The sequence below is a fragment of the Notamacropus eugenii genome, chromosome 1 (assembly GCF_028372415.1).
Source record: "Notamacropus eugenii isolate mMacEug1 chromosome 1, mMacEug1.pri_v2, whole genome shotgun sequence".
Taxonomy (NCBI): Eukaryota; Metazoa; Chordata; class Mammalia; order Diprotodontia; family Macropodidae; genus Notamacropus; species Notamacropus eugenii.
Window position 1 is genome coordinate 365,260,239 of NC_092872.1, and position 116,649 is coordinate 365,376,887.

At 39.9% G+C, this 116,649-nt stretch overlaps 4 protein-coding genes across 45 annotated transcripts; 1 reads left to right on the forward strand and 3 right to left on the reverse strand.

The window, feature by feature from the left end:
- Nucleotides 1-357: 357 nt before the first annotated feature.
- NME5 (NME/NM23 family member 5) lies at nt 358-21,892 on the reverse strand. Of its 5 annotated transcripts, none has more exons than XM_072630394.1 (6): nt 21,389-21,460; nt 17,775-17,875; nt 9,563-9,768; nt 8,816-8,916; nt 2,934-3,052; nt 358-713 (listed from the first exon to the last, which is right to left on the reverse strand). In XM_072630394.1, exons 2-6 carry the CDS (start codon nt 17,838-17,840, stop codon nt 615-617), a joined length of 591 nt encoding a protein of 196 aa, XP_072486495.1. In that variant the 5' UTR covers nt 17,841-17,875; nt 21,389-21,460; the 3' UTR covers nt 358-614. The 5 variants fall into 5 exon arrangements, 4 of the variants coding, with proteins under 4 accessions (XP_072486495.1, XP_072486494.1, XP_072486496.1 ...); XR_011971904.1 differs by lacking the exon at nt 17,775-17,875 and adding an exon at nt 1,992-2,084 and having other exon boundaries at nt 607-713; nt 21,389-21,822; XM_072630393.1 differs by lacking the exon at nt 17,775-17,875 and having other exon boundaries at nt 21,389-21,892.
- Nucleotides 21,893-22,000: 108 nt separating this feature from the next.
- BRD8 (bromodomain containing 8) lies at nt 22,001-52,554 on the reverse strand. Of its 36 annotated transcripts, XM_072630353.1 has the most exons (28): nt 51,408-51,610; nt 50,803-50,899; nt 48,862-48,931; nt 45,942-45,991; nt 45,617-45,739; nt 45,417-45,497; nt 44,933-44,997; nt 43,262-43,398; nt 42,207-42,425; nt 41,695-41,839; nt 40,921-41,130; nt 40,273-40,565; nt 39,473-40,009; nt 39,096-39,189; nt 38,883-38,929; nt 37,995-38,209; nt 37,700-37,792; nt 37,486-37,554; nt 36,298-36,475; nt 35,330-35,434; nt 34,626-34,670; nt 29,974-30,252; nt 28,437-28,591; nt 25,466-25,555; nt 24,616-24,684; nt 23,582-23,759; nt 22,895-22,935; nt 22,001-22,398 (listed from the first exon to the last, which is right to left on the reverse strand). In XM_072630353.1, the coding sequence occupies exons 1-28, from the start codon at nt 51,496-51,498 to the stop codon at nt 22,392-22,394; spliced, it is 3,783 nt and encodes a 1,260-aa protein (XP_072486454.1). In that variant the 5' UTR covers nt 51,499-51,610; the 3' UTR covers nt 22,001-22,391. The 36 variants fall into 36 exon arrangements, 35 of the variants coding, with proteins under 35 accessions (XP_072486454.1, XP_072486456.1, XP_072486489.1 ...); XM_072630355.1 differs by lacking the exons at nt 22,895-22,935; nt 51,408-51,610 and adding an exon at nt 52,464-52,554; XM_072630388.1 differs by lacking the exons at nt 22,895-22,935; nt 42,207-42,425; nt 51,408-51,610 and adding exons at nt 28,986-29,258; nt 52,214-52,307 and having other exon boundaries at nt 40,285-40,565.
- Nucleotides 52,555-52,740: 186 nt separating this feature from the next.
- On the forward strand, nt 52,741-59,966 carry KIF20A (kinesin family member 20A). Of its 3 annotated transcripts, XR_011971903.1 has the most exons (20): nt 52,741-52,861; nt 53,210-53,398; nt 53,742-53,828; nt 53,925-54,044; nt 54,647-54,785; nt 54,887-55,074; nt 55,158-55,305; nt 55,604-55,798; nt 55,907-56,018; nt 56,118-56,186; nt 56,380-56,520; nt 56,690-56,855; nt 56,942-57,106; nt 57,239-57,378; nt 57,526-57,628; nt 57,853-58,054; nt 58,204-58,295; nt 58,534-58,671; nt 58,810-59,115; nt 59,405-59,966. XR_011971903.1 is itself a non-coding variant. In XM_072630390.1 (19 exons), the coding sequence occupies exons 2-19, from the start codon at nt 53,231-53,233 to the stop codon at nt 59,726-59,728; spliced, it is 2,697 nt and encodes an 898-aa protein (XP_072486491.1). In that variant the 5' UTR covers nt 52,741-52,861; nt 53,210-53,230; the 3' UTR covers nt 59,729-59,966. The 3 variants fall into 3 exon arrangements, 2 of the variants coding, with proteins under 2 accessions (XP_072486491.1, XP_072486492.1); XM_072630390.1 differs by lacking the exon at nt 58,810-59,115; XM_072630391.1 differs by lacking the exons at nt 58,810-59,115; nt 59,405-59,966 and having other exon boundaries at nt 58,494-58,582.
- Nucleotides 59,967-60,202: 236 nt separating this feature from the next.
- On the reverse strand, nt 60,203-81,825 carry CDC23 (cell division cycle 23). Its single transcript, XM_072630392.1, has 16 exons — nt 81,635-81,825; nt 81,469-81,541; nt 70,535-70,672; nt 68,372-68,414; nt 68,008-68,113; nt 67,299-67,431; nt 65,459-65,636; nt 65,279-65,376; nt 65,028-65,109; nt 63,336-63,489; nt 63,031-63,150; nt 62,668-62,743; nt 62,218-62,279; nt 61,485-61,563; nt 61,286-61,405; nt 60,203-61,132 (listed from the first exon to the last, which is right to left on the reverse strand). The coding sequence occupies exons 1-16, from the start codon at nt 81,787-81,789 to the stop codon at nt 60,962-60,964; spliced, it is 1,788 nt and encodes a 595-aa protein (XP_072486493.1). The 5' UTR covers nt 81,790-81,825; the 3' UTR covers nt 60,203-60,961.
- Nucleotides 81,826-116,649: the final 34,824 nt, after the last annotated feature.

Consider the following 116,649-nt stretch of genomic DNA (forward strand, 5'->3'; position numbering starts at 1 on the left):
AGTGTCAGCGATTTCTCGTTTGATTGTCAGATCCTCACAAAAAGTTTCACGCATTGTATATTTTAAATCTTAAAGCAAATTAAAATCCATAGGATGGCAAGTAAAATCAATTATATTGAAATAGTTACCCCCCTGAATTTTTTTTTCCCTATACTTTATAGACTCTAGGGTAAGAATCCCTGCCCTAGAGGGTGATGCAACCAGAGTAAGGTTGGGTCTTAATGATGTATAAAAGATAAGAACCATACCTTAGATCTAGCTTAGTTGCTTATACTCAAATCACATCAATGATTATACTTCCTGTACTTAGGATGTCTGAGATGTGTATGTAGGACAAGTATCTGGAAAAATGAGTCATTTTTCCACTAAACAACAACTAAAATAAGATTTTTATTAAGTTATTCCCTATGGTTAAAATCAAACAAATATAGTTCTATATTTGACCCTTTTGTAAAGGTTATCTACTGTTTACAATACTCTTAAAACCATTATTTTAAAAAAAGATTTACTTCATGCACAGTTCCTTATCCATATTCTACCTAAGAAATCATGTTAACAAAAGGTCAGTTGAATAAAAGTCTTTTAGAATAACAGGATAGTTCTTGATTAGTTCTTCAGTATGTTTTATTTTCATTTGATTCTTCCAGAATTTCTTGGTGATCGAATTTAGGTTTGTTGGGATTATTTTTAAGCAACCAATCAGCCAGCCAAATCTAAAGGAAAAAGAAAATAACATTAATCTTCCTTCAATGTATGCTATACAAATGGAAAAGCTTGTTGGCAGCGGGAATTGAGAAAGTAAAACTAAGTAAAAAACAGCAAGTGTCTCTCATATGGATGCTTGTCAAATTATAGAAGTCTTGAAAACGTTAAAATTTGCCTGTCCTGTCTGGACATTCTTTCCTTCCCAAATAGTATCTGACCCTGCATTAGGAGGTGGAGGTAGCGTGAATATAAATTGACACTGAGTGGCATCTACATGAATCTTTGGGATTCTAAATAAATTATATAATCACTCTGAGGTGAACAGAGAAATTGGATGCTTGACTGAAGAAACAGGGGACCACAGACAGACTCTAGGGTGTATCTGTAAGCCCTGACCAGCCCAAGGAGGGGATCTGGAGGTAGGCACTGCTGGCGAACACCTTTCAGAACTAGAGAACTGGCCACTCTGTCAAACACTCTGTTAGGAATCTGAGAACTCAGGTCTACCAGAGGCTAGCCAACTGTCACGTTGGGCCATGATGCCCAGGTCTTGCATGACATAGGTGGTAGAGGTGATTTTTCCATCAAAGGCTGAACCAAATATTTGGCTAGTAGGATATGTGCTAGGAAACTAGCCAGCAGAGAAAGACAAGTCAAGGCTAAAGACAGAGTAGTTTCTAGAGGTGAAAGGGTTGAAGACCTCTAGATAAGGGTGAAGGGAAGCCATAAGGCCTGAAGGTAGGGGAAGGTAGCTTTGGGACCCAGAGAGGCAATATCTTCTCTTATTGGGAATCTGAGAAAAGGCCACATAGCCTCAGGTAGTAGCCAGAGGACTGGTGAAGTAGACCAAAGCTGGCCTGAGGGGTCATACAGAAAGATAGTCCCTACTCCCAAGCCAAGTTGCGGATTGTAAAAGACTCTTTACTGCTAAGACTGGTCTCTATCTATCTGGCTCAAATACTGGGCCATCAAATAATAATAACAGCAGCTAGCATTTATGTCGTAGTTTCTTAATATAGCATGTTAAAGTTTGCAAAATGTGTTAGATGCCAGTTTATTTCATTCTCATAACAAGTAAGTGGAAATACCCTGGTGTTGATGTCAAGAACACGACCAGGGCAAAAGTTAGGAGGGAGGGCACTAAGGGGAGCAGTTAACTGACATGTAGCAGAACAATAAGACTGTCTGCAAACTGTGAACTGTTAACCTTTTAGTCTCATCTGATAACCTCCCTCCCCTTTTCCAGCCCACTGTATATATTTTCTCATAAATTTCTTTTCAATCACCTGAGAAGTTTGTGAGTTGTTACTGAGCAAGAAGGAGTGAGGATGGCACAGACCCTGTGGTCTAGATCACCAGATGTGATGAAAGCTAGAAACCTGAGAAGGGGAGAGAAGTCCTAGGAAACTGAGACGTGGTAGGAGAAGTGCCCATGAAAAGTTGTTAGAGGTTTGAATATGGGGGACAAGCAGAGCCAAGGATGTTAATGAAGTAGAGCTGTCATGAGCATAATTTTCCCTGGATCTGCTGAAAGCTCTTCAGAGCAGCTGAAAATGACTTTAAAAAAGCACCCAGGATATCTGGGCTTAATGGATGCTTTTTAACCCCAGTGGATAAATAGCCATCTTGTTGTACCACTCCCACTGGCCGCTCCTGGCCCCTGCACCTAGCTGAAGGACTTTGGGAAGAATATTTTTCTATTTGAAAAATTAATAGGACTTACTTGAAAGCCAGGAGCTCTACACAGAACTAAGATTCCTATGCTCTTTCTTTCTGAAATAATTAGACAAATTTACATAATTGGTGTAGTAGAAAAAGCACTGAACCTGGAATGAAAGGCCCCAGCTTCCACTCCCTGCTCTGCTACCTAACCAGCTAGCTGCAATCTTTATAAAAAGTGATTTAATCTTGCTAAGTCTCATTTTTTTTTGTTTAAAAAAATGGGGATATTAATACTTACTTTACAGGGTTGCTACGAGGAAAAGACTTTATAAACATGAGTTATTTATACATAGAAATGCCATTCAATGACAGATGTTGCATCAAGAAAAAATATTGTAAATGACTTGAAAATGGAGCTGGAGAATTCAGACATAAGAAAGAAATTGAAACACAAACACAAATTTCATTTGCCAAAAAAACTATCAGTCCCTCTCATTTTTAGTTTGAAGGACTTTTTTTTTTTTTTTAAGGCAACAGTATTTTAGTACGAAAGAGATGTTTCTTACAAAGGGATCTGCTGGTTTGTGCTTACAAAGCTCTGAGAGACCGGCCAACAGCGTCGGATTTACGTACAAATTCAGGTAATCCTTAGCAGCGTTTCCAGTCCGGATGGGCTCAATAACCACTAAAACAACAAGTATATTTAGAATTACTAAGATATCATTGAACATGTATAACCTAGAACAAATTATTTACTGTCTCAGGGAGGGGGGAGGTGAGGAAAGAGAGAGAAAATTTAGAACTCAAAATTTTAAAGAAATGAATGTTAAAAATTATCTTTACAGGTAACTGGGGAAACATTGTTTTAAAAAAAGGAAATGAAACCCAAAATAAACCATGCTTTTAAAAAAAATGGAATGAGCATATTTTAAAAAGTGCTTAATTGCCTTTTGGTTTTATATCACAGTTATTTCTGGAAATACTCTTCCATTCAAAACTGTAAAAGGAGAAGATTAAACAAAAATCAGTAATAGCAGTTAATCTGACTATATATAATAAATATATGTGTATATGTGTATATATGTATACATAGATACACACACATATATTACAAACACACATTATATATATATACACATATACATGTAAATATAATACACACACATACACATTATATATGATACTGTCACCAGGTTCTCAGTTTCTTTGCCTCTCCTGAGAGAGTACTTTAACTATCGCTGTTTAACTATCTGTTCTCTGGAACTGGAACTGCTTTTTCAATTGCTCAGAGTTTGTGGTACCATTTAGTGATCTTTTCATTTATATTATGGTAAGCATCATTTACAATGTTCCTTTATTTCCTTGTTTTTAACAGAGTATTCACAACTTGGGAGAAATTGTCTTTTCACCTATCCAGAAGAATGAAAAGCCCAAGTGCATCCATTTTAAAACACAAAAGGACAACAGTACATGCTATACTTTGTGAACATTTTTTATGTTTAATAGGCTTCTTGAGAGAGCGAGCTTTATTAAGCTATAAATTTAGGTTAGGAAACCTACTACACTGTCTTCACCACTCCAGAAAAAGTATAGTCTTTTGCACATAGTAGGTGCTCAGGAAACATAAGCTAAATGTTGAATGGATTGTCCTTTGAAAAAGTTCTGGAATTGAGTCTCAGAATCCATAAAGAAACTGAACTATAAGAGATTTGTATGGAGAGTGAAAGGAGAAAAGCAAAAGCCTCTGCCTGCAGGAGGGGATGCAGTGAAAAGAGGGTGGAATTTGGAATCATAAGAACTCAGTCTGAATCCCAATTCTTCCCCTTACTGCCTGTGTGAACACCAATCCTAGCTTCCTCATCTACCCTAGTCACTTCTGAGCTCTAAATCTGTAATCCTATGAAGGGAAAGGGAATCAACATTTACTAAACACCTATTATGTGCCAGGCACTATGCTAGCAATCCATTACATAAATTGTAGCACACCATTATATAAATATTACTATATCATTATTATATATAATAATATATAATGTAAAATATATTTCATGAATATAATGTGAAATTAATTACATATATTATATATAAATATTGTATCATTATTATATCAATTATTATAACATCTGATCTTCACTCTGAGAGAAAGGTGCTGTTATTAACTATATTCTACAGTGGAGACAACTAAGGCAGACAGAGGTGAAGTGACTTGCCCAGGGTCACACAGCTAGTAAATATCTGAGACTGGATTTGAACTCAGGTCTTCCTGACTCCAGGCTCAGCACTGTATCCAATGCACCACCAGTGATTACGTCTTCTTTTCCCTTGTAGCGCTCAGCAATGAATTTACCTGCTCAGTTCTCATAAAGTACCATCTTGTTTGATCATTTTCTAATGTATTTCTCACATAATCTGCATAGGATATTTATTTCTCTTAATGTCCTATTCTCTTAACTATAATATCAGCTGCATTTTGAGAGGCACCATGTCTTATCTAAATTTTGTGTTGAGAGACAACTAAGTTTTGCCCTCTCTAGACCACAACCCAAAAGGCAACAAATAAGAGGAGAGAGGAATGAGGTCCCTGAGGGTGGTGGGCAGTGATGACTTGGTGTTTTTCCTATACCTTTAGTTCTCCTTCATCTTCGTTTGCATGCTGATGACAGAGATATATAGTGGGGCTGGGGTTGGGGGTGGTCACTGATTTTGGCTTTAGGTACACAGAATTCCCATAGAGATTGAATAGGAGGTACAGTGAATTTCTAACTGTTAAGTCAAGGTTGTACAGGACCAAAGACTTCAAGCACTAGATAAGCAATCAAAGGATGTTTTCCTCAGAGAAGAGCAAAGAGCAGCACGATGACATCAGGATCCCTGTGATGCTACAGGGAAAGGTGCTTTCATGTAACAGCCTCAGTCTTCGTGAATTAGAGTCTTCAGAAAAAGAAAGGTAATTAGTCCCAAGGTTTTCTCTACTTGGGCAGTTAGTTGAGTGCTGGGCCTGGAATTAGGTAGATCAGAGTTCAAATATGATCTTAGACATGTATTAGTTATGTGACCCTAGGCAAGTCACTTACCCCTGTTTGCCTCAGTTTCCTCATTTACAAAATGAACTGGTGAAGGAAATGGTCAACCACTCCAGGATCTTTGCCAAGAAAACCCCCAAAATGGGATCACAAAGAGCTGGATATGACTGAAATGACTGAACAACAAAAATTCTCAATTTCAGCAGCAGGTGGCACAGTGCATGGAGTCATGATGATTTGAGTTCAAATTGGCTCAAACACTTACTAGCAGTGGGACCTTGGGCAAGTCATTTCACCTTGGTTTGCTATATAAAAGCTTACAGTCTTCTCTTCCTCCCTTCCCACCCCTCCAGGAGCAGCTAGGTGATGCAGTAGATAGAGCACCAGTGCAGGAGTCAGGAGGATCTGAGTTCAAATCTCACCTCAGACACATAACACTCACTAGCTGCGTAACCTTGGGCAAGTCACTCAACCCCAATAGCCTCATCCTGGGTCATCTCCAGTTATCCTGATGAATATCTGGTCACTGGACTCAGATGGCTCTGGAGGAGAAGTGAGGCTGGTGACCTGCACAGCCCTCCCTCACTCAAAACAAAGTCAAGTGTAAGTCATGTCATTATTTCTCTGATGTCATGGTCTTCTTCAGCAATGAAGGATGAACACACACCCATCCCTCCACCCCAAGTATAATACTTAGTTTTGAGAATCACATTTTCAAAAGAACTTGACAAGCTGCAGTGCATACAGGGGAAGGCAACCAAGGTGGACTCAAAACCATTACATATAGGGACAACTGAAGAATGTGAGAATATATAGCTTGGAGAAGAAAAGGAGGACATGAAAGCTGTCTTCAAATGTTAAAAGGGCCACTACAGAAAAGGGATTTGTTTTTGCTTTGTCCCCACCAGGCAGAATGAGAATTGATAAGTAGAAGTTACATAGGCAGTAAGAACTTTCTAACACTCAGAGCTGTCCAAAAGTGGAATGTGGCACCCCAGGGAATGGGACGCTTCTAGACTGTGGAGATCATACAAGGGAAGTTTTGGAGGAACTTTAGTTTGAGATGCTGCAGAAGGACTTCTGTCTCAGGTAGCATTTGAATTAGATGATGACCTTTGAGGACCCTTCCAAGGGTTTTATTTAGTTTACCGAACAAATTATAGGTATTCTTTACGTAAGGTTGCCTCAACCAATGTTATTTCAAAGCAGCACTAATATGTTATAGGCAGACTTCCTTTCCACTCTCCTACTCAAATGTAGCAAACATATGACAAATACCTGATTTAAAATGTTCCCAGGAACCAAGTGGGCAGCTAGGTGGCACAGTGGATAGAGTGCTGGGCCTGGAGTCATAATCCTAAATTCAAATCTGGCCTCACACACTTAACTGACTGCGTGACCCTGGGCAAGTCACTTTAACTTGTTTGCCTCAGTTTCCTCATCTGTAAAATGATCTGGAGAAGGAAATAGCAAACTCTTTCAGTGTCTTTGCCAAGAAAACTCCAAATGGAGTCACGGGGAGTTTGACATTATTTCATACACATCATATACCCTGCCCTGTTGTTAGATCTCCCTTTCTTCCCCCAATTACTTTATATTACATGTCTGTACGCATGCCCCAGCAAAATACAAGCATCTTGAAGGAAGAGATGACTTTTTCTGTTGTTGCTTTTATATCATTATTACCTTGCACATAGTTTTATACATAAATATAGCCTCAGATCTGGTAGAAAGGGCTTCTTCTTAGCAAATGGTCAATAACCCTTCATTCAACAAACATTTATTAAGGTGCCTACAGTGTGCCAAACAAGATACAAATGTAGCATCTAAGGTGCCCTTTCCACATGTATGCTACCACAATTCTGAAACACCCACCCAAAATCACAGCTCGTGACCCCCAACAATATGTTTACTTTTACCATCCAGGAAACATGTTAATTCAAAACTTAAATAGTACAGCAAATAGTGATTTAAAAACAAAATAAAACACATCCATGTAAATATGAGAAACTCTCCTACAGGTCCCCATGTTATCAATACACACTATATAGGTAACAGATATGGCAAGTATATATGTAGAGAACATTACGTGACTATGAAATGCGTACTAGAGCTCACACCAGGATCCCATGTGGCCCGGACACATATTCAGAAGGCACACATGTAGACCAGGACTCTGATCTTTACCTTACAGGAACTTAAGAACTATAGTGAAAATAGCTTCCAAATTCTCCAAACCAACTCTAAACTAACTCTATTTTCCTTCAAGGAAGAAAACTCTCCCTCCAAAAGCCGCCCCTTCCATTCTTGGGGATTCTTCATTGTTATTTTTCCTAACAAGTCTAAATCAGATATTCTGCAGCTTCCAACCACTATGCCTTACTCTGCTCTTCAGAGCCAACTAGAAAAGTCCAATCTCTTTTTCACTCAACTATTCTCCAAATACCTGAAAACAGACATCATGTCCTACTCCCCAATTCATCTCTTCTTCAAAAGAGAATAGCTGTTGATGACTATCTAAGTTTAACAGTAGAAAATGAAATGTGTCTTAGAAATTCTTTAATCTAAATAATGAAATCACTAGTTTTATTTTTGTTACAGTTGCTAATTATCTTTTAATTTAAATTTTGTTATTAGCCTTATCTATAAAGGATCTTTTGGTAATTTAGTCTGACACTGAATCTGTAAACTGGTTAAGATAATATCATTTTTGTTAACTAGCATGGTCCAATCACAAACAATTAATATAATCATCTTTTACTTTGAAGATACTATCATCCTTAATCTACTTCTCAGGGCTGGTGATGGTAATGAAGTCTAGAGGAAAGGATAGTTGACCTAAATATCTACAAAGTGAAAAAGAACTATCAATGAAACCACACAGAGGGTAGGAACCTTATGTGATTATACAGATAAAAAGTTGATATGTGCAATAAATTATACAAAAGTCCTTGTGCATTTCTTCAGAAACACTAATAGTACTAGTATTCTGTTGAGAACCCAGATAGTTTGAAACTTTCAAGTCAACTGCCTACATAAAAAGACAGATGACAATAAAATAACAGGAGACTACTTGAGAGAAAAATCGAAAGACAGAAGGTATTAAAATTGGTCAATTCTTTAGTTTCATTTTCTTTTTCATAAGGAAAATAATTCACAATTAGAAGGGAAGCAAAAATGAGCAGAGAGATGAAATTATAACTCTTCATAAGAACTTTTCTTCAAAAAGAAGACTTGAAATACTTATCTCTATTTGGTAATGAGAAAGCATGTGGTAAGTACTCATGTATTTACAGTTCACAACTGGAATTCCACCTTTCAGATTCAAAGGTTCTGTAAAAGTCTAGCTTTTCTTCAGAAGACAGGAAAACAAAAAAGCAATGCAATAAGATGCACCTAAGTTCACAACTCATTTGATAACTCACCTTCAGGAAACATGAATCGAATTTCCCTTTCTGCTGCCGCAAAATTTTTACTTCCATGAAGTGCATTCCTTAGGTCATCTGTTCCATAGATTGCCCTTAGACTAAAGGAAGGTAGAATTGAAGTCAACTCAATCTAACATCCTTCCCAAACCTTTTATATATGCATTCTTCTTACCAATGAAGTCCAATTTACAAAGACATTATCACTTTTCACTTATGGAGATTTAATTTATTTTGAATTTGGGGTCAAAACGATCTAAAAGAGCGTCAAACAACACATTTAAGTTTGTAGGAAGAACACTGGACAAAAAAGTGGGAAAGGGGATGAATATGCTGGCAAGGAAAAAAATAAAACACAGAAATTTGAGAGAGTAGGAAGGAAAACCCTGACTAAGAGGATCAAGAAACCAAATTTGGTAGCATATATTTGGTCACAATAGTCTCAAATATTAGCATTCCAATTCTGTTAACGTTTTCGTTTCACTGGCAATGTTATGTAGGTATGAGAAGAAAATCAGACACTTCCTAGAGATAGTTCAAGACTTTTTGTGGTATCTGGTATTTGCACATGCACACACACACACAAACACACACACACACACACACACACACACACACACACACACACACATCCTTAACAAAATGAAAAGAAAACAAGGGACTTTCCAAAAGAAAAGGAATATCTCCTATTACAGGAATGAGACTCCAGTTACAAAGGTAAATTAAATTTTCTCCTAGGTAAATTACCTGTCTGGGTGTGTCTCCTTAGCTTTGAAGCTATTGAATGGTCCCATAAGATCCAGCCAGTGAGAAATTGCATTATGTCTTGCTAATATCATGGCAACAAGTGGACCCGAACTCATGTATGCTGTTAGATTAGGGAAAAACAGCTTCCCATACTGTTCCACATAAAAGTTGCTACACTGTTCAGGGCTAAAACGTAGTTTTCTTCTCTATAAAGGAAACAGATATGCAAGCAAACCTGATTAATTTCGATATGAAATGCAGATGATCTGATCAGCTAGGATATAATAAAGCAACAATTTACCTAGAAAATTAGAACTGCATGCACAGTGGAAAGAATAGCCTCAGTCAGGAGAACTTGGGTTCAAGTCCTGCCTCTTGACAACTACTAGCTGTGTGACTATGGGCAAAGCACTTAAACTCAGCACCCCAGGCCACTCTAAAACATAGATGCAGGTGAGTAACACTCTGTATCAGTGGAATTTCCAGCATGGGTGATATGAACAGATATGGGGCAATATTCCCCCTCTTGCCTCTTATGATGGTAAGGGAATTTGATGATCTTCCCTGCCCATTAGCAGTCCCATGGGATCTACTTTGAGCTTTGGCCCAGGCCATAACCTGAGTCACATGAAGCTCACGGTAGGAGGAGCTTGCTGAATGGGTAGAGCAGGAAGACTGCAGCAGAGAGAAAGGTGGAGCTGAGAAAGAGCAGGCAGAGTACAGCAAAGCAGCTAGCATGAGAGAGAGAGGGAGTGATTTTGCGTAAGGGAGCTTGTATGTCGGGAGGTCTGATGGAGTGAAGGCTTTGGGATGGCTGTGCTCCCTGTATTGATAACATGTATAGGTTTCTTTGTTACAATGATAGATTTGACTTTCAGCTGTTTGAATAAATGTCTTGGTTTCATCTTTGAGGAAGAGAGTTTATATTTTTCAAGTTTCTCTTGGAAAAAGGGATGCGTATCCATAACGGCTACTGTGGGCATCACATTGGCATTACAAATGTTGACGAGGATGAAGTTGCAAAATATAAAACCTCTACTTGGAGATACGAAGGCTGTAGGGAAGGAAATGGGTGTCTTGGGATGGAAGGATTTACCTTATTCCTCACTGGTGAGAGAATGAGCTAAAAGCACAGGTCTTTGTGAAAACTGAGAACAGAGGCTACAGAAAGGAGAACCTCAAGATTCAGAAAGATGTCTGCAAAGAATACCAATAGAACTGGGGAAAGAAATGGCAGGGGTATATAGAAGAGGATGGGCATTGTTAACAAGCTATTAAAAGTAAAGACATGTAAAAGTAGAGACAAATTGCAGGAGAAAAAGGTTCAACTGAAAAGAGAGTTAGCTGATTTGCACAAGAAACTTTCTGTGCTATAGCACCTGAACTTTGCTTTAGAAAAGCAAGCTAAAAATTATCAGGTGGTAACAGAAAAGAGAGTTGTAAGTGGCTCAAAAAAAAAAAGGGGGAAGTTAACAACAGGGAAGTGAATACAACCCTTGCATCTGTGGGTCTAATTAGGGCCCATATACCTGGAAGGAAGATACATGGGAGAAAAATGAAACAAATTTAGATGAGGAGGCTTCTAGGAATGTGGATGCATGTCCAATACAATGAAGGAAGCAGGAGAACCAAGGGGAGGCACACAATGTCTAAGGAAGTAACTGAGAATTTTACTCAGCAGGAGGTCACTGATATTTTAAGTCAATTCACCCAAAAAATGGGAGAATCATTAGTATCTGGGATGGTAAGAATTAGTGCCAAAGGAGCTGGAAGAGTACTGATAGATAACATAGACTGTTTGAATTTCATAGGTATTAGTCAGAATCTTTTTGTACAACAAGCTTTTCAAGGAGGTAACATTAGCTTTAGTTGCCAAGAGATGCAGTAAACAGTATCCCACTGATTCCATGTGGCTTAGTGGAGATAGACCCTGGTATTCCCTTAGAGACTGTATGAGAAAGTTAAGGAATGAAAATAGCAATAATGGTCAGAGACGCTGATGCTTATCATAGCACTCCTTTAATAGTTTCTCTTAAGAATATAGTAGTGAGGACTGCTCCTCCTGCTTACAAACATCTGATTTTGATTCTACTAACTGGGGAAATAGGACACCCTCTTTCCGACATGCTGGATGAGATTTCACAGTTAGGTGACTTAGGGGAATGGGGAAAAGATATATTTCCTCATGAGAAATGAGCAAACAGCCGCAAATTCAAAGTCAGAATAGACTAAAAACGAGAGAAAAGTCTACTGCTTTATTAAGAGCAGGGATAGATTCTGGAAGAATAGATGGTATTCCAACTAACAAACTATATAAGAGGTACAAAGAAAAAGGGACTTACTATTAGATGAAATAGGGAAGTAAGAGCTACCCCTATAGATCCTCCTGAGTCATTTTATCCAAGTTTGTCACACCTTCAGGGAGAATGGGAAATTGGCAAAGCCCCAACTCAGATGAAAGAAATACACAGATGAGATTACCGACCTCATATCAGTTTAATTACATGCTGAAAAAATGGATCAACTACTAGATTCTGGGACAGACACATCTCTTATACAGGGAAATCTTGCAGTAAGAAAGATGGGAATTAATGAAGTTCTAGTGGATTCATAGACTCCAAAAGCACAGTTGATGCTATATTTACTCTTCTGGCTATTGTCTCCTTATTCTTTCTGGCCTTTGTTTGTTTGTTTAATCTTTTTGCTAGATTTTTCTTCTGTAGGCTTAGTGCCCTGTAGATGACTGACTGCTTAAGCTGGATGTCACCTGCTGTCCAAGACTACAATAACATCATGCCTGGACCTGGCATTGACCAAGTTCTGGATATTGGCTATGATGCATCACCCCTGGAGCTGGCATTGACTAACTTCTGGATACTGGCTAAAGAACTGAACCCTCAAATGGGACCTCAAGAGGCAAGGATAGCTCTATATCCAATCTCAGCAGGAAGTAGTTTCAGAAGAAGAGACCTTCACCCTTTATTCCAAAGGATTTTGGGTTTCATTCACTTGAGGGCATAATGATGGGGTGTTTGTGCTCAAGCCCCCATCCTAAGATATTGTTTTATGTATTTATTTTGTGTTATCCCTGTTATATTGTTGTGAAGTTATGTCAATATCAATTACCCCTAAACCCCCATTGACCTATTAATAGACATGAAAGATCTTGGGGCCAAATGTACGGATAAGGGAATTTGAAGATCTTCCCTGTCCCTTAATAAGTCCATGTGACATGCTTGGAGCTTTGGCCCAGCCCACATCCTGAATCACATGGAGCTGATGGTGGGAGGAGCTTGCCAAATGGGTGGAGTAGGAAGGTGGAGCAGGAAGAGAGTGAGGCAGAGCTGAGAGGGACTGAGGTGGAGCTGGGAGAGAGCATAGGAGAGAAGAGCAGCTGGTGTGAATTAGAGAGGGAGTGATTTTGCCTAAGGGAACTTGTTTGTGGGGAGGCCTGCTGTTGAGAAGGCTTGAAGATGACTGTACTCCCTGCATTAATAATGTGTATAGATTTCTTTGTTACTATGATGAATTTAGCTTTCTGGTGTTTGAATAAATGTCTTGGTTTTAGCTTTGGGGAACAGAGTTTATATTTTGTGAATTTACCCTGGAAATAAGCATGCATATCCATAGCAGCTGCTGTCGGTATTGCATTGGCACTACACCTCTCTAAGCCGAGATTATGAGAAGGAATGTTTGACCTCAAGGGAACAAAACTTTCAAGTCAGGAGATCTGACCCCTTAATTATATGACCCCAGACAGCCATGACCCTCTTTGGGTCTCAAGTTTTCCATATCTAAGATGAGACTGGACTAGATGATTTCTAAGGTTCCTTTCTGCTCTGAAAAGGTATCCCACTAAGTAATTTGTATGCAAAATGATGTTATAATGTGCCAATTATGTGCAAAAATGTTAGCTCATATTCAATTTAAAAAACATTTAAGTGCCTAGCATGTTTAAGGCACTGTTTTTTATATACGTCACATAACATTATAGTTTTATATCGACCAGACAGAATTTTAACAGTTTATTAATAGATAATTTATAATTAAACAGTTTATTTAACAGCATATTATTCAAAAATAATAAACTGAATTTCTCATAAAACTTGTAATTCAAACCTTTCACAAATTCACACTGACTTTTCCCCCACTGATGTTTGAATATATATTTATCCCTTCCACATCAAGACTTTCTCCATCACAGTTTTGACATATCACAGGTAACCATAAGAAATTAAATGGGAATTTTGGAGAGTTCTGTAGAAGCTAAAGATGACATATGACAGCCAGTAGACAACACAGAAAAAGTTCGGTAACTCAGAAATGAACAAAATGTATATACATATATATATGTATATATATGTATATATATTTTTACAATAAGGTACTATACTCCATAAAAGAAAAGGAAAAAACTCAGACTTTTTTTGGTACCAAAGGAGGGCCAAAAAATTTTATGTGAGTTTTCCAGATTTCGGGAGTGCCCTATCCCTAACTCTGGCAAGGTGGAAGAGATAACTATATTTCAGAAGGCAAACGGAAATCATTTAGACATGATTGATTTCTAAATAGACTCAGAGAAGGGGTTCTAAAGGTTCATGTTCTTTTAGTTCTGCCCCCTAGTTTGTTGATTAGTGGGACTCTGAGAAAATCATCTCCTCTTAGGAGTCTCCATTTTATAATTATAATCTCACCAAGAGAGATACTACAAGGATTAGCTCCATTTAAAAAAACACAGATTTTAAGGGACACTGATCTGTTGCAGGACACTAAAGAAACAATCACCTTGCCAATCTGAATGTCTCATGCTTTTCCCCAAATAGAGATGTTCAAGTCTATGAGCTTCAGCTCCCCACATGATAGCAGCTAGTATTTATAGCTATTTATAGCATTTATATAACACGTTAAAGTGAAAGCAGTGTTTTGAAACATTATTTGATTTTATCTTCACAACAACTCTGAGAGAAAGGTGATGTTATCATCTTAATTTTACAGATGAGAAAATGAAGGTAAACAGAGGTATAAGTGAAGTGTATGAGGATGAATTCGGGACTGTCTTTCTGACTTCAGGTCCAGCAGCCTATCTATCTACTGAGTCACCTAGCTGCCTCTTGTGCAAAACAAAGGACTGGAAGGAGATGAGCTCTAAGTTTTAAATTAACAAATATTTATTAAGGGCCTGCCAGGAGCAAGGGACTGCTACCTTTCAGAGCTTTCAGCTCTAAAATCTATAGTCTTAGGAAATATGTAACATTGGTTAGTATAATGTTAAGGGAATTTGAAGAACTTTCCTGCCACTTAATAGGCCCATGTGACCTACTTTGAGCTTTGGCCTACCCCACAGCTTGAGTCACATGGAACCCATAGTGGGAGGATCTTGCCGAATGGGTGGAGCAGGAAATGAGAGTGAGGCAGAGCTGGGATCCAGGTAGACTGAGGCAAAGCAACTAGTAGCCTGAGTTAGAGAGGGAGGAATTTTGCTTAAGGGAGCTTGTTTGTGGGGAGGCCTAATGGAGGGAAGGCTTGGGGATGGCAGTGCTCCCTGGATTGGTGATGTATATAAACTTCTTTATTACCATGGTGGAACTGGCTTTCTGGTATATGAATAAATATTTTGGTTCTGCCTTTGAGGAAGAGAGTTATTTATATTTTGCAAATCATATGCGGCTGCTATGGGTATCACACTGGTGTTACAATTAGAGAAGGGCCTAATCACTGAATGATGGATGAATTGGTGTGGGAAGTGATGAGGCAGGGAACCTAACCACAACTACGCCAATAGTCCAGGCAAGAGATAAAAGGGGGGCTCTATTCCAGAAAGAGTGGAGAGAAGGGGAGATGGATGACAGCTATCATGAAAATAGAAACAGTTTGGATATGTGGGTCAAATGTAAGAGAGGAGTTAAGGATGATACCAAGATTGTAAGCGCCTAGGTGACAGGGAGGATGGTGGTACTCAACTGTAATAGAGAAGTTAAGAAGAAGGGGGAAGATAATTAACTCTATTTTAGACATGCTGAATTTGAGATGCCTATAGGACATCCAGTTAGAAATATGCAAAAGGCAGTAGGGACATGGACTGGAACTCAGGAGAGACATGAATCATGTCTTAACATGGGATCTACAGACCTGCCACCATGGCCAGATTTCAGGGAGGTCTGTGGGAAAAATTACATATTTTTTTCATTAATCTTTTGTTTCCTTTGAATCCTATGTATTTTATATTATGGACTAAAATACTCAAAGAAGGGGTCCATAAAGTTTAGAATGCTAAAGGTTTCCTTAACACATCAAAAGCTTAAGAACTGCTGGTACAGAGTGAGAAGAGAAGAGGCCTTATGACAAAGGTTTGGAGGACATGCACAATTCAAAACACTGCTTTAACTTTAAAGTGTTATGGGTATGGCACAGGAGACAAAGAAAGAATGAATGGTCAGACCATTGAGGAGAAATGGGAGAGAATAGTGTCACAGCAACCCAGAGAAGAAAGCGTCACTGTGATCCACAGTGTAAAAGGCTGCAGAAGGGTCAAAAAGAATGAGGTACATTATATATGGCAATTAAGAGGTCACTGGTAGCTTTGGAGAGGGCAGTTTTAATTCAGTGATGAGGTCAGAAGGGTTTAGGATTGAGGGAAAAAAGAGGAAACAGAGGCATGTAATACAGCATGTGGTCCCAGGGTGAGGTCTGAACCAAACTAAAATGTAATTGGGAAATATTTAACAAAATAAATATAGAGTAAAACAGGTAATATTAATATTCATTTTTCTAAGTCAATATGTGGTCTGCAGGGTTCCTTACGTACAATTTAGTGGTTCCTATTTCTATATGAGTTTGACATCATTGCTATTGTGGGGGTTTCTCAAGTTTATCTGAGAAAGGAAGGAAAGGTATAGGATGATCGCTGGTAGGGATCAAACAGGGTTGTTGTTTTTTTTTAAGGACTGGCCATATTTGTAAGTAGTAAGGAAAGAGCTAGTAGATAGGGAGAGACTGAATATTAGAAACAGTGGGGATAAAAGTAGGAGCAATCTGCTGGAGAAGAATAAGGGGGGGTTGTGCTCAAGGGTATTTGTAGAAGAGTTTGCCTCAACTTAGGAGAAGGGTAACCTAAGAGATAGAAATGAAGGAGATGGATGGTGAAGGAAAGTATCCAAGCAATGTGAACCGAGGAAGAGGGGGGACATGAGTTCCCAGATAATGTCATAACGGGGGGGGGAATTCTTAACTTTCAAGGAGAGCTGTGGTAAGATGGTTGAGGAGAGATGAAAAGCTTAGAAATAGCTAGCTGTCATGAATGGGACACTGAATTAATTAGGGAGGAGCCTTGCTGCTGAGAGGGGACAACTGAGATTAATTTATAGTGGATCCACTTGGCACAGTTTTGTAAATTTTCTCTGTCTTCTTTCAGTAGCAGGTGAATAGAAATGAAGGCAGTGAAAGATGGGATATTCCAAGGTTTGGATTTGGCCAGACATGATTGGTGATAGGACCAAGGGACAAATCAGTCGGTAGATAGTATAGTTAACCTGGTTTAACAAGGGGTCCAAATAAGGATGGAAAGGAGTGTAGTCAATGAAAGGGGTGGCTATCAGGAAAAGAAAATGAGGGGTAAAGATGATGGAGGATGGTGAGGATGAAGATCAGTAATAGGGACCCTAAAGAATAAATAACAAAAGATAGAACAAAAGATTATGAATTTTGGGACAAATTATGTAGATGTTTCCAATCTCCCTCAAGATAACAAAACACTTAAAATCTGCATTATTCAAATGAGAAATCTTTCAGTATTTGACTATTCTTGTCCTAGAAGGATGAACATTGGAACATATTACCAAAGGAAGCTTTCTTTCTTTGGAATTCCAATTTTTATGATTAAGTCAGAGCTGTCTTTCTGCAATAGGTTTGGTCCCCAGCTCTACAATATGATCCAGTAAACAAACGCAGCCTGCCTAATGCTGCGATACAGTCTGACTGATTTTTAGGGGGGGAACAGTACTTAGTAAAGAATCAAATGCAGTTAATTGGGCCTAACCACTTATTCCGCCCCTCCCACCATCAAAGGTTTTGCTTTCTATGACTTCAATCATATCAACTGATAAGTTTAATAGAAGATAAATGTAATTCATCACATAATTAAATTCACCCAGCCACACGAAAACAGGTTTCTGAACATTGCCTAAAAACTCAAATATCCTTTCTTAGGTTCTACCTGGGAGGAGAGGAGTTTCTTCATTAGATAACTCTTAAAGTCCTTTCCAAGGGATTGGTAAACCATGGCAGTGGTATGTTAATATAATATGGTTGGCCATACTATAAAAATTAAAGAAATGCAAATTGATTAAAGAAAGGCAACTCTGAGGTATCCCATTTATCTAATTAGCTAATATAACAGAAAAGGAAAATGATAAATGTTGGAGATGTGGGAAAATTAGAATACTAATGCATTGTTGGTGGAGTTGTGAACTGATCCAACCATTCTGGAGAACAATTTGAACCTAGACCCAAAGGGCTTATAAAAACTGTGCGTACCCTTTGATCCAAAGATACCACTACTAGGTTTGCATCCTAAAGGGATCATAAAAAAGGGAAAAGGACACAAGTACAAAAGTATAGCAGCTCTTTTTGTGGTGGCAAAGAATTGGAAAATGAGGGGATACCCATCAATTGGGGAATGGCTCAACAAGTTCTGGTGTATGAATGTAATGAAATACTATTGTGCTATAAGAAATGATGAGCAGGCGGATTTCAGAAAAACCTGTAAAGACTTACAATCTGAGGAAAGTGAGAACAAGGAGAATATTGTACACTGTAAGAGCAACATTGTGTGATGACCAATTATGACACACTTAGCTGATCTCAGTAATACAATAATCCAAGACAATTCCAAAAGACTCATGATGGAAAATGCTATCCACATCTACAGAAAGAACTGTGGAGACTGAATGCAGATCAAAGCATACTATTTTCACTTTCTTTGTTTTGCTATTTCTTTCTCATGGTTTTTCTCTTTTGTTCTGATTCTTCTATAACAATATGTCTAATGTGGAAATATGGTTAACGTGATTGTGTATGTATAGCCTATAACAGATTGCTTGCTGTCTTGGGAAGAGAGGGAGGAAGAAAAATTTGGAATTCAAAATCATGTAAAGATGAATGTTGAAAACTACCTTTACATGTCACTGGAAAAAATAAAATACTATTAAGTGAAAAAAAGTAAATTAATTTAGATAAAATTGCCATTTTTGTTATATTGGCCCTGCCTACCCATGAACAATTAATATTTCTCCAATTATTTAAAGCTGATTTTGTGTAGTTTTTTATAATTTTGTTTATGTAGTTCCTGGGTTTGTTTTGGCAGGTGTACTCCCCAGATATTTTGTACTGTCTAGAGTTATTTTGGGGTAAATGGGGTATGTATTACTATCTCTTCTTTCAGGGTTTTGTTTGTGATATATAAGAATGCTGATGATTTATGTGGATTTACTTTACTGAAAAGCTTTTGCATGAAAAAAATGAACGAGGGTAAGAAGGGAAGCTATTTATCAGGGGGAAAATCTTTGCATCAAATATCTATAATAAAGGCCTAATGAAAAGCAGCATATAATAAGCAAACAGAAATAGAAAGAAGAGTTGAGAATTGAAGACAAGAAGACTGGGATTCATATCTTGGCTCTGATATATCCTTGCTCTCTGACTCTAGACAAGTCACCCTACAGGAGCCCCCATGCAACTCTCTTGAGACTGTAAGTTACTGGCCTGGAAGAGCTTAGTAAATGCCTGCTAATTGATCTATTGATTGGTAGAAAAAACATCCTCTCTGGGAGTTAAACCAATGAAATTATAGTTCTACCTCACTTCCTCAAAGGGTCTGCTGTCCAAGGTATAATGGGAACTAATAAATAGCAAGGTCAAGTGTCATTTCTCTCTGAGTAATTTGGTCAAAGGACATGAATGGTTCTCAGAAGAACTGTAAATGAACAACTATGCGAAAAAAATTGCTGCAAAAATTGCTAATAAGAGAAATGCAAATCATTCTGAGTTTCACCTCACATCCCAACTTTCTAAACCCCAATATTGTCAAAATGATAAAAGACAGTAAGGTCAACATTGGAGGGGCTTACAGAAATGCAACCACACAAATACACTGCTGAGAAAGCTGTGAATTGGTCCAAATATTCTAGAAAGCAATTTGGAATTAAGAAGGAAACATAACTAAAGCTTTCATACCTTTTGACCTACAGATCTCACTGCTAGCCATATGCCACAAGGAGGTCAAAAATAGAAAGGTCCTATAAATACGAAAATAATTATAGGTGTGGTAACAAAGAGTTGAATGGCTTAACAAATGGTCAAACATTAACATAATGGAATATTACTGTTTCACAAAAAATAATGAATATGAAGAATTCAAAGACATGAAAATTTAAATGAACTGATGCAAAATGAAGTAAGCAGGACTGGAAAAAATACATCACTACAACACAAATGGGAAAAAAAAATGTTATGTAATTACAACCACCAAGTTGGTGCCCAAAGAAGAGATGAGAAAATGCACCTCCTTCCCTTTCTGTTTTTGTTTTTTTATTTTTATTTATTTTTAATTAATTTTATTTATTTTCAGTGTTTTACAATCACTACTATATAACTTGGATTATTATTTTTCCCTCCCTGAGATGGCATATAATTTTATATAGGTTCTACTCAAACATTCTTATTAAATACATTTTCACTATAGTCATGCTGTGTAGAAGAATTAAATTGAATGGGAGAAATCATATAACAAACCAAAATGTAATACATGCACAAAAAAGTGATCTGCTACATTTTGGATTGAATTCCAAAGTTCTTTCTCTGGGTATGGAGGGCACTTTGCCTTAGAAGACCATTGGGAATTTTTTTTAAGTCCTTGCATTGCAATGAAGTTCCAAGTCTACCAGAAAAAACTCTCGCACACGGTGGTTGTTGCTGTGCACAAAGGTCTCCTGGTTCAGCTCCTTTCACCTCTCTGAAGTCTTCCTGTTCATCATTCCTTATAGCACAATAGTATTCCATTACATTCATATACCACAATTTATTCAGCCATTCCCCAGTTGAGGGGCATCCCCTCGGTTTCCAGTTTTGGGCCACCACAAAGGGTACTGCTATAAATACTTTTGTACATGTGGGACCCTTTCCCATTTGTATGATCCCTTGGGGATACAGCTGTAGAAGTGGTATTGCTGGGCCTAAGGGTATGCCCGTTTTGTACCCTTTGGGCACAGTTCCAACCCGCTCTCCAGACTGGTTGGATCTTCTTCCCTTTCCTGTAAAAGCGAGGGACTAGGGGGCTTCCTCCACTGTCAGGCCCAGTCCATGTGTTGGTTAGTTTTGCTGAACTGCTTTTTTTCTTCTTTTAAAAATTCTTGTTGTAAGAGCTCGTCCCTGGGTATGGGGTGGGAAGGTTATATTTGGAAATGAAGGTAATACAAAAGATTTAAGATTCAAAAAGCTTCTCTTTTAAGAGAGAATGCTTATTCTTTTCCTTTTAAAAACACTTTCTAATGAGGCAATATAGTAGGGGAGGTTTGTTGTACGTAATTAGATCATGGAATATTTAGCTCTTTAGAAACTAAGGGATCCAGGATACCCAATTATATTCTATTTGATAAATAATCATTATCATCCAAGTCCTGCCATAAATGGGTAAATAAACTTTTTGGCAAATCAAAAAAAAAAAACCCAAACCCATTCACTAAATCCTACAAAAAGGATACTATTGGTTAACTTTTCATTAGTATGGAATGAAACAGCCATTCAGAAAGGCAATGAAATGAAGCCCTTTACCTGCACAATGGTGAACCCAGACTTGAGGATGATGCCCTCTATCTCCTCCTCTTTGTCCACAATGTCTGGCTTGATGATGGCCAGGGTCCTCTCTACGTAAATCTGGGGCGGGGGCATTAAGAGCTCCATCCTGGCGGTCGGGATACACTTCGCTTCCCCACGGCCACGAACTGCAAGGAGGCCAGGCCCACTTGCCCCGCGAGGCTCCTGACGATCGGGGGCAGCGCCCCTCCGGTCAGCCCGTCGGGGCGCTTCCCCACCCCCACCAGCACCGCGCCGCCAACCCCCCCGGGGGCTGGGCACGGCAGGATGCCCAGTTGTTGCAGAAGAGGCCCCAGAAGCCCAGACAGGGGGTGACGGTGACCGGCGTGGCCGCAGAGGGTTGGCAGGGCCTTCTCGGACCCTGCCGGTGTCTCGCCTCCGCCCGGCCGGCCCTCCGAGCCAGCAGCCCGCCCCTGCCCGGGCCCAGCGCGGCCCCTCCGGTTGCTAGGAGGCAGCAAGGACGCTCGGTGGCGGCCTCGCCCCTCCCCCTGACAAACAAGGCCTGGTTCGTGGGTAGAACCGTGCTCCGCCGGGCTCCCTCCCCCCTCGCCATTAAAAAGCCGTGCCAAGTTTGTTAAACAACGTTTATTCTAAGATGGGTCACACAAGAAGCTTGGTGGAAGTGGGCGGCCCCTGGGAGGAGGCACAAACCGCGGCCCCGCCCGCTCCTCCGGGGTCCCTGACTAGCAGCAGCCCGGGCTTCTTGGGTGACTTAAGGCCTCTCACTGTTACGAACAAAGGATAACTCATGAACTCGAACAATCTCTGAGATGCGATCCAGGCCAGGGCCGAGCGGGGAGCCCCTGACTCCGGAACGGCCTCGGCCCGCTCAGAGCCGAGGGCGGGGGGAAGGTCAGGCTGGCCGCCGGAGCCGCCCGGCTGGGGAGCCCAAGGGCTCTCGGTGGCCCCCTGGTTTATCAGTCCACATGACTCAAATCTCTTCTTCTGTCTAACCAAATACTTAGCACCTGTGCCAGGCAAGAGGAGAAAAAGCTGTAAATCTCAAAAAGCACCTGGATGTCTGCGCATCGTGAGAGCAGCTAGCTACATATCCTTTCCCCTTCTCCAGCTAACAACTTTATGACAACAACTCAGTGCAACTGTAAGGCATACAGTCTTCACATGCAGGCCTTTTTCTGACTGCCACACACCTTGGGAATGGGCAAAGATGGAATGATGTCAAATTTATACGAGCAAAAGCAGCTCAAGGGCTATAGCTTCTTGTTTACAAGTTTGGCTGCAGTTTCTCCTCTCAGTGGCTGTTGACTTGTGGCTTGGGAAACAGATCCAGGCAACCTGCAAGATCTCACCACAGAAATTCATCCTTTCACAGGATTCTTTTCCTCTTTCCCCAGCTCTTGTGAGAACCCATCTCTGCTGTTTTCCCCTGACTACTTGTGGCATAGTGAAAAGAGCCCTGAATTTGGAGTCAGAGAAACTGGGTTAAAATCCCAACTATGTTACCTTGGGCAAGTCACAACCTCCCTGGGCCTCAGTTTCCTCATCTGTAAAATGAGGGTGATGGATTAGATCAAGGGTTCTTAACCTGGCATCTGTAAATTTGTTTTATTATTTTGATAACTATTTCAATATCTCACTTCCTTTGTAATTCTATGTATTTTATGCATTAAAAAAAAAACATTCTGAGAAGGGGTTCATAGGCTTCCCCAAACTGCCAAAGGGGTCCAGGACACAAAAAAATGTTAAGAACCCCTGGAGATGATCTCCAAGGTAACTTCCCAACCCTAAATATAAGATCCTTGGGCATTCTACTTCTCCATGTAGAGCTGCAACGTACTGTACCCCATAGCTTGCCTTCTGACACAGGTTTCAAAAAATGGTGAATGTGGTAAAGGACAAACCCAGGAAGGATAAGGGGAGCCCCAGAAAGTCACTTTGAATCAAAACAGGAAGATGGAACAACTACAAAGTCCCATGCTCATCTATACCAGCCTCCTCCAAAGAAACACTAACTGGGGCTTAGGATTTGCTGGGCTATATAAACTTCATTGTGAACTTCTGAGGGGCTCAGGACCACACTTTGTCAAGACCCCTAATCTCTAAGGGAAAGAGCACTACTCTTAGACCACCACTTATGTGAATGCTCTGAAAAGTGGCCTCCTTTTCCTATAAGTCCCTAAGATATAATACCTGGATCTGCTCTAGGACCTCTTTTTGCATCTCTATAGCCATGTGGTAAACATGGTGATCAGAGTCATTGTACATTACAGCATTCTGGAACATCAACATCAAATCACGCTGGAATTGTGCCATGCTGCGAATATGTCCCTTAGAGAGGTTCCTCTTCAGAGTCGTTAAGTCCATGGGTCTGCAAGTGGCCAAGAAAGACCAGGAGGAATTACATAGTCATATGGAATATAAACTGCTCAAATGAATTCTTCTAGATAACTGACCTCCCCCTTCAGTAGGAGCTACTGCTCCTGATATCACAATGTGAAATTCAAATGGTTAGTAAAAAAGCATTTGAGTGCTCAGCGTGCAGAGCACTGTAAATATCTTTGATTTATTTACTCCCACTTTCCTTAGAGAATTCATATGCTATGAAGAATGATTTTTTTTTCCCTCAGGTGAAGAAAACCAGAGAAGAAAGGACTCATGTAGGAAAGATAACCCAAATGGGTATTTCTTACATAGAAAATATTTTTTTATGAAAACTGCTACATTAGTATAAAATTCTGCTTTCATTTATATGTGGCATCCAATTGCGTTTTCTTGCCCTAATACACCCATATTAACTCCCTAAGTTTCTCTTGGGCTTAACAGACAACAGTGACTATACCTGGTGAGCTTGAAAAACATAAGTGAGAAATGACCAACACTGACTGTTCTCACAATGACCATGCAGATTCTCCTTTTGAAAGTTTTAGTTCAAAAGGGAATGTTCAGAAATTACAAAGTACTAACCAAAGTCTTTTAGACTCAAGAGTATACACTGCTACAAATGATATATTTGTCTTTTCTCACCCTCCTTTTCCTCCCAAAAGAAAGATGTTGACTTCTTCATAGCTTTATTAGCATCTTCTGCTCACAAACATTATTTTCCTTATATCTAAGTGCAGCAAATAAGGCACAAGATCATTTAAAATACAGGGAAACAGAATGAAAAGAGAACAGGCACAAGGATATGAAGCAACCAACCTTTCCTTCCCCCTTTCTTCACTGACCTTTTCACCACATCCTTGTACCCCGGAGCTTGCCTATCTGACACAGGTTTCAGAAATGGACTGCTGAACCTGGTAAGGGACAAACCCAGAAAGGATAAGGGGAGCCCCAGCAGGTCACTTTGAATCAAAACAGGAAGAAGATGGAACAGGTTAACTACAGAGTCCTGTGCTGTTCTATGCCAGCCTTCTTCAAGGAAACATCATCTGGCAGTGGAAAAATCTGTAAATTCCCTCTTGATGTATAAACATATAGAAACACTTTATGCTAATGCCACATATCATGGCACTTGAGAGCTCAGACACTTGTTTGAGACCCTGTCTGATAGGGTCCTACTAGAAAGAAGCATTTATTTCAAATATAAATTTGATCTCAGAGATAGCATAGTGTAGTGAATAGAAAGCCAACCATGGAGTTGGAAGATCTGGGCTCAAGACCTACTTCTGACATACAGTGGCTATATGATCATGCATAAAAGGAACCTCTTAGTTTCCTAGGCACTGTTCTGCATTGATAGAGGGAGTTTCTTTCCAGAAATTCCTCATTCCAATGAAATAATAGGTTCAGAAAACAAAAATTATAATTTTATCTCTTAAAGTTCCACTTCTGAAGAAAAACTAGAAATTAAAACTCAAATGACAGCAACTTTTTCTTCCAGAGACCTACAAAAGCAGGGTTTTTTTTAAAGGTAGTTGCTGGTGCTGATGGATGGAAAGGACTGTCTTATGTGGTCCACTTCCAAGATATATATTCATATCTTCTACTATGCCTGACCTATCTTCTGACATGGGTAATATGCTTCAGTGGTGAACAGCCATTCTACCAGTTTCCTGTCCAATTTGAGACACTTACCTGTGACTGGCAATCATTTTCCAGACTGGAAGAAGGGTTTTCTTGAATAGCAGCTGTTCCTTGACAGGATCACCCTGGTTTGGATCAGTCCTACGAGAAGGGACATGGTCATTTCCCAAACGTTGTTCTAATTCTTTTAGGCAGACAATCAAGGTACTGCCTATGTTTAGGCCTTAACTTTTAATCAGGTCTCACCAAAGGAAGGAACTTTACTCTTTATGTCTATTCTACATTAAAAAACTGAAACACTACAGGATGAGAAATACTGTGTTTCCAAAGTTTTCATAAAGGAGACTCAAAACTATGAACAAGCTCAGTCTTCACAGTAACTCAAAGATGGGTCTGCTTCTTTTGAAGGCTTTTCTGTGATTCTGACAGCACATCTACGCTGGTCTTTACTTTTTTTCACCCCTGCTAATCTGTTCTTCTGCAATTCTGACATAACATAGTTTGCCTATAAAGTACATCCCTGACCTCAGCCAGAATGGCACTCAAATGTTGAGACTCTTCTGTAACTTCAGGAGAGAGGATATTTAGTCAATAATCCAACTGTCTAAGAATTTTTCACCTTCAGGAAATTTCCCTTCATGCCAAAACAGCTTAATTGTATGTACTTCTGCCCCCACATGCATTTAGAAATTATTTTTGTTTTTGTATTTAAACCCACGCAAATGAGATCTTATAAATTTAACAGACTATATTAATTCTATGGAAATGAGGAAAACTGATTTTAATATTCCTAGATTAATATGGCTGTGAATTTCTGCTTAAAATTAATGTCTCACATAGGACCAGTGGAATACATTTCTTCTAATGTTGGCATTGTAGGTAGTTTCCAAAATTTCAAAATATATACACAATTACAATTTCCTAGATATCATCAATATAAACAGAAAAAATCTTTTACAGGTTTTGAAATCATCTGAACAAAATTAAACACTTTCATTTCATTTTGCTTCCAAAAGAAATAAAATCCACAAAGAAGCTTCGCAAAAATCTAAAAACAAAATTAAAAAAACCTAAAAACTGAAACAAACAACCAAAAAAAAAAAACGCCCAACAATCCAGCATTCTGTTAGTGGTGCATTTTTTCCATATTAAAAAAAACAGAATTCTATCTAAAACAAGGTCATTAAAAATAACTATGCTATACCACAGCCACTATCACATCTCATAAACAGGTACAGGATATATTAGAGGCATTAAGAGTGTGAACTTAGGCTCAGGCAGATTCCAAAGTTTTATATCCTGCCTCAGACAGTTCCTAGCCATGTAAACCTGGACAAGTTACAACTTCTCTAAGAATTCTTTATCTCATCTGTTAATAGGGATAATAACAGTATACACCTTACAGGGTTATTGTGAAAATTAAAGGAAATCATATATATATGTATATACATACATACATACATATATATATAGTGCATTTTACCAACTTTAAAGTCAACATGCCACCTATTATTATTTTCTTGGTAACATAATACAGTACTGTATTATTCATGGTACTAGAGAATACAATTCAGAAGATAATAATTTGGTTTCATTTCACTTTTCTAACACAAAGTGAGCAAGAATGGTAGTATGACTGCTCTGATACAAAAATATATCTTCCAATGAAGCAATATTTGTCAAAATGTTTAGCACAGTGCCTGGCACATAGTATATCTATATAAATTCCTATATGCTTCTCTTCCCTTAGCTATGATTTTTTAGCTATAGTTCTAAATGTTTATTGCTCTGCTGGAATAGAAGCTAAAAACACTTTTAAAAAATACTTCCTCCCTCATTGAAGACCACAACTCTTCTGTGCTTTACGAGATGATCTTGGCCAAGTTTGGTCTATGGTCAAACACATTTATCATAGAGTGGAACAAGCTGGCAATGGACCTCTTGAAACAGGCTGGTCCTGTAACAAAAGAGAGTCCATTACTGGATATATGAAGTCCTTCCGGCTCTGGAGGACCTGCCAGAGTCTGTGTTCCTGTGAGAACTCAAGAGTCACTTGTATGTCATGATGCTAAGATTAGGGTAGGACTTTAGGGGAAGCTTGTGGATAAGGATAATAATGATATGGATAATCACCTATATTTCTTAAGACGGCTCTTGGGTTTCTCTATAGCTTTTTCTCCTCAAAGATAAAATACATTAACTTCTATAGCTAATCCTTTACGGTCCTAAAGTCTTACTAGACCTACCTAAGTTCTGAAAGGTTCTTCATCAGAATACTGGCAACCAGATGATCTTTTTTTGCCAAGTGACTCACAATAGCAATCTAAAAAAATACAGGGGTAGTGTACCAGGATCTGCACGACAATTCAGATTATTCTTTAACCTTTTAACACAATCCCTTACTTCTGTTTCTACTTACTTGACATAAAGAAATAGAAATTATAACAGTACGAAAGCTCCCAGAATGCTGGCTTTCTACTACTAGGTGACGGTACAAACCAAGGGGCCAAAACTGAGATGCAGTCAATAAACATTTATTAAGTGCCTACTATATGCCAGACACTGTGTTAAGTGCTGGGGATACAAATAAGAAAGAGTCTCTGCCCTCAAGGAGCTTACAATCTAATGAGTAAAGATGTTTTTGGGAGACAGACAGCTAATTCTAAAGAATGTTACCCTTCAAAGATGTTTTTTTGCTAAAAGGACAACTCACAACTCCCACTTTTCAATCTCTGTCTGAAATACAGTCAGGACTCAGTTACTGATAGTTACTGCATTTCCAATTTAAAAAGGAAGTTTTAACCTACCTTTTGGTTTAGAGAGGGAAAGTTGCCATGCAAAAAGGCTGAAAAATCACCAGAAGAATAAACATTCCAGAGTGCATTTCTTGTTTGACATTTATCATATACCACCTTTGTATCTTTTTTCTTCACATATATATGGAGTTACAGTAAAATTAAAAAAAAAACCAACCCAGATCATTATGACACATCTGATAACCATGGTTAAAGCTGTTACTCACATCTTAGAGGAAGAGGCATTGCTGACAAATAAATCCACCAATGGAGTCTCCTTAATGCTGAGGTCATCGTCACACTCACCCAAAGGTGGTCTACTCTCTACCTCCGAGACATATCCTTCACCCTTTTCTTCTCTGGGTTCTTCATCTGTCCCCCCCTGGGGAGGCCAGGAGACAAAGCAGGCTTTAGAAAAAGCTTCAGTATCAGAGCAACGTTTCTTCTTGGTTAAGGTGACTTAAGAACCTACTATTCTTAGGAGGCTAATTTCATAAAGTACTGAATAAAAAGCAGTTTTAGGACTAGATGAATTAGCAGAATATTTAATAACTCTACAAGAGAATTTTCCCTTTTTTTCCTCCAGAACAAATAAGGAAACACCACACTCTTGATATCACAGCAAGCCCTGCAATGAAAAGCTCCCAAGGCTGGTTGGGATGCTACACCCTTCAATACCTACTGTCAGGGCTTAGGTCAGACCACAGCAGACAGTCAAGCTGGTTGGGCAATGACAACATATCCTAGTTAGACAGCTGGTTTTGCTCTTTACTTACCTCTTCACTCTCTGAGGGTGGTCCCTGAACTTCACATATATCTGAGGAAACTGAGGCCATCTCTGGCCTCTCATTTTTTCCCTCCAGTTCCTTCTGTGCTACTGAGCTGTTTCCCTTGGCTGGAAACTCCTGGATCTCCCTGCATGGCTTCCCTGCCTCTCCCTCAACATCTTGAGTTTCCCTTCCTTCTTGCTTCCTAGAGCCAGGCTGAGAACTGCAGCCCTCACTTGTTCCCTTGCTGCTGATGCACAGCGGCTCCATCAAGTAGGCTACCTGCAATAACAGTTTATTTCCATATTCGTAAGGACACCAATGGGAATCAACTAGACCCTCAATTGAGTTAGGGACTAGGTGTGTGTTCCTGGTCATTCTTGAGATGGCTTTAACCCAAGTGCCATACAAAACCCTTCTATCTACCACCATCCTAGAAGCCCAGCCCATTTCAAGGCACTTAGCTCTCACCCAGAGTTATGTCTCAGCTTAAAATCACAAAATACTATAACCTCATTATTCTCATTCATATCAGGTAACTACTGACCTCCCTTGCTTTACTCAAAGAATGAAATGCAGCAATACTATAGATGGTCCTGTGCTTTAAAAAAAAAATCCGTTCCTATAATTTTCTAAATTCCAAGAATAGAGATACTTTCTCCAGTGATGCACAATGGCAACTCATCTGTAACAAAATCTTAAAGAGCTGTCCTGGGCACTAAGAGGTTAAGTGCCTTGCCCACAGTCCCACAGCTAAGGTAGCCAACTGTGGAAAAGGCAGGATTGAATCGAGGTCTTCCCGATGTCCTCACTGGCCCTCGGTATCACACTACACTTCATCTCAACTCTGACAGTTCTTGATGAGAGCAGTAATCATGTTAGCTCCCTCAAGTTGGTGTCTTAGGAAAAACATAAAGATAAAGAAGAAAGGAGTTCTCTAAGAGGGTAAAAATTTGCCCTCATTCTGGACCTGACCACTCTGAGCAAACACGATTACCTCAGAGAGGAAATGAAGGAAGTTCTGGTGGTTGAATTGTTCTGTCTCTTCCTGGGATTCCTCACTGCCTCCATCCCCTATAAGGGGGTCACTGGACTCTCTGCCTAAGTTGTTCTCCTCTAGCTCCTCTGCTCCTTGCTCTTCTGTTTCCCTCCAGCTGCCCACTTCAAGGTCCAGACTGGAGTCCCATGAGCTGAAGAGGGACCCGTAGTCGTTGCTCAGCTCAGAATCATTAGGATAATCTTGTTCAGAATCCAAACAAACCCAGTCATGCCCCATCTGCAAATACACAGAAAAAAGGATTAGATTTATTCGACGTTCCAGAACCAACCCCAACATCCACCTCTCTTCCATAGTTCCAAGCAGTCAAGTGCACAGGAATTTCTCTATCAAAATATTTAAAAGGGGGAAAATTATCTAAGTTTCCAAGTTGATTTTTAGTCTTTCTCCTAACTGCAGCTGAAGGGAAATAAAGAGTGAAGAGACAGTACTGCAATCAGCAAAATAAAGCAGCTATTACTCCCAATCCCAAAAGTTTTGTTTTAGCTTTCCCAAGTGTTGAGCCCAAGACAAAGAGAATAGACCTAATAATATAGGCAAACTCCTGAAAAATATTCTTATGGAGAAGAGGCACATATTAGGAAATGCAGCAAGGTAAACCTGAGGAAATAAACATGCCCACTAACTATAGTCCTTAATTGCTACTTGGTTTCATCTGTGTCATTCCCGTGAGACACTGTTACAAGTTTGCCAATGTTCGCCTAGCCAAATCTTGCAAAATGATAAACCTCTACTGTTTCCAGATCACACCGTCCAATTTTCCTAGCTCTCTAACTTTTCTTCCCATCATCCACTGGAATAATCTTCTTGCTGCCTAATAATGAGCACCAACCAGGGCTCAGTTCCTGGCTCGTTGCTCATCTGATACATAACTTGTTAGACTTCAATTTCCAAATATATGTAACTTCTAGTCCAAGCCACTCAACTCTTTCAGTTTCTTTGCTTTATCTGCCAAGACAATACTCCTCGGGTGCCCTAACATCATAAACTCAATATGTTCAAAATTCACCTTAGCTTGAAAAGGTGCTTCTAGCATTCTTCTAGGCTGCTGAACTTACAATCTTCAATCACTCCCCATATCCATCAGCTGGATTTGGAATCAAAAGACCTCTGTATAAATCACAGCTCTACCAGTTACTACCTGTGTAACCTTGGGCAAGTCATTTTAAACCTGTCTTACTTAGTATCTTCATCTTTAAAAAGAGATTAGACTAGATGACCTCTAAGGTCCCTTCCAGCTCTAGAATTAGAATCTTATAAAGTCTTATAGTTTTACTCCATAATATTTTTTACATTCACCCTATCTTCCCTGTTCAGGCCCTTCACTGATTCACTCCTAGAGTATTGCAATAACCTCCTTACCCTTATGTCCTTTTTGCATCACCTAACAATAACTTTCTCGATCAAGAACCCACTAAGATTTCATATCACCTATTAGATGAAATCCAAATTCCTACCATTTGAATTCCTTCACTAACCAAACCCTAACCATCTCTGTTCCAATGAGTCAGTCTATCAGTCACCATAAAAGCTCTATTTACTCCTGCCTCTATGCATTCTCTATTAATCTATATGGCCAATATGACCTTCAATGCCCACTTACCCACAAAGCTCTCTTCTATACTTCTTAAAATCTTGGCATTCTATCACAGCACTTCATGTTTGCAAACAACTTGAAAATGACTTCCACTTCTTGTATCTGCAACTTAACTAGAACAGACTTTCCAGCCACAGGGACTTCAGTAATCCTCTTAACACCAAGTAATGGTGCAAAAAGTCAACACTCAGTAAGTGCTTCTATTTGCTAAGACTAAAGCCTTTGTGATTTTTAACCACAGTAACACTCACAATTAAACACATCTTTCTCCAAAGATCTCACAGTAATTTATAAATACCATTCTTTTAGTTACCCACAATCTCTCTAATAAGTATAAGATTATCACTAAAATGACCCTTTTTTATTTGTAAACTAGTAATCAATGGAAGAAGCTAGAGTAAAGTCAGTCAAATCAAAGGAATAACTTTAAAAGGTATTACTCATCCTTCACATAAAAATTTTGGAAATTCATTTCCAAAACAGACACAAAAAAATCAGTGTAAGCTGAGGCTTCAATGCACAACAGAGAAAGGAATAGCAGGCAGTCTTTTCTCCTAGAAATGCCATCTGTAAAGGTGACTGACATCACTGAAAGGAAGGATAATCCTTCCAATATGCATTAGCTAAACTCTACTCTGAGAATTCTAAGAAGCCTTGTCTAAATGTTGGGTGCCAAAATTGTGGATTACTTACCTTTTCAAATCACCCACCAAGGGAATGTACTTGATATCTTAGGGGCAATTTTCCCCTTTTACAGTCTCAAACCAAAAAAATGGTGAGACAATTGAATACGCATACAGGCTGGCTGATCTCATAAAGAAAGCCATCGAGACTGAAAATGAGCACACAAACATGGTTAGGGTTTATTTAGAGTTTATTGTATACATAGACACTTGACAGGTTTAAAAAAGTCTGTACACTTCACATGACAATACAAACTAGCCACAATCGCTGGACACATAGGGACATGAATGTAGGCTGTCACTTCTGCCCTAAAACGGGCAGTCCGCTGAGGGTTCTGTCTCTCCTGTGAGGTTTCCCTGGTCTGTGCAAGGTCACCCAGACTCCTCTTGTTCCACCCTGGGAGCAAGGCCAACAAGCCCAAGCTCATCTTCTCTCTTCTTTCCTCTCGGCTTCCACACAGAAAGAAGTTGATTTAAAGCCTCACTTCTTCATCTTCAAGTCGGCTTCAATGGCGCAGCGGCGCCCTCTTGTGCCCCCATCCTAAATGACAGGCAAACAAAGAAAGGGAGCGTCAGAGAGGAGTCAATGGTTAAGAGAAGGTGGGACCCGGCACGCTTGGGAGTCAAGTTTCTCAGAAGACAAATCAGCAGAGGAATCCAAGGGAATGTGGTGCATTTCTGTCTTCCCACAAAGTGGCTCAAGAGCACCTGGTGGTATGTGAGAGGAGATGCAAGGGAGATACAGGATGGGGAATCCTGTTCAAACCCAACACAGGCCTTTAGCATTCACCTTGGGGGTCCCCACAGAATGAATAGTAGTTACCCCACCCACAGTTCCCAGATCCCTGTGCAAAGGGACAGGAAGAGTCAAAACAAAGATAGAAAGTCAGAAAGGGCAGTGAACAGGGAGATTCTTGGCTAACGTACCTGTCCAGCTGTTGGGGTCCCTACAAGAAAGGCCTTTCCTGCCGACTGACCCTGGCACTAGCTCCCTAGCACCTCCTGACAGCTGCTTTCCATGAGGGCAGGACAATCAGAAGGCTTCTTTCCATCTGCTGCTCTCTCCCTGCAGCCCAGCTCCTTCCTCTCGTGCAATATTTTGCTGTCTTCAATAGATAAAGGTTAGAAGACCAATCCTATAAACCAGCCTTGCAGCAGCCAGACACCCGCCTGGGTGATCCAGAGTCACTGATGATGGGCAGCAGGCCAGTAGGAAAGAATGGTGATTGTATTTAATTTGTTCTTTCGGTAGTACAGGCTGGGAAGCCTGTGGGAGAAGATGAGCTAGTGAACATCTTTGGTGGGCCAGTAAATTTTTGTTACTAATTTGCCAAGTCTTTAAAATTTTTTCTGTTCCCAACTCAAGGACACAGGTTGCCTGTGAAGCAACAGGAAGAATAATAAAAATACCACCATCTTGCATTCGTATAGCACTTACTCTTTTCAAACAATTTTCACAACTACAATTTAATTCTGTCCTCACAACATCCCTGTGAGGTAGGTAACACAGGTATCATTAGCTCTATTATGCAGAAGAAATATATAAATGAGGCACAGATAAACTGACTTGCCCAAGGTCATAAAGAAAATTAACGGACCAAGCTAGTATTAAGTGATCAGTTTTCCTCATTCTTAGTCTGGTGTCCTATCACACACCATGCTGCTTCTCTGACCCACAATGTACAAAGTGGAGAAAGAAAAGTCAAAACCACTTCTTGATTCCAAAAAACAAACAAGGCTGGTCACTCCAATGGATCCCTCATCCCTGCCCCACCCCCTTGTATTATCACTGCAAGACCCTCTGGTATACTTGGTCTTGTAACTTATTTTAGAGGAGGAAATGAGGACAGACTCTGAATATCTGCAAGTATAAGAAGCTGTTAGAAAGCCAGCCAACAACTGTTTTGATAACCTTTCATTTGCAAAGGGATAACTTATATAGTTTCGTCTTATAAAAAGATGAAGGGAAGGAAAGAAGGGAATGTGCATTCTAGATCCTTCTTAACACCACCTAAAGAATACATAACCCTAGCCCAGTGACCCCTTATCAACATAAGCAATACCCACCCAGCACACACACACGCGCGCGCACACATACACACGCACGCGCACACACACACACACACACACAGAGGCATGCATAGAAGACAGGAATACAGTAGAGAAAAACACTTCTTACTAAATGACCTGAATAAATATAAGTTTAAGACACTGCTGGAGTCTGCATGTCAGTTTTCCCTCTACCACCCTCCCCTACCAGGAGCTGAGAACATTTGTGGCATCAACATCCCTTGCAGCCATTCAATACTTACAAAGAGAGAGAGAAGGAAGGCAGGAGAGCCCATGGGGACACTGTCCTGTTAGAGGACAAACAAACACTGATCAGGTTCCACGGAAACTCTCAGCCATAAGCAACTCACACTTTAGGACAGAGACTCAAGCACCATATACAAACCAACACATATCCATGCACACACACACAGATACAGATATGGACATAAATTTTTAAAACTTGAGAACAAGAGGAAAGGACACCATGAAACAGATCTAAAAGCAATCTGGCCATTAAGCCTCTAGGCATGGGGATTCCCTAGCATCCAAACCCTTGCAAACTAAGTAGTTCCCCCATCTTCAAAGTGCTGTCTCCAGCAAGATCACTCTCTCAACTTAAGAGTTTCCCCCACATGACTGGATCTGTCTCTCTCAGTTACTCCTGGCTTCTTCAATGTTTGATTTGGGAGAAAATGTCCACTATGCTATGGTGAGAATGTCAGGGCTTCTGAGAGCAGCCTATCCACTACCCAGAGGTCTGACTATTTATAAAAGATGTAGCTTCCAGATTATCAAGCATCCATCTGACTATAAATGTTACTAAAGTCCTAAAGGTCTATGTGTACTTGTGGGTTAGAAAACCTAATCATGGGAATAGCAGCTTTCTTAAATGTATTGGGTTTCTCCCACCAGATTTTTGTAAAACAGATTTATCCTAGGCATAGGTATTGCCTGGCTTCCTCACCTTCTCTGAAGCATCCTGTTTGCGGGTAGAATCTCTCCCTCGAAGGCTTTTGGCACTGATTCCAGACTCAGATGTCTGCATGATCAGCTGTGTGGCCAGGAATTGCTGTAGGGAGAAGACAGAAGGTTGGCAGAGGCCACTAAAAAACTAGCAATAGCAACAAGGACAAGAATTTCAGTGGGCAAAGGATGGGATTATTAAGTATGAATCATAACATACTCTTTATCATATAGGACAGTAATAAGCTGGCAGTTAATAGCACAAACTTTAAGAAAGAGAGACACTTGTTGAATAAATATAACATCCAAATTATATGGTACTTCTACAAGTATGTTGATTCCTGGCAATGAAGCGACAGGACAGAGGTAGAGAAGATAAGATGCTTATTATTTTGTACAGCTTTTCTGCTGACTCTAAACTATAAGTGGAACAAACAATAAAAAGTAGCTGAACAACCTTGTCTTTAATTGGGATCCCTACAGTTATAAAATCACGTTAACCCACAGCATGACTAATTTTATTTTCTGGTGATTTCTTTGGGATAAGGAACTCCCTGGTAAGGAAACTCCCTCCACTAATGCAGACTGACAACTCTTTTGCATCTTACAGTCATAGAGAGTTGACTGGAGAAACAAGAGGTGGAAAGACTTGCCAAGTGTCACCAAGCCAAGATATGAAAGAGCTGGGGGTAAGAAATCAAGTTATCCTGAGTCTAAGATTGGTTCTATAGTCACCACACTAGAGACCTGCCAAATTCAGAGCCAGATTGAACTGTAATTGGGAGATGTTTAACAAAATCAACAAAAATACAACACAACATAATGTTCCTTTGTTTTTTAAAGTTACTATGTGGCTGGCAGAGATACCTGTTTGCATTTTGACACGTGCACTATACCACAGCTATATCTCATGACTAGCACAGGAGCTCCTTTCACTCACAGGCAAAGCAACAAGGAATCTGCCATTACCTGGATTTGTTCCAAAACATCCCTCTGCATCTCCACAGCCATGTGGTAGACATCATGGTCAGAGCTATTGTACATCACAGCATTCTGGAACATCAGCATGATGTCTCGCTGGAATTCAGCTGTTGTCCTTATTAGCCCATTCTCAATGTTCTTCTTAATGGTTGACAAATCCATAGGCCTAGAAAGGGAGTACAAGGTAAACAATAATGAAGAAGGTGCTGCTGCTGAATTTTTGGAAAACAGCAACTCTATCTCCTGTTTCTAGGCGCAACTGTCACAATTCTAGCCCCCAACTCCAAAATGTCAGTATTAATTGATTATTAACCAAGATGCAAATAAATACTGTACAAAAAACTTTGGAGAAGAGCTGTGACACTAGATTCTGAAAAACCAGCAACTGTGTCTTCCATCTATTCTGCATATCAGTACTTATCATTACCAATGCTGCTGAATTATCAATTTTAGGCACCTTCTCAATCACCACTCTAGTAGAAGCCCGCACTGACACATGCCCAGACTATTGATATAGCCTCCTAATAAATCATTTCTTCTCCACTTCTTCTCATGGCTGGACTAATTTTTCCCAAGTTTCAATCATACTTAAAAAATATCTTCAACTGCTAGTAAACTAGTAAACAGAATTCCACCTTCTTCACCTGGTATTCAAGATCCTCCACAATCTGGTACCACTCTACCTTCATCCCATACTGTTCTTTACTCCGTATTTTGCTATCCATCCAAAAGGATTCTTCTTTCCTCTTACTCATTCCTGCCTCTACACCCTCACTCACACTGTTCTTTACATTTGAAATGTCTTTCCTCTTTACCTGTTAAAATTCCTACCTACCATTTAAAGAACAACTTAAATGCCACCACCCACATTCTATAGAATGTTTTTACAAAACCAGTGTCTGATATAGTGTGGGTACTTAACAAATGCTCATTATTATTCCCTGTACTTTCCCCCATCCCAGCCGATTACTACCTTTTGCCCCTTGGAGTTAATTTTGTCTTCCACCCTTTTAATGCATGTTATATATTATTTTTAAGTTGCACAAAGGCGAGTGATGTTTTTTTCAACAATTTCTTTATAAGGAGGTATTGTGATAGTTGTTTAAGTGAACATAAAATATGCTAGGCTTTCTCCAAGTCATGGCGTCTGCTCCAAGTGCCAAGACCATTGCTTACCTCTGTACAATGCTATGGTAGCCAGGTGCTATGTCATCTGTGACAGGTTGCAAGAAGACATTGGCATACCTATCCAAAACAGAAGTCATTATAAATTCATTTTACTAGTACAGATATCAGTAACGTTTGCGGTTACACAGCCTAATACTATTTAAATGCATTTTTGGATGAGCAGAGAGAATCCTGCCTCTGACTTGACAAAAACCTTACTGACCTGTGATTAGCTGCAGCTCTCCATACCAGCATGATAGCTTTCTTCCATATCTTCTGGGCCTGAATTGCTTCCTGATCCTCACTGCAAACAGAACTGAAATAAAAGGTGCTATGAGATAAAGCAATCCCACATTAGGCAGAAGTCTTATAGGATACGCTTTCAGGGCCCTCAGTCAACTCTGAGCTTACACTTTAATCCAGGTCAAAAAAGAATGAGAAGGTGAATGAGAGAAAAAGATGAGCTCCTATTTCCTACCCTCTCTACCCTGGGAACTCTAAGAGCATTTGATACTCACAACTGTGAAGAGGCAGGGCTACTGGGGATGGAGTCAGCTAAAGTGTGGGACTGGAGAGCAGCATTGTGAATACTAAAGCCATCATCACTCTCGCTCACAGGAGGCTCATTATCCATTTCAGACAGATAACCCTCTCCCTGGTCTTCCTCCTTGGGTTCTTCTAGGCTGGCTGCTTCACTGGCCCCATCATCATCTTCATCCTCACCTGCAGCATCCTGGGATATAAAAGAGTTACAATCAGCAAATTTCTGGTCTGGGAATCAAATTAGATTAGTTACAAGAACAGCCTAATACTCACATCTATTGACTGTCTCTCATCCACCTGCACATGTATGGTGAAATATCACTTGTACTGATGTTAAGGAATTTTGGTTTTATAAAAGCTTAACTCATCTGGTAGATTAAAAAATAAGATTCTAATTAAGTCTAAACTATGAGGCTCCCAAGCCATCCTTGGCTTTCTCAGGAAAAGAAATGAATTTAATGTTGTGTGTCACTTTACAAGTCCACCTTTAATTACTTTCTAAAATCTGGAAAGTTGCAGCAACTGACAGGCAGAAAAAGACTTAAAATTTTATTTTCACTTTGGATAGATAAATTGCCATTTTTGAAATGCCTGTACTGATCTTTAACTCTGGCAACACTCTGGTTTTTTCAAAGCTTATCAAAAAAAGTGCCATCTGTAAAAAGCACTAAGTTGATTGCCTCTAGATAAGAAATGAACATAGTGATATTAGACATTATCAATCTTGCTAAATCCTTAGAATCAACTGTTCCATTTCCCTCCAAGCATTCAAGTCTCATAAAAATCTGGGAGAAAAATGTTGAAATTTAGAGGCACTGCTACACAAAATCAAGTCACATGGCAGGAAGAAAACACTAAATTACCTTCATCTGGCTTCCAAAAATAGTTCCTGAATCTTCCTTCATCGAATCTGCAGAGAAAAGAGACATCTTTAAATTTTCCTCACAAATTTCTTCCTTTTCTCTTCCATGCTGACCTGTACCCCCCTGATGCCTACCCACATCTCAAAATATGTCAAGAATAAGAATGGATTTCACTGTGTTGGTTGGCTAGAGAGCATAACTTTCTTAATTTACCTGACAACTCAAACTTGTGCTGATTATCTGTCTCTGAAAGGTCTTCACGTGGATTTTGACCATGTGGGAGAGACATTACACTTTCAGGAGAAGCCTAAAGAAAAAAACACAAAGCACTCAGTATCCAAAAAACAGATGAGACCAAAAAGAGAAATGCCAAGTCTCATCTGTGTACTCAACCACATATCTAGCTTGTATCTTAAGCAGAAATGGGATAGAATTCTCCTTATCATGGCATATGGGGTTCAGGTAGTACTCAACACAGCATTACTAAGGAAAGCTCAAATCAGTGCTATAGTACATGCCACTAGGAAAAGGCAAAGTGTTCCCTGTCACTTTTCTACCCCAATGTAACCTACCAACCACTTTTCAGATACCTCTATCTTTACTGCAGGATGTGCTGTCTCATCAACTTTCCCAATCAAAGTCTCAACTTCAGGAATTTCTGCTGCTACTACAGCAGCAGCCACAGCCACAGCAGCAGCCGCTGAAGTGGCAGTGGTGGTGGCAGCAGTGGCAGCACCAGCAATAACACCTCTGGGTTCTCTGGGTTCCTCTTCTACATCTTGACTTCTAAGCTCAGGGGGTTCTGCATTTGCTGTTATAACAATTCCAGCTGGTGCTTCAGGGCTGGGATGACTGGGCTCCAGCTCTGCTGTTTCAACCTTGATCTCAGCACTTGGTTCCACAATGTCCACAAGATCACGGATTCCCTTAGTCTCTGGTTCCTCAAAGTCAAGCCTCTCCTGCTTGACTGTCATGTCTGCTGGGGGAGGAGGGATTGACTTCTCCTGCTCCGGTTGAAGAGAATGCTCCCAAGGGCCAGGCAGAGATTGGGGGTCATCATTTTCTTCACAGAATGACAGGGCAGCTTCCACAGCTGCCACATCCAGGACTTCTGGATGGTCATCCACCTGCACCATAAGAGAGACTAATGAGGCCATCAAGGTAAGCCTCAGAACATAAGTTTCATTAGGAGATGGCCTGAATCTTAGTCTCTTTCTACCTCCTCTCTCTAAAAGTAGCAACCAACGGGTCAGCACATTTCCTTTGGGCTATAAAAGGAAGATAAGAGACAGAAGCAGAGAGAGACAGAGGATGGAGAAATTTCTAGCAATTCTCATCCATGGAATGAGTAAAGGAACCTAGAACAAAGCTTATGGAAAATTCTCCTCACCTGGGCACTTACCTTGTCCTCAATGATGGCGATGATATCTCCCACAGTCTCAAAGTCCAGCTCTTCTCCTGTGTAAGATACAGCAATGTCCATCTTCTCTGCCAGGTCCAAATCTTCTTTCCCATCAATGCTAGGGGCTTTTGATCCTCCAGAGGCCTCGGCTGCCCCAGATCGGAAACATTCCTCTTTGATAGAATTGATGATCATGGAAATTTCACTGCTATCCATGGAAACAGTCACAGTGTGCTGATCACTCACAGCCTCCATAGGAACACGAGTGTCAGGCTGACTTACTGAACAATAGGAAGAATAAAATGCCTCAGGAGCTTATTAGGTATAAACTGACCAAAGATACCATGCCTGGGAGAGACAAGTGTTAAATACTTATCCATGGAGACCAAGAATAAGAACTTTCATGATTGTTTACCCTTCCCCCCAATATCCACCCACCTGCCTTTCCAGGACACAAAGTCCACCCACCCTCCCTCTCACACAAGTGTTTCTAAGAGCATCAGTTTGTAGATAAAGAAAATAAAGTTCTGAACTGGGGATGATGTTCTTAGTCATACTTTTCCTCCCTGAAGCCCATATGGGAACTTTGCCATCTTGGAGCAAGCGGTTTCTTAAATGTCTGGGTTGAGGACGCACCTGGAACTACACTTTCTGATGTGGCGGCAGCTGTAGCAGAGGATTGTGCTGGCAGCGCAGGCATCATGACAATGGTAGCCTGGGGTACAGACTCTACAGGGGGTGGTAGAAGTTTAGCTGGAGACTCACTGGCAACAGCAGAGAAGGAAGTGAGAGGTGTGGTGAACTGTGTAGGACCAGCTTCTAAAAGCCGGGAAAGAGTAGGAGCACCTACCAGACAAAGAGGCACATAAAACGGAATTGGCGGAAAAGCACATGAACAGAAAGCAACAGCTACTTTCTCTAAAACTCAATTAACAATCGTTCCCTAGAAATCAGAGGATGAAAGAAATTTTTGTGTTGAACAGGTCCTACGTATACATCACTCAAAAACCTTTAGTCATTGTCTACATTGAAAATGAGCCATCAGGATGCCCATCACATGGTGTCTGATAGGAAAATGCATAAAAAAAGTTTACATAAATAAAACCACCAATTCTGGTAAAATCAACGCAATCACTTTCTTTTTCTCAGTTATAGGGACAGGTTATAACTGCCCAAATACAACTTTATCAAAGCACTACAACTAATACCAGTTCTACCGACAACATGAACCCTTCACTCACTGTCCAGGTCACCCTATCCCTTCCCCTCTCCTAACTAAGATTTATCCAATCTATGCTACTCATTTCTTCAGGGATATTAGCTATATTTAACAACCACTAAAAAATGCACCAATAACTATACCAATCTTAACCCTGAACGAAAGAGAAGGAAAGAGCAGCACAGACTTACCTGAGGCAGCAGGAGAGGCTGCAACAGTGCTGGGTGTTGACTGCATTTCTCCTCCATGCATCATAGGAAGGACTCCGCCTACCTCGAGGAGAACACCTGCACTGTTCAGGTGGCCAGAAGCCACAGTCATCTCACTCTCACTGACCTATCAGAGAAAAAGAGAGGTGAAGGCTACAATTGGGATTCCCTCAATCTACCCAAAGAAACTCCTGCAATAGATTAAACTTTATAAAACTAAGCCTATACTCCTTCTGATAAGAAAAATTCCAGACCCATGAACACATAAGTTCCCATTTGTTAAAGATGGGTTCTCTAAGCAAGAGACTTCAGAAAGTTGTGATTCAGATGCCTCAGGACTCAAAGCACCCAGTAAAAAGAGTTAGACCACTAATCCCACTTTTAGACCTTTCTAAGGAAAAGAAAAACAAAAAACCAAACATTTTCAGCCCCAGACACTCCCTTCCAAGTACTGAATCATTATAGCTCTCAAACACCCACAGAAGTCTCCATACCAGTCTAGGGCTAGTAGGCAGGAGGCTGCCCTTCTTCAAGAGCTCTGACAGCAGAGGGGAAGGGGGTGGAGTTGCTTTCTGTCCAAGCATCTTTTTCTGGGGTGAATCATCTGTGACTGGGGTCATGGGGGCTTCTAAGGGTGCAGAGCCTGGAGGAGGGGTATCAGGAATCCCAGGAAACGAGGTAACTGGGGTACTCGGCAGTGTCCCAGGGGTTACCTAAGAGACAACAGAGAACCTGTATCTGACTTCTCACACTGGTGATTTCTACTAATCTGGAAGGATTAGTCTATCTTATCTATATGGTACATCTCTCCCCCACCCCCTCCAATCTAAGTCCCAAGCTCCTAAACAGCTCCTATTCACAAGTCAAACACCACACCTCCTCATAACTGCTTTGGTCACCCAAATATATTCCCTCCAAACCCCTCAGCAGAAACTCCTTACTCCCACTTTGCTAACAATGAATTAGATGAAGTGTGTCAAATTTCCGATCAATTTTTTTTCTAGAGAGCAAAATACCTTGCTTCAACCCTCAAAAGCCTAGAGACCTTAGCAAACCCCTAACAATTAACATTTTCTTATCCAGTTTTTCCATGCCCTGACACAGGACTCAGCAATTAGGCCCTCCCCCAGCTCAGTGCACAGACACAAAAAATTAGGTCTTCAATTTTCACTGTTCAGTCATATCCAACTTATGATCCCTTTTTGGGGGTTTCTTGGTAAAGGTACTGAAGTACTTTGTCATTTCTTCTCCAGCTCATTTTACAGATGAGGAAACTGAGGCAAGCAGGGTAAAGTGACTTGCCCAGGGTCACATGGTCATTATATGTCTGAGGCCAGATTTATACTCAGGAAGATAAGTCTTCCTGATTCTAGGCCTGGCATTCTATCCACTGCGCCACCTAGCTCCCCCTCAACTTTTATAACAAGAGAGAAATTTGGAGGAACCTGGATATTGTTTCTAGGATTTAAATGATTTCCTTATTTCCCAGCCGTCTGCTGGCTTGTCCTCCCAGCAGCAGTGACTTCACCAAAGACAAGAACATACTCACTCCAGGACTGGCCTCTTCAATAGCTGATGGAGTCAAGTCACCCAGTGGGTAGTCACCTCCTGGAGAAGTAGAGCCTGCAGGAGATCGGACCATCACGCTTGGTAATCTCCGAGGAGGTGTCTTCACTGCCTGTCGAGCTAGAACAAAGAAGAGTATCACCCAAAGTCTCAAGACAGAAGACACTAGGTTTGTAGTACTAAAAAGTCATACTATGGCATTAATGTAAATATGAACATTTATTATGTTAACACGAATATTGCTATATTTATGTTACTATATTAATATAAAATAAATATGGCAAGAAAACCAATGTCTTTTGTTTTCTTTTTACCAAATATGGAAAAGTATTTTCTTTCAACTTAATTTCTTCCTTAAATTCAATTTCCTTATTAATAACCCAGCAAACTCATTTCATAATCCTAACGGTCCATGGTGTTAGATAGTGTTCATTATCACATCACCTTTCTTTAGAGGTAGTTTATACTTACTATTTTTGAGAAGAAAATATCTCTATGATTTAGTGATTACACACAGAATTGTTCATGACTAAGCTCCCTTGCATCCATGGGAAGCTATTTTTTTAAAAACTTAGTATTAAACATTAGCAAAAATGCTTAGCAACCACTTACATCATATGGAGACTATAACTGTGTAGCAAACTGAGAAGTCTAGAAATCAGAAGATTGGAGTCCAAGCCTAGCCTCTGAAAACCTATTGGCTTGAGTGATCCTGGGCAAATCACTTAACCTCTATTCAACTCTCTAAGACTGTAAATTGCCAAGGTACCAACTTGCATTGGTAAAGAGTATTTGCTAAACTGATGAGATCACAGGGCCAGTCCCTACTCCTACACTATTTTACAAAAAGGTCTTTCCAGATATATTTTTATTATTCATTTTTTATCTTAATTATATTACCTAAATTTATTTAATCTTTTCCCATTTGTTGAACATTTAAATTGTCTCTAGTCTTTTTTAAAATTACCAACTGTGCTGCTGTGAAAAATCTTTTGAACAGGAACTGTTTTTTGTTTAACTTTTTCAGGGCACAGTCCCAACAACACAATTATTAGACCAAGAGAATCAATTTTTTAAAAAATAAGAGCTTGTAATGCATACAATCAGACTGTAGCTCCAAAAAGATTCAAGCCTACAATTCCATCAGTAATGAACAAGCATCATGTTTCACTATACCTTGTCAGCACTGTATTCCATTGTTTGATTATTTTTGCCAATTTGATATGAGGCAATACTGCAAAGTTTTTACATCTTACTGATTAATGAACTCGAGCATTTAAAGTAATTATTAATTAAGCACATTAAGTAATTATTCAAAATCTGTATTTCCTCTTTTGAAAACTATTCAAATCCACCTTTAATGAGCCTTAATTTAAGAAATCTTTAATTTCTAAAGCTTGATGTCCCGATAATCCTGTGCTGTCTTCCAATCATACCTGTCTAGGCTCAGATGAGGATCAAGCAGAGTTCAAAAGTCCCTGTTCTCATTTAAAAGATTATTTTGACCTTTCAGCTGTATTTGTGGGCTTAGGTCAATAAACATTAAAAAGGAGAGAACAAAAATTGTGAAGTAATTTGAATTATCTTTCTGTAAAATAACCTACAATGCCATTATCTTCTAACTCTTAAAAGAATACCTTGTGTCTCCGCTCACCCTGATATGCAGCATCTGTAGCCTTCCTCTTCACTTCAGCCTCTTCTTCCTCCAACTTCTTTTTCCTGGGCAGAGAAGATGAGGTGTTAACTGCCAGTTAGCTCTATTCCTCCAGTTCTGGGGAGGTCCAATGAAATCAGTGAAATCAGGAAGAGAAGAGGGTAAGCTCAATAAAGAGTTCTAGACTCAGACAGGGTACAAACTACCATTTCCCAATGAGAACCAATTCAATCACAACAAACTTTAAATGCCTACTTGGTGTGGATAAAAGCCAGGTTACTAAGAAAATGTGGCAGTGTTTTTGTAAACCACTTTCTAGACCCAGCTCCACACAGGCCACTGTGGCTATGTAAGCTACCTGGCACCTTTCCCCTTTTAAGACTGTCTCTAAAGTCTAAAGGGATAGCAAGCAGAATACATAGATCAGATTTTCTCTAGGGTAAAGGGAAAAAAGATGCACAAAGATGAGACCAATACTACCCACATTGCAATGTCATTGTATAGTTCATCAAGTCGGTTGTCCATATGTCCAGCTTGGATAAGTTCTGCATCTTTCTTCAGTTGTCTTCAGGGAGAGAAAAAGATTTTTTTGGCTTTTATCCGATTTTCAACACCTATCTTCTACTCTGTCCCAGTACTAAAAATCACCATTTCTTGACTCTCAGCATCCTTTGTGATAAATACCTGTATTTTTCCTGTGTCTCCTTAATTACTTTTTTCAGTTCCTCAACTCTTTCAGCAGTCAGTTTCCGAACAATAACATCTTCTACTGTTTCTACCACTTCCCCTTTTTCACCACGTTTCCTCCTGCAAAAGGACAATCCACATAGTAGCAAAAGAATATCCCTCCCATATTCAGCTAATATCCCTCAGTTTCCCCACCCATCATAAGTACTTTCTGCTCTAATTATACCTCCCATCAATATAAAATCAAACTTTCCTAATAACTTCCCTCTACTTCATAAATATGCCTAGAAATACTTGGCAAATCCCTTGACTTGTCACTCACTTTGGGGTTTCAGTGGTCTCTAGGAGTTCCGAATACTGGGAAGCACAATGCTATGGAAACAAAGAATCAAGAATCTAATGAAATCAAAGGAGATAATAATCAAAGTGCCTAGCACAGTGCCTGGCACATAGTAAGCACTATATAAATGTTAGCTATTATTCCTATTAATAAACAATATCTGAACAGCTCAAGGAAAGATCTGATTTTCAGTGAACTGAGATAAACTGGGGTGGGGGGGGGTGGGGAGTGGGGAGAGTGAGGGAAGAAGGAAATAGCTTCTAAAAGACAAACTTCTTTGAAACGAAGTCAATTCACTAGCACCAGTCCAAGCCAAGCCTAGAGCATGTGTCTTTGAAAAGATAACCGAAGAAAAGACTTTAGAAGTGGGGCTGGAAAGGAAAGGTGGAACATAAACACAGTCCATTCTATCAAAAGAAAGACTGAATCCAATTAAACTCCCACACTATGTGCTAAGAACTGAAGATACAACAAAGTGCAAAACACTCCCTGCCTTCAAGGAGTTTATATTCTACTAAGAAGATATAACATAGAGATGGCTAAGCATATACATGGTAATTCTAGGCCAGAGTACTAATGATTTAAGGAAGCGAGGAAAAGTTTCTTAGAGCATTCTCATAATACAACTAGTCTCTAAAATGAGGGCTATCCATCCCTAAGCAGCCATGACATGACAGCAAGAGCATGTAGTTAACCAACTGGTTAATTCCACTCTCAAACCCTAGGATCCCCACAAGAGCTAAGCATGTGCTTGTTTCAATACAATTATATGACCCTATTCATTACTGATCAGTGCTCCCCTACTTCACCTCCTGGGGAGGTAGAGGAAAAGAAGAGTTGTAGCCATAACCATGATCCAAACATTTGCAGCAAACATGGAGGCCCAATTTCCTGCCTTATCTCTCCCCAGTGTCCTCCACACTTAGACATCCCCTCCCCATTGAAGTTCCCTGTCTCTTTCCCCTTTTTGCTTCCTGTAGGACAGCAGAAACAGTACATGTTAAGTAGACATGGACAGATTATGATTTGTACCACAGATTTCACTACATCATCTTTCCCACCAAACAAGCCAAATACTGGAGTCAGCTCAAACTGGCTCTCTAAAGAGAACTGTTAAAATTGTGAGCACGAACTAGAAATTCCTATCTTTGAAATCAAATTCTACTAATCAGGGCTTGATTTACTGTCTGGTTATCTCAAGTTAAAAAAGTAGAGGAAATGTTAATAATGTAGATTAAAACTTAAAAGTATGTTATATGTTATATACATCCTCCACTCCTTCAACCTATCCCCCATCCCAGAGTATCAATTGTTAAACATTTACCAGCAAACCACTACACCAAAACCAGTCCTCTTCTGAAAGTCACTATTTCTTATCAAGGGTTCCGCCATCCCTTTTAGTCAGCCATTTCCAAAATCATGATGTCATTTTCCATTCCTCATTTTCCTTTATCACATCCTTTCTCCCTTCACAAAAACTCTCCAATCTGTCCGACCTGTTCCACTCATACAGCTAGCGCAGTAAATCAAGGCCTCATCACCTACAAAAGCCTTCCAATGTAATGTCTCTGCCTGGCTCAAACCTGAATTTTCCATAGAACTGCAAAAGAGATTTTCCTGAAGCGCAGGTCTTACTATATCACTTGTATATTCAAACTCCAGTGGCTCCTTATGAACATCGGGATCAAATATTATTTAACTGTTATCACATCTTTTTTCAATGTCTATTTTTTGTGTAAGTTTTATGATTATCACTAGTACAATACTGCACAAATGTAATTTGCAAGTAAATATTCATTTACTGGAGGCAAAAAGTTTTACTGATAGCAATGTACCATCAAAAGTTTAAAGACCAATGCCACAGAGGATAGCTCATGAACTGAGGCTTGAGTTAAGTTAGGGACTCTAAGAGGTAGAGATGAAAAGGGAATGGATGAATGTAGAATGCATAATAAACAGTAAACATGAAAAAAATAAGCAGGATTCAATCTGTAAACTGTTTTAAATACCAAGCTTAGTTTGTGAGGTAGCTGGCATCCAAGTGAATAGAGAACTGTGCCTGGAACATGGTAAGTGCTATGTAAATGTTAGCTATTAATATTTTATTCTAGAGTCAATAGAGGGCCACTGAAGGTTCTTGAGAAAGCAAATAACTTAATCAGATCTGTGCTTTAGAAAGATTAGTACCAACTTTGTGGAGGATGTATTGTTGAGGAAGAGAGTGGAAACAATGATAAAAAGGGCTAACCATAGTCCAAGTAAGAGAGCCTGACCTAGGATGGTTATGGTGTAAAGAGAGAAGAATATGCAATTTGAGAGATGTTGTGGAGGCAAAATCAACAAGACCTGGGTGAGGGAAAGGAAGAGTCAAAAATGATTCAAGAACAATGAATACACTAGCAACAACAATGTAAAAAAAAAGAAAACTCTGAAATAACAATTAGAGCACTTATGACTGAATGTGCTACCTACCTCCTGACATGGAAGTGAGGACTTAAGAGTAGAATGAAACATAATTTTTTTCTGAGATGGTCAATGTGGGAATTTGTTTTGCTTTAAGGTATTTGTTAAAAGGGCTTCATTTTTCCTTCTTTTTCAGTGGGAAATGGTTGGTGGTGGGAAAGAGAGATGTTAGATTTTGGTTAATTGAAAAAAAAAAGTTAATTAAAAAAAAAAAGGACCCAAGACTGTAAAACTGGGTAAATGGAAAAATAGTAGTACCCTCAATACAAACAGGTAAATTTGAAGGAGGGGTAACAAGGAAATAAAAGGCAATTTTCACTGATCTACAGTAAAAGTGCATAACTTTAAATTCTCTCAATAAGGCAAAGGTCTTCCGGTTAAATTAATAGGACTGGGTACGGAAAGACTGCTATAGAAGGACACTATCCCTGGAGCTTACTTTCTGAGAGAACCAGTCAGGAGGTCGGCCAGGTTCAGCAAAGGGCTTGATTGCTCTGCTAACTGACACCCTACAAAAAAAGAAAAAAATAAGGACCTTCAAAGCATCAGTCTTGGACCACAACATACTATAAAACTCCATCATGAGAGGACAAAAGATATGCTGGTAATTTCAGGTCCACAGGTTAGGAGCCACACTTTTAAAACCAAAAGGAGTACAGTTAGGAACAGCGAAGGAACAGACTTTGAATATGGGAGTAAATAAACAACGTAAAAGTCATTTAGAATGAAAAGAACATTCCTCAGTAGAACTTCTAGATGAGAAAGAGAAAGAATAGGTACCTAATGCTCTATCAGTTTGGGGAATGTGTCAGTATTCTTATTGTTATGACTCAAATGCCTTAAAAATAAATAAGTATAGTGTCAGTTCAAACTACTTCACTAGACATTTTGTGAAAAGCTGGGTTGGATTTTATACTGCAGTCAAGTTAAATATATGAGTATGCTGGGTTTAACAAACTGGCACAGTTTATTGTTTATTCTAGTCTTTGGTTCTGTTATCACTTGAGGGTTTACAAAGAAATTTCCTCACAATAACCCTGTGAGGCAAATAATACAAGTATTATCATGCTCCTTTTAAGGATGAGAAAACTAAAGCTCACAGAGTGGGGTTTGCCCCGATTACACAAAGGTGACAGAACTAGGATTCAGCCTCTGATCGGACCAAAACTACCCAAAAACAAACACAGCGTCTCTGCACCACATTACACTCTCAACTCGATGCACGATGCGCATCAACAACAGCCAACAGCGCCATCACACCCCCATGTGTAACAGCTTACATTTACATAGTGCTTTCCGGTTTCCAAAGCAATTGCCTCCCAACACTCTTTTAATATAGGGGGTTTACAAGTACCATTATCCCATCTTGCAGATTTAGGGCAGTCGTTACTAGGCTTTGTACCTGAAGACCCCTTTTTAATGTAAAATAAATCCACTTTTTTGTGACATTAATTTTAACATTAACATATAATGACTGAGAAATTACCTAATGACTAAAAGATACGAAGAAATCAGAAACATTTCTACAACTGGCATTTTATTAATCCCTGAAGCATCTGGATATATTTGAAATACCCCGTATTTACAACCATTACACAGGAGCTTCTGGAACGAAAGGCAATGCTTTTATACGTATGGATTTACAGACAGATACCCGGGAATCACTTCATGTGTTCATAAGTAGGGCACCACTAGATTAGGAGGTACCACAGCTGTGGTTTTTAACTAAGCCCAGGGTCACCAAGTTCATCAATATTCATTTAAGCAGGAAATCAGGCCCAGATCTTTTGACTTCAAGGTCAGTAGATTTTCCATTACATTATGAAGATAAGGGATGGCTCCTGAACTGTTGCTACTTACAAGGTAGAGAGTGACTGATATTAATCTCTACCACCACTGGACATGCTTCTACAAATACAGGGGAAGCAGTTCTCAAGTTTTTCATTACAAGATTCCATCTAAGGGCCCAGGTAAACACCAGAAAGCAAGCAAAGTTTCCTGTAGAGAACAATATCTTCTACTTAATGAGTGACTGAGTTCTCATTTAAACTAATGGTATAACTCCAAAATTGGAATCAGATTGAGGAAGAAAAAAATTCTAAAAATTGTATTTTAACTATTAACAGAAAGAGCAGACAATTAGTCAAGAAGGTGCTCATTCTTTTCTGAAAATCACAAAAAGGCTAAACTAAATCTTAAGATTCAAGACCCTTCTCTTTTACTCCCCTGGAACTTCACAATAGTCTGAGATAATGGTTAAGGATTTACACTATCTCCTGGCTCCTATGGCTCAACTAACCCCCGAGTACAGGAAAGCCTCCCAATAATTTCAATGTCCCAAGCTCCTGCTATCCTACATTTGATATCCCAAGTATCTTACCAGTTTTGATCTCCACTCCTCATGACAGAGGAGGCTAGACACAGCTTCTCCCGAATAGACCAGGGTTCTGTGGGGCCAGTACTCAGCAGCTTGTGTTCTGTAGAAAGAGGAAACTCAGTGAGAGTCCATTGAGAAGACACCAATCCCAGGCAAAGGTCTAACACTATTCCAATCAAGTGAACTAAACCAGATTGGTCTCAATACAACTCTTTACATCAAAAATTGGGTAGCAACCCACTGTGGACCAGGACCTGCTCTATGCCTTCAAATCTCAACAATCCACCTTAAGAATAAGGTAAAGAAGCAGTTGAGTAAGACCTTAGAAATCATCTAGTCCAGGGGTTCTTAACTTTTTGTGTCTCAGACCCCTTTGGCAGTCTGGAGAAACCTTTGGCTCCCCTTCTCAGAATTTTTTAAATGCATAAAATAAAAAGGAAATCAAATATCAAGGAAAACAAATATCAATTTTTTAATCCAAATTCAAAACCTTCTTGAAATCTATTTAAGGCCCTATCCATAAATTCCAAATTAAAAGCCCCTGGTTCTAGCCCAATCGCCTTATTTTACAGTTGAAAAAAAAGGAGGCTAAATCATTTGCCCACTACCTCTCACACTTCGTAAGCAGCAGAGCTGGGATTTGAACCCAAGCCCTTCTAACTCCATAGTCTGGACTCTTTCAGGTGTACCACAATGCATCTGGTCCACCAACGCCTCTTTTACCTCTCAGTTTACAGTTTAGGAAACTGAGGCCTAAAGATCGCAAGCTATAGGTCTAAAAAATGACAGTAATCAAATCCAGGCTAGCACCCAGGCCTCCTGAATCCGAGCCTTATAATCTTTCCACTGCAGGGAACGTTGTTGTTTTTCAAAAAGCGGGGGGAAAAAAAAGAGGGGTGGGCCGCCTAACGTCTAAGCGGCCCTCCCAGCTCTAAAATCTGTCTACGCCACTCCGGATAGAAAGCTCGGCCCCCCCCGCAGAGACGCACAAGGCAGGCCTGGCTCCCGCGCTACACGCCTCACTAAGAAACCTGAGCCGCTCCCCGCAGACCAGGCCGCAGGAGGCCTCGCCCCGCCCAAGCTGCGGGAACGCGGCACTCAGACGGGGGAGGCAGGGAGGGAGGGGCGAGGGCAGATAGAGGCCTCCATCCACCGGTCTCTCCGGCGCTCGAAGCCTCGCTGCCCCGCCCCCTCCCCCTGGGGCTCCGCACACGACCCAGGCCCCTCCATAAACAAGCCCTCTTCGGCGGCCCCCTCGGCAAGCTCGAGTCTCGCCTAGCGCGATCTCACAGGGCCCCCAGGCCCAGCGCTCTGCGAATCCCAACCCTCGAGCTGGAAGCGGGAAGGGGGGCGGTCGGGAGGGTTCTGCCACAACCGCCGCAGCGGCCCATCCCCGAGCAGCGCAGACACTCACTGCCCGTCCCTGTCGCCATCTTGGCCCCGACTCTTCCCCCTTCCCGAGAAGAGGCAGGTCCTTATCGGACTGCGCCCCGAAGGACTCTGGGAAATGGAGTGCGAGCCCTGAGTTGACACCACACACAACCAGATGCCCTCTGGGAAATGGAGTTTATTTGGGGTGGGTGGTGTAGAGTTGGGGAGGAGTCTCTAGTTCTCGGGCAAGCTTCTGGATAAGAAAACGGTAGGGCGAGGGATGATGGCCTCACCTTTGGGTTTCCCTTCACATTTCATGGGGGGACAGGCTGTCGGGGGTTCTTAAGGGCGGGCAGAAGCCCTGGCCCGGAGCCCGGAGCCCAAAGGCCCACGCAGCGACGGTTGGTAACCCTGCCCGCCTTCTGAGCGCCATGATTGGCGGATGTGATCTCGCCGCCGGATTGGCTGACAGAGCAGAGCGCGTCGTTTGAAACCTTGCCTCCGAAACAAAGCTGCCCCTCGTGGGTGGAGCGGAGCTGGGCTGGGGGCTGCAGGGCTAGCTGGGGCTGGAGGAACGCGGCGGCCAGCGGCGTCTTCTTCACCCTGGGAGAGTAGAGACCTGGAGCGCCAGGGGAACCCGGAGAGAGTTCCGGTACTGGAGGCCGAGCTGGGAAAGTCTTCGCGCTAACGGGTAAAGGCCTGCACTCCCCGCGGCTTGGTCCTTCGCGGGCGCCTCTCACCGGTGAACTTGACCCCGGAGCCCTTCGGCCACGGCTTCCCTAATAACCTGCCTGGGGCGAGGGGCTGGGCTGCGAGCCCCCTCTCCGAGGCCCGGTGGATGAGGGGGGGGGGTCTCCGTATCTCCCCGCAGCTAGAGCCGGAGCTCACGTGTGGGTCGGTGGTTCGGGGGGCCGAGGCTTTCCCAGGAGTGAGCCTTCTCCCGGGTCTGGGAAAGCGGAGAATGGAGGGAAGAACGGGTTCCCACCTCAGGTGTGGAAGGTGCTCGTACCCTCTCCCTGAAGCCCCTTTCCTCTCCCAGGAGGAACGCGCCACCGTGGTCATGTCTCGGGGTATCCTGACCCCGCCTGTCGGCTTCCTTTCGGATGAGGACATCGTCGTGTCGCCCGTGTTCGAATCCACTGCTGCTGATTTGGGAGTCGGGATCCAAAAGGACCTGCTGTCGGAATTCTCTGCCATCTCCCCTCCCCCGATAGAGGACAAAGAGCAGGTAAAGTCCAGCGAGATGACGCCCACTCATGCATCCCCTCCTAGCCATTCCCACGCACGCCCTCATGCAGAGGTATGCATACCTCCCCACCCTCATCTTGGTGCAGGTAACGTGCTGGCTTTTGTTGCACGTTTGTGGGTTAGGTCTTAGGAGGAAGGAGGATGTTGAGAGAGGAGGACAAATGACTTTTCTTCAGTCTCTTAGCATGAGTGTAGCAGTAGAGGGAGGTCTATACGACTTCCCTAGTGTGTCTGCTGAGTAATCCTGTGATTGCTATGATTTCAGGCTCAGAGGTAGTTGTTTAATCTAATCAGTGGGGCTCTTGGCTGGGTTTCTGCCACAGGTTGTACCTGAAGATGGTGCAGAGAAGGTAAAAGTATACTTGAGAGTCCGACCCCTGCTGCCTTCAGAGGTAGAGAGACAAGAACAGGTGAGTGCCTTGGGAAGCACACGTTATGATATGATATAAAAGGGTAATGAGACTGCCCCCTTCTCCTAACATGTTTATGTATGTTTCATTTGCTAGGGCTGTGTTCGAATCGAAAACCCAGAAACGCTTGTTCTGCAGGCACCCAAGGACTCTTTTGCTATGAGAAGCAATGAGAGAGGTGTGGGCCAAGCCACTCATAGATTCACCTTTTCCCAGGTATCAAGCTGGAAGCACTTTCAACAAGGCTGCCAGTGAGATGTATAACCAGTGGGAAAATGTTTTTCTATATGTTTGCCAAGAGGAAGATCCATAAAGTTGTTGAGTCCATAGTGGTCTGGGGAGTAATTGTTGTTGCGTTTGTCCTTCGTTCTCAAAGAAGACCATGACATAAAGATGATGACATGACTTGCAGTTGACTTTGATTTGAGTGAGGGAGGGCTGTGCCAGGTCACCAGCCTTATTTCTTCTGAGCCATCTGGGTCCAGTGGCCTGATATTCATCAGGATACAATGGGAGATCCTGGTCCTGTCTTATCACATCCTCACTTTGAGTGAGATACACCCATTCAATGTTAAGTAGTTACTCAAAGGATGGCCCCTTTAATCCAAAAAAAAAAAAATCAAACTGGGAGGGGAAGACCCTCAGGATTTCTGAGTAAAAGAGAAACAGCTATTGTTTAGTATTTAGATACCAAATAGGTCTGGGGAGTAATAGAGAGTTATGGGAGGAACTGACTTTCAGGGGTAGGGATTAGGCTGGTGGAAATGAACCTATGTTAAAAACAAGGAGGAGACTTCAAGGAACTGTATTCTTCCTAGATCTTTGGACCAGAAGTAGGACAGGCATCTTTCTTCAACCTGACAGTGAAAGAAATGGTCAGAGATGTGCTCAAAGGCTACAACTGGCTCATTTATACATATGGAGTGACTAACTCTGGAAAGACCCATACTGTCCAGGGTGAGTGAGAGTCAAAGCATCATGAAATTCTGGTGAGTTTCTAGAAGGATCTTTTAGCGTTTCAAGTGCTAGCACTCAGCTCTCCTTTTTTATGTTTCTAGGTAGCAACAAGGATGGAGGGATCCTACCTCGTTCTCTGGCTCTGATCTTCAATAGTATTCGAAACCAGCTCTACCCAGCCTCTGACTTGAAGCCTTCTTTTGCTAATGAAGTGATTTGGCTAGATAGCAAGCAGGTGAGGCAGGAAGAGATGAAGAAGACAGCCCTGCTGAATGGCAGCTCTCGTGAGGTCAGTACCCAGAATCGCATCAATGAAGGGCAGGAGTACTCCGAGGAAATCTTTGTATTTATTTTCTCTTGGGGTTTCTCTAGGAGGAAGTGATAAACTCTCTGAAGAAAAGCCACAACACTGAATCACTACCGCTGGGGAACAGTGCCAGTTTTGACAGTGGCATTGCTGGACTCTCTTCTACGAGCCATTTGACTAGCCAAAGCAGTGTCAGCCTCAGCCAAATGGAGGGTATATTTTTTTAACTTTAAGAAAATTTTGTCATTTCAGTGAACACAGTCTATTTTTTCCTCCTTCCCACCTCACATTGTCTTTACCCCTTACTGAAAAAAAAAAAAATCAAACCCTTGTAAGAAGTCCTTGTGAAAGGCATGTTTTTAAACTTACCTCTACAAGTACATTTTCTTCTGTAGAAATCCAGAGTTACTGTTATTAGGAGTGAAAGCCCAGGGTGATTCTTTGCTATTGAGACGCAAGCATGATGATCAAAGCTAGGCTTGTAGCTGACTATTTATTGTACCTTCCACAGACACATCTTGTAGATGGGCTGAGCCAGATACTGCCCCATTCTGTGTCCCAGCTGATGTCCGGTTCTCTATCTGGATCTCCTTCTTTGAGATCTATAATGAGATGATCTTTGACTTGTTGGAGCCCCCCAGCCAGCAGCGAAAGAGGCAGACACTCCGGCTATGTGAAGACCAAAATGGCAATCCCTACGTAAAAGGTAGTGAGAGTTGGAGGTCAAGGAAAGTAACTAAAAAAAGAGAAAGAGAAAGAAGGGGAGTAAAAATTAGAGGTTTTTAACTTATTCCCTTCTCCCTGTCTTCCTCAGATCTGAATTGGATTAACATCCAAGATGCTGATGAAGCCTGGAAGCTCCTGAAACTAGGTCGTAAGAATCAGAGCTTTGCCAGTACTCACCTGAACCAGAACTCCAGTCGCAGGTGAGAAAGGGGTCCATCCACAGCCTTTGCTGGGAAATAGTGAACTTTGGGCCCTGTCGGGGGAAAATGCCTCATTCCTGCTTTTCTTGTGTCCTTTAGCCACAGCATCTTCTCCATCCGAATCCTGCACCTGCAGGGAGAAGGCAACGTGGTGTCCAAGATCAGCGAGTGAGTTTTATGTTGCAGGAACCTGACTCTGATCCTGGACAGTTCTCTTTGGGTGTTGGAATGGCCTGGAAGTTACAAAGCTGGGTGTCCCAGAGAATTATTGAAGTATTAGAATAAAGTTCTCGTCCAGGAGATGCATGAGGGTTGGAATGGTAGGAGGGGATAAAGGTTCAGATTCAGTTCCTCCCTCCAGGTTGTCCCTGTGTGATTTGGCTGGCTCAGAGCGCTGCAAGGAACAGAAGATGAGTGAGAGGATGAAGGAGGCAGGGAATATCAACACTTCCCTTCACACCCTGGGCCGCTGTATTACTGCCATACGTCAGAACCAGCAACGGTAAAGTGCCCACCCAACCATAAGAAGGACAGTGGGGATTCTGAATTTTGCTTGCGACCAGATGGCAAAGCCTGTTATTAGATCCTGAACACTCTTGAGAGTGGCACGTTGAGATTTCATAATGGTTAGGGTCCTTCCCAAAACTCATTTGTCTCTTCTTCCTTGCCAGGCTCAAGCAAAACCTAGTTCCCTTCCGTGACAGCAAGCTGACTCGGGTGTTTCAGAGCTTCTTCACAGGTCGTGGCCGGTCCTGCATGATTGTTAATGTGAATCCCTGTGCCTCTACCTATGATGAGACCCTTCACGTGGCCAAGTTCTCAGCCATTGCTAGTCAGGTGAGTCCTTGGGTTCATCTTGAGTTCATACCCTTTGGAGATAAAGCCACATGGGTACAAACTAAGAGATTTCTTTTTCTCTCTAGCTTGTTCATGCCCCACCTATGAAACTCGGGCTTCCATCCCTACATTCATTCATTAAAGACCATAGTGTACGAACCTCTCCCACTTTGGAGACAGGGATTAAGCAGGAGCCAAGGCCTGATGAAAACAGTGGTGATGAAGTTGACATCTCCATGTATGACAAAGAGGTGAGGAAGCAAATGGATTGTTATTTCTGAGTAATAGCTTCTGGGATTTGCATTCCTTAGGTGAAATGGGATACTAAGATAGTAACTGCAGTTTAGGACCTAGGAATTATCTGGCTTCCCTGACTCTTCTAGGAGCTACTACAAGTGGTGGAAGCCATGAAAGAGCTTCTGCTACAAGAGCGGCAGGAGAAGCTAAAATTGGAGATGCAGCTCCGTGATGAAATTTGTACTGAGATGATAGAGCAGATGCAGCAACGGGAGCAATGGTGCAGGTAGACAATGACTGGCTTCCCAGATCTCCTAAAGGAGCAGGGTTTTGGGCCTGGAAGGGAATTCTATCTCTGAGTCTGTTTTCTTCCACATCCTTGACTTAGCTCCAAAGAAGATTGTTCATTTTTCTTTCATCTTTTGCGTTGTAGTGAACACTTAGATACTCAGAAAGAGTTATTGGAGGAAATGTATGAGGATAAACTAAAGATCCTGAAGGAGTCCCTGCAGAGTTATTACCAAGAAGAACTCCAGGTAAACAGAGAAAATCAGAGGGACCATTCTTGACTTTTCTCCCCAGTTAGATGCCAGGATGCCTATTCTCAAGCTTCTCTGAGGCTCAAGCCTCTAGGAAATGGGATGAGATTTATTGTGGCTTTAGTCTCAGTAGGCTCTCACCAAACAGACATGGGAAAATCAGATTATCACATAGTTAAGGGAGACTGAGTAGAGTTCACAGCATTCTGCTTTTCCTTAAGGAGCGGGATGAAAAGATTAAGGAGTTGGAGGAAGCCCTGCAAGAGGCCAAGAAGCAGTCTGCACCCCTCGAGACAGGCCTGCAATTGGAGCAGTCCTTGCGCAGATCTGAGCGAGTAGCTTCCTCTGTTTCTAACAAACAGCTGCAGGAGACTAAAGCCAGACTGGAACAGTGCAAGGCAGAACTGGCTTCTACCACTGAAGGCAAGGAAGGAGGGAGGATCTAAACTGGAGGGAATGGGAAGGTCTCATTCTCAGGATGTCAAATCTGATGCCAACTCTTCCAAAAATACTCTGGAGAGTTGACCCAGACAGTCCATTGACTGGGCTGGCTCCTTTTTTTTTTTTCTCAGAACTGCGGAAGTATCAGAGAATGTTAGATCCTCCTCCTTCAGCCAAACCATTCACTGTAGATGTGGACAAGAAATTAGAGGAGGGGCAAAAGGTAATAAGAATGAATAAAAGGGAGGAGGGGGTACATCTCATCAGAAATCACCTTGTGTTATGTATCCTTAATTTTCAGCCTCACTAGCTTGTCTCTGCTACCACAACTCTCACTAACTATTCTGCACTGCCCTATATCTATGTGAAGTCTGCCCTGTATACTTCTGGGGTTGTGAGCCACTGACATTTCATCTTTCAGCTAGTTGTGGCCACAGTGCAGTGACAGTTCCTTCTTTCAGAACATCAGGCTGCTGAAGACTGAACTACAGAAACTTGGGGAGTCCCTCCAGTCAGCTGAGAGGGCCTGTTGTCATAGCACTGGAGCAGGAAAACTCCGCCAGGCCCTGACCATCTGTGATGACATCCTGATCAAACAGGTAGTGTGGCCTACCTGTCCTTGCTTTGCCTCATACTGCCCCTACTATAGGAAACAAACAATAGTAAGGGAGAAATCCTAAACCTAGGGTGAAACTTTTCTGTTACTACCTGAACACTAATCTATACTGTTTTTTCAGATTAATGTTGATCTTTATAACGAAAAGACTGGCTGCTAAATAACTGGCATTTTATGTAGTGCTTTGTAAAAGCACTTTCTTCTTAACACTGTGAAGTAGATATCAACAATTAATGCTATTATGGGATAAGCAGAACCTAGAGGTGGATAAAACAAAGGCAGTCATGAGGATATATAATACGTGGTAGGAAGTGAGGAGTTCTATCGGCTGCTACCTAATGACCGGGCTCCTAGGGTAACCCCCTGCAATCAACTGAGTTTTGGCTTCGAGAAACATTTACCCACAAAGACAAACCAACAGGATCAGGTGAATTTAGCAGACTTGAGTTACTTATTTATAGATCTTGTTATAAAGGAGTACCTCCTTTAATTAAGGGGAACAACAATAAACAATCTATAGTGATCTCGTCCCAGTGGTTTTATTTCCATAATGAGTTTCTCAACCCCACAGTCCTTAGTACTGCGTACATGACCCTCCTCCCTTTCTTTCTGGTCTTTAGAATAGTGCTGAGGAGTGGGGTGGAATGGGACTTAAGAGATGGGTTGTGAGATTTAGCTCTTCTGGTAGCTTAAACATCTCTCTATTTTCTACATAGGACCAGACCCTAGCTGAGCTACAAAATAATATGATGCTAGTAAAACTGGACCTTCGGAAGAAAGCTGCCTGCATTGCTGAGCAGTATCATACGGTCATGAAGCTGCAGGGCTCTTCCTCCATTTCCTTAAAAAAGCGGCAAGGTCCCAACCAGGAGAACCAGCAGCCTCCCCAGCAACCCCCAGGAAAGAAACCCTTCCTTCGAAACTTGCTTCCTCGAACCCCCACTTGCCAAGGCTCAGCAGAGAGCAGTCCCTACAGCCGCATTCTGCGTTCCCGGCGTTCCCCTTTGCTCAAGTCTGGGCCTTTTGGGAAAAAATACTAAGAGAACATAATTATAAAACTAGCACTTGAGCTAAAGTGGGGCAAGTTGCTCTCTGCATGAAATTGTGATATTCTTTATAAGCTTTAATGTACACCAAGGGCTTTATCTAAGATGGTATTCTCCAGTGGCTGCTTTTTTCCTCATATGTAATATAATTATGTTATCTGTTTTCATTTTTAATGGTTCCTATGCACTCAACATGTATGTATGTACATTATAATAAATATACTTAGCCTTTGTTAGACTTTTTTTTTAAGCCCTTCTGAGGCACTGCATTAAAAGTAATTGTGTTGCTCTCATGCATGACCCAACAAATATTTTTAAGCAACTTTATATTAGGATCCACCATGGAAAGGTTTCTTCAGTGGAGATGGTAGTTTTTCAAAGCAGTGGTTAATATAAAATGCATTGAAATACTAGTTAACGGATGGTTCCATCACCCTGATTGAATTTTGGAAAAATAAATGCAGGAAATTAGATTAAAAAAATATTTTTATTAAAACAGACTGGCTCTTCAGATACGAGTCTTCTGCCCAGGCTCTCCCTCTCCTCCATGACAAGTTAGAGAGCCACTTGTGAGACATACACTGTTCTAAACAGGAACATAATGAATACTGTTCATTGAGTAAGACAGCTTGATCTTTCTTCCCCATACCTCGGAGCTGAAACCAAGGGCCTGTCCAGGCTTCATCTCCCTCTCTACACAGCATCAACAGTTTGCTCTTTGCTCTCCTAGACTGAAAGTGGTTTCAGCAAGCTACTGTCAACCTTGCCTCTGAGTATTTAACTGCAATAACTGGACTCATCCCAACAGCATCCCATAGGTGCTGAAAGCAGAGCTTTCAGTAGGAGGGCTGCCTGCCTTCAGAAGGACGATCTCACCAAGCAGCAAAGGAACTAGGCTCTTAGAGCATCACCTGCTAAAGTGCCATAAAGGGGTTGTTTTTAAAAATATTTTGGTTGGGAAAGGACTAAAAACTGCAGCTAGTCTCTGAGTCAAGAGGGAGAGAAAAGTGCTCTAAAGAGTCCAGCTGCTTTAACTGTAGCAAATAAGAGAATGTCTTCTTCAGACAGGATTCAATCAGCCTGCAGCTGGAGCACTGACCCTATATAATCCTCAAGCAGTGGTCTTCAAATGCAGAAACTGAAAGAAATAAGGTCCTTGAAGAACAGATCCAACTTCTGTCTATGAGTCAGGACTTAATAGGGGACTGACAATCCATCATAGAAAGTCTATGGTGTGACTGAAGAGAGGTTGAGTGGAGACACCCTGCGTGTAGGAGTGTTGTTAGCAGACAGTGATGCAGGTAGAAAAAAGGGAGCGGATATCTCAGCCGTGGAAGTCTCTCCTTGATTCCGAAGCTGTAAGATCTGTCTAAGTAGGGCTTTGCCTTCTTCTCGAGTCTGAAACAGAAAATGTATCCCAAATTACAAAAAAGTTAGGTTAATATTTTTTTAAACTATATACTTTAAAGATATCCCTCCGCCTGACAACCCCCTCCCTTGAAAGATATTCTATGTTCAAATCAGAAATCTTGACTGAAAACTGACACTCACATCATTAAATGAACAACATTTCTGTGCACAGGCTGAGGCTTCATCCCAGAGTTTGCATTTAAAGTAGTACTGAGCCAGATATCGGAAAGCAGTGCTCACCTCCAAGTGTTCCACTATTTCCTAAAAAGGAAAAGAACAGAAATGACTGAGGTGACAGTGATGGATGCACTAACTTAACTCCCTTGCCTCTGACACATACCCCACATGAATAGATATCCTGGATGTATTTGATGTAGCACTGAGCTGCTTGTTCTGATTCAGTCAACTGTTCATGGAGTCTGAAAGAAATGGACTGTAAGCATAAACAGACTTCTGAACCAAGGCAACGTAACAATACAGGCCCAGAGTTTAAAATAAACTGGACTACATGAAAGTAAAAAATTAAACATAAACAACCCATGGTATTAGTAGTAACCTCTGTTTAATAATCACCACCATTAAAAGTATCCTTACTTTGTTATAAATATGAGAAGGGCTGGGAGGGTCAGTTTTAGAGGAAATCAAATAACTTATTTTTTCAGGAACCCAGGAAGGGAGCTAGAAGGGATCAGATCATCTTTAAAAAAAACAAACCATGTATCAACTGGTTACAACTGGTTTGTTTCTAAGTTGTCCTGGCCGTAGCCAAGGACAAAGATGGGCCAGGACAAAAGAGCTTTCCTAACTCTTTGTCTTGCTGAATATACGATTAATTTCCTCCTTCTACCATAGCAATGCACTGCTCATAAGTTTCCTTTAGTTCATTCTTAGTACCTCACCTAATAGAACTTCTTCATAGTATAATGATGGGCCCTAATTTACCTAAGGGAAAATCACATTTCTTGACTTCTCACAAGTCCTACATCTTTAGTTCCCTTTTAAGATCATTCCCAGACACTCCCAGAGTGTATGGGGCTGAAACGCTTAAGAATGTTTGGTCTTTTTTTACTCACTTTGCTAGTTTCACGAGAGCCATTTTCTCCACATCTCCCACAGCGTAAGCTCTCCAATAACACTGCCAAAGGGACAAAGTGGTTACTGGAGCCACCCCACGCCTACCAACAAGCAGACAATTACCTTGAGGCTCAGGCTTCAGCAAACCCTGTAGGAACTCAGGCGTGCTCAGAGTGCAGAAGAACACTTGCATATGCCCACAAAGCTCAGGTGGCAGGTACCTGGCCACAGACAGCCTTCCACAGATTGTGGCTTCTGGCCCTGCCCTACCTGACAGACACCGTACAGGGAATTGCACATGAGCAGACAAGGTATAGAGCCCAGCATACAACCTGCTTGAGACTAGTGTGTGTATCAGATCAACACCAAATGAAGTCAGAAACAGACCGACCAATGTTCACTAAATTGCAAAACTGTCATGCAATGCCCTAATACCCAATCCCAGGCACCTTTTTGGCTTCCACGAGCTGATTGAGTTTCTCATAACATTCTCCTAGGGCCACCAGCATACGGGAATCATTGGGCCTATGACATAAGGGAGACCGCTGTCAGCAGCTATTTGCAACTTCTGTCCAACCACTGCCACCATCCCAAATTAAGGTATCCCAGTGCTCTTCAATGTCCTATGCAACTATGCTACAAAACTTATTAATGGAGTTCCCCAAAAGAAAAACTTTACATGACCCAAAGGAGTATTAAAGATTTTATCTAAGTTAAGCTATTCATTCTGATTCCTTGAGCAACTAATCAGTTGACACTGATTAGCCCTGATTAAGCATGAAGTTGTCCCACACCAAAGTGGTCAGACTTACCGCAGCTGGTGGGCCCGTCGATAGTAATAAAGGCAGTAAAATGGCATCTTAAGAATTTCATAGGTTTGTCCAAGGCCATACCAGGCTCTGTAGTCTCTCTTGTTTACCTCAATAGCATGTCTGAGGAATGGAAATGTATTGTTATACATGTGAGGGTAGGTCAGAACAATGCTGATACTTGTTTGCCTAATGCGACATGGCCTCACCCCAGTATGTGGCATGTGTACACACGCGCGCACACACACAGACACACACACAGACACACAGACACACACAGATACACAGACACAGACACAGACACTGACCTGTAAGCTTGGATAGCTGCAGATGTATTCTTCATTTCCATGTATTCATGTCCCATGAGGGTCCAGGCGCCAAGATATCGGGGATTTAATTTTAGGGCTCTCTGGAAATAAAGGGCTGCTTTCTCATGCTGGGAACGTAAGCTGTAATAATTACCTGCGAAGAACAAGAAAACAAGAAAAGCTAGATGGTCACAAAAGAAATTCCCTGGGATCGAAAGAATCTAGCTGAAGACAAAACCAGCATTTTGTCTATTTCACATCACTAAGGGCAAGTTTCCTAAAATTAAGTATCTGCAAAGCTGCTATCTCTATGTTATGCAGTTAAAATTAACAAAAACAATTTCATGCAAATCTAGAAAAATTCCTATAGCAAGGTATAGGGTCTTGTATCCTATGGAAAAAAAAAAACATCTTGAGACAGTGTTTAAAGAAGACTTTGGTGGTGAGACAAGATAGGCAGAAGACTAGGGACAGAGCCCCAGATGTCCACGCAGGCAAGAAGATAGATAGTGGGAATGTCAACTGTGGGTAAGCCAGACTGGAGAGCCAGACAGTGGCAGCGTAGGAGTGGGAAGCAGGAGACACAACTGAAAGACCTCAGGGTACCTCAGGGAATCTGGATGGACCAGGGATGTTGGTTAGTGGTAGAGGGGGCAAAAAGTTAAAGCTGTAGAAAAGAAGCCAATGTAGGCCAATGCCTTGGGAACAGATGCCAGCAAGGAAAGGAGTGCTGTGGGAAGTGGGGTCAGGCAAATATGGATGACAGTTTCTCTCTCTCCAAGTCTCTCTTCACTTCTTTTCTCTTCAAAATCTCAGTCCCTTTTTTCCCTCTCTATCACACTCCATTATCTACTTATATTAGAAAAATAAACTATTTTTATGTTACACTTACTGAAAAAGTTTTGTTCTGCCCATGCTGAATTGTTTAAATGGTTAAGTTGAAGACCATATTTGTTTTTTGGTCAGTACACATGATTTTACTGGTATAGGGAATGCCTTGTGAGAAAACATCCTCAACCAGTGCAGATCAGTGGCAGCCCTGGGGCACTAAGAAATTAATAAGTGACTTTCAGTAGGTTACAAAGTGGGTAGAGTTGTTAGAGATGGGAACTTTCTGACTCTGAAACCAGCTCTCCCAACTTCATCAAGCACCTTTCTGAATGTTTTAAATATTTCTCTCTTAATAAAAAAACAATTTAGCTATAAGTTTCACAACTAATTTTTCCAAAGGGTCAGAAAAAGGAACAAAGATATCTCAGGTCCATTCTCTTGTCCTAAAATCAGCAATGTAATCATTCCTCTTGTGAATCTGGTCAAAGCTGTCCCCCACCCCCATTTTATTTCATAAGTCCTGTCCTCATTACTAGGGTTACTCCATTTGGTGAGCTCTCTTCAGTCTGTTTATACTGTCCTGATACCAAGAGCTTCAGAAATGTATCTAATACTTTTTTAAGAATGGTCTCAAGGGAAAAGGAGGTTCCAACATGAAATCAAGACTTTGGATGGTTACCACTTTAGCAGGAACACCCCTTCATATGAAAGTTAATAATGTTACCAGGCAGAAAAAAAAATTAGATCAACCTGACCCATCCTATGCACTAACTTTCTACTTTGTTAACATCTCCGTCCCAAGGAGTCACTTCTGTAATATTTTTTCCCACCTACTCCCAGCACTCCAATTACAGCGCTTACCTATTACACAGCAGGTCTCTACCCGATATTTGTCAATTTCACATAGATTGTGAGCCAGATAGCTCAGTTCAGGTTTCATGCTCTGAAGGAAGAGAAAAAGTAAATTAGACAATGGAAAAAGGAATCCCCAAAACTTCACCCAAACAAAAATTAACTAAAGAAAAAGTTATTAATTCAGCTGGATGACACCCATACCCAATAGATTACTGAATCAGTGTTATTTAATAATGCCAAAGGGAAGAATAGCTCACCCTAACATAGAGCAAATTGGAGAATGTGTCCATGTTTTCAATCCTGTAGGGGTCTTGCTTCCTTAATTCGTTGAAAATAGAGAGGGCTTTGTCAATATCTGCACAATAAAGAGAGGTCAGTAAGTATTAAAGGTACTTCTCTGGTGGCTGGATGGCATTTCGATACCCTGTCTCACTTACCTCTGATATTGTGATAGGCAACTGCAATCTGGGAAATGATGTATGTGCTCTTAGAAAAGCCCACATCAATGAGAGACTGGTACTTCTGTAAGGCTTCCTCTATCAGCTGCAACTCTGTATATATATGAGCCAAAAAAAATTCCTTCATCCAGGTGTCAGGCAAGGACAGGAACTTCAGCTGGCAGCAATTAAGATCCAAAGAAAGGATATATTTACAAATTGGCTAATTTAAGTCCCTAATTCCCTTCCCCAACATTAACCAACTGACTAGCAATTTACTAGGTATCTACTGTGGGCTCAGCTTTGTATCAAGCAAAAGAAAAGGCAAGATGCCCAACTTCAATATTTTAAACTCTAATTTAAGAAACAAAATTAAAGGATAGAGAATAATAATGATTAACAGAAAACAGCATAACAGCATTTGGACTAGAAGTTTTATAGTAAGGAATTCAGAGAAGAGTCAAATTAGGGAAGGCTTCAGAAGTAGGTAGAATTTGAGAAGGGCTTTGAAGAATGGCTATCGTATAGATAGACAAGAGGGAAGAAAAGGTTAGCACAGTGAAAAAACAGATAGGAGGAAATGAATCTTGAGTGTGAAGGGTACAGTGAAGAAATGGCACTGAAAGGACTGGAGGGTGCATGCATGGAAGAGGGAGAAATAGTCTGTGTGTGTGTGTGTGTGTGTGTGTGTGTGTGTGTGTGTGTTTATACATACATATATATGTGTGTGTGTGTGTGTGTGTGTGTGTATATATATATATATATATATATAAAAATATATAAATATATAGTGTGTGGAGGGAGGGAGGAAGAGACACAGAGAGAAAGAGAGAGAGATTATAAGGAGCTCCACAAGCGACACAGAAGCATTTAGTTTTCCTTAAAAGGGGGGGAAAGGAGAAAGAGAAGTCAAAATATGATGGTACCACTGCCAGAAAAAGGGAGGTTGGAAGGTGAAGCTTATTTGCAAAGAAAGAGGAAGAGTCTAGTGTTGGAAATATTGAGCTTGAGGTAACCACAAAATATCTACATGGAAAAGGTCAGTAGAGAGAGCCAAGTGACTGAATCTTGAGTGAGAGGACAGAAAGAAAAGATGCAGATTTGGAAGTTATCAGGCAGCATCTTCATTGTGGGAGTGGGGAAGGAGAGACCAGAGGAGGAAAGAAGACACAACAGCTCTTGGCCCTTTAAATATGCCAAAAAGGAGATATTTGTTGTTAGTCTCTTTTAATAGATATTAATAATATCTAAAAAAATAGAAACAAACTCTAAAGATGGCCCAGCTGAAAAGTGCTAAAGACATCAGCATCAAAGAAATTGTCAAATTTTCATGGAACTTACAAAAGAAACCCTGGAGAAACATCTAAACTCATTTAATTCAATTCTTAAGGTCAGAAAAAATATTCCTAAATTTATAAGGGCAGCAATGGAACTGAACTGCTAGATTATGTTCAAAGTTAGACAGTGCCATTGGAAAACAACAAAGTTAAGATGCAGCAGAAAGAATTTTCCAACCAAATTTTAATACCAAACCAGTATTAACCATGAAACAATAGTAGCCACAGAGGATCAATCACTAACTAGCCAGTGATCTTTAACTTTAAGATTAAATTTCCATATTAGCAAAACAACTCAAAAAAATATATATAAGAGCCAACTATATTAGACAGCAAAATTCCCTTAACAATTGAAAGGTTGATATTATATCATATATAATATATTATTATTATATATTATATATGTATATAATATAATATATAAATATTATTGAATATTTCCATTAATTCACAGGATGGAAACTGCACAAGAAAGATTTTTTATAGCTCCTTCCTCAACTTACCATCTCTTTGTCTGTGATCAGGTTACACAGTTCCAGCCAGGCTCCCCAGTGTAAAGGTAAAATGTGAGTGGCTTCCACAAAAACATCAATGGCCTCTTTTACCAAGTCCAGCTTCCGAAGCACCACCCCATACCTAAGAGGTGAGAAAATCATCAGGAAGCACAAAGCAGGAATCAAGACTTCATATCAACTATCACTCAAGTGACAGAGTGCAGGCAGATGCTAGTTCAAACCCAGTCGCAGACACTTATCAGCTGTGACTCTGGGCAAGGGACTTAATCTCATCTGCCTCAGTTTTCTCATCTGTAAAATGGGGATAATAATAGCCTCTACTTCCCAGAGTTGTTGTGAGGATAAAAAATGAGATAGTATTTATAAAATACTTTGCAAATCTTAAGAGTACTACATAAACACCTGTGATTATCATACAGCTCTTTATGTTTTACAAAGAGCTTTACTTACAAAAAAAGTCACATGGTCATCAGTGCAAGTATAACTGGTTTCATTAGACAGATGTAGAAATTGAGGCTCCTAAAAATTAAATAACTTGCTAAATATCACACAGCCAATAAGAGAAAGAACATGGACTCAATCCCAAGTCTTCAGATTTCTGTCCCAATGTTCTTTCATCAATGCTCTGGTGCCCTGCTATAGTGTTCACCTTCAACTCAAGAAAAAACAAACAACTCCGAAGATTATCCAGACTTACAGATAAAGGCCAAAGCCATCAAGCTCTCGTGCCTGGTGCTTTTTGCTGAGTTCAACTCTTAGCTCTCTGAGGGCTTCATTCTTCACCTGTCCTTTCTCCAAGGGGCCTATCAACAGAATGAAATCTCTGAGGATCAAACTACTTTTGCTTTATTGTCTTAGGTTTAATTACTCCCTATGGCATGAAGTGAAGAATTCAGAGTTGCTTAGTACATCTAAGAAATAATGGGTGAAAGGAGCCAGTCAACCTTCAAGTTATCTTAGTTTGGTGGCTATTCAGCTCCTACATAGTCCAACAATCACACCTTAATACACACACCAGTTTGCTAGTGATTTCTTTCCAAAAGGTAAGAAGAACTTCATACCCAAACTGTCAACTGTTTCATCATCCTTCTTCTTTTCTCCAGACTGTAAAGGAAAATCAAAAAGTAGGTTTTTCATTATTCATTCTAAAACCTGTTTGTAACAATAAAAAAACTAGTCTACATTTTCAAACTTTTCCTAAGACCCTTTGTCCACACAAAACAGTATTTACAACTGGTCAATACATATATTTGTCTCATTTCATCCCTCTCTAAAGTTTTGATGATGTTATTTGCCCTCCAAAGAGTACATCTTCCATATTTCAGCAGATGTTGCTTCTCTTTATATAGCTGCTTGTCTAAAACACTTTTAGTATCTTGAAGTCATTTTGAATAGGGCATTTAGAAAGAAAACTGTAAAGTCTGTAAGTGAAGTACAATTTTTCAAATTAGTTTTTTAATAATATTCAAAACTCATAATTTTGGTGAGCTGGTCAAAAGGTACTCTTTCATGGTTCACATCTTTATTGATATACATCAGGCAATTTTGAGAGCACACTGTTATCCCAGGGGGTGGAGGGAGCCCTAAAAGGGTCCATCATAGCTCCAGAAATCCAAGAAACATGGACAAAGTACCTTCAACCTATTTTAAGAGCTTTGAAACAAAATATACCAACTGAAGTTTTAGATCAAGATAGGCCAGGCTACCTATATTATAGTATACAACAACAACTCTTAAGCATTAAGCATCTTCCATAACTTGAAATATATGACAAACAAGCTGTTTCCCAACAGAAATATTTCTAAGTTTCTTTCATCACTCTAGTGGGATATTTAGGAAGCTATTTCAATAAGCAGCTCTTTGCTATACCTATTAATACCACAATTTAAGAGTAAAACCTAGCTTCCTAGACTCTCCCATAAAGACCATTGTTACTATATCTTTAAGAGCCAAATGGGATGTTGAGGAAAGGGCAGGTTGAAGTTATAGTTGTGTGATAACTGTCATTCTATGAGGTGTTTCTCCATATGGAATAAAGGACAATTTGGTTTCAATTTTGATCTATGAGGAATTCAGGAGAAGAAATACAAAAAGAAAGTAAAGAGAAACTTCTTTCTTGTTAGAACTGTCTTAACTGTTAATTTATGAGGAAACACTGTAAAAAATAGTTTTGTGGAAAGTCTGTAAGGAACTCAAGAGTTTATAGTGCATTCTCCAGGGAACTATGATGGCTGAAAATAAATAAAAAGAATTAAAGTAACTTTTTCCTGAGGACGAATTTAACTCTTATCTTGAGAGGAAATATGAAGAGAATTCTTTAGAGACATTAATTAGTATTTTGAATGAACTAAATGGTAGAACTGTGTTTCCAGAAGCGAAAACAAATCATTTGCCATCAAACTAAAAGATTATTCTGGCTGTGCTCTCTCCCAACTAAAATATTGTAAATAATTGTCTGTTTTATTAGAGATTTTATCATTAATAAATGATATATTCCCTAACTTTAACATTTATTCAATCCTAAGAAACTAAGGGATGCAGTATAGAGAGTTATTTGTAACTACCATTGGGAAAGGAAATTCCTTCAGTTTATTAAATAAACAGTATTTAATGAACTAGGATAGGGGCTTAAGTTAGTTGATAAATTAATGAGAGAAATATGTTGCAATTTTATTAGCAAGAAAATATTCAAACATCTCTCTGGGTTACTTTAAAGTTCAAGATGATAAAATTAAATATAGGAATGAATCATTAGCAGGATGAGTTGACCCACAAGTGAGTATAAATGACCCCAGATCCTGCTACATCAGCAAAGGAAAACACTTTTTTTTTTGGTGCCCAGTAGGAAAATGGCATTAAGGTCCTGAAGCTATATCTGCTCCTATAGGTGCTACAGCTACTAAAGACCCAGAAAACTTCTTGCTACCAAAGTCCTTGGCACCGTCAAATGATTCAACATTAGAAGCTGATATAATTTTTTGTAGCAGAAATGTCATTGAAGAAGAGGCACTAATATCTGTTTTGCTGTTGCATCCTAAGGACCATGGGACTCTTCCATCTGACTAGCAACTGAAATCTTCCCTATGTGTTATCTACTCGAATAGAACATAAGATTCTTAAGATATGGATGGTCTTGCTTTTCTGTCCATATCCCCAGCACTTAGAGCTTTGCATATAATAAGCATTTAATAAATGTTTCATTCATATCTGGAAATGGTTCTCACCAGGTATCTGGAATACATATACAGGAAATACGCTTTCTGACTCTTGCAGCCACGAAGGAAATGAGCTGCCCGATCATATTCTTTTACATCAAAATAGGCCTTGGCCAGAGTGTAAGCATCCAAATCTTGTGCATCCTCCTAGAAAAGAAAATTTGGAGAGGTTGGTTTTTTTTCTTCCTGAGGGGGAAAAGGAAAAGGAGAGAGAAGAAAAACACAGGTAATAGGAAGAAAGCAATGAGATTCTAGGCAATTCATTCATGAATTTCAAAACTGAAGAAATACCTATTTTCCTTGTTGACTTTTATTTCCTACTACAACAATGATCATGAATCTTCTACCTACCATTTCTTTATTCATGTTGAAAATTTACAATGAGAGCAATGAAATTCTGGAAAAATCTCCTATATATCTAAACTGTCAGAGTCATCATTGATGCTGACATAAATCCAGAAATATGGACCTAGAAAAGACTGAAAATCTGGATATAGGCAGTATCTTATGGAACTCCCAGATCTTGGCTCTGCTGCTTATTGATAACGAAGGCCTTAGAAAAACTATTTAATTATCCTTAGTTGCTTAATAAAGAAGGGAAGAAAGAGTGTTAAAACAATTACCCCAAATGTCACTGTTCAAGGTTAAATTATATTAATTCAGGAGTAATAATATGATGGAAATTTATTCAATCACAAACACACAGTTATTTGACAATACCCCAACGACTGAAATTTTCAATTTTCATCTAGCTATTAATAAACAGCTAAGGCAGGAATTAATTACTAAAGAAGGTACCTATTAATTTATTTTAATATCCTCAAATGAGACAATAAATGCACAAAAAAAAAGATTTACTTTTAAAATGGCAACCAAGTTTCAAATAAGACACTTCTATCCTCATCCAGTACTACATAATCCAATTCCCTAAAACCTGCCTCTCATAAAGATATGGGGAAAGAATAATTATGAAACATGAAAGGCTACCAGAGAGTTTACAGGGCTACTAAGAGAAACCAGGAACCATAATATTAAATTACAGTTCATCTGTTTTAAAAACTCTCAGACCCACTTTAAAAAAGAGAAAGTCTCCCAACATTTTATGAATAAAACAACATACTTAAAAAAAAATGAATATAAGAATCTACACCACTTCACAAAGGACATTATATATTTATGGGGATATTATATAATGTCATATAATTGAAATTAAAGCCCCATATAAATGCAAAATAACAGCTAATTATTTTTATTTACACTTAAAAAAAATTTAATTCATTTTAACCTAAATACAAAAAGTAAAAATAAACCTTTCATGTACACAACACAACATAAAGAGGATTTAATATGAAACTATGAATTTCCATTTCACACTGCTTACTTTTTTGAAAAACTAAGTAATAAATACTACACATTATTTTCAAAGCAGGATAGCTTTTCTGTGAAATTTTCTTTTGTTCTCTGTTGTACAGTTTTTCTCCTTCCCTCCCAACCCCACACCTGAAAAAAATAACCATTTGACACTGATATGTATATACATAAAAAATCATATTATACATACTTCTATTTATCAATTCTTTCTCTGGAAGTAGACAGCATCTCCCTTCATAGGTCCTTTGTTGTTGATCTGAGTATTTACAATACTCAAAATAACTTAGTTGTTCACAGTTGTTCTTCAAACAATACTGCTGTTACTGTATACAATATTCTCTTGGTTTTGATCATTTCACTCTTCATTGTTTCATGGAAGTCTTTCCATGTTTTTCTAAAATTAATCAGCTCATCATTTCTTATAGCACAGTAGTATTTCAACACAATCACAAACCACAGCTTGTTTAGCCATTCCCCAACTGATGGGGAATCAATTTCCAGTTCATTGCTACCACAAAGAGAATGGCTATAAATATTTCAGAACATAAAAGTTCTTTTCCTTTTTCCCTGATCACCTTGGGAAAAAGACCTAATAGTGATATTGCTGGGTCAAGGGGTATACACAATTTTATAACTCTTTGAGTATAATTTCAGATTGCTCTTCAAAATGGTTGGATCAATTCACAATTCCACTAATAGTGTATTATATTTACACTATTTCAAGATAGCTTTAAAATATAGTGATACTGCTGAAAGCCCAGGGTACAAGCATGATATTTCTGTTTTTCATTAAGGAAAACTGAGGTCCATATAAGCTGAAAGTGTATATTCATAAATAAAATTCCTCGGAGGTAGGTAAAAGGGGGAAAATTTCTGCCACCCAGTTCATTCATATAAACTTCAAGGTTTTGTCCATTAAAAGTGTTCACTGAGGTATAATTTCTGCTCCTACCTCACTCTTTCTCATGATTCTTTGTTTCTCTCCTCTTACATCAATTACATATTTTTAATGTAAGGGAACTGGTTGATGCTAATAAATGGTAAAACAAAACAAAAATAAAAAAATAAAATCACAGAGAAATTCAAAAAATCACAACTCTCAGGAATAGCAATAACACACTGATATAAAGATACTTAGTCTATTCTTAGTAGACTGCAAAAGCTATCCAAGTATAAGCAAATAATCTAAAAATATTAATAATTGACATCTCTATAGCATTTTGAGGTTTACAAAGCACTTTCCTCACTATACTTCTACAACGTAGGTGGTACAAGTACAGTACTATTTAATCCCCATTATTAAAGACCCTGGAATACCTAGCTAGGATTAGAGTTGATATTCAAATTATGTTCTCCTGACTTCACGTCATCATTCTTTCTACTAATCAATTATAAACATATTCATAATTCTTCTTACTACCTGCAAAAAGAAATGTTTAACCTGGAGAAGAGAACTGGGTCCCATGATACACATCTTTTAAGTATTTGAGGGAAATAGGATGAAACAAGTTCTTCCAGGCCCAGAGGAAAAAAGTAGGAGCAATGAATAAAAAAGCTTCATAGAGGTGAAATTAACCCTGATATAAAGAAAAACTTTCTACCAATTAAAACTGATCCCTAAATGGATTATGGATGTGCAACATTACAAAAATATGTTAGACTTTTTTCAGTATGTTGGTTATAGTTCTGATGAACTGCTATTTTCCCCTTCTTACTAGAAATGTTACAATGAGAAGGGGAAGGGAAAGAATTATTAGGATGGTATGTAAAAACTGAAAAATATCAATAATTTTCAAAAACTATCTCAAATTGAAATAGGATACCTTGGGATATATAGGGAATTCCTCTTCATTAAAGATCCTTAGACGAAGGCTGAATGACCACATATTGGGTATTATTACAGAGGGTTCAGGTATGCATTAAACTAGATGGCTTCTGAGAGATTTCTTGCTCCTCAGAGATTCTGTGATAAATTTTAAGCTTAAAAATTGCAATCAGAACGATAATTCTACAAGTAATCATAAAGCAATTGCTAGCCAGAGATTTCAAAGTGCCCCACTAATGGGAGTATTACAAACAAAATAAAGAAGAAAAATTAACATTTATAGAATAATAAAGAAACTGAATTTAACACATATAGAGAATACTGAATAGGTAAAGTAGGGAATAAAACTCTTTTTTGCAAATGAATGCAAAATTAACAAAAAAAGAATGTTCTAGAACCCAAAGAAAACCTTAGAAATTATAAACACTACATTTAGAAATACTGCAACATGACACAAAATGGATGTGTGACCCTGAGCTAATTACTTTATCTCTAAGTGCTCCAGCAACTATCTAAGATTGTAGCTGCAGAGAAGGGTGACTTGCATCGACAGAGGAGTTACCTCACCCAAGAGTTCTCCATGTCACTGAAATAACAGATCTAATCTCTCTATTACAATAAAAATGGTAACTGACACAGAAGATAAGAAAAATATGAAGGCCTATGTAGATGGAAACTAAAAAAATAACTTCTTGACTAATGTCTGGGTTAAAGATCAAATTACAAAAATTACATATTAAAGATGACATTATAAATACAATATAAATATTATACATAACATTGGACTTTCCATCTCCATGTCTTTGTACTATTTATCAGCCATACCTAGAATATTTCCTTCTGCACCTCAGCTTCTCTGAAACCTGTAGCCTCTCTAGAGGCATTTCCCGACTCCCTCCAAATTACTTTGTACTTACCTAGATACACTCTACCTTTACTTATCTCTAAATATATTATGTCTCTCCAACAGAATACAAGCTATTTAATGGGCAAGATCTGCTTCGACTTTGGATTTGTATTTCTATTGCCTGTTGCATAGTAAGAACATACTAAATGCTTGTTCATCGACTAAACCTATTAATTTTTCTGGGATTCAGTCAAAGCCATACTCAAAGGCAAATTTAAGTCCCTGAATGCTTTTATTTACAAGAGAAAAAAAGAGAGTTAATCAGTTGTTTAGTTTAAAAAATTAGAAAATGAAAATACGAAAAGCAAGCTCTCATTCTTCCTCCCCACCTCCAGCAAAAAGAAAAATATTAAATAAACAAAAAACAACCACCAGTGGCGTGTGTAGTTTATAGTAAAAAATATGTTGAATTTCCAGTCCTTGGACTTGGGTTCAACTCCTTAGTCATCTAAGTCAGCATCAGTCAATAAACATTTGTGACCCTGGGCAAGCTGCTTAACTTTTCAGGACCTCCATTGATCTGTAAAATGAGAGAACTGGACCAGATAAGATCCTACAAGATGTCTAAGTTTCCCCTTGCAGCTATCAACCTCTGAGAGATTCACTGCTTAACTTGACAATAAAGGTACAATGTTTCAATGTTCTTCCAACAAGAAATACAAGACTAAAACTTTCCTTAGTATGATTTTTTTGGCAATTACTTATTTTTCCAATTACATGCAAGAACAATTTTTAACATTCACTCGCTCTTTGAGTAGGCAAGTAATTTGATATAGCATTTACATGTGCAGTCACACAAAACATTTCCACCTTAGTATGATTTTAAAATTTTGAAACTAAAAGCTAGGACTATATGAACACAGGTAATGAGCTTTCCCACAAAGGTAATGTCCACTCTTAAGAGTGGAAGAGTTTCAGAAATGCTAACTATAGCAATAAGGCAAGGGGGTAAAAACAATTAAGAGAATAAATGTAAGTAAAGGACTGCACTACAAAGACCATACCTTAAGGACATTATTTATAAGGGCAAAAAAAGGCCTACCTCTACAAAAAGAGCACAAAAATGGAGGGGGGAGGGGAAACCATTTGCAAAATAGAAGAATGGTTAAATTCTGATGCATGACCACTGAGAATTGCTATTATGTCATAAGAAATGACAAATATAAACAAATAAAATACAAATAAATATGAAAAGACATAAGAAATGATGTCGTGATGACAGAAGAAGTAAACAACTATAGGCACTGACTCCAGCTAGGGAGGGGAAGCCACAGCTGCCCAATGATTGAGAGAAGCCTAATACAGGAGGTTTGGCTCAGCTTTGAAGGAAGAAAGAGATTCTTAAAGGCAGAGGTACAGCGGGAGGGCAGTCGGAAAGATGTGAGTAAAGGCACAGCTATAGGAAGAAAGGAGATAGAACACTGGGTGTCAGCAACAGTTAAGGAGGCCAGTTTGTCTGGAATATAAAGTGCATTAACGGAAACGATGTTTAACAAGCCTGAAAAGACAAGCTGCACCAAGACTGGGAAGGGTGTAAACGCCAAACAGAAGAGTTTGTATTTGATCCCAAAGGCAATAAGGAGCCATTTGGAAAACACTGAATAACTGACCAAAAATACACAGAAAAAAAGTTCAGAAGGCAACATGGACACAATGAGGAGGGTTTTATTTCTACCTTAGTGAAACTAATACATCCTTGAAAAAAAATGACAGGAAGTTTATGGTTTCATATACAACCTTTTCTTTCATATTTGAATATGCTGGCAGACAATCAACTTTATAATTTTTTTTTAAAACCAAACTTCCCATGAAAGGGTTTTCTCTGTCTTTATTCCCAACAATGCATCTGAAAAGCCTAAGCAAAACTGTTTTAAGAGGTAGAGAAATAACAGTAAAGCTTTAAGACTCACTCTGGTTTAAATTCACAAGATCAAAGGAGTAGTCAGTCTTAACAAGAAATCAAGGAAACATTCCATCAAATGGTACAGAGTCTAGGCTCCTCAGTCCAGACCCAGGTCAGACACTGGCTAGTTGTGTCACCATGGGCAAGTCACTCCAAAAGCCTCAGTTTCCTTCTCTGTAATATGAGAATATAAATATTTTCACAGCCTACCTCATAGTCATGAACAACATTTATAAACTTTAAATCATCATATTAGTTATTTTAATCATAAGAAGTTTTCAAAAAACAAGTATGGAGCCATCATGGAAACAACAGATACAACATGATGTTTCAAAGAACACACTAGATTAATATACCTCATGGGAGATTGAAGCTTTATCAGTATAGTAATAAACCTAATGCTGGCTCAATACTTAACAAATATTAACTAATCAGTATCACGTGCCACAACTTGGTGATCAGGTGACCAAAAAGTAGGGGGAAAGCACTTAAAATTAAGACCTTATTTTAGGAAAGAAGAATCAATTTACAAATAGTTCCATTATGTACAGAAATGTCTAATTTCTCTAATTCTGGCTTTAGGATTGCAGAACCTAGGCTTCCTTAATTTAACTACTGGATGTTCTCTTTTCAGGTTTCTATGTAGATTGCCTAGAACTAAATATAGAATACCTAGTTCAGATCTAATTCAACAAACTCCCTTTTTCAGGTTTTTAATCCAAATTCATAAGAATCTAAATCGAATCATCTGCTTCCATTTCATTAGAAGGTAATGAAGCACATCTCCCTTTCCAGGGTGCTATGGGGAATCAATTAATCAACAAACATTTATTAAGAGGGGGTGTGTGTGTGTGTGCGTGTGTGTGTGTGTGTGTGTGTGTGTGTGTGTGTGTCTGTGTCCACAAAGAACTATGTAACATGGAGGGGGTAATATTTAAAATTTAGATTAGTTATGATTCCTTACTTCAAGAAACAAAATCTAGTAGGGGCCTCAGGATCCAATACTGATAACTAGAGTATACACTTGTTACAAAAACCAAACTTTGTATCATAATAGTGCATCTTTAATGCATTATTATGATAGCTGAGCAGACAGATAGGTCCTAATTAAAATTTCCAAGTGAATGTTTCATAGGCATTTAAACTCAACATGTCTTATCTATTTCTATGAAAGGCCTTCTAGGTATCCAGGTTGACAATAATATCAAGAGTCTCCTCTCAACTTTTTCCTCTGCCTCATCCTTCTTTCTCTCTCACCCTGATATCCAATAAGCTCTAAGTCTCAGCAATTCTACCTCCACAACTACTTTCTCATCCATCCTCTTCTTTCCATCCACCTAGCCACCACTCCATTTAAGACCCTCATCACCTCTAAGCTTGACTATTGCTACAGTCTCTTAACTGGTCTCCCTGAATCAAGTCTCTTCCTCCTCTAGTCCACCCTCTACACATACAGCACAAGAATATGCTACTCCCCTTCTGAAAAAGCTCTAATGGCTCCTTATTACCTCTGGGATCAAATACAAACTCTTCTGTTTAGCATTTAAACTCTTCCCAATCTCGTTGCATTCTGTCTTTTCAAGTTTATCAAGTATCACTCCTCTTTCATGCATGTTAAGTTCCAAACCGGTCTCCTTGCTGCTGCTGGCATGCAATGTTCCATCTCCTGTACTCCCATACCTGTGCCTTTGTACAACCTGCACTGTACTCTGCCTCTTAGAATCTCTTGCTTCCTTCAAAGTTAATCTAAAGCACAATATTAAGCCTTTCCTGATCATTGGGCAGCTATAACCTGTCTAAGAAAGTTACCATGTGATAACTTTGCATGCATTTTGTTTTTACATGTGTCTTCTAACAGAATGTGACTTCCTTCAAAGCAGGAACTATTTAATTTTTGTCTTTGAATCCCCAGCACCAAGTTCAGTTCCTGACAGGTAGTAGACACTTGATTGTTTGGTGGGAGTGGAGGAAATCAGAAAAGACTTTAGGAAGAATTAGGATTAGATTTAGGGCAGAAAGGGACCTTAAAAATCATCTAGTCCAAAATCTGATTTTAAAGATGAGAGCACTGAAGCACAAGCAGTTAAAATAACTTGCCTAAGATCACACACAGATAATGAAATATCAGAGCCAGAATCTGTACTACTACTCCAAATCTACCATTCTCTCCACTATGCTGCCTCCTAAAGAACATCTGGTTGAGCTTTAAATGATACACAAGAATTCTACAAGCAAACAAAGAGATAGGAAACATTCCAGATCCTGGGTACACTGAACAGACATGTTCAAGAGCCATGAGTAGTCTAGTTTAGCTCAATCAGAACACATCAATATGGCTGGAAAAGTACTATGGCACCAAATTACGGGGGTCTTGAATGCCAGCAAAGGAGTTTGAACTTTACTTGAAGGAATCACTGAATATTTTTGAGCAAAAGAGTGAAATGACAGATCTACGTGTAAGAAAGACTATTCTGGAAGGAATAGGAATGAAGATAAATTACCAGGAAGAAAGGGATTTTATCTTTCCTATGAAGAAGTGGTATGGTATAATGAAAACACCTGGTTAGGAATCAAGATACCTGGGATCCAATCACAATATAACACTTACTATGGAACCAATCATTAGCAAGTAGCCTAATTTCCCTGGGCCTAAATTCTTTTTCTGTTAAAATGAGAATAAATAACCCTTGCCCTGCCTTCCCTCAAAGTTGAATGTAGATGTCAGAGTGGGAAGAAGTTTTAAAGTCCAAGTCTCTAGTTTTACAGAAAAGGAAACTAGAGATGGGAAGTGACTGGAGATGTGCTTAGCAAAATGGGAAAGGTATGATAAAATACCTTTACTCTTCAACCCACATTATTATGAGAAAAGCACTTTATAAGTTGGAAGCAGATATCTTATAGTAGTAAGAACACTTGCCACGAAGTTAGTTAATGGAACCTGAAGAAGGAAAAATTTAGTGGAGACATGTTAGCTGTCTTCAAGCTTAATCACCAACTACTAATAGTAAACTATGCCCAACTTCTGCCTCCAACTCTGTCAACTCCACCTCTCACTCCAATCCTGCCTACTCCTACTGTGCCCTCTGGAATTCACCTTTTGCAGTAAACAAATTTCCTTTCTTTTTGGACCTCTTCCTCTCATATCCCATATTCTTGCTCTCAGTAAAACCTGGCTTCCTCTAAAGAATATTACATCCCTTGCCAGAACTGGCTGGACCTTAATTCACACAATTCACATTGTTCCCAAACAGAGTTGGAACCCTTCTCCTAGCTGCCACTGACTCAGTAGGTATCATTTGGAAAACTCTCCTTTTAAGTTCTTTCAACTGCAATTTTTCCACCTTATTCAAATCATAGTAGTTGTTGTCTACCAAGCCCTTTCTCAAAGAATTCAGCACCTGGCTCACTGTCTTCCCCTCCTTCCTAAATCCTCTTATACTAAGAGACTTCAACATTTTTTGCTGACAATTGCTCAAACCTTCTAATTTCCCAGTCCATTAATCTTAAGTCCCATGACCTGCTCTTCTAATTCTCTAAGCACTGTTTCCATTCTCCAGGGATGTTTACACCCTGGATCTCACTACTACCCACAAGTATTCCACATCCTTGACCCAAACTTTTGACATTCCTCTAACCATAGTGTACTATCATTCCATTCTCCCCCTATGCCTCCTCTCTGAAACTTTTTTTTCAAGAAGTGATACTTAGTAGCAGTCACCTAGCAAAGCGTTTCACTGCTATAGGGCCTTTGCACAATCTTTGCAAATCTTCGTCATCCCTTATACCTGGAATACCCTCCTCATACATCTCATAGGATTATACTCTTCAAGATTTAGTTCAGGCACCTCCTACATGATTTCCCCAAACTACTAATGCCCTTCCAATCTTGCATTTACTTAGTACACACACACACACACACACACACACACACACACACACACACACACACACACACACACGGTTTTTTTTTTTCTATTTGTATCCACATCATGTAGCAGAGTACATGTCATATTTGTAGCTATTCAGTGTGTCTGGTCTCTTCATGACCCCATGAACTAACTTGTCCATGGGGTTTTCTTAGCAAAGATACTGTAGTGGTTTGCCATTTCCTTCTCCAGTTTTATGAAGGCAGAGGTTAAGTGGCTTGCTCATGGTCACACAGCTAGTGTCTGAGGTCATATCTGAATTCTGTTCTTACTGACTCCAAGCTCAGTGCTCTAGCCACTATGCCACCTAACTACCCCAAATGCCCCATACTAGGTACTTAATAATAAGTGCTTGTTAATTGATTGAAATAGATGGAAGGCTGTCAAGTGGAAGAGCAATTAGATTTGCTGGGCCACAAAGGGAAGAACTAGAAGCACTGAATATATATTACAGAGAGGCAATACACGTTCAATGTAAGGCAAAACTTTAAAAACCTCTAAATGTCCCAAAGTAGAATGGACTGCTCAGGAGGTAATGGAAATGGCTCCTCATCAATCAAAATCACTGAATGGAAAACTAGATAACCAACTGTCAAGTCGAAGAAGGTGTAGATGGCAATCCCTTGTCCCCAGCGTGAATGGCCTATCAGTCCTTGTCCATTTTGAATGAGAGTTCTACCATTTACTAGCTGGATGGCTTTGGGCAAGTCACTTCACTTCGTGGGGTCTCAGTTTCATCCACAAAATAAAGGGGCTGAGCTAAATGATCCCTGTACACCTTATGCTGCTACCTCAGTTTACTTCTCTGGGCCTCGGTTTTCTCACTTGTAAAACGGGGACAGTATACCTGGACTATTGCCTTTTTTTTCTTAACAAGAACGTCAGGAGATGCCAACGAAACACGGTATGTAAAGAGTTTTGTAAATTCACGGGCGGGGAGATGGGGAAGGTATCATTGATCATTCAGGCACCTGTAACGGAGGTGGGGATGGGGAGGGGAAAAGTCCTTACCTCAGTGATGGGTGGAGGCGGCGGCAGCTCGGACAGAGGCAAAGGGGCCAGGGAGAAGGCCAGTTCCGAAGCCCTGAAACAGAGAAAGGCCGAGCCGGTGGGGGAGAGGGGCGGCTGAAGCACAGGGCCCAGGCCCGGCTTCCCACCCCGGACCCCGGGGCCTTACCACTTCCCACTGTGCTGCAAACCCCGTTCCCGGCTCAGCCCCGCGATCCGGAGGAGCTGCTTCTTGATCTCCCGCAGATCTGAGAAGTCGCTGCAAGTCCCCGAAGCCACCACGGAAGGCATAGATGCCGCAGCAACAGAAACCAGAGCAGCCATCTTCCTGGCTCCGTCCCCCGACCCTGGCCAATCACAAGAGGAGATACTTGCTGGTGATCACCTAGCAAGGAGGCCCGTGGCTACAGGGCACCTCCCGTGGCAGAACGACCAATCAGAACTAGGACTTTTCATCCGCTCCGGGTAGGCACAGAGGCTGAGACCTCTGATTGGCTGGATGTAGTCGAGGCGGGAAAGTCAGAACTAAAAAGTCAAAAGAGCCCCCACACCTGGGCAGGGGGAAAAGGAAGAAACCAGGAGGCCCCTCCCAAATAGGAGGGGGTGCGAGACGAGAACCGGAGACGATGATTGGATGCTGGACAAGGCTGGTGGGCGGAGCTTGTGTAGAGTGGGGGTGGGACCCTGAAAGCTTTGTTTGTTCCTATGGCGATGAGAGGCGTGGTCAGAATCAGGGGCGGGGCTATAATTCTCTCAATTTAACTGAGACCCGGGTGTGGTCCGTCCTTTCTAACCCTCCTGACTCTGTAGGGGAAAGTGCTCGCTTCTTGTGCTTATGTCAGACCGTATTGGTAGTTAGGGCTATGACATGCTCTCCAGAGAGAATGACCACCACTCAATTCAATCAAAAATAAAAATTAAGTGCTTAATGGGGGCCATCTCTAGTTGGCCTGATCTATATCTTGCCACTGGACCAGATGATTCTGGGGGAGAAAGTGAGGGTGGTGACCTTGCACAGCCCTCCCTCACCTAAATTCAGTTCATTTACAAGTCGTGGCATCACCTCCTGGTATCATGGAGGTATCATCCAGAACAAAGGACAGACAACAAAAATAAATAAAGATCCTGTACAAAAGTCGAAAGTCAAGGAGGTTACATTTGAAAGGGGGCTGGGAGGAGGGAGGAAGGTGCCCTGATATGTACACAGACTGAATAAAAGCCAAGTGAGAGAGCTGAAAAAGGTGAGGGAAGGAATGAAGAAAAACCTCAAGTAGAAAGTTGGCAACTGAGCAGTATTTTGAAGGAAGCTGGGGATTATTTCGCAGGCTTGAGGAAAGAGAAGAAATTTCCTGTAAGGGAATCCATTAGCTAACAGGACAGTTTGAGTGGTGAAGGAATTGGGAATTATGTCATTTAAGAATCATTTCAAGGAACTAAAGATGTTTACCCAGAGAAGGAAAAATTTGGGGTAGAGATGATCACATTTTTCAAGTATTTGAAGAGTTGTCCCAAGGAAGAAAGGTTAGAATGGTTTTGCTTGACCTCCTAAGGGAGAAGCATGCGTTGAAGTTGCAAAGGCAAACTTAAAATTTTTATAAGGGAAAACTTCCTAACAATTAGAGCTTGTTGTTTGTCCTGTTCTGGAAGAAGACCATGACATCAGGAAGGTGACCTACAAGTGAACTGGATTTAAGTGAGGGAGGGCTGTGCAAAGCCACCAGCCTCACTTTCTCCTCCAGAGCCATCTGGGTCCAATGGCAAGATATAGATCAGGATGACTGGAGATGACCCTGGATGCAGTGGGAGATGTTGGCCTTTTTAAGCTAAGGTCCATCTCAGTTTGACTGAGGCAACACCCAGACAGTGATTAAGGCTGGGTAAAAAATAAGCAACAATAAGAGCTATCCAGATAAGGAATAACCTGCCTTAAGAGGTAGTGAGTTTCATGCACTGGAAGTCTTTAAGTAGAGGTTTGAGGACCAATTACAAAGAAGTTATAAAGACATACACAAATCTCTGCTTTTTTTTCAGTTGATCTTATATGTACTTATCTGTTTCTATATTGACTCCACCTAGAGACTGCAAGTTTCTTGAAAACAGGTAATATTTCTCAGGTTTGTTTTTGTATCTTCACCATCTAGCACTGTGATTTGCACATAATAGGCACTCGGTACCTGCTTGTTTAATCATTATAATAATTTGCTGTCAAAATTAACTAGAATGTTAAAATTTCTTAGTACTTCAAAATAACCCAATTTGAAAGGCTACTTAGACCTGAAAAAGGGAAGATACATACTTGAAAAAATATATATGAATTTTCTATAATTATCCTTAGCTGTTTAAATATATGAGCAGCTAGGTGGTGTAAAGGTTAGAGTACCAGGCCTGGAGTCAGGAAGACTCATCTACCTGAGTTCAGAGCTACAAATGCTACAGAAACAGATAGATGTGTGACCTTGGCCAAGTCACTTAACCTTGTTTGTCTCAGTTTACTCATCTGTAAAATGAGCTGGAGAAGGAAATGGAAAAACACTCCAATATTTTTACCAAGAAAACCACAAATGGGGTCACAAAGAGTTGGGCAGGACTGAAAAACAATTGAACAACAAATGTGAAAGTATGGGCCATCTTTCTTAGCCTGACATGTGTAGTATTGCTTAATAAATAATAGATCTATTATGTTCACAAAATTAGTCAGTGGAGGCCAGATGATACATTGGGAACAATACTAGATTTAGTGCTAGAGGCCTTAGGTTAAAATTCTGGCTTTCCTGCTTAATATCTATGTGACCTTGAAAAAGTATTTGACTTCTTTGGGCTTCAGTTTTCCCATCTATGACATTAGGAGGCTGGACGTAATGATTGATTTCTGAAATCTCAGCCAGCTCTAAATCTGTGATTTAGATACAGAATAATCCTAGGGACATATTAAGGGTACAGGGCCCCTCCTCTCTTATGATGGACCACAAATGCTCTTTTTGGTACACAGTTATTCATTTAGATAGAATTTGCAGTTAAACATTGGACAATGGGTGGGAGAAGCTCATCACACTTCCAACACCTGGAAATAATCTGTGAATATTTGCTTCCCTTACAATCCCAATGCCTTCCTTCTAACTACAGCCTCAAATTTGGCTCCACCCCAAGCCTCTTCCTCAAATCTTTCAGTTCAATTCCCTTAATGCACATCTCTTACGTATTCTAGTGTTAATGAGTACTAATAGCCTGATACTAAGATTTTAAAAAATGTTTTATCAATATCTTTTGTCTTTATATCACAGTCCTTCCTTCTCTCCCTTACAGACTGAACCCTTCCTTGGGTGTACAAAAAATAATTAAGAAAAATCATCTGATACTCAAACATTATATAACACTATACAATAGTCTATTGTAGTAGTAGTCCCCCATGTCCCTGTCATGAAAGACAAAAAAGGTATCATTTATGACTTTTTGAAGAGACATTTGAGAGCACTTCTTAGTTACATTTCACAGCATAATGTCACAGAACCACAGAATGTTAGAGTTGGAAGAAATCTTCAAAATAATCTATAGCAGGGGTGTCAAACTCACATACAAAGGGGGAAGCCTTACTGACTTAGAAAACCACAAATTAACATTATCTAATGTTGTATTACTTTTCAATTTGGTTCAAATTGAATGAGAGAGTTTTTCAGCTACATGGGCCTACCACAGTGAGTTTGGCACTTCTGACCTACAGTAACCCTCTCATTTTATAATTGATAAAAGTAAAACCTAGAGAAAGGGAAAGGATTTACTCAAGATCATATGGATATTGAAAACAGAACCAGGAATAGAATCCAGGTCACCTAACTTCCAGCTCAGTTCTTTACCCTGTGTGACATATGTTTACCTAGATTTTAATAAGACATAAGACAAAGGCTCTCATACTTATTTTTGTTAACAAGATGGAGATAAATGGACTAGGTGATAGAGCAATTAGGATATAAAAAGACTGATTGAATCCAGATACAAAGAGTTAATGATTAATGAGTCTATTGGAAGGAAGTCTTTAGGGGAGTATTTCAAAGCTTAGTGATCCAAATTAGAGATGAGCTTCCAAGTTTGTGGGTATGGTGGCCACTGCTCTTGTAGCCAAAGATACTAGGAGCCAATAAGTTAAATAACTAAAAACCAGCACTGAGAGAGAGACTGTAATCCTGGAGTAGAGATGAGGGGTAGAAAACATCAGATAAAGAGAAAAAAGATCCTGAGCTGATGAGACTATTAGATATTGAGCTGGAGGAGTGAATCACTTCACTTTCTCAGCTTTTCCTTGTTTTTATTCTGTGATCCAGAGATGGGATGCATGCCTCTCCTCTGCTTATGCTTTTTCAGAAGCTACATGTGCCAGGAATTTCTCCTGGCCACCCCAACAGAATTGGGATGGCAAGGAGAAGAAGGTTTAGGAGATAGTTTTGAGGGGAAAGGGGAGTATATTCTTTTAAAAAGTTTTTCTTTTTGTAATATGTTTGTTTATTTTAACTATTTCCCAATTACGTGTAAAAATTTTTAACATATTTTTGAAAATGTTGAGGTCTAAATTCTTTCCATCCCCCTCCTCCTGCCCACTGAGAGGGCAAGCAATAGCATATAAATTATAATTGCATATATCTTCATATTGCAGTCCTTGATCAGTCAAAAATAATTTTTTTTCAAAAATAAATTTTTTAAAAGTATGTCCAAGGTACTGCACCAAGAGCTAGCAAGAAGAGATGGTCTTCACAGTTGCCTCCAGGAAGCCCACAACCTAATAGGGGACACAACATGCAAATAACTATGTATGTATAAGACAGTGTGTCAATAAAGGAAATGGAAGGTGACCTCTGTGGGAAGGTACTAGGTGAGGGGGAAGGAGAGGCAAGGAATCAAGTAAGGCCTCTGGCACAAGGTAGGATTGGCTCTGAGTCTTCAAGGAAGCAATGAGGCAGAGATAAGGCCAGAAAGAATTGGAATGCAGTGGACTGCCAGGGAAAAGATGCCAAGTTGAGAGATGAAGTATCATATATAAGGAACAACAAGAAGGCAAGCTATTACCAGATCATAAAGTATGTGAGGGAATTACAGTATAAGAAGACCAGAAAAGTAGAACCAGGTAGTGAGTGGTTTTAAATGGCAAAAAGAAAACTTTCTATTGCTTCCTGAAGATTATAGGGAATGACTGGACTGTATTGAATTTCAGTGGGGGATAATCAGACTTGCACATTAGAAAATTTACTTTGGCAGCTGAGTGGAGAATATGGGAGAGAAACTTGAGGCAGGAATACCATTGGGACAGTCCAGGCATGAGAGCTTGTACCAGCTTGAAACCAGTGTATCTGTAGGAGTGGAGAGAGATGTTGGGAAGATATACATGATAAGACTTGGCAATTTATTGGATATGTGGAGTGAGTGCAGGAGGGGAATTGAGGAAGACACCAAGGTTTTGAGCTGAATGACTGAGAATATGGTGGTGGTCTTGACAATAATTAGGAAGTTCAGAAAAAGGGCAGGTTTGCAGGTAGTGAGGGAAGAAGATGAATTCTGTTTTGGATATCTTGCATTTAAGTTGCCAATGTAACATATAATTCAAGCTGTAGGAGGCAGTTGGTAATAGGAGATTGAAGTTCAGAAGAGAGACTACGTTGAAAATATACATCTGGAAATCATTTTCATAGAAAAGAAAATTAAATCCGTGGAAGCTGATAAAATCAGTAAATGAGAATATAAAATCAAAAGAGAAGGTATCTTAGGTCAGAGCTTTGGAGGACATTCACTGTTTTTGGTTTTACAGACAAGTCCAAACTTTAAAACTACATTTTAAGTTGAAAGTTACAAAACAAATCACATTAAATAAACAAGAGAACAGTGCAGCAAGCCTGAAATCTAGAGAGGATCCCATCTTCAACATGTGACCTACCTGAACAGAAGAAGTGTTATCTATTCTAAAAAGCAGTGAGTCAAAAACTAATTTATATTTTTATATAAGTGGAAACAAGTTTATTTGGTGCCCATGGAAGATATGCATTGTTAATGGGCATGATCTCCAGCAAAGTAGACAGAGAAAGAGTGGTCAGTCAGACAGGAGAAAAACCGAAAGAGCAGTGTCAGGAAAAACTAGGGAAGACAGTACCCAGGAGAAGAGAGCGATCCACACTGCCAAATGCTGCAGAGGTCAAGAATGACAAGAAACGGTCTTTAGATTTGGTAATTAAGAGCTCAGTGGTGACTTTGTGAGTGCAATTTCAATCGAATGATGAAAACCAGTTTGAAGGGGTTTAGCATCAGGGACAGATGGTTCTCTTAAGGAGTTTAATCCAAAAAGGAGAAGAGAGGTGGAGGATGAAAGCTAGCAGGGTGTCAGGATAGGGAAGAGAGGACAGTGTAGTCATTGGGGACTGTGTAAGCCCTGTCCCAGAGCCTACTGGTATGGGACTCTCTCCTCACTAGTAAAGATGAATGTCTTGCCTTGCATGAAAGATGAGGTGGAGTGTGGGAGAACTACAGTCTTCTGTTTTCTGTGAGCTTTGGGTCAACTTTCAGCTTTGAGAGGGAAGACGGAAAAGACCAACTCCACATCAAGTTACTGAAGAAAAAGACTGAGAAGATATGAAAGGGACAGGCAGTTTCCATTATGACCAAATTCCCAGCTAGTGATACTAGAGACTTAGGGGGACTTCTCCTTGGGTGAGATCCAGGACTCTCTCTCTTGGTTGAGCTGAATTATCTTGCTCCCAATAGGAGAACTCCTTCACTCTGTTTTACCTGGTATGTATTCCCCTATGTGTCCCTTCTCTTATTTCTGTTTTGCTATGATTTGGGTAAATGGATTTCTTTTCTTTCTTTTTTATGCATATTCATTATGGAGCTAGTATTTGGTGGGAAAGGGGTCAAACCTTAGATATAAAGCTTGGAATCCTCCTTCTTCCCCAATAATGACACTATGAGCAGAAGTTAGATTAACTCCAATCATATCCCCTAGACCAGGGTTGTGGAACCTATGACCTTGAGGCCACATGTGACTTTCTAGCTCCTCAGGTGCAGCCTTTTGACTAAGTCCAAGTTTTACAGAACAAATCCTTTTATTAAGGGGATTTGTTTTGTGAAGTTTGGATTCAGTCAAAAGGCTATACTTGAGGATCTAGAGGGACATGTGGCCTCTAGGCCACAGATTCCCCACCAATACTCTAGACTAATAATATTTAAGAGAGCAGATATCTATAATTCTAACTCAGTATCCCCTCTCTCTGAAGACAGCAAATTGGTAGCATCTGGTCTCAAATTCCTGCCTCCCCTTCTGGCAGAAATTAAAATATTCCTCGGAGAAGAGTAAGGAGAGATGAGGCTAGAGATGTCTATTCAATCTCCCTTTGAGCTACACAGCAACACCTCCATGCAATAGGTATGGGACCCAGTCCTTGCCACATGTGGAACCTCTCTATATTTGGGGCCCTCTCTCTGCAGGTGATATCTTGGGAAAGCACTGAGAGATGGAGGGATTGGAGATCAAGATGAGCACAACCTCTATCCTTTCACTATACATCCTGTTCAATAAACCATATGGGCATAAGCATATTAAGTACATGAGTACATGAATGGGGTAGAGGTTCATGACCAGAAAGATAGGAACCTAGATGGTTTGGGAAGTATCATGACCTATGACCACAGATTTTGTATTTTGAACAATCTTCCGTTTCATCTTCTAGGTTAATTTTGGAACTGTCCAAAAAAGGTTGAAGCAAACCATTCAGCTTCAACACCGAAGCTATAGACTTGACAGTTGAGGAGCAGCTTAGATGTCTGAAGGCTGAACACTGTCTAATGACCAGAAGGGCCAAGGCTGCTTGTTAGAGAGGCTATTTCACACAGGAACCAGGAAGAAACTGGCAATAACCACAGATCTGTTCATTTAAGTAGAGCTCTACTTGGTAGGCAGCAAAGATATTATTCTCTAAAATTAGATAATTAATGCAGTGATATTATGCCTTCTGATTAGGCTTAAAAACCAGACATACTTGGAGTGTTCACAACAATGCACAACACACAATACAACAATGAAATGCGGTGCCATAGGGGTGACTTAGGAGGATAGAATGAGGAGAATAATGACCCTCTAAGGGGTGAGAGACTAAGTAAGCTATAAATGGTAGATGTTCTATTTTAAAATTTCATTGGGCAAGTAGGCGGATAGAACTTGGGGCCTGGGAGTCAGGAAGACCTGAGTTCAAATGCAGCCTCAGACGCTAGTGAGCAAATCACTTAACCCTGTTTGCCTCAGTTTCCTCTTCTATAAAATGAACTGGAAAAGGAAATGGAAAACCTCTCCAACATCTCTGCTAAGAAAAGCCCAAGTCACAAAGGGTTAGACGCTACTGAAGCAGCTGAGCAACAATGAAAATATTTCATTTCATCTAGACTCAACTGGAACCCAGTTTAGTAAGTCACTCCCAAGCCAAGTGCATGAAAGCGGTCATTCTGAGAGTGGAGACAGACACTGGGCTGGTTCATAACTTCAAAAGGTAGTGACTAGCTACAGGTCATGAACAGCGAACACCAACAAATAGTTCACAGAGTGCCACCTGCTGGCTCACTCAAATATTGCACTCTGCGCTAATTTAAATTACCTGAATGATTAAGCAAGGGTCCAAATCTGCCTATGAGGGGTTACCCTTCAAAGCTTGAACTCCCTTAAATCAGTTCTTAGTGCTGTGAATTGAGAGACATATGTGCACCCACTTCCAGTGCTTATTTTATAAAAAGCTAGTACCTGTATCCACTTTTGAGGTCACTTGGGAAAGTGGGGGTCCAGAGTGGGTTGTCATCTCCCAGTTAGAGGGTGGTTCTGATGGGGTGCTTGGACCCCAATTCTAAAATCACATTTCTCTTTAAAAATCACATTTCTCCCTAGCCTCAAAACACTATCTCAGGCAGCCCTAGGACACAGCCTGCCCCAGCAACAATTGTTACCTCCCTTCCTGCTACAGTAGCCAGCTGCCCCTATAGAACTCATTAGTTTGAACCAGCTATGTACTGACTGAACTGGCTGTGCACTGGGTCATAACAATGTTTACTACTCACTGACCAATCATAAGTGTCCTAAACTTAGATATACCTATACTCCCTTAAGTTTATCTTCTCTAACAAGACATTGATGAGAGCAACCTGGTATCTCTTAACCAGCTCTGACCGTTGGTTGACTTAGTGACTTTCAGGCTACCTCCAGGTAGCCCCTCCTTGGACTATTTCCCGATGAATTTGGGGTAAAATACCTGTGTGATAGATACCAAAAGTGCATGTTCCTTTAAGAACTGACCACTCCTTAACCACTCCCTAATCCCACCCCAAAACACCTAGTTAGCATATTTGGCACATGTTTTACTGTAGAATATCCTATATAAACTTTACCTGTACCCCTCTAAGGTGGCAGTTTCCCTTGCAACTCTTGCCCGCTGAAAAGCATAATAAATCTTTGCCTTGACCTCAACAATGCTTGAGTCCGTGAATTCTTTTGCAGATGACCTGCCCCTGGTACCCTGGTCTTTGTGGGGGTCTCACAAAGGTCTCTCCCCCTTCCAGTCCTCATCAGTACTATGACAGTTGTGTCTCTACATAGCCCCAGAGGCTGGGAATCCTGAAAAATGGATTGCAGAAGATACAATGTATTCCTACATGTATCCTTTACTCAGTTAAAAAGCCTCAGTTGACCTGATGCTGGTGAGTATTGTGATATCTCCCTCTAGTCTAATTCATACCTGAAAGTCACATTAGCCCATAGGACAGACACCCTTACTAGTTGCAATACTGAGCAAATTATTTTGCTTGTTCTAATATAGCAAACTCCTCAAAATGGGGATAATAATCTCTATTCTAATTTGCAGGATTACTTAAATGAGATAATTGATACAAAAGTTGCTTGTGTATATAAGTATATTTTTGTATACAAGTATATTCATAATTACCCTCCCAAGAAAGTAATAACCACTCACATTTGTTTAGGGCTTTAAGATTTGCAAAAGGCTTTCCTTACAACAGTCATTTAAGCTATATGATATTATTATACTAATTTTATAGATGAGGCTCAGATAGATTAATTAACCTGTCCAGATTTATGGGTTTTTTTAAGTACCTGAGGTGGTGTTTAAATATAATCCCCTAATTCCAAGCTCAGAATTCATTACTTTAGTGAATTAACTGGAGATCAGTAGCATGTGGTACCAATCTGATCTTGTCAACTTCATGGGAATTCACTTTTCTCAGGGTGAGAGAGTTCAAAGTATTTCAACTCCTGGCACTGGGGAAAAACAGTAATAATGACTCACATTCGTATAACGATTTAAGCTTTATAAATTAGAGGATAAAAAATTGCCCTAAGAGTAGTGCTAAGGTTAGTGGGGAGGTAGGGATGGTTCATAATTAATACATAAATCACAAGGTGTATGTAAAGAGAAGTGAGGAAGGTGTGGTTTGGGATCAGGAAGTAGAAACTCCCTTTCCCTTCCTCCATTGGATCTGTTTGCCTGCAGAGTAACTAGAGTCAGTCCAAGATTAGAAAGGCACTATCATAGTCTGTCCTGACCTCATTAATTCTGGGAAAATCAGAAAGCCTGTCATCCCCTTTTCCCTATTAACTGGATCCCCTTAAAGGAAGGATGGAAAAGAATACCATTCTCATGTCACCCTTTCCCCAGATCTGTTCATTTCCTCACTCCCTAGTGGTCACTGTACTCATACAGATTCTTAATCTGTTAATAATGTATTCTTCTATAGATTTATTCTTCAACTCTTCAAAAGATCTCTTTCATCATTGCAGGTACTCTATCCGCCAGGGTGGATTATAACCCTGCCGTGACTTAGTAGATGGAATTTTGGCTAAAACAACCTGATGGCCAACCCTCTGGTAATGAGCCTTTCTGGATTCTTTAGCTGAGATCACCTCATGATAGTTACAAAATTTAGCCCCCCTTTCCTGCCACCTGTACCTCAAGCCATTTAATCTTGGTATGGACAGCCAGAGCTTGAATTCTACTGGAGTGGCCATTGAGAATCCCATGTCTATGTTATGAAGAGACCCTTCTGGGAAGCCTCAACCCTATGTAGGCCCCAGAGAATATGGAGGTTTATTCGAGAGAAAATAAAAGTTGTTTTCACTATTTAGGGGCTAGGATGTAAGTCTTTTGTGTTTTTCTTTCAGTTAAATAAAGCCTATTTCGTAGTCACTGTATTGTTATCCTGAATATTTGCATGAGAGCTAATGGTCCTTTTATCTTTTCTGTGGAGACTAATGTGATCTATATCTCATATACATATATATATATATATATATATGGAATTGTGTTCTTGGGGAGAAAACCTAAGGGGCAGAACAGACTAAAGAGTGATTTGTGGGAAATCCCAACTATTAAACCCAGTCTATAACAAACATAAAATGTCAGTTCTAGGCCACGGGCTATGGCACATACTAATATGAGGTATTAATGAATGGAATTATTATTTATTAGGATAAATTAATTGAATGGTAATTTATAGATACTAATTAATTAAGAAATATTATTCCTTTATTTATCAGTAATTTAAAACAATTTTTCTTGACTGCTTTCCTAGTGTTGGAGTTACCCAAGGTAAGGGCTATGTCCCCTCCATCCTCCCTCTTCTGTTGCTATAGCTGCTCTCTATCCATGGGTTCATGCCACCAACTGACCAACTAGTGATGGTTTTGTAGGTCTAGAGTAGTGGTCATGTCATTAGTCTTTTTTCCCTTTCTGGACAACAATGAGAATTTTTGTAAGAAAAGTTACTAAATTACTCACTCACATTCTTTGACTTATCAGTCTTACTACTGGGGCATATAGCCCAAGGAGGTTAAAAACAGAAAGCAGCAATAAAAAAAGAAAAACTAAACAAAGTGTCCATTATTTGGGAAATAACTGAACATTGATGGTACATGAACATAAGGCTCAGAGAAGTATAGGAAGACTTGTATGAACTGATGTAGATCAAAGAAAACAGAACCAGGAGAACAGTATACCCAAAAGCTACAATACTGTGGATAAAAGCAATACAAGAAGGCAGCTAAGCTTTGATTAATTTGCCATGAATTATTTGCCATCATCCAGGATGAAATAAATGACAAAACCCACTTCCTTCCTTTCAGTGGAGAAGTGGGAGACTGTAGATGTGGAATGTTCTATGTGCTGTCAGATAATGATCTTTGTGTCATTCAGTCTTGTTTAACTGCTTTGTTTTTTTTCTCTTTTGTTACATGCAAAAATTAAAAGAGGAGTGTGGAAAATGACCATGGGAATGACCATGATGCAAAAAAGCAAAAGACATCAATAAACAATTGTGTCAGATCCTTCAATATTTCACCTCTATAGAAGGCGAATGGACTTTAACAGATGTCACAGGGGAAACTGAGTTTGCAGAAAATCAAAAGTAGGATTGCTCCTCTGGGCTGTGGACAGGGAGAAAACTACAAGACAGGTTGGGAGACAGAAAAAGATTTGATTCAACCCTTTCTCCTCTTTTTTTGGAAGTTTTTACTGTTGGAAAAAAAATGTTAGTATGCCTTTCCATCAGTCCTTTTACAAGTCTTGATGCAGAAAAAGGAATTTGAAAGCTATCAGAGTGACAGTCAGTTGTCAACAGTTGCTTGTAGTTTGTAGCTGCTGGACATCTTCATGGCAAAGACAGAACTTTGCAGATCATGATATAGATCTTAGGGAGCTTCAGTGACTGATAAGGAAATCCTAAGGAGGACACAAGGCCAGAGATGTTGCAGAGACACAGAGACAGAGACAGAGCAGGACTGGACCATCAGCTACCATGAAATCTTAGAAGATGGTGAAAGCAGGCCAGGAGATTGATTCCCAATCACCTACAGTTTTCCCTGTTTCTTTGTTTCTTGCCACACTGATCTTGACAGACTATATATAATTCCTTCTATAAATCTTTCCCATGATCTGGATGAAAGTTTGCAAGGAATAATTGGGCTTGATGAGCCCATTAAAGTTTTACTTTTCTGTTTTGTTTTGCTTTTGTTTTGGGAGGGGGAAGGTGAGGCAATCGGAGTTAAGTGACTTGCCTAAGGTCACACAGCTAGTAAGGGTCAAGTGTCTGAGGCTGGATTTGAATTTAGGTCCTCCTGACTCCAGGGCTGGTGGTCTATTCACTATGCCATCTAGCCACTCCTAAAGGTTTTACTATATTTACTATATTTTGATAAAATGTGGAGCCACTAAAAAGTATCTTGTCTGAATATTATAAATGATGTTGGTTGACAAAGGATATTTCCCAGAAAAGGAAGGATAGAAGCTAGAGCCACATTGAGATTGTCATATTCCAGAATGCTTTCCACTGTTTCCATACCCCCTAAGTCAATATTGAATTAAAGCCTGATCCCCTATCCAATCTTCCCACTTCTTTCTGAGATACTATAGATTTTGGACCTTGGAAGGGTCTAGACAATATGTAGGCTGATCGTCCTTGGATGACAATGGGAATATTACATCCTTTGTGAGCAGGCACACTGTATGTATACCCTCTGAGGGAAGCACTTGTCAGCCATGGTAGCCTGCTTAATTCTACTTGGTGGCCAAATTATTTACTATACTCTTTTGCTGATTAATTGCTAAGGTGACAGCTTGCTTTTCTGGCAGAAAACAAGTAGCAATTGCTGCCATAGCACTTGAAATGTGACCTGGAACACCCACAAAGTGTGCGAGCAGCCCACATCAATGCCACACTTAAAATATAAATAATAAAAATAGGAGTATCATAGTGTGTAGAAGTATTGCTGTTGTTCATCATTCATTCTCAGAGAGGACCAATGACATCATCAGGGTGATGTCTTGACTTGCAAGTAAATTGGATTTAAGTGAGGCATAGCTGTGCAAAGTCACCAGCCTCACTGTCTCCTCCAGAGTCATTGGAGTCCAATGGTAAAACATAGATCGGGATGACTGGTGATGGCCCAGAAGAGCACAGGAGTCAAGAGGAGTGGACTCACAGTAGGTTCTCAACTAAACAAGTGCAATCAAATTCAAAGTTAAATAGAAAAACAGAAACACAAGTCCTGATATTGAGAATACTCCTTATTTGTGGAAATCTGATATGGTGAGGAGAAAGAGGGGAAGGGCAGATCATAGGATCATACATCTAGAGCCAGAAGACAATGACAGCTGTTCAAAAACATTATAGTTCAATCTTCTTATTTTTGCAGATGAGGAAATTGAAATTTAAGGAGATTAAGTGGTTTTCCCCAAGATCATACAGGTGGTATTTGAACTCCGGACAAATTCATAAACAATATTCTTTCCATTGTCCCATGCTGTTAGAAAGGAAGGAAGCAAATTTAGATATATTTACAACAAAAGGAAGGAAGGAAAAAAGGGAGGGAAGGAGGGAGGAAAAGTTAAAAGGTTACCTGCAAAGAATCTTGCTAAATCTTATCTTCAAAATCTATATCTGGGTTACATTTCATAACCCCAGTCTGATACATTTGCCCTGGCTATCATCCCTATGGCCCTACCTCCCTTGCTCATCACCCTTGGCCACATAGCTGATTTCATCAGAGACTCTTCCTATAAAATGATATGATTGCCTTTCCCGTGATGTGCTATAGCTCTAACAGTCATTAACTCCTTTTCCGTTAGCACTCCCTATGACTGATTAACCCATCACAGCTGTTCCTGAAGACATGAACCTAGGGAATAGAAAGGAGTCAGTGGGACATTTTCTAGGACAGACCTCTCTTTTTAGCCCTTATTGGGAAGGGGAAATGGAGACATTAGTGATCAGAGCTGTAGGACACTTTGTGCAGTGTCCTACCATTCATTGTAGGAGGTATCTGGACAGCTTGGAGGTGGGGAAGGGAGTGCAAGGTGTGGAGAAGAAATATTCAGTGAGGGAGACCTAAAGTGTGGTAATACCATGATGAAAGGAGAATTAGGTGCCCAGAAACATACATTGGTATTTTAACCTCTGTGGTCATGTAGAATAGGGATGAATTTGTAGTGTGAGCTAAGGAATGGGCAACAGTACTCCTGAGTCCCTTTCCCCAAACACTCAACCGTGATTCTTGGAACTAATTAGTTATCCTTCTGACTTCTACCTCAACTTCTCCTGCCTGTCCAGCTGAAAGTTGGTAAAAACTCTTCATGCTTCTGTCGAGATTCATGCTTTCAAAACGCATTTTAACTCCCATTACCTCATTTGATACAAACAATTCTGTGAGACAGGGCAAGTGTTTAACAACAGATATCATTGTCCATTGTATACAGAGTACACAGTCAGTGGGAGAGGAAGCAGAGATAACAAACTGTTTATATAAAGCATAGTCCATGACCTCATGGATCTTATAGTCTAGTAGGGGGATAAGACATGAATACAACATAGTTAACTACAATATACAATAATACATGATAAGTGCATTCAGAGTATCCATCAGTACCCACTCAGGTTGCTCATTCAAGATGGGTGGGCCAAGTGGTTTTGAAGGTTCCCTTCAGCTCTGGCAGCCTTTGGGTCTGTGACAGAGCATCTTCTATGAGACAGACACAGTGACTCAGAGCAGAGCAATGACCTCAGCCTAAGCCCACAAGAAATAATCTAGTTGGAAAAACAAGCATTATAAACACGAGACAATTAGTGAAAGAGATACTGGTATGGCGTGCTTGCACTTAATAATTACAAATATTTGTTGAATTATGCATTCAGAACTGCTTGATTGGAGAGACTCAAAAGTAGTCTTTAATGGTTCAACATCAGTTTGGAAAGAAGTCTCTAGAGGAACATCCCAGGCGCCTGTGCTTGGACTTGTGCTGTTTAATACGTTTAGCAATTATTTAAATAAAGGCATAGATCACATGCTTGTCAAATTTCCAGATGATTCAAAATAGGGAAGGCTAGCTTACTATGTTAATAACAGTTTCAGGATCTGGGGCTTGCGCTAGACTGATTCTAATAAAATGGCATTGAACAGGAATAAATATAAAGTTTCATACTTGGGTTCCAAAAATCAGCTTCACAAGTACAAGATAGGGGAGGTATAGTGAGACATCTGTGTGTCTAAAAAAGATCTGGGGAGTGTTAGTGGATTGCAAACCCAAGAAGTCAACATAGTGATGACATAACAGAAGAAAGCTAATGTCATATGGACTACATTTTAAAAAGGCATAGCTTCCAGGAATGAGATGGAAGTCCTTCCGTACTCTACCCTAATCAGGCTACATTTAGATTATTGTGCTTGTTCTGGGCACCACAGCTTAGGATGGACATTGATAAGACCCAAGGAAGAATGACAAAGTAGGGAGCTTTGAATCCATGTCAAATGAGGATTGATTTAAAGAACTGGGAATGTTTAATCTGGAGAAGAGAAGAATTGGGGCAGGATATCTTAGCTAACTTTAAAGACATGAAGGCTTGTCACACTGACTGGCAAAGAACTAGGAGCAATGGGTACAAGTTGGAAAGAGGCACATTTAGGCATATTGATGATAGGAGAAATTTCCTAACAGTTAGAGATGTCCAAAAGTAAAATTGGCTTCTTTGAGAAATAACAGGTTCCTCTTCATTGGAGATCTTCAAGCCAAGACTGGATGACCTCTTGTTGAGTATGCTACAAAGGCATTTTCTTTCAAGAATGGGTTGGACTAGATTTTGTGATTCTATGAATATCCTGAAGGAAAGTACAAGATGAGGCCCTCCGATGAAAAGGTAACATGGAAATAGTAGTGTAGGAGGTTTAAGGAGAAAAGAGATTTGGAGCAGCAATTGTGGGAAATAGCAAAGAAAAAGTGGATAGGAGTGAAAGGATTTCCCAACTACAGTGAGAGCCCAGCTGAGATTTGAAAATATAAAGTTTGTAATGGATACAATCACTCTGGTTGTGTGACTTCTCATAATTTCATTCTTAGGCATGTGAGAAAAAGCAGTAGAGGTTGAGCAGAAAAACAAATTCTCTTCTGTCAGCTAGAAAGACAATCAAAAGCCTAGCATAGACAGCCAATTTTCATGCATACCAGTTCTTCTCCCCACCCCCTACCCCCAATACTTTGAGTGCTGCTATCCACCTAGCAGGTGTTTCTTGACAAGCAATAATACTAAATTATATTACTATAAGACTCAACAAAGGGGGACTTTTTTTTCCCTTTGAAAAACAAATAATGCTTCTTTTGCTTTTTTTGAAGTGTTAGAAACCCACCAACCTATGAGCGAGAGATGTGGACAGAAATGGAAGGATCAACAACATGGTGTGGAGAGTTCAGAATGAGAACATTAAAAACTAAAAGACATTATTATGATGTAAGTGTGGCAGGCTTGAGAAGCAAGGGAGATCAATCATCCAAATGAGTGGTTTGGGAGTTCAGCAGAGCTCACAGAGGAGGAGTTGGCTAGTTTGGAAAAGCCCAGCCATGGGTTAGGAATGACTTAAGGATCGAAGTCTCTTAGAAATCAGATTAGTCAGTCAGTCTGTCAACAAAATAAAAGATCATATACACAGAGGAGCAAGTGGCATTTCAACTGGGTTTTAAAGGACAGGAAACAATTCACAAATAAAGAGTGTGTGGGAAGAATAGAGAAGGTGAGCAAAGGCAAAGAGACTGAATTATTATCCTCATTTGCCAGGAAAATTGAATGACTTCACCACGGTCACACAGCTAATAAGTGGCAGAGTAGCTGAGGCACTGTCAATTTCAGATCCCTGGGTCAAATTCATATGGAGGGTGAAATGGAGATTATTATCACAGGGTGGAGGAACAGGGAGACAGGGAGACATTAGGATACCCCAGGGTCAGATGTAGCCATTTCCAGCTTTCTCAGCTATATCGTACAGGTCTCCAAGATGATGACAGAATGCTGCTAATGGGGAAAGGCTGGCCCAGAAAGAAAGGAGACTGATGGGAATGGGAGGGGTATGGTTAGGAGGCCGTACCTTCATCCAGCTCCAACAATTCGGGTAACAAGGGTGGAAAGTGTGGATAAATCCCTGTGACAATATTTCAAGCTCTCTCTGACAACCACGTTGAGATCTGGAGCAAAACCTCTATCGTTCAGCCTGTTTAGAACCCTACAGGAAGGAATAAACAAGAACCCAGCTTAGTACACTTTCCACATCTGCCTCCCACCAGCTCCAAGGGTTTATTTACAGCATTAAAAGTGAACTGAGATCTTAGGATGGGGAATATGAGAAAACGAGACAACGTAAGGACTGTGTAAAATGTTTTGTTTCTTTCTTAATAACCACAAAAGGACAATCATCCTTCTTATGGCCTTGTCTTCACTTATCTAAGCTCCCTCTTAAATGGATATCTACTTGAGGAGCCATTTCTTAGCATAATGGAGTTTCTACCTCCCTAAGGTAGCCCTTAGGGACACAAGGAAGCAAGCCTGATGCAGTTTCCTGCCAGCAGATTCCCCAATCCTTTCCCATCCCCAGGGTCCTCCCCTCCCTTTAATCTGACCATCACATATTGCTCAACATCATTCCCCACCCTCCCCTCAAAAAAGTCTCACCTCCAAGGTCCTGGCTGAGAGCAAGAAAATGAGAGAAAATTGATGAGGCTGATGTCATTGCTTTTCTTGGAATCACTGTTGTGTCTGTCACATACAGATGTATTAGAGAATGTTAGAGAAACAGAGCGTCAGAACTGTAAGAAACCTAGAAAAACTCATCTCATCTTACCGCTCCCATTTGACAGATTGTAAAATTGAGGTTCAAGGTTAGCCTGAAGCTTCAGTACAAAAACTGGACTCTCCTCATCCTCAGCCTGGTTATTTTCAATATATATTTCATTTCTTGTTTTCAAAGGTTTTTTTTTAGAATTTTATTTTGTTATTTTTTTCAATAATAAGCATTTATTTTCTCTTCCCCTTATTCCTACACACCCACATAAAACAAAAAAAGGAAGAAAAAGAAAAACCTTATAACAATTATGCAAAGTTATGCAAAGTAAATTTCTTCATTGCCTTATGTCTCATTCTGCATTTTTAAATTCCATTACCTCTCTGTCAGGAGTGGGGTAGCAGGTTTTATATTTGGTGGTTTGTCATTTTATTGGTCAGAGTTCTCAGGTCTTTTTTTAAAAAATTATTTTTTCATTTTTATTTTCAGTTCCCAATTTTCTCCTTCTCTCTACTTCCTCCCCACTGAGGAGGCAAGAAACATGATAGTCATTATATATATGAGGTGTCAGTCCAATGGAACTGACCTCTAACCTGTGGGCTGCCAGAGTCAAACAGAGCAGGATAGGGACAGGAGAGCCAGGGATCAAACAGAGGTTTAATTTCAAAGTGAGGGGAATGGCTTGCAAGCATGGACACATGTGCTGGAGTCCAACCCCTAGTTGGTGGTGGAAGTGGGAACTTGCTTTAGTGCGGAGAGATCTCAATACTTATACCAGTGGCTGCATGGTGAGCTGTAGCCCTGACATTGGGGAATAATAAAAACATGGAGACAAGTTTGATTCATAGAAGGCCTTCATGGACAGAGACAATTCTGGGATTTTGCTGCGGCTGAGATCATCCAGAGGGTGAGAGCAAAGGATTGTTGTCATGCCAAGTTCAAGGCACAGCTTGCTTTCTGGGTCTTAACTCTGGGAAATAGGTGAAGTCATGCAAAATATATTTCAGGTCTTTCAAAGTGTTGTTATTACATAAATTATATAAACTGTTTTCCTAGTTCTATTCAGTTCATTTATACAGGTCTTCCCTGTTTTCTCTGAAGCTTTACATTTTGTCATTTTTTAATGGTATAGTAATATTCAAATGTCATAATTTGTTTAACCATTCCCCAATATGTGGGCACCCTCTTAGTTTCCACATTTTTGCTACAATGAAAACAGGTGTTGTAAGTATTTTTGTAGAAATGAGTTCTCTCTCTCCCTCCCCCTCCCCCTCTCTCTTTTTCTTCTCTCTCTCTTTTAATTCTTTGGAGTATAGATCTAGTAATGATATTACTGAATCAAAGAGTCACAGTTTAGTGACTCTGGCCATTCAGTGATTAATTTTCATAATAAAAACAAACCCTTCAATTCTTCTAATACCTGAAGAATAAAAAGTTCAACTGTTAGGAGACCTGGGTTCCTTCAGACCAGCAAACATTCCCTCTTTACCTCACCCCTCAGATGTCTTTGTGATCTGCCAGAATCTAGCCTTGCCAGCCAGCTGAAAACCTTTATGTACAGACAAGGAGTTTCACTTATAGCCACCACGGAGTTATCCTGCTACTAAGGACCGGGAATTAAAAAAAAAAAAGGCAAAAAACAGATCCTGTTTTGAAGACACTCTCAGTCTAATGGAGCAGATGACATGAAAATAACTCTATACAAACAAGCTATGGACAGAATAAAAGGGAAAGAATCAATAGAGGCAAGACACTAGCCTGAAGAGAGATCAGGAAAGGTGGAATTTTACTTAGGACTTGATAGAGAAAACATCTATCAAGATGTTATCAAAAAATCCTAATGAAAATCTTTGCTCTTTGGATTAATTATGATTTCTGGTCTATTGGTAGAGAATGCCTGGATGGGGGCTTGAGCCTCAGATGCATAACTACAAATAGCCCCGAACACCTTGTGGATAGCAGGTGGCTCCAGAGTATGTGGGATTCGTGTTACATTTGATTCTGTGAAAGCAGCTTTGTTACTCTAGCAACTTCACAGATGCAAGATACTATTAGAACTCTTCTATGGAATTCCCATCTAACTTGTGTCATCTTTATATGTTTCTTAGCACTCTACTGGATCATAAGGTCCTTGAGCACAGGAAATAGGTTTTATTCATCTGGCCTTGCACACAGCAAACATTTACTAAATATTTGTTGAATTGAATGGAGGAGTTTTTTTATTAAAGATCTGGGAGTCTAAAAAAAGTTTACTAGTTTCTTTTTTCCCATCATGTTATTTCTAACTATATGCTTCCACCTTTCCTATCTATTGAGTTTTTCTTTGTAACAAAGTTTAAAACAAAACAACAGCAGTAACAATTGTTCACCGAAAGCAACCAACACAATCCCCTGCTGTCTGGCAATGTCATCTGAATTGAATTTTCCAGATGTCTGTTTTAAAATACAGTATCTATTTAGCTACTTCATAGTTTTACCTCAGCCCTGTTCAGGGAGATTCATAGGATCCTAGGACTTATAACCAGAAGGAATAATAGGAGTCATCAAGTCCAATGAAAATAATAAGAACAGGAGAGGCGGTATGGTATAATGGATGTATTCAGTGCCAGGAAGACCGAGGTTCAAGTCCCATCTCTGACACATTGGTTGTGTGACCCTGGGCAAGTCACTTAAACTCTCAGTGTTCTAAGCCACTCCCTAGAACATGTTACAGAAAGGTGTCACCTATAATTTTTCCTCTACCAATAAAATCATAGGTCTAGTCACTATTACTAGTATTACATATTTATGTAAAGCTTTAAGATTTACAAAATGTTTTCCAAACAACCACCTGGGAAGTAGATGGTGCATATACCCATTTTTCATATAAGAAAACTGAGGCCCAAAAAACTGAAATGTTTTGTTCAGTGTAATACAGCTAATAAGTGGAAACTGACTCAAGGAGAAAGAGATTGAGAGAAGAGGAGGAAAAAAGGGATAGAGAAAAGGAATCTGGAAGTCAAGAATGCCAAGAGGTGCTTAGCAAGCCAGCCAAGAGGCTGGGTTATTGGTTAGGATTTGTTTCCTCTTCCCTCTGCGTTTACAGGATTCCAGACAGGAGATGGCGCCCATGGCTCTGACTTTAACATGGTTGGAAAGGGAGGGAGATATCCTGGCTGCTGAGAGTTGGGATTCAATTCTCCCCACTGGCTTTCTAAGGAGAGCAGCTCATAATTCCTGACATCTCCATCACAGAATCCATTCCAACTAGCCTCTATGCTTAGGCAAAAAGCAAAGGACGTCCCCTAGATCCCCTTGGAGTCAAACTCTGCTAGACTGATCCAGGAAGAAAGGATTGGAGCTGTAATCTTGTCAGTGGTGACTTCACTATTGATCAAGACTGATTGTTGCTCTACATATTTTCCCTAGGGGAGAGAGAGTGAATCTAAGACTGACCTGATCTCCATCTCCCCTCTCCCTGCATGGCTCTCTCCCCTACATCTGAATCCTAGATAGGAAAGAACATTCAGTGTTTATCGGCTTAATCACAGGCTATGAAAGGGAACTGCTCCAAGAGCAAACATTTCTTAGTTTGTGGTTCAAGTGCCCTCTCATGAGGGAATATTTCAAGCAGGGAAAGAGTCCCACTTAGAGAAAAGAATGCCGAATTTGGAGATTTGTTGTTGTTCAGTAGTTTCATTTGTGTCCCACCATTCATGACCCTATTTGGCATTTTCCTGGCAAAGATACTGAAGGGGTTTGCCATTTCCAGAGGACCTGGATTCTAATCCAGACTCAAGTGTGAACTTGTGCAAGTTATTTCACTCCTTTTAGACCTCAGTTTCCTCATCTGTAAAATAAAAGATCGAACTGAATAAAGGTTCTTAACTTGTTGACCATAAATTTGTGTGTATGTGTGATACTTAATAATTGTTTTCACTATAATTAGTTCTCTTTGTAATTCTATGTACACGTATTTATTTATTTGAAGACATTGTAAGAAGGGGTCCATAGACTTCACCAGTCAGTCGAAGAGGTCCAGAGCACAAACAAGGTTAAGAACCCTAAGTTACTATCTGGCTCGAAATAAACCTGGGGTATCAACCAATCACTTAAGAAGCATTTATTAAGCAGTGATTATATAGCAGGCACAGTGCTATGTAACTGAGGATATAGACAAAAAGGAATGAAACAATCCCTCCCAGCAGGGAGTCAACTTTGTGTATAAATAAATACAATGGAAATAAAGTAAATAATTTAAAATAAAAATAATTAAATTTAAAAATTAAAAATATTGTAAATAACCAAATCATTTACAAAGGACATAGGAAGGAAGACTCTATCTACATCCAGAGAAAGAACTGATAAATAGAAGTATGTATAGAATAATTTTACATGTATATATATATGTGTGTATATATGTATATATATATATATATATATATTTGTGCATGTGTGTGTTTAATGGTAGTCATCTCTAGGGCAGGGGGCAGAAAAAAGAAATTTACATGATAACTTTATTATACATTTACGTAGAATAGAAAGTTATACATAGTAGACTTGCAGTTTCATATGCAGTTTCATTAGCTGTTGTATCCAATACACCAAAGGGCACAGAGTAAAATCTATGGTAACACCATAGACATATACTAGAATGTTCATATGTTAACTACACCAAACCTTATTCCTTTTGGCCCTACGTTCTAACCTATTTGAATTCTAACTCATCCAGTGGGTTAGCTATCAGTCCCACTTTTGTATCATCTGTACATTTGATGAGTGTACCATCTATTCCTTTATCCAGTTCATGGATGAAATCGTTTACAGGCATGGTGCCAAGCACAGATCCCTGGAGATCAGTTGTAGTCTGATCAAGCATTCCATGGCAGAAGGCCCACTCCTGCCATTCCCTCACCAACAGTGTGCCCAAAGAGAAGGCATAGCTAATGTCTCAAGGGTCTCACCCCTTTATTTTGACCAATATCACTACTCACCAACCTTTATCCTGAGATATAACTGAGCTCTCTGCCAATGGTCCATATTCAATTCTGGACAGGAAATAGGATTCAAAGTCACAAAATGTCACATTCTCCAGAGTAAGTTCCAAACTCTTAGCCATGATATTGTATTCTAGTAGTGCTGCTCCCTATGTGTCACAGATCACCTGATTGAACCCCTTCCTCTACGGGATCATGAGGGACCTACTGGACTGATTTCCTTCCATAGTAGTTCTTGGCCAGTAAAACATGCTAAACTCAAAGTTACCCAGAGCTTCTTCCCACCTCTGGCTGGTGTTATCCAACATAGGACTTGCCAGGATATATGTCAAGGGACTGTTATTTATCTGTACTTGAAATTGAGGTCCATGCACAGTCTTGAAACTTTTCAGTGACAACTCCCTTCAAAGTTGTTTATTCCAATCTATAGATGGAAAAAGAGCTTCACTGTATCCTTGTCTCCAAGATAAAATATGAAATCCTCTGTTGTTCAAAAGGCCGTCATAACTAACTCTCCATGTCCCTTTCCTGCCCCATACCACTTCCACCCTTCTCATAAGTTATACCTCATCATATACTCTGTTCCAGTGATACTGGCCTCCTTTGGTGTTCCTCAAACAAACATTCCATCTCCCAACTTTGGGCATTTTCACTGGCTGTCCCCCATGCCTGGAATGTTCTCTCTCTTTATCTCTACCTCCTGGCTTCCTTGGCATCTTTCAAATCCCAGCTAAAACCCCACTTTTTACAGGAAGTCTTTCTGTATACCTCTTAATTCTAGTACCTTCTATTAATTATCTCCAATTTAAATTGTATATAGCTTGTTCCTACATGGTGGTCTACATGTTGTCTCCCCCATTAGATTATGAGCTCCTAGATAGTAGGGACTGTCTTTTGCCATTCTTTGCATCCCTAGTACTTATCACAGTGCCTGGCAGAGAATATGTATACATAGGTACTTAATGAATGTCTATTGCCTGACTGAAGGCCAGTGTAAGAGGCAAATGGCCTAATGGACTGACTGACCTAAAATGACCTAATGGTCATTTTTTTATCCTAGTACAAAACTATCCTAACCCCTGAAGGCTGGCATTATAATACATGTGCAATACAAAAGAATCATAGGACCAGAGATTTAGAGTTGGAAAAGACCTTAGAGGCAACAAATCCAACCCCTTTATTTTACAAAAGAGCTAACTGAGGCCCAGACTTGCCCAATGGTCATATTAAAAAAGCCAATTATTATTATGAGGTAGATAACCAAGTCCTGATAAACCCCTAACAGGGGATCCAGAATGGATTGCTCCTTTCAATCCTACTTTTTATGGTTCTTTTCAGCCATGTATCAAAGTGTGAGATCATAGATAGCTTTTGCAATGATAACAGAATCGTTCACAGATCTGATAATAGGTATCACATTCCAGAAATATCTTAAGCAATCAGTTTTTCAGATATGGCCAAGTGACAAGTGCTTCTGTCTTCTCAGGATGAGCACTATTCTCCTAGAGGCAGTGTGGCATAATGGATAGAGTATTGGAACTGGAGACTAGAAGACCTGGGTTTCAGTACTTCCTCAGATGCTATTGGCTGTTTCACCCTGAACAAGTCAGTTAATTTCTCTGGGATTCACTTTCTTCCATCTGTAAAATGAAGGGATTGGACTTCATGGTCTCTGAGGACTGTTCCAGCTCTAATGCTACAAAGCTATTATGAGCCCAGCCAAGATACTGGGTGACTTCTGTGTTTTCCAGAGGCTCAGCAAAACTGGCAACTGTTAATCAATAGCTTTAGAATAACAACTTTGAGCCCATTTAATACCTTGAGTGCTTTATCTTTGTCCTTTTTCAATGTCTTCCCAAATACAGTGAGTTCATTTAAATTAAATACTTACAAGTGATTTATGAATCTTTTCCACGAATGTTTGAAAAAAACAATAACTAACACTTTTAGAGAGCTTTAAAGTTCACAAAGTATTTTACATATATTATCTTATTTGATCTTTACAATAACCCTGTGAGATAGGTGCTGGTAGTATCCCCACTTTCCAAATGTGGAAAGGAAGAATAAGAGAAGGTAAGTGACTTGCCCAAGGTCTCATTGCTAATAAGTCTCTGAGGTGGGATCCAAACTCAGGTCTTTCTGACTCCAGCTCTAGCCCTCTATTCACTATACCAAGCTGCTTCTCAGACAGGAGCCCTCAGAAATCCCTTGGAGCATGCGCTTACATTGATAAAATCTCACTGAACAAGTAAATGTCTCCTCTCTGCCATAGAGACAACACTGAAAACCTCTGTCTCTCCAGAAAACAATCTGGGCATTTTGATCTTATGGTACAGTGAATCCATCTTAGTTCTTTTATTCAAGATTTAATGTTCTGCAGATTTCCTCCTCACTCTTTTGCATCACCTCTATGGTAAAATATACAGACTACAGGATGCTCTGACCCTATCATTGACTAACCATACTCTTCTCAGATTCTTCTCTTCCTGCCTCTCTGAGAGGATGATTTTCTATGAACAATCTCAAAGAGATTGGGAGTCAGAGAGGTGACTCTTCATTGGACCTTGAGTACATCTCTGCTGTGTCTCATTCATACAGTGAAGACACACCAGGCATGAGGCTGAGTTTCTTCCTCCAATGATCCTTACATGCTTTAGGCAATAGGAAATCTTCAAAACTGAACTCCTCTGAATCTATTTCCAAACTGGAGTTTCTCATTATTTTTTGTCAGCATTGTTTTCTTTCCCCTAGTTAGCTTCTGTACAAAAGACATGAATTGTCAGGGTGCTAAGGTGGTGAGTCCCTGCTTGCTCTCTATAGGACTCTGAAAAGGCTGTAACTGGACCCAATCAATGCCAAAACACTAAAAATATTGGCCAGGTCTTGACATACCAGGGCTGTGGTGTCTACTTTTTTCCTGATACCCACAAATTTTCTGGGAAACTATAGCTTTACTCTAACGAGGGTGAGTGGTATGGTCTTTTGGTCCACGTGTGGTCCCTTATGAACAGGTAAGACCATGATCAGGAGGGGCTGTCCAGCAACATAATGCCCCATCCCCTTTTTCTAGGTCCTTATCTTATCTAAGAATATAATCTATTCATTTTATCACCCCCCATCCCATTAACACTTCCCTTTTTTCCCTACTCAAATTTGTGTCAATCAAAAGCCTCTGATTAAGAGAATATTATCTCAGCAAGCAGTCTAATTGCATTAGGAAAAAGGGTATTAAATTGAAACAATAAACACATATGTTTCAGAAGAGGCCATCACCTCAATTCTCATTCCACTGGCTCCCCTTGCAGTGTGAAACAAAAATTCGAATATTTAATGCAGAATTGAAATCTGATTCCCACAAGAATCTGGAAGGGAGAGAAACAAGTCAATTGCAATTACCAGGGCCAGAAGAGGAGCTGAAATACTTCTCCCTGCTTTGAATGATTATAGAAATCTTAACAATGCTTATGGCTTTTCACTTAGTAGTTTGTTTGGACCAAGACTCTTTCACTCATACTGATGCCAAGATGTAGCTCACTGCCTTATTTGCCATGTCTCCTGCATTATCAGAGAATGAGGAAGCAGGAAGATTTTTCTGTTTATCACTGTCAAAGACATCCTCAGTGCTACCATGCTTTTGTATTTCTGTTCTCTTACCTTTAGCTTCAAAGTCCACACCCAGTGACATCTGTGTATCACCCATGGGACCTTGAGAAATTGCTTTCCAGGTCCACTTCCTCTCTGACCAATATACTTGTGGGGAAATGAGAGTTGTATATATGTTGTATGAGGTGTTCAGGGAGAATTAGCACCTTTGGCAGGAAGGCTAGCCAAGGTTTTTCAGGGCTGCTAATTCATCTTTGATGTCTCCCAACACTCCCTTGTGACTCCAAAAAGCTGTAGCATGCACAGAGACCACACCCTGATAAAACTGTCTCAGTAGAGAGGCTAAGTCAGGATAAGGTTAACCAACAGTCCTCAAACCCATTAGTTAGAGGGATGTCTACACCAAGCATACAAGGACATACTCCTGGCAGAATGGGTGGATGAGAACAATGTGTTCCAATGGCCATGAAGGTAGCTGAAGCAGGTGGTGTGGGGTGCTTAGAGCTTGGTCACACATTGAAGAGGTCAAGGTCATCCCCTGCATCCCAGACCATCCCTAGTCATCCTGATTTTTGTCTTGCCTCTGGACTTGGATAACTCTGGAAGAGAGAATGAAGCTGACAAATTTGTGCAACTTGCTTCACATCAATTCAATTCACACACAAATCAAGACATCATCCATGATGTCCTTGGTCCTCTTTGACAATGAAGGATGAGCAACAGCTTATAGGGAAAGACCTTTAAGTCTCCAAACAGAGGTACAAATAGAGTTCTATGGTCTACCTTCTGCATATGCAGTCTTGGCAATATAAAGAGATCAACTCCTTCTTAAGCTATGTATGCCTCTGGCATATACTTCATAGAACATGAACATGAACATAGAACATGAGATTAAGTCATCACTGGATATCCACTCTCCAGCACAAGGCACCCTATATCTTCAGTTCTCACAACCATTGCTGCATTGTGTCCTATGAGTCCAGGTAGAAAGATGTCTACAAAAAGAGTTCATTTTTTAGAGGCTTGTGGTAGTCTCTGGTGCTAGAAGACTAGCATTGTAGTCTCAATTATACCTATTGTGCTTCTGATCACCTTGCCCATGGTTGTAGCCAAACACTTCCTGGCCCACTTGGGTGGGCTCTTAGGGTTTCATTCCCAAGTTAGCTGTCTTGCCTTCTGAACCTAAGCCTATTTGATCCTCTGGGAAGAATGACTCTGAACAAGTCAAATAAATCAAAGTTCTGGTTCAGACTTCTACAGAGAAGTTTCTCTTGTTGCCAGTGGCCTCTAAAAAGACGTCTACATCTATTCCACGGTTAAGAAGGTCACTTAGAGACCAGTAAGGAACCACTTTTCATAGCCTCTGGCTATTGTCTGTTTTTCCATAAGCCATGCTTCTACCTCCTGGATTGATTGGATCAGATCTGAGTAGTTGGGTTCCCTGGCATGTAGGCAACAACACCAGTTTAGCATTCAGTGATTCCCTGATCACTTGACTCAGTCTGATATAGTTCATGTGCCACACAGTTCATGACATCTTTGATCTCTGCTCTCTGTAGTAGTCCTTCTAAACTTTTCTTTTAAAAACTTTCTTTTTTAAAAATCTATAAACATCGACAAACATGAGCATTTCTATATAACAAAAAGATTGTGTATGACATCATGAACCTCTATTATGTACAGCTTTTTAAAAAGCACATGTTTAATTTAATCCAGTGTGACAGGGTCACTGGTCCAGGAGGACCTAGTCCTGGGAGCATATTTTGTGAGTTTGCTCCTGAAGATGTTTGATGATGCAGAACGCTGGCACCAAGCATTACATTTCAGAGCACACATATGTATTCTGTAACTATTTCCTGTCTGCTAACTGATCTATGTGAATCCACAAAGCCATGAGCTGCTTGACCCAGCTCAGCAGTGAATTGACACTGAGATTCTGGGTCTTGAAAGGAAAAGAACAACCAAATCCATTGGCTCTGCTACATTCACATGTGAACTTAGTTGGTGAAATATTTTGCAGCAGTTTGATTTAAGTTTGAGCCTGTTCTTCCCAAAGACCAATGCAGAAGAGGGAAGATTGTGCCCCTGCTATTGAGAGGAAATGCTTTATAACTTTTGTTCTTGCCACATCTTCTCAATAAATAGCCTTTAGTAAAAGCTAATTGATAATAAATGGTTAAATGATGGAGGGCACTAATCAATGGTCTTCATATTGAGGACATAATAAGTGGTGATCAATACTGGGAAATTAAAAGAAACAAACCAGGATGGGGGCTTGGGCTGATGGCATGAGAAAGGAAACCCACAACCTCTCATGGATACCCCTAGAACTCTGGTGGGGAGAGGCAGCTAGCCACTTTCTGGGTAATCAAACCATTGAGTGTACATTGGGAGAAGGATTATTCCCTTCCCCCATATATATGAACCATAATGGTATTTACTACATTGTTCTGATTGTTAAAGTCCCCTTCTGAGCTTCCTTCTGCTCTCTTCTGTGTATTTTTTAATATTTCATTTCTTTTCTTTTCTTTCTTTCTGTTTCAAATTATTACTTTTTTCTAACAATGAATTTTAAAGTTTTCAACTATCTTTACTAATTTGTTCAGTGCAAGGTGACAAATCATAGGATAATAGGATCAATGATCTCTAGAGATGGGAGGGTTCACAGAGACCATGTAGCCCAATACCCTCATTTTACAGGTGAGATAACAAATCAGAGTTGTTTTAATTTCAATATATGATTCTTCACCTTCTCAAATGATTGATCCTATATGAACAGGAAGCAGAACAGGATACAGACATGCCATGGAGATATTGCCAGTTCAATTCAGACCACCACAATGAAGTGAATTATCACAATAAAATGAGTCACATTAATTTTTTGGTTTCCCAGTGCACATAAAAGTTATGTTTGCACTATACTGTAGTCTATTAAGTGTGCAATAGTATTATATCTAAAAAATGTACATGCCTTAATTTAAAATACTTCATTGCTAAAAAAAATGCTAACCATCATCTAAGCCTTCAGCAAGTTGTAATCTTTTTTTGCTGGGGGAGGGTGTTGCCTTGATGTTGATGACTGCTGACTGATCAGATTGGGGCTTACTGAAGGTTGGGGTGACTGTGGAAATTTCTTAAAATAAGACATCAGTGAAGTTTACTATGTCAATTGACTCTTTCACAAAAGATTTCTCTGTAGCATGTGATTCTGTTTGATAGCATTTTACCCACAGTGGAACTTTTTTCAGAATTGGTGTCAGTCCTCTTAAACCCTGCTGCTGCTTTATCAACTAAGTTTATGTAGTATTCTTTAATATTGTTATGCCTCAGGGAATAGGGAAGCCCAAGGAGAGGGACAGGGAATAGCTACTTGGTGGAGCAGTCAGAACACAAATACAATATTTATTGATTGTTTATTATCTTACATGGACAGGTTTGCTGGGTGACCCAAAATAATTACAACAGTAGCACCAAAGATCACTGAACACAAATTACCATGATGGATATAATAATAATGAAAAAGTTTAAAGTATTGTTAGAATTACCAGAATGTTATACAGAAACACAATGTGAGCACATGCTGTTGGAAAAATGGTGCTGATAGACTTGCTCAATGGAGTGTTGCCATAAACCTTCAATTTTTTTGATAGGTGCTCCTTTTATTTTTTAAATGGTATTTTATTTTTTCTAATTATATGTAATAACAATTTTTAGCATTCGTTTGTACAATATTTTGTGTTCCAGATTTTTCCCCTCCCTTCTTCCCTTCCTCTCCTCCCTTCTTCTTAAAATGATAAGCAATTTGATATGGGTTTTATATATATTTATATGCAATCATGTAAGATGTATTTCCAAATAGCTGTGAAAGAAGATACAGACCAAAAGGAAAAAAAACATGAAAAAATAAAGTAATAATACTTCAATTTGCATTCAGATTCCATTGGTATTTTCTCTGGGTATGGGTAGCATTTTCCACCATGAGTCCTTTGGAATTGGCTTGGACCATTGCATTGCTGAGAAGAGCTAAATCATTCATAGTTGATCATAACACAATATTGCTGTTACTATGTACAATGTTTTCCTAGTTCTGCTCATTTCACTTCCATACAAGTCCTTCTAGTTTTTTCTGAAATCTGCCTGTTGATCATTTCTTATTTCACAATTGCATTCCGTTATATTCACATACCACAATTTGTTCAGCCATTCCCTCAATTGATGAGCATCCCCTTAATTTCCAATATTTTTGCCATGACAAAAAGAACTGCCATAAATATTTTGTATATGTAGGTCCTTTTCCCTTTTTTATGATGTCTTTGGGATACAGATCTAGTAGTGATATTGCTGGATCAAATCAAATCACAGTTTAATTGTCTTTTAGGAAAGTTTCCAAAATACTCTTCAGAATAATTGAATCAGTTCATAACTCCACCAACAGTGCATTAATGTCCTAATTTTCCCACATCCTTTCCAATAGCTATCATTTCCTTTTTTTGTCATATTAGCCAATCTGATAGGTGTGAGGTACTACCTCATCACTGTTTTAATTTGCATTTCTCTAATCAAAAGTGATTTAGAACACTTCTTCATATGTCCACAGGTAGTTTTGATTTCTTCCTCTGAAAACTGTCTGTTCATATCCTTTGACCATTTATCAGTTAGGGAATAGCTTGTTTTCCTATAAATTTGGCTCCATTCTCTATATATTTGAGAAATAAGGCCTTTTTCAGAGACATTTGCTGTAAAGATTGTTTCGCAGCTTTCTGCTTTCCTTCTAATCTTGGTTGCATTTTTTTGTTTGTGCAAAAATTTTTTAATTAAATATAGTCAAAATTGTCTATTTTACTGTAGGGGGCCAGTACAGATGAAGTCCAGAATGTGAAATACTGTCCAGGTTTTACTTGAGATTTGCATTCCTGATATGCAAGGATGAGAACATCATGACCCTGCTTGTGTACCCCGAGACTGTCTTGCCAAAGGAACTAGATTAGGAAGTATTAGAAGTAAACTAAAAATGTTCTCATGGAAATAACCTTGCTTGCTTGAATATTCTCATGGGAATAACCTTGCTTGCTCGCCTGTAGAAAATCCATATAAACCCTCTCCCTCAGATTAATAAACAGACTGCTTTCTTGCATACCACCTGCCCCAGTCTTTCTTATCAGCTGTGCACCTAAGCACTCCATGGATGCAGGCTGTCCATGGCAAGTGGCGCCCAAACAGGGACCTCAGGTGATCAGAGACTGGATCTGATACCTGTGGTCCTCCAGTGTAGTGGTCCCCTTTGGAAGGAACTCCATGCTGGGGAAGCCAGTGTATGGTAAGGGGAAGACTCAGGCTTGGCCCGAGTTTTACTCAAGCACTGACAGCTCATTTCAGCAGGGTAGAGCATGTTAGTGTTCCAGAGAAAGTGAAAGCATCTCAGAAGCCCAGCAACATGGGACAAACACAATTCAAGGAAAAGGTCAAAGAAATTTATGCCCAGGTACTAACAGCTTTATACGGCACAACAAGACAGATTGCAGCTTTTTTAGAGGTAGTACATCAGTGTCCTCTCTGGTTCCCCAAGGAAAGCACTTTAGACATTGACCAGTGGAATGTTGTCAGGGAACAAGTATATGTGATAAAATTGTGCTTTAGAAATCCCACTGTTTGTGCAGAGGGTTTTTGACAATCTTTTCTCAGTTTTTGGATTCTTTTTTATTGTCTGTATGTGTGTTCTGTCTCTATGTGTTCTGTGTGTGTGTCAGTAAGTTATTGCAGCTGGACTTTGGAATGCAGTTATCTCTTTCCCTCCCCCTCTTCCTCTCTCTCTGATGGCTGCAGCATCAGGGAAGAGAATGGGAGAGAGAAAGAGAGAAAACAAGTTTTATATTATTTAGTTTATATGATTGCTAAAGGCAGTGACAGATCAGAAATAGAAAGAAATAATGTATGTGCAGTTTTAAAGAGACTTTAATCAAAGCCCACTAGGAGTACAAGTCTCAAGTAAAACCTGGACAGTACTTCACCATCAGTACTTCCATCAGTACTGGCCCCCTACATTTTATATTTCATAATGCCCTCTGTCTTGTTTGGCCATAAATTTTTCCCTTCTCCATAGATCTGACAGACAGAATATCCTTTGTTCTTCTTATTTGCTTATGGTATCACCCTTTATGTCTAAATCATATGTCCATTTTGATTTTATCTTATATATGGTGTAAGATGTTGGTCTATACCAAGTTTCTGCCATATTGTTTTCCAAATTTCTCAGCATTTTTTTTTCAAATAGTGAGTTCCTATGTAAGAGACTAGGATTTAACAAACACTAAGCTACTATGTCATTCACTATTGTGTCTTGTGTACCTAATCTATGTCACTGATCCACCACTCTATTTCTTAACCAATATCAGACAATTTTGATGATTGCTGCCTTATAATATAGTTCAAGATCTAGTACTGTTAAGTCACAAACCTTCAATTTTATAAGACAAAAGAAAATGCAATTATCTGCAAAGTGCAATAAAATGAGTTATGCCTGTAATGGAAAGTGTGCTGGATTTGAACTCAGAAGACCTGAGTTCAAATCTCAAAATGTCCACTGTGTTACCTTAAGCAATTCATTTAATCTCTCTGGTCTTCAGCTTCCCCATCTGTAAAATGAGAGGGTTAGACTAGATGGACTTTAAAGTTCCTTCCATGGCCAAGAACTAGAAATGAAGGGGATGCCCATCAATTGGGGAATGGCTGAACAAGTTGTGGTATATGAATGTAACGGAATAGTATTGTGCTATAAGAAATGATGAACAGGCAGACTTCAGAAAACCCTGTAAAGACTTGCATGAACTGATACTGAGTAAAGTGAGCAGAACCAGGAGAACATTATACACAGTAACAGCCACAGTGAGCAAGCACTGTTTTTGATAGACTTAGCCCCTCTCATCAATGCAAGGACCTAAAACATTTCCAAAGGACTTATGATGAAAATGCCATCCACATCCAGAGAAAGAACTATGGAGTTGCAACACAGAATGAAGCAGACTATTTTCTCCTTTGTTATGTTTTGTTTTTCTCATGGTTTCTTCCATTTGTTTTAATTCTTCTATGCAACATGACTAATGTGAAAATGTGTTTAATAAGAATGTATGTGCAGAACCCATATAAGATTTCATGATGTCTTGGGACAGGGGAGGAAGGAGAGAAAATTTGGAACTTATGGAAGTGTTGTTGAAAATAGAAAACAAATAAATTAATAAAATTTGGTGGAAAAAGTCCCTTCCAGCTCTAAATCTATGGTTGGGTGAATAATCCTTTTCCTTCCTTCTTTCCAGTGCTCATGTGGAATATTTGAGGTTAAGGTCCTAGAATGACATCATATAGAAAAGAACTTACTGAGAGAGAAAAATGACCTAAATATCCTAGTTCCCACTTTGGAGCTTGCTCCAGTAGAACAATAAGAGGAGGGTTTCCTGACTCTCATACTTCAGAGTGACTAAAGTTTCCTTCAATTCTATTTTTGCTTCTATCTTTGCTTCTAAACAAGTGAAGGGCTAGATTCCCCTCAGGACAATGGGGTAATGTCTCAATACAGGTTAATTAATGTTTGCTACATCTATTGTCCAGTGCAAGGAAATACAGGGTACATGAAATGACAGTAAGGAAACCAGCTTTATCGAAGGCATGTTGGAGCTAGGAGCCTAGGAACTGGTGCTGATTTCTGCCTGAAGGTGAAGACTCCTCCGGAATTGGCAGCTGTTTGATATTCAAACTGCCAGGTGAATTCAAGGATTTTTGAGCTTCCTCAGAGCTTCTTATTTTGGGGGGTGGGAAGGATACTGGGGTCAAGGCAGGTCCCAGGAAAATAGTTTTCTTTGTACATTCTTTCCTAAGGAAAAGGAAGATGACATAACTGTGTCTTGAGTTCTCACCTGTCTTATCAATATGGCCTCCTGGAAAAGGTGCCCAGTGTTGTGATTCAATCTATGATTACTGTGATTCATTTCACTA

Bases quoted from the DNA above. Each gene is read 5' to 3' on its own strand.
- NME5 (XM_072630393.1), bottom strand. From the start codon at position 21,517: ATGGAGCTCTTAATGCCCCCGCCCCAGATTTACGTAGAGAGGACCCTG. The intron at 9,769-21,388 runs GTAAAGGGCTTC...TTTCCTTTATAG, and splicing joins CTGGGTTCACCATTGTGCAG to AGAAGAAAACTACGTTTTAG. The intron at 3,053-8,815 runs GTGAGTTATCAA...TTGTTGTTTTAG, and splicing joins TCGATTCATGTTTCCTGAAG to TGGTTATTGAGCCCATCCGG.
- BRD8 (XM_072630352.1), bottom strand. From the start codon at position 51,498: ATGCATTGTGGTACACCTGAAAGAGTCCAGACTATGGAGTTAGAAGGG. The intron at 41,840-42,206 runs GTATGGAGACTT...TTTCTCTGATAG, and splicing joins TGCCTACTAGCCCTAGACTG to GTCAGTGAGAGTGAGATGAC. The intron at 22,399-23,581 runs GTATTATATCTT...TGCCTGGCACAG, and splicing joins AGGTCCTAGAGCAGATCCAG to GTGCTAAGTATTTGGTTAGA.
- KIF20A (XM_072630390.1), top strand. From the start codon at position 53,231: ATGTCTCGGGGTATCCTGACCCCGCCTGTCGGCTTCCTTTCGGATGAG. The intron at 56,856-56,941 runs GTGAGTCCTTGG...TTTTCTCTCTAG, and splicing joins TCTCAGCCATTGCTAGTCAG to CTTGTTCATGCCCCACCTAT. The intron at 58,296-58,533 runs GTAATAAGAATG...TCCTTCTTTCAG, and splicing joins AATTAGAGGAGGGGCAAAAG to AACATCAGGCTGCTGAAGAC.
- CDC23 (XM_072630392.1), bottom strand. From the start codon at position 81,789: ATGGCTGCTCTGGTTTCTGTTGCTGCGGCATCTATGCCTTCCGTGGTG. The intron at 70,673-81,468 runs GTAAGGACTTTT...TTTCTTTTCTAG, and splicing joins CGCCTCCACCCATCACTGAG to GAGGATGCACAAGATTTGGA. The intron at 65,637-67,298 runs GTAAGTTGAGGA...AATTGCTGCCAG, and splicing joins TGATCACAGACAAAGAGATG to CTGAAGTTCCTGTCCTTGCC.